General features: G+C 49.9%; 3 protein-coding genes across 3 annotated transcripts in view; 2 read left to right on the forward strand and 1 right to left on the reverse strand.

The window, feature by feature from the left end:
* Nucleotides 1–11,928: 11,928 nt before the first annotated feature.
* On the reverse strand, nucleotides 11,929–31,557 carry LOC139008362 (acyl-coenzyme A synthetase ACSM2B, mitochondrial-like). The gene is made up of 13 exons (XM_070411678.1): nucleotides 31,381–31,557; nucleotides 28,465–28,675; nucleotides 27,244–27,451; nucleotides 25,978–26,121; nucleotides 24,252–24,408; nucleotides 21,346–21,425; nucleotides 21,133–21,256; nucleotides 19,672–19,752; nucleotides 18,232–18,333; nucleotides 16,450–16,577; nucleotides 16,233–16,332; nucleotides 15,051–15,170; nucleotides 11,929–12,178 (listed from the first exon to the last, which is right to left on the reverse strand). The coding sequence occupies exons 1-13, from the start codon at nucleotides 31,555–31,557 to the stop codon at nucleotides 12,074–12,076; spliced, it is 1,737 nt and encodes a 578-aa protein (XP_070267779.1). The 3' UTR covers nucleotides 11,929–12,073.
* A 29,132-nt stretch (nucleotides 31,558–60,689) lies between these two features.
* Nucleotides 60,690–94,970, forward strand: PDILT (protein disulfide isomerase like, testis expressed). Its single transcript, XM_070411679.1, has 12 exons — nucleotides 60,690–60,891; nucleotides 66,934–67,140; nucleotides 71,380–71,513; nucleotides 72,375–72,512; nucleotides 75,739–75,849; nucleotides 75,929–76,054; nucleotides 85,418–85,615; nucleotides 89,755–89,875; nucleotides 92,323–92,501; nucleotides 93,607–93,696; nucleotides 94,604–94,743; nucleotides 94,831–94,970. The coding sequence occupies exons 1-12, from the start codon at nucleotides 60,690–60,692 to the stop codon at nucleotides 94,901–94,903; spliced, it is 1,719 nt and encodes a 572-aa protein (XP_070267780.1). The 3' UTR covers nucleotides 94,904–94,970.
* A 40,657-nt stretch (nucleotides 94,971–135,627) lies between these two features.
* The window catches only part of LOC139008364 (pancreatic secretory granule membrane major glycoprotein GP2-like), a 13,328-nt gene continuing 10,136 nt past the window's right edge, over nucleotides 135,628–138,819 (forward strand). Inside the window, 2 exon segments of the mRNA XM_070411681.1 lie at nucleotides 135,628–135,703; nucleotides 136,708–136,834. Of these exon segments, the coding sequence (XP_070267782.1) occupies nucleotides 136,753–136,834 (82 nt within the window). The 5' untranslated portion in view covers nucleotides 135,628–135,703; nucleotides 136,708–136,752.

A 138,819-nucleotide genomic window follows, 5' to 3' on the forward strand; every position in this document is an offset into this window, starting at 1 on the left:
AAAAGAAAGAACGTGAAATAAGAAAGAAGGGGAATGAGAATATGTGCTAGTATATATTTGCTGCTTGCAAAAAGACACACACATATATTTTTATTGACACAGGAAGGATAAACTAGAAACCAATATTTTTTATTATTTATTTTTTGTTAATCTTTACCTGAGGATAATTTTCCATTGAGAGAGTGGGAGAGAGAGGGAAAGACAGAGAGAAACTTTGATGTGAGAGAAACACATCAATTGGTTACCTCCTGCATGAGAACTGACCAGGGCCTGGGCCAGGGAGGAGCCTGCAACTAAGGTACATGCCTTTGACTGGAATGGAACCTGGGATCCTTTGGTTGTCAGGGCAACGCTCTATACACTGAGCCAAACTGGCTAGGGCTAGAAACTAATTTTAAATAACTTATTCAAGTAGGTGGAGACAGGGTATAAGGGATTTGGATGGGAGTGAAACTTCTCTGAGTATGCCTTTTTAGTTTTAAATTTCTTTTTGTTAATCCTCACCCAAGGATATTTTTTTTTCCCCTGGGAATGAAAGGGAGGGAGAAAGAAGGGGGCGGGGGGAGAAACATCAGTGTGAGAGAGACACATTGATTGGTTGCCCCGCACATGTACCCTGACTGGGGTTGGGGATCGAACCTGCAACCAAGGTACATGTCCTTGACCAGGAAGCAAACCCAAGAGTCTTTGGTATGTGGGCTGATGCTCTAACCACTGAGAAAACTGGCTAGGGCCTGAGTATGCCTTTTTATATAACTTTGACTTGAACCATACAAATAATATTCTACATACTCAAAAAATTCAAGCAACAATAATAGAAAAAACCCTAAAATGGAATTCAAACAGAAACAAATGAACCCAGAAAAAATATTTTTAAAAAATTAAAGGCTGTTATTGGGATGATTAGTGTTAAACTTCTTGGCTATCATGATGGTGCTGTAATTATGTAGAGAGCGGTCCTTGCTCCTAGGAAATCCATGCTAGGCGGGTCTAGGGAGGTATCTTCATGTCTGTAGTTTACTTTCAACAGATCCACAAAAAGTACATGTGTGTAGAAAGACATAAACAATGTGGGAGGACACGAATAATTGTTGAATCTTATATTATTTGAATTTTACAGTGGGTTCAACATATTTCATAATAAAATGGAAAAACACAATATGGGAAGTTCATTGATGATAACCTATATGCCATCTTGTACTATATGTTAGATTGTGTGGCTTTTATTAATCTTAAAAACAAACAACAAAAACAAACAAAAAACCCCTTTGTTCCCAAATAAGTAAAGGAACCTTACACATAGGCACACAGTTTTGTTTTGGTTAATCCTCACCTGAGGATATTTTCCCATTGATTTTTAGAGAGAATAGAAGGGGTACACTGATTGGTTGCCTCTCACACATATCCCAGGCCGAGGATCAAACCTGCAATCCAGGTACGTGCCTTTGACTGGGAATGGAACCCGTGACTCTTCAGTACTCAGGCCAACACTCTAACCAATGAGCAACACTGGTCAGGGCAGGCTTTACTTTTTAACTCAACACCCAATCTAGCATTTTAAAAAATATATTTTTATTGATTTCAGAGAGGGAGGGAGAGAGAAAGAAACATCAATGATGAGAGAGAATCATCCATTGGCTACCTCCTGCACGCCCCACATTGGGGATTGAACCCACAACCCAGGCATGTGCCCTGACCAGGAATCGAACCGTGACCTCCTGGTTCATAGGTCGATGCTCAACCACGGAGCCACAGGGGCTGGGCTAGCATTTGTTGGTTCATGGAGTACATGGAGTGTGAAGTGACCCCACTTTGGAATAGGAAATTCAAACTCCTCTCACACTGGGAATGTGCTGGAGCCAGTTCTTCTCTCTCGAGGACTAGTGCTCCCCATGGGATGTAAATATCTTGTCCAACACATTCACCCACATCTGGATTTATTCGATTTGAATAAAGGAAATAGCAAAGGTTCGCTCAGGACGGTGCCTCTGCAGGGCCCTTTCTGCCTCACAGGCGTCAGGTTTCACATTCTTTCATGTCACCTGGACGCTTGCTGGGGAATGGGAATTTCCTAACCAGTTGCAGCAGGCACTCTCAATTCAGCCCAGAGCCCCCGGTCTCTGTCTCTCTGACTCAGGACCCTCTTTTCAGAGTAAAGAGGAAGGAGGGCAACGGAATGGTACTCATCAGTGGCTAGAAAGAATGACTAAAAAATTAAGTCAGAAAAGGTAACCACAGAACAGCTCAAACTGGCTCTCTCCTGTTTCTTACAAGATACTGAGTTGTTTTTCAGAGACATCAGAACAAAACTGCAAGTCACTGGGCAGAGGGAAAAATGTAAATTACACAACCAAAGTCTACCCCACCACCCCCTGCCCGGCCCCCTGCAGCTGAACTTTGGACCCTTTTAGGGTCCTTTATCCAGGAAGACCCACTGCTGACCCCGTACATCATGCCCCCAGCCCCGAATCATGGAGCTTGGACCCTGGGATGCCTTCTGTCTCCTTGCGGTCACCTTCTCAATAGAGTGTTCTTTCTCCCTCAGAAGCTGGTACCATGACCTGGTTTTTATGCACATGGGCAGTAGGCCCTTGCTCGGAGACAGCTGCATCCCAGAGCCACATCCCACAGCCGCATCGCACAGCTACTTCCTGCGGCCACATCCCACAGCCACATCCCACAGCCGCATCCCACAGCCACATCTCAGAGCCACATCCCACAGCCACATTGCACAGCCACTTCCTGCGGCCACATCCCATAGCCACATCCCACAGCCACTTCCTGCGGCCACATCCCACAGCCACTTCCTGCGGCCACATCCCACAGCCACATCCCACAGCCACATCCCACAGCCGCATCCCACAGCCGCATCCCACAGCCGCACCCCACAGCCGCACCCCACAGCCGCATCCCACAGCCGCATCCCACAGCCGCACCCCACAGCCGCACCCCACAGCCGCATCGCACAGCCACATCCCACAGCCGCATCGCACAGCCGCACCCCACAGCCACATCGCACAGCCGCACCCCACAGCCGCATCGCACAGCCGCATCCCACAGCCGCGTCCCACAGCCGTGTCCTACTGCCACATCCCACTGCCACATCCCACTGCCACATCCCACAGCCGCACCCCACAGCCGCACCCCACAGCCACATCCCACAGCCGCACCCCACAGCCACATCCCACAGCCGCATCGCACAGCCGCACCCCACAGCCGCATCGCACAGCCGCACCCCACAGCCGCATCGCACAGCCGCATCCCACAGCCGCACCCCACAGCCGCATCGCACAGCCGCACCCCACAGCCGCATCGCACAGCCGCACCCCACAGCCGCATCGCACAGCCGCATCGCACAGCCGCACCCCACAGTCGCATCGCACAGCCGCACCCCACAGCCGCATCGCACAGCCGCACCCCACAGCCGCATCGCACAGCCGCACCCCACAGCCGCATCGCACAGCCGCATCGCACAGCCGCATCGCACAGCCGCACCCCACAGCCGCATCGCACAGCCGCACCCCACAGCCGCATCGCACAGCCGCACCCCACAGCCGCATCGCACAGCCGCGTCCCACAGCCGCGTCCCACAGCCGCGTCCCACAGCCGCGTCCCACTGCCGCGTCCCACAGCCGCGTCCCACTGCCACACCCCACAGCCGCACCCCACAGCCGCACCCCACAGCCGCACCCCACAGCCGCATCCCACAGCCGCACCCCACAGCCGCACCCCACAGCCGCACCCCACAGCCGCACCGCACAGCCGCATCCCACAGCCACATCCCACAGCCGCATCCCACAGCCGCATCGCACAGCCGCATCCCACAGCCGCATCCCACAGCCGCATCGCACAGCCGCATCCCACAGCCGCATCCCACAGCCGCATCCCACAGCCGCATCGCACAGCCGCATCCCACAGCCGCATCACACAGCCGCATCCCACAGCCGCATCCCACAGCCGCATCGCACAGCCGCACCCCACAGCCGCATCGCACAGCCGCACCCCACAGCCACATGCCACAGCCGCACCCCACAGCCGCACCCCACAGCTACATCCCACAGCCGCACCCCACAGCCGCACCCCACAGCCGCACCCCACAGCCACATCGCACAGCCGCACCCCACAGCCGCATCGCACAGCCGCATCCCACAGCCACATCCCACAGCCACATCCCACAGCCACATCGCACAGCCACATCCCACAGCCGCATCCCACAGCCGCATCCCACAGCCGCATCGCACAGCCGCATCCCACAGCCGCATCGCACAGCCGCATCCCACAGCCGCATCGCACAGCCGCATCCCACAGCCGCATCCCACAGCCGCATCGCACAGCCACGTCCCACAGCCACGTCCCACTGCCACGTCCCACTGCCACATCCCACAGCCGCACCCCACAGCCGCATCGCACAGCTGCATCGCACAGCCACGTCCCACTGCCACGTCCCACAGCCACATCCCACAGCCGCATCGCACAGCCGCATCGCACAGCCGCATCCCACAGCCGCATCCCACAGCCGCATCCCACAGCCGCATCGCACAGCCACATCCCACTGCCACATCCCACAGCCGCATCCCACAGCCACATCCCACTGCCACATCCCACTGCCACATCCCACAGCCGCACCCCACAGCCGCACCCCACAGCCGCATCGCACAGCTGCATCCCACAGCTGCACCACAAAGCGGGGTCTTGGTATTACCACCCTACCCTTTTTAGCAAATGCTCCTGCTCTGCTCACTCCCCTTCTGCCTCTCTCCTGGAACTTTAGGAAAAGGTTCCTGATGTTAAATCAGAGATTGTGTCTGCTCAGCGTCATGTGCGACCCTGTCTGTGCCTCAGATGGCGGGCAGGGTTCTTCTTCTGGCCCCACCCGGGCCCTCAGGCTTCCGCCTCATAAACATTCACCTCTTCCTTGTTGTCTGCTTGAACCTGAGAGCCCCTGCCACAGGCAAAACCCCTGCGAACCACCACTACATCCCTGTGAGGATGTTGGGTCTCCCTTTTCCCAGGTGAGGAAACGGAGGCTCAGAGTGAGCAGGGCACTCTTCTGCTGGGACAGAACTAGAGCTCCAACTCATAGCCTCCAACTCCAAAAGCTCCTACTTTTCTCTTGGAGCCTCCACTTCCGTTTAGGTACAATGACATGACTTGCCTTTTCGTTGGGGTTCTCATTTTGGTCCCATCCCTTCTCTTCTATTCTGTAAGTTTGCCCCATTCTTACTCTACTGTTTCGCAAACTTCAACTTCAGTCCCATGCCTCACCTTCATTCTTTTCTTTTCCTTTTTTTTCTATAATCAATTGTTACCTATAGTCTTATTTACTCTTATTTTCCTTTACATTGATTTCCTTAAAAATGAAATAAAAATAGCCCTAACTGGTTCGGCTCAGTGGATAGAGCATTGGCCTGCGGACTGAAGGGTCCTGGGTTCGATTCTGGTCAAGGGCACATGCTCAGGCTGCAGGCTCTATCTCCACTAGGGGGCGTGCAGGAGGCGGCCAATCAATGATTCTCTCTCATCATTGATGTTTCTCTCTCTCTCTCCCTCTCTCTCTTTTTCTCTGAAATCAATAACAATATATTTTTTTAAAAAGATTCATAGTAGTGCTGGCATTAAAAAAATAAAAAAATAAAATACATATTAATCACCCAAATGAAACTGTACCACTACTATAATTAAAAAATTAATTTTAATTGCTCACAATAGAATAAACTAAAAATGTATACAATGAACTCTGGCCAGTGTGGCTCAGTAGGTTGAACACTACCCCCTGCACCGAGAGATGGAGAGATCGCTGGTTTGATTCTAGGAGGAGGCATGCAGAAGGCAGCAGATTGATGTTTTCCTCTCTCACGTGGTTGTCCCCACCCCCTTCTCTAAAATCAATAAAAAGAAGACCAATGATTAGCACAATGTACCTCTGCAGCCAAAAGAAAGCGTCGTTATCAATAGAAAATGCCTGAAGACCAACGATTGGCACAATGTACCTCTGAAGCTGAAAGAAGTCAGCATCGTTGATAGAATATGTCTAAAGAACAGTCAACAAGTACTACCAATACTGGTAGGAACTGCCTTCTCAGTGAAAATGGAGTACATGAGGATGCAATTCTTGAACATAATTGTGGTGGAATGACTGTTACATGTCAATGTTGCCTATCCCTAAATTTGTCCAATGAAAAACCATGTGATGGAAAATTTACTTGATGTTGGAGCAAAGGTAAAGTTTGTCCAAATTATGTACATTTTCCAGAATACCCGGCATATTTTAAAAAATTAATGATAAACGAAGATTCTGACAGTAAAAATTTCATGGAAAATATTTGTTTGATAAATAGTTCTTTTGCTTTTGCTTCCATGGGTGCAAATATTGCACCACCATCAGGATATGGGCCATAGTGTTTTAGAATACACGGACAAGTTTATCACCGTACTGGAACTTTACATCCTTCGGATGGTGTTTCTCAGAAGTTTTCTCAACTCAATATTTTAGATACTGCCGAAGTGACAGGCAAAAGATTAGCAATGCCAGAAAACCAAGCTTGCTCAGAAAGACTCATGATCAGCATCAACAACCTCATGCATGAAATAAGTGAATTAAAATCATAAAGATGCTACATGAGGTAGAAAAGGAAGCCCAATCTGAAGCAGCTGTGAAAGGTATTGCTCCCACAGAGGTAACAATGGCAATTAAATATGATTGTAACAGTGATCCAGGTAGATATAATTCTCCCTGTGTAACCAAAGTTGCCATCATTTTCAGAAACAAAGATGGAGAACCTCCTTTTGAAAGGGACTTGCTCATTCATTGTAAACCAGATCCCAATAATCCAAATGCCACTAAAATGAAACAAATCAGTATCCTGTTTCCTACATTAGATGCAATGACATATCCTATTCTTTTTCCACATGGTGGAAAAGGCTGGGGAATGGATACTGCATTAAGACTCAGAGATGACAATGTAATCAACAATAATACCTGACAAAATGTAAGGACACGAGTCACACACGTGCAGTATTATGGATTTCATCTATCCGTCTGGGACATGTTTAATCCTATTTTAAATGCAGGATAATTAACTCTACAGTGTATTGTTGATTCATATTAAAAAATGGAAATCAATGGGATAAATTTCATTAAAGCAAACCAATCTAAGTTGAAAGTTGAAATATATAGTGGTTTGATGGATTATCTCACATCTAGATCTGAAAATGACAATGTGCCGATTGGTAAAATGATAATACTTCTGTCATCTTTTGAGGGTAGTCCCAGAAATATGCAGCAGCGATATCAGGATGCTATGGCAATTGTAACGAGGTATGGCAAGCCCGCTTTATTCATAACCATGATGTGCAACCCAAAATGGGCAGATATTACAAACAATTTACAACGCTGGCAAAAAGTTGCAAACAGACCTGACTTGGTAGCCAGGGTTTTTAATATTAAGCTGAATGCTCTTTTAAATGATATCTGTAAATTTGATTTATTTGGCAAAGTTACAACTAAAATTCATGTCATTGAATTTCAGAAATGCGGACTGCCTTATGCTCACATAGTATTGATATTAGATAGTGAATCCAAATTACAAATGGAAGATGACATTGACCGTATCGTTAAGGCAGAAATTCCGGATGAAGACCAGTGTCCTCGACTTTTTCAAATTGTAAAATCAAATATGGTACATGGACCATGTGGAATACAAAATCCAAACAGTCCATGTATGGAAAATGGAAAATGTTCAAAGGGATATCAGAAAGAATTTCAAAATGCGACCATTGGAAATATTTATGGATATCCCAAATACAAGAGAAGATCTGGTAGCACCATGTCTATTAGAAATAAAGTTGCTGATAACACTTGGATTGTCCCTTATAACCCATATTTGTGCCTCAAATATAACTGTCATATAAACATTGAAGTCTGCACATAGATTAAGAGTGTCAAATATTTATTTAAATATGTCTATAAAGGGCATAATTGTGCAAATATTCAAATTTCTGAAAAAAATATTATCAATCATGACGAAGTACAGGACTTCATTGACTCCAGGTATGTGAGCGCTCCTGAGGCTGTTTGGAGACTTTCTGCAATGTGAATGTATAACCGATCTCATGCAATCACAAGATTAGCAATTCATTTGCCAAATGATCAGAATTTGTATTTTCATACCAATGATTTTGCTGAAGTTATAGATAGGGCTAGGCATAACTTGACTTTGATGGCTTGGTTTTTATTGAATAGAGAAGATTCCAACGTGTGTAATTATTATTATTGGAAGATTCCACACCATTATGTGTTTAATACTTCTTTGTGGAGAAAACGCCAAAAGGGCAGGAATAAAGTATTGGGTAGACTGTTCACTGTGAGCTTTAGAGAACCAGAATGATATTACCTTAGACTTCTGCTTCTGCCTGTAAAAGGTGCGGTAAGTTTTGCTGATCTTCGAACTGTAGGAGGTGTAATTTATGATACATTTTGTGAAGCTGCTAAACATCAAGGATTATTAATCGATGACACTATCTGGAAAGATACGATTGACGATGCAATCATCCTTAATATGCCCAAACAACTACAGCAACTTTTTGCATATATATGCGTGTTTGGATGTCCTTCTGCAGCAGACAAATTTTGGGATGAGAATAAATCTCATTTTATTGAAGATTTCTGTTGGAAATTACACCAAAGAGAAGGTGCCTATGTGAACCGTGAAATGCATGCCCTTAACGAAATTGAAGAAGTATTCACATTGCATGGAATGAAATGTTCGCATTTCAAATTTCCGGACTATCCTTCATTAATGAATACAACTACATGTGATGAATCGTAGGAGCAACAACAGGCACAGGTTTTGATAAATTCTCTGAATGATGAACAGCTGGCAGCCTTTCAGACTATAACTTCTGCCATCGAAGATCAAACTGTACACCCCAAATGCTTTTTCTTGGATGGTCCAGGCGGTAGTGGAAAAACATATAAAGTTTTAATACATTATATTAGAGGTCATGGTGGTACTGTTTTACCCACAGCGTCTACAGGAATTGCTGCAAATTTACTTTTTGGTGGAAGCACCTTTCATTCCCAATATAAATTACCGATTCCATTAAATGAAACTTCAATTTCTAGACTTGATATAAAGAGTGAAGTTGCTAAAACCACTGAAAAGACCCAACTTCTCATTATTGATGAATGCACCGTGGCATCCAGTCATGCTATAAACGCCATAGACAGATTACTAAGAAATTATGAATTTGAATGTTGCATTTGGTGGGAAAGTTCTCCTTCTCAGAGGGGATTTTCGACAATGTCTCAGTATTGTACCGCATGCTATGTGATCGGCCATAGTACAAACGAGTTTAAAGTACTGTAGTGTTTGGGGATGTTTCAGAAAGTTGTCTCTTAAAACAAGTATGAGATCAGAGGACTCTGATTATAGTGGATGGTTAGTAAAATTTGGAGATGGCAAACTTGATAGCAGTTTTCATTTAGGAATGGATATTATTGAAATCCCCTGTGAAATGATTTGTAAAGGACCTATTATTGAAGCTATCTTTGGAAATAGTGTATCTATAGATAATATTAAAAATATATCTAAACGTGCAATTCTTTACCCTAAAAATGAACACATTCATAAACTAAATGAAGAAATGTTGGATATACTGATGGAGATTTTCACACCTATTTGAGTGATGATTCCATTGATTCAACGGATGATGCCGAAAAGGAAAATTTTCCCATTGAATTTCTTAATAGTATTACTCTTTCAGGAATGCCATGTCATAAATTAAAATTGAAAATTGGTGCAATCATCATGCTACTGAGAAATCTTAATAGTAATTGGGGTCTTTGTAATGGTACCAGATTTATTATCAGAAGATTACGATCTAACATAATCGAAGCTGAAGTATTAACAGAATCTGCAGAAGGAGAGGTTTTTCTGATTCCAAGAATTGATTTGTCCCTGTCTGACACTGGCCTCCCATTTAAATTAATTTGAAGATAGTTTCCTGTGATGCCAGCATTTGCGATGACTATTAATAAATTACAAGGACAAACTCTAGGCAGAGTAGGAATATTCCTACCTGAAACTGTTTTCAGACATGGTCAGTTATATATTGCTTTCTCTCGAGTTTGAAGAGCGTGTGACGTTAAAGTTAAATTTGTAAATACTTCATCACAAGGGAAATTAGTCAAGCACTCTGAAAATGTTTTTACTCTTAATGTGGTATACAGGAGATATTAGAATAAGTTTAATCAATTTACCAGTCATTGTTTTTATCAATGTTGTTTTTATATCACGTTTTTGTTGTTTTTACATCATGTCTTTGTTGTAGTTATATCATGTGGTTATTGTTTATTTATTAATAAATGTATATATTATTTTCATATACATTTTACTACTTTTCTTTAATCTCTGACACTTCTATTATAGAGAAAGGGCGAATAGTGATATTAAAATATTTCTTCTAATTAATTCCCTTTCAATGTACACAAATTCGTGCACCAGGCCAGTAGTGCTGTATACAAGAAAAGTTAAAACAGGGAATCACTTGCAGGTCTGGAATGGATGAGTTCAATTTACATTATTTCTAATGGCAAAAGATGATTTGGTTTTCAAACAAATTGCTTCCCGAACAGTGTTCTGGAATGCATTAAGTTCGAGAACCAAGGTTCCCCTGTATTATAACCACCCACCTCAGTTTACCTACTCAAACAACTAGATGTCATCCTTCAGCGCCTCCTTCCTCTTTACCCCTCCACCTTCCTTAATCACTAAGTCACCAAGCTTCAAGAAGAAGGAATTCTTCTAAGCATTTTTCAAATTCTCCCTTAATGTACTCACTACTCACTACCAGGCACTCATTTAGAAATGCTTAGTGCACCAAGTTCATCATGCTCCAGATGAAGTGCAAACTCTACCATGTTATATAAGGGCCACCCTGACCCTGCACAACTGGAATCTGATGTTGAAGCAATATTGGGCGGAAGTGAGGTGACTGCCCTTCTCCAGGTTTGTTGCACCTTCTCTCTCTGAATAACAGCAACAAGCCCGAACACCTCATGCCACAAACACATGCCCTGGTCAGCCTGGGGCCCCTCTGGAACTCATTATTGTCCAGGGAAGTTATGCACAGAGACTTGGCAAACATTACTTCGTGGTTCTGGGGGTTTCTGGGGTGTCTAAAGGCTTTTACAAGAGAAGGACACAGAGAATGTGGTGATCTAGCTTGATCTCATCCTGAAAAAGACAGGGGTTGGTGATTTCATTGTAGTCATAGTAAACCAATCTTTGTGAAATGTTCTGGTGAACATTATGGCTTGCTTCACACAAGCCGTGGGTGGAGAGAGGAGGGCGGAATCTGCACTTTGAGTAGGTCATAGATTTCCCCCAAAGGTCTGGGTTCCTGACTGTATGGAGGTCCTGTTCAGGGGCAGACGGGGAGCCATGGCATTCTATTTCCTTCCTAAGATCTAGTTTTCTGCTTGACTCGGTTACTGTCTGTCTGTCTGTTCATCTACGGGAGTAATAATACTCCCCTCTCCTCCCTCTCTCTCATCCTTCTGTCCATCATTTTTCATTATCAATTTCTATTTTTGTTGATCTTTCTTTTCTTTTCCTTCTTTCCTCCTTTGTTCTCTTTTTGTCTCTCCCTCTAATTCTTTCTATCTTTCCTCCCTCCCTCCATGCCAACTTCCTTCCCTCCTTTTTCTTTCTTTCTCAATTGCTGTTTTAATCTTTCTCTCTCATGTTTCTTTCCTTTTTCTCTGTTTCCCTCTCCTTTCCTTACCCTCATCCCCACCCTCCCTTTCTTCTTCTTTTTGCTCCTCTTTTTAAAAAAATTTAAATTCTTTATTGTTGAAAGTATTACATATGTCTTCTCCTCCTCCCCGCCCCCCCCCCACCCCATTCTCCCTTTCTTCTCTCAACATGTAACATGGAAGATTTTGAGCTCATAATCAGGGAGACAAAACTCAGATGTCTTGTCGTAAAGAATCTCACATCTCCCGAGGAAGGCAGATGGCCCGAAGGGAATGAAGGGACAAGGGCAGGGCCCGAATAAACCCCTGCAGGCGTCATGGGGCCCTGGCTGGCCCAGACCTCTTCCACTCCTGCTCTCGAAGCTTCGTCCGCTGGATTTTCCCAGAGACCGTTTTGGGCAGGTCCAAGACAAACTCCACCTGTTGGGACAGATCAGTCCAGGGTTGGCCATCCATGACTCCACAAGGTTGAATTTTTTTGAGGAATTACTGTAGGTGAGGGGAAGCTCCTGGGGCTGGGAGGCTCCAGGTGAGTGACTACTGAGTTTGGAAAACTCCCAGGACATAAGAAGGTACAACAGGAAGGTTCAGAAAGTGCTCTGGGACAAGGAGAAGAAAGTGACTAGAACAGGACATAGGAGTGAGCCGACTGGTCTCTGACGTACTGTGGGGCAGGGAGAGCAGTGCAAGGGACAGGAGTCAGACACCTGAGCTCTGACATCAGACTGTGCTCCAGTCTCGCCTCCACCATCTACCTGGCTTTGAACTAGGCTTTTCTGAGACTCATTTTTCCTACCTAGTCACCTGGAAAATCACCACAACCTTGTGGCGTTGTTGTGAGATAAAATGCAGGCTGAGTTCTTGGCAGGGGCAACACCCAAGATGTCAGCCATGGGTCTGAATCTGGACTAGAGACAGTGGGCAGCTAAGAGTCAGGAAGCCTGGTTTTCAATTTCATCTCCATCCTTTTCTGTTGGTGTGTCCTCAGCACAACTCAAAAACCTCTCCACCTCCACCTTCTGACCGTGGGAAGGAATGCTTGCTGTTCAGGACCCTTCCGTCTCTAATATTCCTGAATCCTAAGGTGTGCGCAAGAAAGAGAATTCACTGAGGCTTCTGGCTGTAGGGCTCAGCTTGCCAGAGCGTTGGTCTAGAAGTCAGATGGTTTTGGGTTTAAGAAAAGTAATAATAAGAGGGATACTGGTATGGAAAAGGTATCTTCTCACCAGCTGACTTGCTGTGAGGCAAGGCTAACTTTGTAAAGGAAAGAATTTGTTAAAATCACAGTCGGATAAAGCAGGGGTTTGGCAAACTATAGCCTATGGGCAAAATCCAGCCCTTCTCCTGTTTTTGTAAGTAAAGTTTTATTGAAACAACAGCCATATGTGTTCATTTACAGTTGAGGCTGGCTGCTCTCTCACTGCGGGGCAGAGCTGAGTAGTTCCCACAAAGACAGGATGACCTAAAACATTACTGTTTGGTCGTTGGGTGTTAGTGGAGAGTAGAAGGAAACCACAGGAGGTTCAGTTTAATGCTAAGAAGAAAGCGATGCTGCACATCATGAGGAAGGGAGCAGAACGGGGTGGTTGCTGGGAGGCGGAAGAGTGTGGGAAGAACCGCTACCAGGGCATTCTAAGCGGAGATGTAAAAGGAGACACATCTATGGGATAAACTGTTACCCTGTGTGACAGGACCCTCTCCACTGGGTCCTCAGAGATATTCAGCTACAAGTAAAAATCCATAATATGCTTGTTGTGGTCAGATTTCTAGTCGCTTTTAAAATACTTATTAAATTCTTGCTAAGGTACCTTATAAGCATTAACTGTTCTTTTTAACAACCTGTGCAGGGGTGACACCATAATCCCCATTTTACAGATAGGGAGAGTGAGGCACAGAGAGATTGCTGAGTGAGTGATGGAGGTGAATGCCAGTCTGTGTGGTGGGCTCTGATGTACTGCCCAGGCCCCTGCAGGAATGAAAGACTCACTTTCCCATTGCCAGGCCCCTTGCGGAGCACAGCAGCTCAGGAGAGTTGTCCCTCCCAGGGTCCCGCCCCTGGCCTCGCCCCCAGGCCCTGCCCCCGGGCCCCACCCCCCAGGGCAGCCTGCATCCATGCCTGACCTACAGGGGCTGTAAAGGCCCTTCCCCAGCTGCTGCTCAGGAAATTGAGAGGGTGTCTTAGATTCAAGACTCCCCATGGGGCTGGCTGAGGCCCCCACTAAGCTCCATCACAGTGCACCCCAAAGACTCCCTCACAAACCTCCTTCTGAGTCTGCCTCTCAGAAACCCGCCAGGGACAGCTTGTGCGGACAAGCGAGTGAGCACCTGGGTTACATAGAATCTGAGGGGCTTCATGTGGCCGCTCTCACCTTCTACCCCAGACTCAAAAGAAGAGAAATTAAATCCTTCCCTGGGACAAAGTCCTACCTTGTGCCCAACTCCAAAAACGGGGCCTCTCTTCCGTGTCCGCCTCTATGCCTTAGTTCCCTGCCCCACAGTGAAAACAACTGAAAACTGTTGTAGTAGATTGTATGCTTTTTACCCTTTCTGATAACAGCTCTTCCATTTACCCATGGGAGCCACCCCTCCCTCACTCTGTCCTTGTCCTGGTGTAGGGCAGCCCTTCCTCCCATCTTCCTGCATTCCCTCTAGGGTGACCACATGACCCATAACTGGCCAATCACAGTGTTCATCCCCTGGTTACAGGGGTTGGTTTAAGAATGGACACGTGACCAGAACTGTTCCAATGAGAATCAACTTGAAGACTTGCTGGTCCTTTGGGGACAAGGACGCTCTTTTTCTACTGGGATTTGCAAAGCTGCTGAAAGAGTGTTTGGAGCTGCTGGAGAGCACGTCAAGGAATGAAGCCGATACCGAAAGGAGAGTCCAGGGCAAGAGCCATCCCTGACCCCCATCGGCCTGCCTGTTCCAGCTGTGACTAAGGACTCACCTCCTGGTCTTACCAGTTGTGTGAGAAATGAACGTCAAGTTGGATTTCCGTGCTTGAAGCCCAGAGAATCCTGAGTAATATTGCAAGACCTTGGTGCAGAGAGTGGGAATGTGGGCTGGATATGGGCGAGAACTTGTTATGGGAGCATCTGGTTTTTAATCAGGGTGAGCTCAGTGCTGAGCTACCTTTCGGGATCTATAATAGTTTCCAGATTGTTCTGGGGGGACTTTCTTGGTCATAGTCAGGCAGAACTTTGAAATAAGAGTCCTGGTCCACAGCCAGAGAAGGGAAACATGAGAGGAGACCACCGCTCCTTCACGTTGGGGGCGCCAGGGCCCTCACCTTCCTCGGGTACTTGTACGGGGCGGTCACCGACTTCACGTGCTGCTGCAGCTCCCTGGTGAGCTGCTCCGGGTCATGGGACAGAAACTGTGGCGCCAGGACCACAAAGGCCTTCACCACCTGCAGCGAGGATGAGGGCAAGAGAGGAGGGGTCAGAGCGCATTGTCACCTCCTGGGATACGACAGAGTCAGTGTTAGGACGCCCTCCACAGCCACCGATCTTATGTCCTCTCCATTGTACCGCCAGGTATTTGTGGCCAAGAAAAGGGAGAAACTTGTGGTAATAATGGCCAACAGTCCAATTCTCTCTCAAATGGCTTACTGGGTGGGCAGTTAGGATGGCAGGTTGAGACCTGGCTCACCTCATATCCCAGAGGCAATAGCGAGACAGGGAGAAGCTAGGTGTAAGTGAAGAGAAGACAATAAAGGCTGTGGACCACAGACGCGGAGGATCTGTCCAACCCTCCCGCTACAGCTTGCACAGCTGTGAAATGGAGATCTGATTGCCTTCTTTAATTCATGGGAACCACAATGCCATCATATACAGCCTGGCTTCGCTCCATGCTTGGCACAGAGTTTTCTCAGTAGAGGATCCTCTTTGGCCCCCATTTGCCTAGTGGCTGCTATGGTTTCCATGGTGATATGTCCCATACCTGCCAGAGATATGACAGTGTCAGCTTGCACCCTGCAGAGATGTCCCGGACATTGACCCACACCTCTGCACCTTAACCTCCCCCCCCCCAAAGCTCCTGTGGACTCCACCTGGACCTTTTTCTAGAACCCCACATTATTATAAGTTCTTCCATCTTCCCCATATTCTCACTGCAAAATCCATGGCTCAGGGGCTCCATCTCTTGGCTCAAATCCCTCCTCTGTTCTTCTGGTCAGGGATCAGTTCTGATTCAAGTGCCAACAATAGTGACCTTCTGAGGTGCTTGCTATGTGACAGATCTTATTCCAAGCACCTTATAAATATTAACTCATCAAACAACCCTTCATCTTACAGATGGGAAACTGAGGCTCAGAGAGGCTAAGCAACTTGTCCCAGGTCACACAGCTAGTAAGCAGGAGGGCCAAGATTTTGGCTCAGGCTGTCTAGTTGCCAGAGTACATGCTCTTAACCATCACACTTTATACCCTTGTTTCCCAAATCTGCACCCCTAGCTTGCTGCTCCCCATCACCTCTCCTCGGATGGGGTCTGGGCTACTGATGACAGCCGTCTCCACCACAGCAGGGTGCTCCATGAGTGCATTCTCCACCTCTCCAGGTCCAATCCGGTGCCTGGAGAAGAACCCACCTGTCAGAGAAGACTGGGCACCACCTCTAGGCCAGGCCCAAGGTCTAGAATCATCAGAAATAGGACCCAGATTACACTTCTCAGCCCAGAACCCAGCTCACCCGCTGGAGTTAATGATGTCATCTGCCCGCCCCATGAACTGGAAATATCCTTCTTGATCCTTGATGGCCCGGTCTCCCATGAGCCAAAAGTCCCCTCGAATGTTGGCTGCTGTCTTCTCAGGATTGTCCTGGGGCCACAGAAAGACAGTCACTGTGCCTGCAAAGCCCACACCCTCTGCCCCCAGCCGGGGCTGCCATGAACAGCCGTGCAGGTTGTGCGTTTTACAATTGAACAACTGTGCCTGGCAGGCTGCCCTGAGCCTGTCAACCCCAGCCCCGTGGAGCTGGTCTCCCCCTTCGTTTCAGTTACTCCCCCAGCATTGCCCCCTACCCCTGCTCGAGTCTAAGGGTAACATCAATGCAGCCAGGCCCCCGTGCCCAGGGCATTTCCCCTGCCGGGGCCCACCTTCCCTTCAGGGTCAGCCTAACTGGCTCCTGCTCCATTTCATCACACCATTTAAGGGTGCCAAGGTGGATGGGATGCTTTCATGGCTACTTTGTTAGATCTGAAAGTTCTAGAAATATACCAGCTGGACCCTCTGTTCAGCTGAGGCAGGTGTTCTTGAACAGGGAGAAGGCTTGGGGTTCACCCCTTGTTAGTGCATCTTGGTATTTTGTTTACGTGTGGGCGTGTGGGCTCCGGATTGGACAGTCAGTCTTTGGGTTCAAAGATGGCATAGGGACTTCATAGGCTCCCGTCTCCATTTGGAAAATACGGGTATTGAAGACCAGAGCGATCAAGAGGCGTATCCAAAGCCCAGTAGCCATTCCAGATGGCAGAGTGGAGACCGGAAGCCAGATCTGACCCCAGCTTGACTCTTTCTCCAGCCGCCTTCAGCCCTGCTGGCCTCCTCTCCAAGGCCCATGTCTCCTCATCTGGATCATGGGGGTGACAATGTGGATCTCCGGCAATTCTTTTCTTCTGCACACGCTCACATAGCACTGTTCTAAGTGCCTCACAAACACTAATGCCTTTCGAGAACCATAGTCATGCTATGAGGTATTACAATACACAGTTTACAGGTTTGGAAACCGAGGCATGAGAGGTCAGTCACTTTCTCACATAGCAAATAGTGGAGTAGGGTTTTGAACTCAAGCAATTTGGCTCCAAATACCTCATAAGGGCATCAGGAAGATTAAACGAGTGTAATGTCTACGAAGTGCTTTAGGACTGTGTGCATCATGTAGCAAGCACACAGTAAGTGGCAGCCACTGTTATGACTGAATGTATTATTTGGTTTAATATTTGAGGCCTTCCTTGCCCACTTTTCAGCAGTGGCGGGCTTGCATGAGCCTTGTCATCTCTGGTCTCACCATCCTCGCCTCTAAAGCGAGGCGGCTGGACTCAAGGATCACCTGTTTCTAATGTTCCAAGGTCTGAAGACAGGGACGCCCCGCTCTGTGGCCAAGTCCCAGTGTGATGTGGCTCACACGGCTGTGAAGAGGATCCGTGGCGGGGAGTGGGGGTGAGGCTTGGACGCAGAGCTGCCCTGGGGAGAATGCTACCGCATATGCTTCGGGCAGCAAGCTTTCTGCCAGGAGCAGTTCTTGTGTGTGGAAAGGGGCATCCAAATAAAGACAATTCTTCAGATGAGGTCTTAGTGTTCGGCTAAGGATGGCAGGGTGAGGGCCACCTTCTCTCTTGGCAAAGCACCCTTCTTAGATCCTGGGTACTCCTTCCCAATGCCTCTTGGGAAGTCCGTAACTCGAGGACCCTCCCCTCATCCCTCTCAGAGCCCCTATTCCCACCAGGGACAGAGGGGAGGAGCCTGAGTTCATTACCACGTAGCCCGAGAAGATGCCTATGGGCCTGTTGGGTTTGATTCTGATGCCCAAGTCTCCCTCCACCCCAGGCGGCAGGACGTGGCCCTGGTCATCGATGACCTGCAGGAGGAAGCAGATCGGGAGAAGGAGCCGCGGGACAAGGTGCCTGGGCAGCAGCCGGGAGAGCTGACTAGGCACATGGAGGCCCTCGGGCTCTAGTGGTGGCTGAACACAAGGACCCGGAACCCAGGGAAGCCATGTGCTTGGAGCCCAGGTCTTGAACCCATCTGCCTGGCATGGTTTAGGTGAAGCCCCCATAGAGCCTGGGCCAGAGGAGCTCAGGACATGTCTGGCTGTAGGAGCTCAGGAGGCATAGCAGCCGCCCGTTGTCTTCGAGGCCCGTGAACTTGGGCACCAGACAGATCAAAACACAAATTCTGACCCTGCTACCTGACTCGTTGTCTTTGAGCTACTTAAGCTCGTTGTCTCAGTGCCTTCAACTGCTGATGTCACAGGACTGTATCGGAGTGCAGGGGGCACTGAGAAAAAGAGCTCATGGACGGCCGCCACAGGGGAGTGGCCTGGAATAGGGCACACACTGTTATACTCCAGACCTGCAGGGCCCTGCACGGAGCCACGGACACACATACTCAAGTTCTATTCTTGGAATGTAACCTGAAGAAATAATAGAGATAGGAGCACAATTTCAGCTCCAGCACACTGACTATATGCTGTTTGTACCAGTGAACTGTTTGGAATCATCTCCTGACCAGCAGACAGCACACAGTGGGGGCCATGCTCTCCTCCACGGTGGAGTCACTACAAACCCTTGTGCGTCAGCAGCATGAACCAAGAAGGTGGACACCAAGACGGCTCAGCAGGAACAGTAAGTGTCAAAATCACCCTTATTTTTTGTTTTAAAAATGTATATCTATATCTATATCTATATAGATATAGATATAAAAGATATAAAAGCCTAAGCAACTGTTACGACTGGACGACCAGATGATGGGATGACTGGCCATTAGCTATGACATGCACTGACCACCAGGGGGAAGATGCTCAATGCAGGAGCTGCCCCCTGGTGGTCAGTGTGCTCCCACAGCCTACCTCCCCTGGCCGGCCAACCTCCCGTGGTCCCTCCCCTCGGACTGGGCGAGATGGCCCCTATTAGCCCTGGTCACCGGCCAGGCCAAGGGACCACACCATGCATGAATTCGTGCACTGGGCCTCTAGTATTTATATAACTAACTGGCCAGCTAACTGCTAGCTATTCCAAGTGTTTTTTCCTGCATGATAAGAATATTAAACTCTCCCTCTCCTTTCCTTCCTTCCTCCTTTTCCATAGTATTAAAACACATTTACTTTACATTACTTTTCCTCCATGCAGAATGCAATACGTAAGTTACTGGAAAAGCCTGTTTCCCCCATCGCCCACCTCGAGAGGCGCCAACTCACCTGCACGTCATAATGGGGGATTGCTGTTCCCAGGCAGCCGGGCTTGACTTTCATTGTCTTGGAAACTCTGCAGGTGAGTCCCTGTGGGAAGCAGCAGACAGATGGGCAAACGTCAGGAGGGTCATAGGTCCCAGCAAAAAAGAAAAGAAAGAAAAAGGACCCTCAGCAGAGCAGTCCTGATGTGGTGGGAAGATGAGTCACATTCAGTGGCTCCCTTCCGCCCCTCCCTTGCTCTCCCCCTTCTCCTTCTCTCTCCCCTTCCCTGCTCCCTCCCCTTTTCTGCTCTACTCTCCCCCCTCCCCTGCTCTCTCCTCTCCCCTGCTCTCCCCTCCCCTACTCTCTCCCTCTTCTACTCTCTCCCCTCCCCTGCTCTCTCCCCTCCCCTGCTCTCCCCTCTCTCTTGCTCTCCCCCCTCCCCTGTTCTCTCCCCTCCCCTGCTCTCTCCCCTTCCCTGCTCTCCCCTCCCCTACTCTCTCCCTCTCCTACTCTCTCCCCTCTCCTGCTCTCTCCCCTCCCCTGCTCTCTCCCCTCCCCTGCTCTCCCCCTCTCTCTTGCTCTCCCCCCTCCCCTGTTCTCTCCCCTCCCCTCCTCTCTCCCCTCCCCTGCTATCTGGCCTTCCCTGCAACCCCTAAATTGTTTGGAAAGCAATCCATTGACTACTCCCCAGTACGGAGGAACTACCAACCACATTATAATCTTTTTACGGGGATCCATACTTTCCTAAGGGACCACGGGCACCCAAAGTCCTTTAAAGCCAAATGGAATTAAATGACTTCCCCTAAGAGGCCAGCCTTGCTGGGCCCTGAAATACACTCCCAAAGAGACGCGGGCCTAGCCAGGCTCCCTCTGAAAGGCCGACCCTGCGGCTGCGCTGTCCTCCCCCCACTGCAAACCTCCACCCACAGCACTGTCAGTCCCCCAGGGGTTCTCCCCAGGAGGGTGGAGGGTAGGGGTGGCGAGGAGGAGGGAGAAGTGCTGAGAGGCCGAGCAGAGGCGCTGGGGAAGGAGGGGAAGTGCCCAGACGGCTTTCATAAGCAGCACAGTGAGTCCTGGCCCAAGGCCCCAGGTCCCAGGAGACCTCGCAGATGAGGTGGGGCTCTTGGTGGCTCCCCTTCTGCCTGAGCAGCCCGTGCCTGGCACGTTCCAGAAGCCAGGACTCTGCTGAGATGGCCCCACTCAGAGGGCTTGCTGGCCTCCATGCCACCTCCCCCGCCGCACTCATCCTACTCCTCTCCACAGAACCTCCGTGGCCGCCCTGTCATGTCTATTAGCCCTCCCCCCACGAGTGCAGCCCCCCTCCCCCCACTCAGCCTGCGGTATCAGGGCTGACCCACAGGGGGTGCTCCATGAGTACTGATGGGACAGCACATGAGGAACGTGGCTCACATTCTTACTGTCAAAGTGGAATCGGCCCAGGGGGCCAGCTCCTGGCCCGACCCCCACCCCCCCTCCTGGGCCTACCGTCTCCGTCTGGCCATAGAACTCGCGGATGTCCAGTCCTGTCTGCGCCCGCCAGCTTGCCAGCGTGCCCGGGAGGAGGGCCTCGCCGCCGCTGAAGCAGCTCTGCAGGTGTGGGAACTTGTAACTGAGGAGAGAGGTGAGTGTCCCCCAAAGACTCCGTGGGTCAGTAGGTGAGCGTGGGGAGGGGAGGTCCTGACCACCCGAGCCCATCACCTGGACAGGTCCTGCTGCACCAGCATTCGGTAGACTATGGGGGCCCCTACCATGTTGTTGATGGGGTAGCTGGACAGCACCTGCAGGAGGAGAGCCAGGTGAGACGCTGCCCCCAGGTCGAGTGCCCAGCCGGCCAGGACACACGGTGGTTCCAGGCCTGGGCGCTGGCATGGCGGGGTCTGCCTTTAAGTCCTAGCTTATTTGTTGTGTCTGTTTCAGGTCCAATGAATTCTCATGTCCCCTCAAGCCCAACGTAACAGAGAAACAAGCACCTATCATCGGGGGGAAAGGCCCAGGGTTATTTTGTGGCATTTTTGTCAAATCGAGCTGCCTACTCCTGCGGATGTGATGACTGTCCTCAAATCCACACCTTCAGGTTATGCAAACCCCAGCCTCCAGGGAAGGAGGCGGCCACTGTGGCAAAGTGGCTGTGTGCTCTTGGTTCAGTGCCTAACCTCCGGACCAGTTTCACGACAGATTAATTCAGGTGGGAAAGTGCCTTCAGAAGTGCTGCTAAAATTTAGCTGGCACTGAACACTTGCCAGACCCTGTGCCAGCTCCTCTTTTCTCACAATAGCCTCACGGCGTCTGCATGATCACCCCCAGTCAGAAGGGAGAGCTGTGACTCAGAGGACGAAGTGACGTGCCCAAGGTCACACAAGCAGCCAGGAGCGGAACCAGCATTTGCTGCCAGTGTGCCTAACTGCTATGTAACACCATCTTTGTCTGCACAGAGCTTATAGAAAAATGACTTAGGCAAAAATATATAGAAAAACGATTAACATCAGTGAATCATGCAATTATTTCCTCCAAGTACTCTTTTTGTTTTAAAACCTCACCCAAGGATATATTTTCCATTGATTCTAGGGAGAGAAAGGGGGAGATGGAGAGAGGGAGAAACATCGATGTCAGAGAGAAACATGGATTGGTTGTGCACATGCCTGACTGGGGATTATATGCACTCCGACCAGAGATTGAACCTGCAACCTGGGTATGTGCCCTGACTGGGAATTGGACCCGCGACCCTTCAGTGCATGGGATGATGTTCTAACCAACTGAGCCACACCAGCCAGGGCATCCCCCAAACACTCCTGACGAAACACTGCTGGTAAAAGCTATGGAAACATCCCATCTCCCTTATTGCCTTGCCCTACAGGAAGCTCAGTATGTAATTACCTACTTACTTGCTGCACTTCTCTTTACTCCTGTTGGTTTCCTCACCCCAAACTCCAATCTGTATTTTCCTAATAGGTTTTTAGGAAAAACTATTTGCTCCACTTAACAGAAGTCATATCAAATCATTTTTGGAAGGAGGCAGAGTAAGAATTTGTTTACATCAGAAAATGACAAAATCATTTGAATAGAATCTCCTGAGAATCCAGACCAAGCCTGACCGGTTGCCGGCCAAACAGAAGTCCGGGTGGGCCCGGGACTCCCCCAGAGACCCGGCGGCGCAGGAGGTGCATGGCCCAGTCCTCCTCACGCCGAGTCCAGCACCGGGTGCGCCTGTGCAAGCAAAGTGAGCCCTCCCACCGCCTTGCGCACTGGGCCAGGCTGTTTGCAGACTTTACCTAATGGCTGCCCTGTCAAGTTTGGTGGGAAAACTCCTATTTATTCTTCAAAACTCCTCCAGTCCCAAACTGGCAATGACCCTAATGTCCATCCACAGTGGGACGGAGAAGAAATCACGATTGGACACAGAACGGAACACGCCACAGCAGCCGGAGAGGACAAACGTCTCCACCGAGCAGCCAGTGGCGAGTAGTCACGAGTAGTCACAGTGTTGAGTGGAAGAAGCCAGACACAAGAGATCACACACTGGGTGGCTCCACTCTATGAAGATCACAGAGAAGCAAGTCACCCTGGCAGTGGCGGTCAGGAGGCTGAGGAGCCGACGGAGCGTGGCAGTGGCGTGGCGGCGGGGGCCCTCCCTGCTGTAATGGGAATGTCTTACGTCTTGAAAAGGCGGCAGTGAGCCGTAACCGGTTTGGCTCAGTGGATAGAGCGTCAGCCTGCGGACTGAAGGGTCCCAGGTTCAATTCCGGTCAAGGGCATGTACCTTGGTTGCAGGCACATTCCCAGTGGGGGGTGTGCAGGAGGCAGCTGATCGATGTTTCTCTCTCATCGATGTTTCTAACTCTCTATCCCTCTCCCTTCCTCTCTGTAAAAAATCAATAAAATATAAAAAAAAAAAAGGCGGCAGTGACAGGGGTGCCTGTAATAGACCGAATGCTGTGCCCCGCAGTTCACGCGTTGAAGCCCTAGCCCCCTGGGAAGGTGTTGGGCCTTTGGGAGGTAATTAGGTTCGGATGAGGTCCTGAGGGTGGGCCCTGTGGTGGGGTCAGTCTCACTCTCTTCACAGGGGGCCCGGCAAGGGGGTTGTCTGTGCACCCGAAGGACATAGCCCATGAGAGGGCGATGTCTGGGGGTAAGCCCCGCCCCAGGGTGCTTCTTATAGCAGCCCAAGCTGGTGCATGGTGTGACACAGGTCAGTTGTTTGCCAGCTGTGCCCTTAAAATAGCTGCGCTCTGTGCATTTTACCTGTAGTCTGTGCTGTACACACACACACACACACACACACACACATCACGTCACCTCCACAGCCCAACCCTCCCTACGAGTGGTTCACCACCATCTATCGATGCTCAGCACCAGTTAACATGTGTTGAGTGAGCCAGTGACCCATGCCTGCCGTCTGAATATACTCTTTGTACTGCATGTGGGTTTCTCCCCTCCCCTGGCCCACGAGCCCTGGGAGGCCGGGGCCCTCTCCATCGTGCGTATGGAACAGTGTTCATCCCTAGGGCGAGGGTTAGCAGACTAGATGAGCTGAAAGAAACTGCAGTCAGTCGGAGTGTGCAAACCTTGGGCTGGCCGCCACGAGGTGTGCAGTGGGCCTCTCTCACCTGTAGGATGGCCAGTGGGTCAAACTTCGGCAGGAGATGGATAAATACGCACGCTCCCGACGTCCAGGGTTCCAGAAACGAGCACAGGATGTTCAGTATCCACGCCGTGTCTGTTATGGTCCAGATCAGGTCTGAGGCTTGCAGGTCTGTCCACAGGCTGAGGGAAGAGAGGAAACACACGTGCATATACGACATGCACGCTGGGGAACAGAGCAGGAGCGTCCACACCGCGGGCAGGGGCAGTGTGTACGCTCAGGCGTGTGTGCTGAGTGTGTTGGCATGCTTGGTAGGAGTGTGTGGAAGCTGAAACTGATAGAGGAAAGAGAGTTGTTCTGTCTGCACGTTCTGTTTCCTAAAGGAGAGAGTATTTGGAAGGTGTGATCCCAGCTGACATTACTTAACAGATAACTGGGTCTCATTCTCATGTTATCCCCAGAGCGCAGTGCGGCTTTGACCTGTGGCAGCCACCAGGACGTGTTTACCATGCTTCCTCACAAAACATCCCCAGGTGGTCATCCCAGCAAGGAGCCTTGCTGAGCTCCAGCTCAGCTGAGCAGACCTTTGGTTCTGTTTCCGTGAAGTATCACATGGCCTATGCCTGTTTTCTTTCTCTCGTTCGGCCAGAATAAAAGGCGTTAGGCCTGTTGTAAAGCAGGAACGATTTAGCCTGGACATGGAGAGCTTCCGGTGGTGGGAGGCCATGGTGCGTGTCCCTGCCTGAAGGTGGCTTCTACTTTCAATGCCGTGAGAAAACTGGGTCTCAGTCTGTCCGGAGCAAATCTGGGGGGTGGGGTGAGAATTAATATCTTAGAGCAGTGATGGCAAACCTTTTGAGCTCGGCGTGTCAGCATTTTGAAAAACCCTAACTTAACTCTGGTGCCGTGTCACATATAGAAATTTTTTGATCTTTGCAACCATAGTAAAACAAAGATTTATATTTTTGATATTTATTTTATATATTTAAATGCCATTTAACAAAGAAAAATCAACCAAAAAATGAGTTCGCGTGTCACCTCTGACATGCGTGTCATAGGTTTGCCATCACTGTCTTAGATACATTTAAGTGAGTTAGCTTCCCTATTTGAGAAACTGTATTTTACTATGGCTCTTCTACTAAATTATTTCTGTTAAATAATTTAGTTTTCTGGTATCACAGACTCACAGGTGGAACATTTAGGTTTTTGAGTTTCTTGCAGAAACGATTTTTCCAGGTCTGGTCATGACGGCCGGTGAGCAGCGTCTCCTGTGAAAGGCCCGGAAGGTCTGTTAGAGCTGCCCGGCCACCTGGCCCCGTGTTCGCCGACTCACTGACAGGGCCGAGGCAGAGTGGAGGGCGTTCTCAGTGCTGACAGCTGAGATCTCCTTTCACTGAGTTGATCCGATGGTCGCTTCGGAAAGTAGTTTGCTGCTGACACAGGTGCCCCTTTGGGGTGTGGTAGCGCTAAAGCAAGTCACCAGCACCTCACAGGAGGAGGCGTGGGGGACGCCGGCTGAGCGTGGCATGCTTGTGCGGCAATCAGTCAGACTAGCAGCTCGTGGTGCCAAGGCCGGAGGAGGCCTTGAGCTCCCTGCTATGAGCGGGCTGGTGTCTGCCCGGTGCGAGGCCAGGCGCCCTCGGGCCCGCTCCCTGCCTTTCTCAGAAGCACCAGGGGGTAGCCGCCCACGAGCCCTGGGCCTGACTCAGACCAGTCTCTAGGTCTGCCCTGTGGCGAGGGGATCTGCTTACCCAGCGTCCATCTTGGCCTTGACGCCCAGGCTGGCGTGGGAGTGCTCTGCCATCTTGGGGAGCCCGGTGCTCCCGCTGGTGAAGTAGATGGCCGCCGCTTCCTGGCCTCCTGTCTCCACGCAGCGGTGAGTGGGGGACGCCCCTCTGCAGAGACAGGTCGCCCTCTCAGAGCTGCCCGCCCAGGGGTCCCTGCTGCAGGGCCAGTGGCGGCGGAGGGAGGCTTCGGTGGGGAGGTCAGGAGAGTCCGAGCCAGCCAGCCTCGGGCGGGCGCCGCAGGGCTGACCTCAGTGAGCTGTGACGGGACTGATGGGACTCCCCGGGCTCATTTCCATGTCAGTGCAATGGGATCAGTGGGTCTCATAGTCGCGGAGGAAGTTACTGCGACACAAACAAAGGGCTGCTTGCTTAGCGAGCACTCAGTCAATGCGCATCTACTTGCTGTCGGGATCTCTGACATGACACCAGGTAAAGAGGGGGTGCCAGCTAGTCCCTCGAAGCACGCGCACCCCTAGACCTCTCCTCCAGGGTCGTGACCTCGAGCCTCCCAGAGCTGGTCTCGCTGTCTCGTCCCCTGGCAGCTCTCTTAAACACACGTCAGCAGAAAGAAAAAGCTCCCCTTCTCCAGGGTTTCCTGGGCTCCCTGTCTCCGGGGAGGGATTTCAGACATGGGACGGGGAGCGGGCTGCCCCGCCAGCTGCCATGGCTGCAGGCCTGGCTGGGGGATGCGGGGCGGGGGGGGGGGGGGGGGGGGGGGGGAGGGGGGGCGGGATGGGGGGCGGGCGGGCGGGAGGAGGGGCCAGAGGAGGGGGCGGGGCGGGAGGAGGGGCCAGAAACCGGTGTGTCAGTCATCGCTTGTGTGTGACCTCAGACGTTCCTGGCCGCACCCCGACTGCTTCCCTTGAGCAGGCTGGTGAGTTTCCACCCACTTAGTGTTGTTTCTGGTGTGGCCAGGGGCTCGCTGTTGGCCCTGGCTGGAACCCGGAGCTACTCTGCATGCCCGTGTGTGCAGCCCAGAGGGTGGGTGGCTAGTGTCCCCACCGGGCAATGCGCTCGCGGTGGAGCTCGGTGCTGCTGGTCCTTCCATGAGAACCCTGAGCAGCATCATGTGCCCTCAGAAGGCCCGCTTACCCCTGAGTGACGCTGGCGTGACCCTCCCCTTGTCAGTGCTCCGGGTGCTCCCGACCTGCCGGGGGAAGCACTTGCATCTGACTGCTGGTTCAGGGCCCACTGGTGATGGGAACCAGGGAAGGACGTGCGGCTACTCACTGCAGGAGCGTCTTGAAGTCCAGCCACCCATCCCGGCCTTTTGCAGACACCAGTAGCTTCGTCTTCAGAGACGGGCAGTCGGGTGCCACAGTGTCCACTGCCTGGGCTACGTCCTCCCCTGCCACGATGGCCCTGGCCCTGGACACCTGCAGCCTGTAGAGGATGTCCCTGGCCGTCATCTGGATGGTCCCGGGCATGAAGACGAGGCCTGGAGGAGTCAGGTGCTTAGAAAGAACGGGAAGGGGCTGTCTCCTTCCCTGCAGAAGCTGATGGAACAGCCAGTGGGGTCCAGTGGAGGGGAGGTTGGGGAAGGGACGACTAATGCGGAATATCAATAACAGCAGACCAGGGGCCACAGAGTGAATTAAACACAGGTTTCCCTGGGCTGTCAGAGCTGTAAGAGGTCTAATGTCACACCATTGACAGTCTAAGCCTAATAACCCCGCCCTCAGCCCCTACACAGACAAACATACACACACAGACACATACACACACACACATACACATTCATACAGACACACACAGACATTCACAGACACACAGATACACACACAGACACACAGATACACACAGACATACACACACATAAACACAGATACACACACATAGACACGGATACACACACATAGACACAGATACACACACAGACACGCACATACACAGAAAGATTCAGCTCATCTGCAGTTCCTGGCCTCAGTACCACTCCACTGAGCCGCCCGGGGCCGCTGCAGATCGGACTGCTCAGGGCCCTCAAAGAGCCAAAGGGCCAATGGTAAATGCGTTAGCCTTTGCGGACCAGACGCTCTCCGTCCCAACGACTCAAGTCTGCCCTTAGTCCAGTGCAGCTCAGGCAGGGACAATACATAAGGTCACGGCTGTGCTCCAATGAAACTTTAGTTACAAAGACTGGCTGTGAGCCAGACTTTTAATAGGTTCTTAGAAAATTCACACGCCACCTATCAAAACGGTGGTGAAGTAACATGTGAACAGTGGATAGCTCATGCTGCCTTTCTCCGGACATCCGTAAGGCCCATGAGCACAGACCATGCGTGGCTCACCCGTGCCAGCCACCTCGAGCAAGCGCTTAGGAGATAGTTTGCCTAAACAAAGGGGGATGCATGCTGCGTGCAGCGGCATCTTTTGGGAGGAATGGTGGCATTTCTCTGCCATCAGTTTCTTTCACGAGAGAGCCAGTGCCAGCCCAGGGGGTCAACTACCCACCTGCTCGCATGCAGCCCAGTGTCACCAGCCACCACTCGGGCACCCGGGGCAGCACCACGGCCACGCGGTCCCCACGCTGCAGGCCGCACGCTCCTGCGAGGACATTGGCCGTCCGCTGGCTGAGCTCCTGCAGCTGCCCGAAGTCCCAGCGCACCTCCTCCCCGTGGCCGCTCACCCACCACAGGGCAGGGCCTGGGGCTCTCCTGCCGGCCTGAGGGAAGGGGAGGCTTGCTGGTGAGGGGCTGGGACACAGCCTGGGGAAGGTCCTGGTGGAAAGCTTTCTAAGCTTTCTGATCTCAGGACCCGTAGTCACTCTTAAAAAGTATTTTAAGAACCTTAAAGAGTTTTTATTTCTATGGATTCTATCTATCAATATTTCAATTAGAATTTATAAAATAGTAGTATTGCATATCAGTTCAGTTGTGAATACAGGAAAAGTGAGATAAACACAATCATAAAGCATAAAGTGAAAGTAGCCCCTCTGATCTTTCACAATATTTTCTGTGAAATGGTTTTTGCTTCTCAAAGGACAATTATGATACACTAGTTGGATTGGTCTCTCTGTTCCAGTTCTCATAAAGAACTAGAAGCCCTGTGCATGAAATTCATGCAAGAGTAGGTCTTCACAGCCCCAACTTCATCCGGGAGGTCATCCGGAAGGACATCCGGTCTAATTAGTATATTATGCTTTTATTATTATAGATAATGAATTTTGATTGTGTTTTTCTTAATATCTTCCTATTTAAACATTTTTAATCTAAAAGCTTTGCTGTAACTGGGATTTAGCATTCTATGTTTGTGTTTATAATTTTAAAGTCAGAAAACTTGCCTGAAGGTGACCTGAGGAGGCTGTAACCATGAGCATCATTGCTAACACGGATGCATATGCCCATCACCGTCCTCACCTTCAAGTCTCAAAGCCCAGGGAAGCCATGCAGCCTGATAAACGCTGAAAATACGACTCATATTATCATAACATACATTCCTATTTCATTCATTCGGTAATGAAGAACTATTTGAATGACTTCTCTCTGTGAATAATACATTTTCCATTACTATTCATGACTAAACCACAATACTTATGGAAAACTGGCCATTATTTAAATAGTATCCCTATTTCCTTATAATTAAAATTTTGCTCATAATTACAATCAAAAGAACCATTATTCAGGAGTTATAATGCAAAAAAAATTATTAGCACTGCCCGGCCAGAGTAGCTCAGTGGTTGAGCACTGACCTATGAACCAGGAGGTCACAGTTTGATTCCCAGTCAGGGCACATGCCTGGATTGCAGGCTCGATCCCCATTGTAGGGGGCATGCAGAAAGCAGCCGATCAATGATTCTCTCTCATCATTGATGTTTCTATCTCTCTTTCCCTCTCCCTTCCTCTCTGAAATCAATAAAAATATACTTTAAGAAATCATTAGGACTAAATAAAATAAAATATTTTTTAAAACAAAAAAATTATGTTAGAAATTAAAACTGAGAAATTTTATACATGTATGCTTTAAAAAATAACAGCATGAATTCATTATATATTATCACAAATAAGATGTGAACTGTCTCATGTTATACTTCACCCACTTTTCTATTGGGATATGCCTTTTTATTCCTGATTTCTAGGGTCTCTTTTGTATTAGGAATATTAACTCTTTTGCTTTGAAATGAGTTGCATATTTCTCCCTGGTTGTCACTAATTTTTTTGTTGCCATTAATCCTTACTGGAGGATATTTTTCCCATTGATTTTTAGAGAGTGAAAGGGAGGGAGGGGGAGAGAGAGAAAGAGAGAGACATCAATGTGAGATTGGTTGCCTCCTGCACACCTGGACCAGGCCTGGGATGAACCTGCGATCCAGGCATGTGCCCTTGCCTGGGAATTGAACCTGTGACCTTCGGGTGCATGTTGACACTCTAAGCACTGAGCCACACTGGCCAGAGTGTTTTTTTTTTAATGTTGCTCATGGTGTTTGTCAGTGGAGCAGGTTTTGATGGCTGCGTAGTAAATTTATTACATCACTTCTTTTGTGGACTCAGGATTCTGAGTCATGGTAGTAAAGACCTTCCTCATTATTCCAAGAGGTATAGCTTTCAGAGAAAAGCCAGAAATCTACATTTTTATCAGAAAGTTTTAGATTTTCAAGTATTGACCGAATTTTGTGTGAAGCGTGCCCTGCACCCTGGGCCACGCTCAGCCCAGAGGCCAGCGTGTGCAATCTCTGCACTAAGATTGGGTGCTGATGTCAGGACCCCATGGCAACATCACAGTGTGGCTCCCTCCGAGTGCCATTTGTGTAAGCCCACTTCTTCCCAGACCCCAGCGAGAGGGTCTTTTCATCCTCCAGAAAGGTGCACAGAACCTCAGGGGAAGGCAGGGCGGCATCCACCATGGATGGGGTGGAGGTCCAGAAGTCCAGGGTGGGAAGGGAGAGAGGCATTTCCTCATCACTCTTTCCCTGATGCTGATGCTGGAATCCTTTTTATAATCTCTGCCTGGTGACCATTCTGCTTGCTTACTCCTGATGACAGGAACACACAACTTTCTGGGAAGACTGACTCAGTCTGTGGTCGGTGCTGATTCTCTCTTATTAAACCCAAATCTGCCCCTTCTGTGACCCCAGCCCACTAGTCCTTGTCTCACCCTGGGATGTCACAACAGAGCACGTGCAGAATGTGTAGGCACACTGTGTCAGTTGCCCAGGGACTTACCAGATTGTCCCACCTGCACCAATCTCCTCGGCCCTTCTTTCTGCCAAGCCCATGCTCTCTTGCTCCCACCGAATGCGGCCTTCATGGGAGATGAGCTCATAGCTCATCACAGTACCTGACACGTAATGTGTTCACTATGTGTTGAATGTATGGATGAATTAGTAAATAGCCCAATTGTCCATCTCTGTGTCTCTTCTCCACCCTTTACCTTCTCCATGCCAGCCCAGTAATCCATCACATCGCTAGCGAAGTTAAACCTGGCAGGGACTTCCTGGTGGCCCCACGGCAGCGATGCCCGTTGCTTGGTATGAATGTGGACAGTGCGGCAGTCTATCTGTATCCTCCTTTGGATGCAGATCCCCTGGAGTTTCCGCAGCCAGTGCATGGCCAGACCTGTACAGGAAAGGTGACAGAGGTGAGTCTTTCCTACTAGAGCTACTCCACTCGTCACCGCTGCTCATGGAGTTCAAGCCCCTTACAGCTTCTTCCAGAAGGAATTTGCTGTGGATATGCGTGCATTGCACTCAGCGTCCATCGCAGTCGGGCATGCCATTCTCCACAAGCACAGCACCCAGCCAGATCTCACCTCTCTAGCACTTCTGGCAGCTTTGTGGACACTCGGTTCCAGGCAGTAAACCCCTTAGTGCTTAAAGTACAGGGTGTGGTGGACTGATTGTTGTTCCCCACAACTTGCTCCTTCCCTGTATTGGGATTATATATCCCCACCAATTTTCACTGGGAAGTGTATGTACCCCTCATGTTGTCTTGGCCATGGATGTGAGTGGATGTGATTGTGTGGTGGTGGGTCAGGAGCCCTTGCATTTCTGCCCTCTCTCATGCTTTTTGCATGCCCCAGGTGGTGCTCTGTCTTCAGCGTGGGTCCCTGAATGATAACACCTGTAGGCTGAGCTGAGCCCAGCACACCCACAGCCTGCCCAAAGGCTCATGGGAAAAATATGTGTGGTTCTACGCTCTTGTGATGTTTGGATATTTGTTACTACAGTAAATGCTAATACAAGTTTCATCTATTTCCTTCAACTGAACATAGCACACAGCACCTGACACACAGCATCACTTCAGAAATGATAACTCTGTCATTGTTTCCACACGGGCTTCAGGGGCAGTGCATCCAAGGCCATGTAGGCTGGCTTCTGAGTTCTAACATGTGCACCTGGGGGAGCTTGTGGAATTTAAGTCTAATGACCTTTGCTTTAAGGAATCAAGCCAGGAGTCCCACCAGCTGGCTGGTTTCCCATCCCCCACTGTGGGTCTGGCCAGCAGCAGCCAGAATGCTCAAGGTCTCAGATACTATGCCTCCTCTTTTATCCTCTAAAGAACAGAAGTGAAGATCTCCTGACCAACCTGCTGGTCTTGCTCTCCTTCCTTGGCTGCCTCTTTCTCATTCTTCAGGTCTCACCTCCTCAGAAGGGCCTGCATCCTTGACCACCACTCAATCCCCGTTCTCCTTTGACTGCCCTTCTTCCAGCCACCCCACCCTCTCCCTTTGCCACACAAGACACTTACTCCTCTGCCCAGTGCTGCTTCTTCGCTAAGACCTGGCAGATCTCCCTTTCATGGACCCTGTGGAGTGCAGATTGTTTTCCTGAGGATGTTCACGCTCCTGGATAGCTCTGGCCTCTAAAGACTGGTTAGTACTATGAAGAGATATGACCCCATCAGTCCATTCCCTGAAACAACGCTCACCTGCCAAGTCCTTCCAGGAAGTCTCTCTAGGGATCTCTTGGTCCACCCTCCTCCTGAGCAGACGGCTCTGGAATCTTGCAACCGTAGAGGAGAGCACAGCTTACCAGGCAGAAAGCTCAAGAGACCTGTGAAACGTCGGGGAGGGCAAGCTAATCATTAACTGGACAGTGAGCCTTACTTGTGGTAATGTCAATCCTTGTAATCATTATTCTGAACTCCATATCTGGTAAATTTCTTATTTCCATTTCAGTTAGCCCTTCTTCTGGAGAATTCTCTTCTTCTTTCAGTTGGGGCTTGTTCTTTTGTCTCCCCATTTGGCTGCCTGTTTGAGGTTGTGTCTATCTACTAGGTGGATCAGCTACGACTCCAAGTCTCTGGTGCAGGACAATGTCAGACTCTGTTTGTGACTGGCCCTGAGTACTGTTTGCAGCTATCAGCAATACACAGCTTATGGATCCCTCAGCTGGGCCTGGGTACCTTTGGAAAGACCAGGATGTACACCAAGGTTTGCTTTTTCCTAGCCCCAGGCTCAGAAAGAGATCAGGCAAAGACTCAAAGCCTCCAGAGATCTGCCTCTGCCTATAGTCTGATTATCATTCTCTGAGTCTTAATGCACCTCAGGCTATAGATCACAGCAAGGTATGGACTCACCAAGGTGGGGCGAGAGATTTTTCCAACAGGGTGGGGCAATTGCTTTCCTGCAGGCAAAGCTGCCTGGATGGTAAATGTCTGCCTGAGAAAGATGTCCTCTGCAGTATGAGGGAATGACTCATCACAGGAAACCAGGGTGGCTGCCTTCTGAGCCCCCAACCCTGGACTCTCCTCACACAACTCTAGTTCCCCCTGCCTTCCCTCTGCCAGAGCCCAAGGTGAGTGGATGCACATGAAATTTTGTGTGTTGGCCCTTTAAAAGGGTGTCTGCCTTTCCAACCATCTCTCCCTGGCTGACAGCAACCCTGCTGCTTTTCACAGCCAGATGTTATATGAGTACCCTTCTCAGTTCTGGTTCTCTGGGTTAGGGACCAAGTTTGGGATTTAGACCCCAGAGTTCTCAGTGGGCATACCCCACAGCTGAGATATCCCTCCTGAACTCCAGCTGCCAGGAACCTGGCCAGCTCTTTCTCACCTCTGCCCTTCCTACCCGTCTCTATGTGGTCTCCACTTTCTTTCCTTGCTTATCAGGGTTCTCACCAGCTACTCCAGTTGATTATTCAGGATAGTTTTTATGTATTTTAGCTGTAATTCCAGTTCATTCCTGGGAAAGTGTCCACATAGTTTACACTTACTCTACCACCATTTTGGAACTCCTGTTCTTCTTTTTGAAGCATTTGTGAATGGGATTGTTTTCTTAGTTTGCCTACTTATAGTTAATTATCTATATATATAAAAGCCTAAGTGACCAGATGACTGGACAGCTGGATGACCGGCCAGTAGCTATGACATGCATTGACCACTAGAGGGCAGACGTTCAATGCAGGAGCTGCCCCCTGGTGGTCAGTGTGCTCCCACAGCAGGAGCGCCACTCAGCTGACAGATGGGACAGATGCTAGGCTCACGGCTGGTGAGCACGGCTGTGGTGGCACGAGCCTGTCCCACGGACACTCCCCCTGTGTGCCAGAACAGTGGCAGCAGCAGGTGCAGTAGGGCTGGGATGAGCGGGAGCAGGTGGCACACAGCCTGGGCTTGGGTTCCTCCTGAGCCACCTGCCACTTCCCGCACTACTTCATGGTGTGCGGGATCGATGAGGACAGTGGGCTGGAGCTCGATGAGCTGGAGGGTAAGGCTGGGCTACGATGGCCTGGAGGTCCACTCATCCCCGCAGGCCAGGCCAAGGGACCCTACTGGTGCATGAATCTGTGCACTGGGCCTCTAGTTGATGTATAAAAATGCAACTGGGCCCTGGCTGGGTATATCAGTTGGTTGGAGCGTCATCCTGTACACCAAAGGATTGTGGGTATATTCCCAAATGGTGCACATACCTAGGTTGCAGGTTATATACAGGGGCAGCCCATCTGTGTTTCTCTTTAACATCAATGTTTCTCTCTCTCTCCCTCCCTCTCTCTAAAAATCAGTGGATGGGAGAAAAAGAAAAAAGTAAAGGAAATGTATCCTCAGGTGAGAATTTAAATTTTTTAAATTTTTAAAAGATGCAACTCATTCTGTATATTTATTGTGTATCTTGCTATTTTGCTGAATTCATTTATCAGTTCCAGTAATTTTTTGGTGGAATCTTTAGGTTACTATATACAGTATTGTGTCATCTTTAAACAATGACAGTTTTATTTCTTCCTTTCCAGTTTGGATATCTTTTATTTCTTCTTGTCTGATCACTGTGGCTAGCACTGCCAGTACTATGTTCAATGGGAGTGGTAAAAGTGGACATCCCTGTCTTGTTCCTGATCTTAATGAAAATGCTTGTAGTTTTGCCCATTGAGTATGATGTTGGCTGTGGGTTTGTTATATGTGGCCTGTATCATGTAGAGATATGTTCCCACTATTCCCACATTGATGAGAGTTTTTATCAGAAATGGGTGCTGAATTTTGTCAAATGCCTTTTCTGTATCCATTAATATGATCATGTGGTTTTGATTTTTCTTTTTATGTGGTATATCACATTTATTGACTTGTGGATATTGTACCAAACTTACATCCCAGAATAAATCCCACTTGATCATAGTGTATGATCTTTCTTATGTATTATTATCAGTTTGCTAATAATTTGTTGAGGATTTTTGCATTTATGTTCATCAAGGACATTGGCCTATTATTTTCTTTTTTTGTAGTGTCTTTATCAGGTTTTGGAATTAGGATAATACTGAACTCATAAAATGAGCTTGAGAGTCTTCCCTCCTCTGGAAATTTTTGGAATATTTTGAGAAAGATAGATCTTAGTTCTTCTTTAAATGTTTGATAAAAATCACCTGTAAAGTCAGCCAGTCAAGAGCTTTTGTTTGTTGGAAGTTTTATTTTTATTTTTATTAATGCTTCAATTTCACTAGCTGTAATCTGTGTATTCAGATTCTCTGATTCAGTTTTGGAAATTGTATGTTTCTAGGAATTTATTCATTTCATCCAGATTATCCAATTTGTTGGCATATAGTTGTTTGTAATATTTTCTTACAGTCCTTTGTATGAAATAGCCTGTACATTTTAAAATGTTGCCAAGTTATGTAAACTCACATCTCTGTAAAAAACCTTTTAAAAGTAATTTAAAAAACATTCTACTTACTAAAAGAAAATAAAAATAAAGTAATTGTTGATAGATGCAGTTATTGACATTGTATTATTCATATTTTGATCTTTTTTGTCCTTATTCTTAAATAAGTCCCTTTAACATTTCTTATAATACTGGTTTGGTGGTGATAAACTCCTTTAGCTTTTTCTTGTCTGAGGAGCTCTTTATTTCTCCTTTAATTTTAAATGACACCTTTAGTGGTTAAGTAGTCTTAGTTGCTTTTCATCACTTTGAATATTTCTTGCCAAATCCTTCTGGCCTCCAAAGTTTCTGTTGAGAAATCAGCTGATAGTCATATGGGAGCTCCCTTGTAAATAAATAACTGTTTTTCTCTTGCTGCTTTTAAGACTTCCTTTGTCTTTAACCTTTGGCATATTATTATGTGTCTTGGTGTGGGCCTCTTTGGGTTCATTTTGTTTGTGACTTTTTGTGCTTTCCGGACTTGAGCATCTTTTTCCTTTACCAGGTTAGGGAAGTTTTCAGTCATTATTTCTTCAAATAAGTTCTCAATTTCTTGCTCTTTCTCTTCCCCTTCTGTTATCCCTATGATATAAATGTTGTTATGCTTGATGATGTCGCAAAAACTTCTTAAAATATCTTCATTTTTCTAGATTTTTTTTCTTTTTGCTGCTACGATTGGCTGTTTTCTACTACCTTGTTTTATAAATAGCTCATGCGATCCTCTGCTTCATCTAGTCTACTGTTGATTCCTTCTAGTACAGTGGGGCCTTGACTTACTAGTGTCCTGACTAACGAGTTTTTTGAGATACGAGCCATCTCTTGGCCAATTTTTTGCTTTGAGTTGTGAGCTAAAATTCGGGTTATGATCCAGCTTCAGATACCCCACCGCTAGTTGGCGCAGTGAACGTCACAGTGAAGGCCACAGTGAACGCCACAACATCAGCCCAGCATCATGTGTCTCACTCGTTCACTGTTGATTTGACATATGAGTAATTTGAGTTACGAGCTCCGTCACGGAACGAATTAAACTCTTAAGTCAAGGCCCCACTGTATATTCTTCATTTCAGTTCTTGTATTCTTCATTTCTATTTTTTCATATATAATTTTTAGTTTTTTCTTTGTGCTGTTGAAGTTCTGACAAAGTTCCTTGAGCATTCTTATAACCATTGTTTTGAACTCTATAGCTGGTAGTCTGCTTGCCTTCATTTCATTCATTTATCCTGTTCTTTCATTTGGGACTGTTTTTCTTTCCCCATTTCAGGTGCCTTCCTGTGTTTGATTTTATGTATTAGGTAGATCTGCTATGTTCCCATCTTGGTAGAGTGGCCTTGTGTAAAAGTGTCCTGTAGTGCCCAGTGGTGTAGCTCTCCAGTCACCCAAGCTGCACTCTCTGTGTAGATTGTGTGCACCCTTTTGTTGTAGTTAAATCTTGATTGCTATGTTTATACAAACAATCAGGCCAAATTGAATACAGTAAATAAATAGGTCTTGATTTGGCTCTTTTGATAAACATAGGGGTAATTTTGAGGAGAAAAATTCTATTTCAATAGAGGTTATTAAAACTGAAATATTTTCTTCCCCTTGCACCTGACCATTTGTTACAGTTGGTCTCCGCCAAGTCACAGGCCCACCTCCTTCTATGCCCAGGCCTCATCGTCCCTCTGACAGACAGCAAGGATCTCTTGGCTCTGAAAGAAACTTTCAACCCGCCTCAGCACAAAGCAGCTACAGAAGAAACCCTGCATCCCCTTTCCCTGAAATAATTCAGAGCCAGGATCCTTGAGGGAATATATTAAGTAGTAAGACAGACATGAGCAGAACAAGGACGATGGGCCAACTAGAGCTACCAGATGTAACTAAGTCTTTCCACCTCTATGTATGTAAGACAAGGGGACTCCCCAGAAGCAAGAGGGAACTAGGCTGCAGACGAAGCAGCGTAGGAGGCTGCCCTAAAACCAGTGGGGTCTCTACAGATTCTCGTGACTTTTTCAGACCCTGACCTACCCACCCCACCAGCTTACATGGAAATATACCCAATCTAGAAAAGCTGAAATCCATAACCAATCTTTACTCAAGTTCTTTCAGGCTTTACAGTCTACCTAGAAAGCAATCCAGAAGCACGTCCGAGACGCTCTGCCTGTACCAACTTCTGATCCGGTTCATCCCTTCCCCCCTGGTGACTCTGTTTAGGTAAAGAAATGCCACCCAAGGACTGACTCCTACCTAGAAAGGATCACCCCCACGGCAGTCAAGGTCGGCGAGATCCTGATGTGGCTTCATCACACCCGGCTTAAGACAGCCAGGCAAAATAGAGAGTCCAGGACTCTTTGCACCCTCTAGAGATTACTACTGGCCCTCGTTCCCAGCCCTTATCTTATAAACCGGCCCACTGACTTTATTTGGCAGAGAATTAATTCTATCAAGCTTATAGTCCTCAGGGACAATATAACTCCCTCCCCAACAATGACCCAAAAGAGTCAATGATTTGACTCATGCACATAAAACCAGTGGGGAATGAAGCATCCATCTTATATAAAAACTGCTGTTTGAAATTTTAACCCTGCTATTTTGGCTTCTGTAAACACGTGCTTGCTTAAATAACAAGGAAAATAGCACTACTCCCATTCCAGAGAGGCCATAAACTATGTCCCAGACAGAGTTTCAGTGCTGGCACTAGGCCAGGCCTTGAGGGACGGTCTCACAGCCCCTTCCCAGCACACAGGCCTTCTTTCTCAGAAGGCCTGGAAGTCTCGTTACAAATTTGGGAGACAAAGGACTGGAAAAAGTATAAATAAAGAGAGTTGCGCCCTAACCGGTTTGGCTCAGTGGATAGAGCATCAGCCTGCAGACTCAAGGGTCCCAGGTTCGATTTCGGTCAAGGGCGTGTACGTTGGCTGCAGGCACATCCCCAGTAGGGCGCGTGCAGGAGGCAGCTGATTAATGTTTCTCTCTCATCGATGTTTCTAACTCTCTATCCCTCTCCCTTCCTCTCTGTAAAAAATCAATAAAATATATATATTTTTTAAAAAAGAGAGTTGCCTCCAGGTTGGGGGGCCCAGAATTTGAAAGACATATTTTTCTCTGGGCCTGTGCAGAATTAAAATGTAACTCCCTTTCTTTAAGCGTTGCTTGGTATTTTCTCTGGCCTTCTGTAACAGGGATAACCACCTGGTTGAAAAAGATAGATTGATTAAAAATTAAAACGGTAGACAGTAGCTCTCTAGGAACCTGAAAATTCTGGAAAATGGGCTTAAAATCCCTGCAGATACTAAACATGTTGTGAAACCACTCTCTATGCAACATATTATCCAACATGGGGAAAGGCAGTCATTTCAAGTACATTCAGCTGTCCTCCCTTTGGGCCAATTGTTGTGACTCTTACTTGCTGTTACTAAGTGTCTTTCACCAAGTGGTTCCGGAACAGGCCACCCAAAGGCAGCTTGGGTCAAATCACGGTGTGGAGATGGACACAGCACCGGTGAGTGGGTCAGGGTGAGGGATTATGGAGAAGCTGGCCTGGAGACAGTCAGCATGGAATTCCTGTCTCAGGTGCTTCGTGGAAGGTGCGTGGGATTAGAGAAGGTGAGGGAGGGAGTGACTCCTCCCAGGACTCGGAGAGGACGGCAGAGGGACACGGATCAGGGTTGGTAGGGAGCGGCAGATGATGGTCTCTCTCCACAACCCTCAGCAACGGGACCAGTCCTGCTACCAGATGTGGCTTTGGAGTCACCCAGGATGGGAGCCTTCCACAGTGCCCTGCCACCTGCTCTCAGGCGCCCAATGGCATGCACACAGACGCGGCTGGTCCCGGGCTGAGGGGTGGGGCATCTGTGTGGTGAGCTTGTGAGTCCCACTGGACCTAAGGCCCTGGCCCCAAATTCCATTCTACCCAGTGCTCTAACAGTGTCTCTATTCTAACAGAAACAGCAGATGTGGCTGAGGCGATGGCCTACGGTGCATGGTTGGGGGCTGCCCAGCTCAAGCGCGATGTTTCAGACTGTCTTAATGTATTCAGCTCCATCTGGATGCAAATTCCTGCAGCAGGAGTTTACTTTTGAGGCGTGTCTGCCAAGGATATGGATGTGTGAGCTTGAGTGTGTATGTGAGGCAGAGGCAGAGTAGATGTTATAGGTGGGCAGGTAGGTGGCAGGTAGATGGTAGGTAGCTTCTCCATAATAGCTGAAATGAGAGGACAAGTGTGCATGTGGGTGCCTTGCTGTGTGTTCACACATTTAGGAGCCCCAAACACCACACAGGTGGGCTGTAGCTGACCAGATCCTCCTGCACAAGCAGCCAGAGGGGGAGTGCAGCTGAGGCGGTTCCTGGGAACCTGGAGAGCTAAACCCAAACACCTGGTGGCAGGTCTCAGTGCTGCTGGGATGGCTCTCATGGAGACGAAGCAGGTGAACTGGGCACTTAGTCATGCCTTCTTCTGCAAACTTAAAACCTACCTTCCACTCATCTCACCTACTCCCAAGTTTTGGACCCTTTGTCTCTTACATTCAGGATGACCTTGGCATCAACTTGGGGCACAAAAATGCAAGACCCATTGGGTCAGGCCAAGAGGAGGGTCCAGGCTGCCTTCGCCCAGCCAGTATCGGCCACATTCCAGAAGATGTCCACTTCAGTCAAAGCCACCCACCGACTGCCCCAAATTAGAGAAAGTTGGAACCATCAGCAATGCTTCTACCTTTAAAATGGCCACATTGGCCATGATACCTTTTTTGGAGCTTTGCCCACAGTGGGGACTCACTTATGCTGCCAAACCTGTCGAAGAACCATGAAGCCAACCTTTGTCTCAACAAGCATTGGGTGAGCATCTTCTAAACCAGTGGTTCTCAACCTTCTGGCCCTTTAAATACAGTTCCTCATGTTGTGACCCAACCATAAAATTATTTTCATTGCTACTTCATAACTGTAATGTTGCTACTGTTATGAATTGTAATGTCAATATCTGATATGCAGGATGGTCTTAGGTGACCCCTGTGAAAGGGTCGTTCGACCACCAAAGGGGTCGCAACCCACAAGTTGAGAACCGCTGTAATCTAAACCCATGTCCTAGGCTAAAGATAGAGAATTCAAAAGGCAGACCCACACTTACAAGGAGTGTGCAGTCTAGTGGGAGTGATATGCCAGGAAACACTCTCAATACAATGTGATAAGGGACTGCAGGTATTCAGCCAACATTTATGTGGGACTCTTTGTGGATGTAGCATTAGAGACACGGAGATGAAAGCTCAGCCTGATTTTGAGGGGCTTATGGTTTAGTGAGTATAAAAGTCTAGGAAGACCCTGGAGAGCATGCTTTAACACAGTGGTTGCCAACCAGTGGTCCTTGAGGTCCGAAAGGTTGGCAACTGTTGCTTTAACGGTTAAAACAGAGCCTTCTGCAATTACAGAGGATGGGCACCTATCCCTGCGGGAGGATGGCGGTGGGTCTGAGAAATAGTTTCATAGAGGAGGTGACACCTGAGCGAGAGGTAAATGATGCATAGGGACCCCACAGGTGAGACAATAAGGAAGAGCATTCTAGGAGGGGAACAGCCTGCAAGCGCGGACGACAGAAAGTGGTGTGTTCTGCGCCTGGATTCTGGGGCCCGTGCTCTCCTGTTCTCGTCCTGCTCCTCGTCCTCCTCTGCCCCGTGCTCCTGGCCTCCCTGTTTGACGTAGACATGCCTCAGCTGCTCAGGTCTGAACCTCTCTCTCCTAGATTCATATTCCTCTTTGCTCATCACATGCAATTTCATGGCCGTAAACACCATCGCTGTGCTGGTACCTCCAGCATGAATCTTCCTTGTTAACTCCAGGCAGGTTTATCCCTCTGCCAACTCCACAGGTCTCCTTTAGCTCGGGGATGGAGAGGTCTAACAGCATCTGAAACCGACAAAGCCAAAACCAGCTCCTGCTTCCTCCCACCAGACAGCTCACCCCACATCTGCCCCGTCCATGGATGCTGCTGGTTGTTCAGGCCATGCAAGTTGGCATCATCCTTGACTGTTCTTTCTCTCTCACCTCATATAAAATCTGTCTACAAATATCGCTAGGCCTACATTCAAAATACATTCAGAATCTCGCCTCCTCTTGTGCCTTCCATTGCTACTCCTCTGGGAAGGCCTCCACCCTGGCGTCTTAGCTGGGCCTCTGCTCCAGCCCTTGCCCCCTATAGTTAATCCGCAACCCAATATCCTGAATTATCTCTTAAAAACTGTTTTATTGATTTTTTTAGAGAGAGAGGAAGAGAGAAGGAAAGGGAGCTAGAAACATTGATGAAAGAAGGAAACATCAATCGGCTGCCTTCTGCATGCCCCACACTGGGGATTGAGCCCGCAACCCTGGCATGTGCCCTGACTGGGTATCGGACTGGCGACCTCTTGGTGCATGGGTAGACACTCAACTACTGAGCCACACCAGCTGGGCCTCAGTGATGCTTTTTGTTTTTTTTCAGTGATGCTTTTTAAAAACAGGTCAGGTCATGTCACTCCTCTGCTCAAAATACAGAAATGTTCCTCACGAAGTTAAACATAAAATGACCATGTGGCCCAGCAATACCACTCTGTGTACACATCCACAAGAATTGAAAGCAGGTCTCACAGAGATATTTGCACGCCCATGTTCATAGCCGCATTATTCATAAGAGCCAAAAGGTGGAAGTGGCCCGAGTGTCCTGCCCAACAATGGCTAAATGGATAGACACAATGTGGGCTGGCACAGACAATGGGACATTACTTAGCCTTGAAAAGGAAGGCATCCCAACACCTGCGACAACACGATGGACCTTGAAAACTTATGCAGAGTGACATAAGCAAGACACAGGAAGAAAACTGCTATATGGTCCCACGTATACAAGGTTTCCAGAGTAGTCAAATCCAGAGACAGAAAGTAGAATGGTGGTTGTCAGGCCTGGGGGAGAGAGAGGGGAGTTACTGTGTAATGGGTGCAGAGTTCCAGTTTTGTAAGATAAAAACCTTCTGAAGACGGACAGTAGATATGGCTGAACAACAATGTGACTACACACTGAACCATACACTTAAAATGATTATATTACAACTAGAGGCCCAGTGCATGAAAATTCATGCAGTGGAGGGGGGGTCCCTCAGCCCGGCCTGTCCCCTCTCACAGTCCGGGAGCCCTCAGGGGCAGGAGGCGACCTGGCGATCAGGGGAAGGCAACGCCCCCATCACACCTCTGCTGCTGCCACTACCGACAGTGCAAGCCTCGGCTGGCCCTGGTTACCCGCACCTTGGGTGGCCCTGGGTGGCTGGGCAGCCACCATCCAAGGCTTTCCTGCACCTCGGACTGGCCCTGGGTGGCTGGGAGACTGAGGGGACTGAGGGACTCCATAGGCAGGCGTGTGGAGCGGCTGTGCCCACCTGGGGCTGTGGACACTGCCATCTTTGAGGGTGTGACAGTCAATTAGCATATTCCTCTTTATTGGCTGTGGGTGCTACCATCTTGTGAGGGTGTGATGGTCAATATTCCCTCTTTATTAGATAAGATAGTAAATTGTGTGCTATGTACACGTTACTACAATTTAAAAAAACCTTCAATGGCGTCTCCTCTCACCCAGCATGAAGCCCAAGCCCTTAGATCCTCCCCGATTTGCCTCTTTGTTAGCTCTCTGACCTCAGCTCCTGCCACTTTACCCCTCACTCACTCCTCGAGCTCACTCGCCTACTTTTGGTTCCTTGGGTCCACTAAGCAAGCTGTCCCCTGGTGCCTCCCATAGAGCCAGTCCAGAGCTGGCACGGGAATGCTGGGCCATCTTGGGGGTCCTTGTGAACTTGATTGCCAGTGGGTCCCGTCTCTGGGTCCTCACAGGTGATTTCGCTATGACTATAGCGAAAACAGTCATAGTAACAGTGATATTTATAACGAGCCTGGCTGCCGTTTCATAAATGCTGTGTGTGAGGTGATGTGCAGGAAGCATCAGGTCCCGCCACGTCTGACCCTATAGCTGGCAAGGTCATGGGTAGGTGCTATCATCATAACACTTCGAAGATAAGAAAGCTGAGGCTTAAAAGTGACTAAATGAGGAAGCCAGCCCACTGATGGAGAACATATTTGGCAGTGATACATCTGAGAAAGGGTTAATATCCAAAATATATAAGGAACTCATATAACTTTTTTTTTTTGACTTTTGATACTACAAATTTATTTATTTATTTATTTATTTATTTATTTATTTATTTATTCTTTTTAAAAAAAATATTATAATAAGTATTACAAAGGGTATTACATATGTGTCCTTCCCCCAACCCCCGCCCTTGACAATCCCCTGCCCTCCCTTACCCCCCAGTGTCTTATGTCCATTAGTTATGCTTATATGCATGCATACAAGTCCTTCGGTTGATCTCTTACTCCCCTCCCTTCTGTTCCCCAAACCTCTCTGGCCTTCCCACTGCAGTTTGACAATCAGTTTGAGGCAGCTCTGCCTCTGTATCTATTATTGTTCAAAAGTTTGTAATGGGCCAAAACCGGTTTGGCTCAGTGGATAGAGCGTCGGCCTGCGGACTGAGAGGTCCCAGGTTCAATTCCGGTCAAGGGCATGTACCTGGGTTGCGGACACATCCCCAGTGGGAGATGTGCAGGAGGCGGCTGATCGATGTTTCTCTCTCATCGATGTTTCTAACTCTCTATCCCTCTCCCTTCCTCTCTGTAAGAAATCAATAAAATATATTTAAAAAAAAAGTTTGTAATGGTCTTTATTATCCATGAATGAGTGAGATCATGTGGTATTTTTCCTTCATTGACTGGCTTATTTCACTTAGGATAATGCTCTCCAGGAACTCATATAACTTAACAAAAGGAAGACAAACATCCCATTAAAAATGGGCAAAGGACCTAGCCACTTCTCCAAACCAGGCATATAGATGGCCAGAAGACATATGAGAAAATGCTCAGTCACTGATCATCAGAGAGATGCAAATGAAAACAACAATGAGGTACCATCTCACACCTGTCAGAATGGCTATCATCAACAAATCAACAAACGACAAGTGCTGGAGAGGATGTGGAGAAAAAGGAACACTTGTGCACTGCTGGTGGGAATGCAGACTGGTGCAGCCACTATGAAGACAGTATGGAGTTTCCTCAAAAAAAAAAAAAAAAATGGAACTGCCATTTACCCAGTGATCTCACTTCTAGGAATATATCCTAAGAAACCTGATACACTCATCAGAAAGAATGTATACTCTCCTGTGTTCATAGCAGCACAATTTACAATAGCTAAGACCTGGAAACAGCCCAAGTGCCCATCAGTAGATGCGTGGATAAAAAAGCTGTGGTACATTTACACCAGGGAATACTATGCAGCTGTAACAAAGAAGGATCTCTTACCTTTTGAGACAGCATGGAGGGACCTGGAGAGTATCATGCTAAGCAAAATAAGCCAGTCAGAGAAAGACAAGTATCACATGATATCACTCATGTGGAATCTAATGAACAAAATAAACCGATGAACAAAATAGATCCAGAAACATAGAAGCATAGAACATAGACTGTGGAATCTCAGAGGGGACGTGGGAAGATATCAACTAGAGAACTTGTATGCATATATGCTTAACCCATGGACACAGACAATAGGGTGGAAGGCCTGGGGTGGGGGACAGGGGGTGGGCTAGAAGGGGTCAATGGGGGAAAAGAGGGGACATATGTAATATGTTCAACAATAAAGATTTAATTTTTAAAAAAGACTAAATGACTCACTGAAAACAGCCCATGCTGGAGGACTTGCTGGTGGAAGGTGCACACAGCCCTGTCATAATGCTGCACTGCCAGGCACAGTCGCAGCCCCACCTCAGTCCCTGGGGATTGGGTCAGCTTCATAATGGGTTTCCTACGTTTGGATTTTTGAGGTCTGGGTAGTTACTACAATCTGTGACATAGTGAACCTTTTCACCCACGAATTCTCAACATTAGTTGCACCTTAGAATCACCCAGTAAATTTATAAAAGAAAAACTATTGCCTGGTCCCCGCCTGGAGAAAATGAAATCAGAACCTTTGACAGTGGGCCTTGGCTTTGTATTTTATTAAAACACTAGAGGCCTGATGCATGAAATGCATGCAAGAGTAGGCCTTCCTTCCCCTGGCTGCCGGCACCAGCTTCCCTCTGGCACCCGGGACCCAGGCTTCCCTCGCAGCCCTGACTTCGTCCAGAAGGTCGTCTGGAAGGACATCTGGTCTAATTAGCATATTATGCTTTTATTATTATAGACTAGAGGCCCGGTGCACAAAAATTTGTGCACTGCAGGGGGGGGGGTCCCTCAGCCCGGCCTGTGCCCTCTCACAGTCTGGGACCCCTCGGGAGATAACGACCTGCTGGCTTAGGCCTGCTCCCGGGTGGCAGAGGGCAGGCCCAATCCCTAAGTGCAGCCCCTGGTCAGGCTCAGAGCAGGGCCGATTGGGGAGTTGGGGCGCCGCCCTGTCATGCACAGAGCAGGGCGGATCGGGAGGTTGCAATGCCACCCTCAGTCACGCTCAGGGTAGGGCCGATTGGGGGGTTGGAGCACCGCCCCCTGTTACACTCAAGGCAGGGTCGATGGGGAGGTTGCGGGGCCACCCCCTGTCACGCACAGAGGCGGGCCGATCAGGGGATTGGGGCGCTGCTCCCTGTCACTCACAGGGCAGGGCCAATCAGGGGGTTGGGACGCTGCCCCCTGTCACTAACAGAGCAGGGTCCATCAGGGGGTTGGGGCGCTGCCCCCTGTCACTCACAGAGCAGGGCCCATCAGGGGGTTGAGGAGCTCCCCGCTGTCACTCACAGAGCAGGGCCGATAGGGGAGCTGGGGCACTGCCCCCTGTCACACACAGAGCAGGGCGGATCAAGGGGTTGGGGCGCTGCACCCTGTCACACTCAGGGCAGGGCCAATGGGGAGGTTATGGCTCTATCCTGTCACACACAGAGCAAGGCCCGTGGAGGGGGGTTGGGGCGCCACCCTCTATCACCCACAGAGCAGGGCCAATCAGGGGGTTGGGGCGCCGCCACTGTCACACTCAGGGCAGGGCCAATGGAGAGGTTATGGTTCTACCCTGTCACACACAGAGCAGGGCCGATCAGGGGGTTGGTGCGCTGCACCCTGTCACACACAGAGTCGCAGGGCAATCGGGGGATTGGGGAGCTCCCCCCTATCAGGCACAGAGCAGGGCTGATCAGGGGGTTTGGGCGCTGCCCCGTCACGCTGATCCCGGTGCCGGGAGGCATATTACCCTTTTACTATATAGGATAGAGGCCTGGTGCACATGTAGGGGCCGGCTGGTTTGCCCTGAAGGGTGTCCTGGATCAGGGTGGGGGTCCTACTGGGGTGCCTGGCCAGGCTGGCTGAGGGGCTGAGGGCTGTTTTCCCGCTGGCAGTTGACTAAAAGCTCCCAACCACTCCTTGTTTTCTTTCTTTCTTTTTTTTTTTTATTCTGGGCCATCTTTAGCTCTGAGGCCTCGCTGCTGAAAACATGGATACAATGTTGCGGTCCGGGGCTGACTGAAAGCCGGTTTTGTTCAACTTCTTATTTGCAACATAGTAATAGTTGCTGAGAGTTGCAGTTGAGAGGCCGGCAAGTGAGGTGGGGAACGTTGGAGTCTGCAGTTCCTGGCTTCAGTGCATGGCTGCCGGCCACCATCTTGGCTGACAGTTAATTTGCATAAGGATACGCTGATTAGCCAATGGGAAGGGTAGCGGTCGTACGCCAATTACCATGTTTCTCTTTTATTAGTGTAGATTACTTAGGTAATTCCAATAACAGCCCAACTGGAGAACCACTGATGACAGTTCATCGAAACCACCTGGACAGAGCTCTTAACACACACATTCCCGGGGCCCTTATGCAGATAGGTCCGCATGGGTAGGTCAGATGTGGAGCCTTGAAATCTGTATTTAAAACAGCACCCATAAATACATATTTTAAAAGATAATTTTATGGTAAAAAGTTTACATTTTAGTGCAGGAAAGAACGGGGGCTGAGGGGTCTCCAGTTCGATTTCCCACGTTCTGAAACTTTTAAATGTGTCATTTGTGCTTAATTCTTAATATTTATACATGTTGAGGCGTGGTCAGAGCGGCTCACTTGGTTGAGCATAGTGCTGTGCATCAAAAGGTCGCTGGTTTTGTTTCTGGTCGGGGCAGACACCTAGGTTGAGGGTTTGATCCCTGGTTGGGGCATCTGATCAATTTTTCTCTTTCATCTCTCTCTCTCTCTCTCTCTCTCTCTCTCTGTTCCTCCTTTCCTCTCTCTAAGCATGATCTCCCCTGAGGATTAAGGAAAACAAACTTACACAGCTGAGTATTTTCTGTTCCTCTCTGCTGCTATTCATCATATAAAAATGTAGCATAAAATATATTATAGAAAAAACACTATATGTTAAAAATACAATATTTTGGAAAAATACATGTTATATTATTTGTAACACATGCTTGTGGGTCTTATAATCCTAAAAATTATAACACATTTTAGTGAATGTGATGCATAGTTCTCTCTGTTTTAGTTATTACAATGTTATTGACTATATCTATATGCTGTACTTCATGTCACCACGACTATTTGTACTTCTTAGTACCTTCACCTTTTTCGGCCACCCTCCCAACAGCCCTCCCATCTGGCAACCGTCAAAACATTCTCTGTACCTGCTAGCTTGTTTCTGTTCCACTTGTTCATTTATTTTGTTTTTATTTTTTTTAAATATATTTTTATTGATTTCAGAGAAGAAGGGAGACAGAGAGAGATAGAAACATCAGTGATAAGAGCAATCATTGATTGGCTGCCTCCTGCACATCCCACAATGGGGATGGAGCCCGCAACCAGACATGTGCCCTTGACTGGAATCGAACCGGAGACCCCTCAGTCCCCAGGCCGCCAAGAGTGGGCAGAGCCTGAACCGGGCAGCGGGCAGGGCGTCCTGCCAGCACACTCCCAGCCAGCGAGTGCCGGCCTCCTCACGGCTGCCAGTGCTGGAGTTAAAGTCCGGCTCCAGGGCCTGGAGGGGTCCTGGACCTGATGGAGTTTCCCTGAAAGTTCAGGTCCCACCCTAATCTGGAAAAGGGACAGGAGCTGGACTATGCTTAGCAGAAGGGTACAATAGTGGCAATAGCGTAAGCCAACCCCCCCTCCCCCCCCCCCCCCCCCCCCCCCCACCCCGGCCGCTGCTCTGCTCCCAGCCCTCAGGGCAGCAGACAACAAGCAAACCAGGGGCTGCGGGGCTGGTGCCTGAGCGGGACAGGGAAGGACCGCTAATGTCTCAAGGGATCCCTGTGAGGTGGAATTTGGGATTGTGCTCATGGCTGCACTCTGTAAATTTACTGCTACCAGCAGCAGCAGCCACACAGTCAGCCTGGGCTTGCGGCCGGGCTGCGGTCAGCTGGATTGTGTGGCCGGGCTGTGGTCAGCTGGGTCCGGTGGCCGGGCTGCAGTCAGCTGGGTCGTGTGACTGGGCTGCGGTCAGCTGGGTCGTGTGGCTGGGCTGTGGTCAGCTGGGTCGTGTGGCCGGGCTGCGGTCAGCTGGGTCATGTGGCAGGGCTGCGGTCAGCAGGTGCTCTGGGGACAGTGCATCCTGAAGTGTGTGCCAGTGCCTTGGGTTAAATATTGCCACCGGCCAGTTTCAAGCTACTGAAGCTTTAACAGCCAGCTGCAAAGTCCTTGAATATTAACAGTCTCTGCGTGAGCCTCAGCCAGCCTGGCCAGCGCTGCCAGCCCTGGTGCTCCATGGTTTCTGCCAGAACATTCCTTGCGGGGTTCACTGCTCCTGCACTCAGGCCTCCTTGCAGGGCCTCCCACGACCTCCCTAACCCAACCGGACCCCCCCCCCCAGCTCACATCACTAGTTTCCATTCTCTGCTTGACTTTCCTTCTTAACTTCTGTCACTTTCTGACATTCAATCTATAACAATAAAAGCATAATATGCTAATTAGACTGGAAGTCCTTCCGGACGACCTTCCAGATGAAGCCAGGTACGTGCCCTTGACCAGGAATAGAACCCCGACCTTTGGGTGCCTGGGCCGACACTCTACCACTTAGCCACACTGGCCAGAGCACATTCAGTATATTTTATTTTATTTTTTTCTGCTAATCCTCACCTGAGGATATTTTTCCATTGATATTTAGAGAGAGTGGAAGAGAGAGGGAAAGACAGAGAGAAATATTGCTGTGAGAGAAACACATTGGTTGGTTGCCTCCTGCATGAGCCCTGACCAGGGCCCGGCGGGAAGGAGCTTGCAACCGAGGTACATGCCCTTGACTGGAGTCGAACTTGGGACCCTTTGTCTTGCAGGCCGATGCTCTATCCACTGAGCCAAACCGGCTAGGACATATTCAGTCTATTTTTAAAAACATTTGTATTTTTTCCAGCTTTGTTGAAGATTGACAAATTAAATTGTGTATATTTAAGGTGTATGATGAGAGGTAACAGTTACCACAATCAGGTTAATGAGCACACCCACCACTTCATGTAGCTCCCGCTCAGCATGTTACTTCTCGCTGTGCTCACACCTGCCAGCTGCCCCGTGTCTGCGAGGACAGCTGTGGTACCACCAGAGCCCCGGCACCTGCAGTGCGCCGGCCACGAGTCCAGTGCACACTGTTGAGTCACTGATGTTGAGGGACACTTTTCTATCGACCACACACTGGGCCGAGACTTCCGTGCGCAGCAGGTACTCGACCTCAATGCTCTCCCTGTAAAGCTGTTATTTTCTCCAGAATCAGATTGACCCCGGTGGGCGATTCCAGTCTCCGGGACCAGGGGCTCCGGCTCACTCGCCCTCAGAGCCTTGTCCTTCTTCCTAGAACTGCTCACAGCGCCCAGGGAGGAGGGCCTCTGCGCTCCCCACAGGCGCTCAGGCCTGCTCCATCGCCTGAGGGTGAGAGCTCAGGTCCTACAGGGTGCCCGTGGCTTCACCTCACCGCCAGGGCCTTTCCCGGCCCAGCTCGGCCCTCAGTGTCCGCTTCCCCTGTGCTTGGGCTCCTCCTGGGTCCGCAGCATCCTCGTCGCGGAACTTTCAGCCTCTACCCCATGAGCTGTGGACTGATGGAGGTGAGTCTTCAGGATCACTGCCTCCATCCCCCTCTCATCACGGTTTGGTGAGAGTGGGCAGCACAGAGCTGCAGACTGCAGGCTCGGACATAATGACAATGATGCTGACATTAACTGCCTTTTATCCATTCAGCACACTCTGAGCCCCTACTTCCTGCAGGCAAGTAAACTGTGGGAGGTACAAGGCGTTAGCACTATGAAGAAAGAGGGAGTCTAGAAAGACCTGGGGAGTGTGGGCGGGCAGTGGTTGGAAAGGCCTGGCTGAGAAGCTGGTCCAAGGGAGCGAAAGCGTGCATGGGGCGCAGAGCTGCCCGCAGAGGGTGCTGCGGTGCTCAGGCCGGGGTGCCTGGGTGACAGTCCAGGGAGAGGAATGTCAGGGCCAGGGGAGCTGGGGCCCAGGCCTGAGGCCCCAGCATCTCCCGTAACCCTGACAACGCCCCTGGGAGCTGTACATCATTTTCCATCATTTTCTGGGGACGAGATTGAGCCTCAGAAAAGCCCAATGACACACCCCCCCCCAACAACGCTGCTCAGGGTCAGAGCCTGGGATCAGCTCCAACCTCGAGGCTCCAAGTTCAGGGACTTCTGTGCCACGCCCGGTTCCGACAGATGCCCCCCGCCCCAACCTCCCCCGCCCCTCACCTCCAGGACCCTCCTGCCAACAGGGCAGGGCAGGGCAGGGCAGGGCAGGGCCCTCTTACTCAACAATAGCCATTCTTCTCCCCCTCCCCTCCCCCCCAGAACCCCGAGCTCAGAACCCGAGCTCAGAACACAGCTGCTGAGGCTGTGTGCTCTCAGGTGTCCAGGAGGGACCTCTTTCTGCCTCCGGTTTCTCTAGAGCCCAGCCCCCTGGGTCCTGCTGGTCGTGGGAAGCCAGGAGGCTGCATTGGACACGACTCCCTCCCCACGCGAGAGCCAGGCTCTCTGCAGGTAGGGGTCTGGTAGGGGTCTGAGTGAAATGGCAGTTTGACTGACAGGCCCTGCTGTCAGCCTTCCTTCTGCCAAGGTTACAGATTTCAGCACCGATGGCTGAGCATCAGGTCTCTCTCCTCCCCTCCCCGCCCCCCAGGGGTTGGTTTCTAGGCAGCCCTTTTCAAGGCTCCTCCAGAGGGTCGTGGGCGAGAGCCACCAATGAGGCCGGGCTGGTGGAGAAGGAGGCCATTCATTCAGTCCTCACTCAGCAAACACCCCCTGAGCTCCAGCTGGCGGCCGTCCTGGGCCGGGAGCCCCAGCAGCAGAGGCAGCCCTGCTGACAAGGAGTATGAGTGCGGAGCCCGAGGAGATAAGGATGCCAAGTTCTAAGCGAACGGGGCTGTGGCAGAGGTGCTGGAATCAGAGGAGGTCCTGTCTGTGATGATTCAACAGGAAACCTCCGCTTAGAGGGCAGAGCCGAGAGAATAAGCGGAGGCACCGGCGGGCCGCCACTGCTCCATGTGCGAGAGGCCAGCTGGGTCTGTGGGGGGATGCGGTTATGCGGGGCACACTCAGGGCTCAGTGCCGGGCCAGCTGGGAGCAAGCCCTCCGTGTTAGCGCTGCTCTTATCACACTTACTTATAAAAGTGTCCCGCCACGGCGCGCTCCGGCGCGGGGTGCACGCAGAATCCAGGCTGCAGTCGGTGGGACTGGGCTGAGGGCGCCCGGGGACACAGGGCAGGTGTAGGGAGGGCCAAGGTGGGGCTGAGGGCGCGTGCCGGGTGAACCAGAGTGGGTCCAGACTTAAGGGGAGCCCTGTGGCGAGGCTAGGCTGAGGGGCAGCCAGAGTCTCAGGAGAGAGAGCGAGGAGAGGAGAAGACCACCTCCCCCCACCCCCCCTATGCCCAGCAACACGATATCGCCCGTATTTTCTCCCTTCCATCACGTGCCAACTTTGGGGTAAAACGTTCCCTGTGTCCCAATTTAAAACGTCCACACCCACCCTGGCCTCATGGCTCGGCGGCTGGGAGTGTCGGCCCTGACTACTGGTGGGTTTGAGCCTAGTCGGCACGTACCGGAGGCAGCCGGTCAATGTTCCCTGTCACATCGATGCCTCTCTCTCCCTCCCTCTCTCTCTCCCCCCTCCTTCTCTCTCTCAAATCAATGAACATAGCCTTGGGGGAGGATTTTTAAAAAATGTCCACAGTCCCCCTCACCTATCACTTTGAAACCTCCCTGATTTAGTTTTGTTCTTAGCACTCATCTGCAGCTGGCATACTATATGCTCTCTTCCTCATCACTGTGTTTCCCATTCTAGACTATAGGCTCCATGCGCACAAGAAATAGTGTCTATTTGGTTCGCTTCTGTATTCCCAGTGCCTAGAATGGTACTTCGCATGTATTAAGATTTAAAAAAATATTTGATGAGTGAACAAATGAACAAATGCGTGAATGAATGAATGAATGAATGAGATCGTGACTGGAGTTGGCAAGTGTCTGACTGAGGGGGCTCCCCCCAGCTGGGCTTGGTCTCTGCCTGCGAGACCAGCGGCACTGGGAGCTCTCCAGGCCCTGCCCCAGTCTTGCTTGTTGCTAGGCACCCAGGGCTTTCTGCGCTGGCGACCGCTTGTGCCTGGCCTATGGCACCTCCTGTGCTCATGTCTGTTTCACTGCTACCATGTCAAACCCACAGACTGCACAGCTGAATTGCCTGGAAGGCTTAAGAGACACACAATCAATTATAATACATTCATCTTGTTTGGACCCCAGTTCAAACAAACTTAAAATTTATGAGATAATTGGGGTAATTCACATATTGTCTGGATAGTTGATATGAAGGAGTTATTATTAATTTTTAAGTAGGATGATAGTATTGTGGTTATGTTCTTACCTTTTAGAGATGCATGGTGAAATACTTATGGATACAATGTATGCTGCCTGGGACTGGCTTCAACATCATCCAGGGTGGGGAGAGGATGAGGCTATGAGTGAAATAAGATGAAGCACAAATTCTTTATCATGTCTTCACAGCTACCCAGGGAGGCAGGCGCTGTTCACCCATCCTCCAGAGGGTGCTAGTTCTGAGAGTGGACTTGGTATTTTTGAAAATCTGTGAACACTTCCAAAGGCCAAGATCCAAGGAGTGAGTGTGAGATGTGGGTGTGCCGGCAGTGTTGAATGGTGATTTAGACTCGAGGTTGCGCACTGGTAGAGCCAGGTAAATGTTTCTGGCTTTGCTGGCCGCAGCGGGTCTCTGCAAGTACATACTCACTTGTTATAGTGAAAGCAGCCACAGACAACGGTACAGACCGGGAAGGTGGTGCTGCAATGACACTGGTTTTGCAAGAACCCGCAGAGTAGACCAGCTGGCCAGCTCAGGTCAGCCAGTCACCAGTAACAATGATGTCATCCGTTGAGCCTTGTAATTAGCCCCAGAATCACCCAGGAAGGCCAGCTTGGTGAGCTTTCAGGTTGGGGAACCAGACCACCCCAAGTGCTGCCCTGCGGGACACCAAGCCCCATGGAGACAGAGACCCTTTGTTTGGGACCTGGCCCTGTTTCTCATCACATGGCTGTTAACTCATATCCTTTAATATCCTTTCGTAAACCAGTAGCCTAGCGAGCACACGGGCTCCCTGAGCACTGTGAGTGCCGAGCAAATGCCCAAGGGAGGTGCAGGACTCTCTGGTTTCCAGCCTGTCTGTCCGTCAGAAGCACAGGCGAAGACGGGGATTGGGATTGGCTTCTGGAGTGGAGGAAGGCCAGGGCCAGCCCTTAACCCAAGGCTGGTGAGAGGTGGTGGCATGGAAAGCGCCGGATGCTGAGCTATAGGCTCTTACAATACTCAGCGCGAAGACTTGGTCACAATTCTGGACCATAAGGTTGTATTAGATCTATTTTTATTATTTTATTATTTTTTTGAATCATTATAAACTCTCTGTTTTTTTTAAATTGTTTTATTGCTTCTCTCTTTTTTTAAAATTGTTTTATTGCTTAAAGTATTACAAAGAGTATTACATATGTCTCCTTTTTTTCCCGGCCTTACAATCCCCTGGCCTCCCCTACCCCCCAGTGTCTTATGTCCATTGGTTATGCTTATATGCATGCATACAAGTCCTTCGGTTGATCTCTTACGCGAGCGCCCCCCCCCCCCCCCCCCCGGTCCCGCCTACCAACCCTCCCCGGCCTTCCCGCTGCAGTTTGACAGTCTGTTTGAGGCTGCTCTACCTCTGTATCAATTTTTGTTCATCAGTTTATAATGGTCTTTATTATCCATGAATGAGTGAGATCGTGTAGTATTTTTCCTTCATTGACTGGCTTATTTCACTTAGCATAATGCTCTCCAGTTCCATCCATGCTGTTGCAAATGGTAAGAGTTCCTTCTTTTTTTTTTCCAAACATCGATCAGCTGCCTCCTGCACACCTCCCACTGGGGATGTGCCCGCAACCAAAGTACATGCCCTTGACCGGAATTGAACCTGGCACCTCTCAGTCCGAAGACTGACGCTCTATCCACTGAGCCAAACTGGTTAGGGCAAGAATTCCTTATTTTTTTACAGCAGCATAGTATTCCATCGTGTAGATGTACCACAGTTTTCTAATCCATTCATCTACTGATGGGCACTTAGGCTGTTTCCAGATCTTAGCTATGGTGAATTGTGCTGCTATGAACATAGGGATGCATATATCCTTTCTGATTGGTGTTTCTGGTTTCTTGGGATATATTCCTAGAAGTGGGATCACTGGGTCAAATGGGAGTTCCATTTTTAGTTTTTTGAGGAAACTCCATACTGTCTTCCATAGTGGCTGCACCAGTCTGCATTCCCACCAGCAGTGCACAAGTGTTCCTTTTTCTCCACATCCTCTCCAGCACTTGTCGTTTGTTGATTTGTTGATGATAGCCATTCTGACAGGTGTGAGATGGTACCTCATTGTCATTTTGATTTGCATCTCTCGGATGATTAGTGACTTTGAGCATGTTTTCATGTCTCTCGGCTTTCTGAATGTCCTCTTTTGAAAGGTGTCTATTTAGGTCCATTGCCCATTTTTTGATTGGATTGTTTATCTTCCTTTTGTTAAGTTGTATGAGTTCCCTATAAATTTTGGAGATTAGGCCCTTATCAGATATGACATTGGCAAATATGTTTTCCCAAGCAGTGGGCTTTCTTGTTGTTTTGTTGATGGTTTCTTTTGCTGTGCAGAAGCTTTTTATTTTGATGAAGTCCCATTTTTTCATTTTCTCTTTAGGTTCAAGCACCCTAGGAGCTGTATCAGTGAAGAAATTGCTTTGGCATATGTCTGAGATTTTGTTGCCTTTGGATTCTTCTAGTATTTTTATGGTTTCCCGTCATACAATTAAGTCCTTTATCCATTTTGAGTTTATTTTTGTGTATGGTGTAAGTTGGTGGTCTAGTTTCATTTTCTTGTATGCATCTGCCCAATTTTCCAAACACCATTTATTAAAGAGACTATCTTGGCTCCATTGTATGTTCTTGCCTCCTTTGTCAAATATTAATTGAGCATATTGGTTCGGGTCGATTTCTGGGCTCTCTATGTTCTTCCAATTAGACAAGAAGAAGAAATAAAAGGCATCCAAATTGGAAAAGAAGAAGTAAAACTGTCCTATTTGCAGATGACATGATATTATAAATAAAAAAACCCTAAAGACTCCATCAAAAAACTATTAGACTTAATAAATGAATTTGGCAATGTAGCAGGATACAAAATTAACGCCAAAAAATCTATGGCATTTCTATACACCAATAGTGAACTTACAGAAAGAGAGACTAAAAAAACAATCCCATTTACCATCGCACCAAAAAAATTAAGCTACCTAGAAATAAACTTAACTAAAGAGGTAAAAGACCTCTACTCAGAAAACTACAGGACGTTGAAAAAAGAGATAGAGGAAGACATAAACAGATGGAAGAACATACCGTGTTCATGGATTGGTAGAATCAACATCATTAAAATGTCCATACTACCCAAAGCAATCTATAAATTCAACGCACTTCCCATTAAAATACCAACGGCATACTTCACAGATCTAGAAAGAACTCTCCAAAAATTCATCTGGAATAGAAAAAGACCCTGAATAGCTGCAGCGATCCTGAGACAGAAGAACAAAGTAGGTGGGATCTCAATACCAGATATCAAGCTGTATTACAAAGCTACTGTTCTCAAAACTGCCTGGTACTGGCACAAGAACAGACATATAGATCAATGGAATAGAATAGAGAGCCCAGAAATCGACCCGAACCAATATGCTCAATTAATATTTGACAAAGGAGGCAAGAACATACAATGGAGCCAAGATAGTCTCTTTAATAAATGGTGTTTGGAAAATTGGGCAGATGCATACAAGAAAATGAAACTAGACCACCAACTTACACCATACACAAAAATAAACTCAAAATGGATAAAGGACTTAATTGTATGACGGGAAACCATAAAAATACTAGAAGAATCCAAAGGCAACAAAATCTCAGACATATGCCAAAGCAATTTCTTCACTGATACAGCTCCTAGGGCGCTTGAACCTAAAGAGAAAATGAAAAAATGGGACTTCATCAAAATAAAAAGCTTCTGCACAGCAAAAGAAACCATCAACAAAACAACAAGAAAGCCCACTGCTTGGGAAAACATATTTGCCAATGTCATATCTGATAAGGGCCTAATCTCCAAAATTTATAGGGAACTCATACAACTTAACAAAAGGAAGATAAACAATCCAATCAAAAAATGGGCAAAGGACCTAAATAGACACCTTTCAAAAGAGGACATTCAGAAAGCCGAGAGACATGAAAACATGCTCAAAGTCACTAATCATCCGAGAGATGCAAATCAAAACGACAATGAGGTACCATCTCACACCTGTCAGAATGGCTATCATCAACAAATCAACAAACGACAAGTGCTGGAGAGGATGTGGAGAAAAAGGAACACTTGTGCACTGCTGGTGGGAATGCAGACTGGTGCAGCCACTATGGAAGACAGTATGGAGTTTCCTCAAAAAACTAAAAATGGAACTCCCATTTGACCCAGTGATCCCACTTCTAGGAATATATCCCAAGAAACCAGAAACACCAATCAGAAAGGATATATGCATCCCTATGTTCATAGCAGCACAATTCACCATAGCTAAGATCTGGAAACAGCCTAAGTGCCCATCAGTAGATGAATGGATTAGAAAACTGTGGTACATCTACACGATGGAATACTATGCTGCTGTAAAAAAGAAGGAACTCTTACCATTTGCAACGGCATGGATGGAACTGGAGAGCATTATGCTAAGTGAAATAAGCCAGTCAATGAAGGAAAAATACTACATGATCTCACTCATTCATGGATAATAAAGACCATTATAAACTTATGAACAATAATAGATACAGAGGCAGAGCTGCCTCACACAGATTGTCAAACTGCAGCGGGAAGGCCGGGGAGGGTTGGTAGGCGGGGTGAGGAGGGGGGGGCGGGGCGCGTAAGAGATCAACCGAAGGACTTGTATGCATGCATATAAGCATAACCAATGGACATAAGACACTGGGGGGTAGGGGAGGCCAGGGGATTGTCAAGGGCGGGGAAAAAGGGAGACATATGTAATACTCTTTGTAATACTTTAAGCAATAAAACAATAAAAAAATAAAAATAAATACTATGGACAACTCTACTCCAACAAACTAGACAACCTGGAGGAAATGGACAAATTCCTAGAAAAATACAACATCCCAAAACTCAATCAGGAAGAATCTAAAAATCTCAGTAGGCAAATAACTATGGAAGAAATTGAAACAGTCATCAAAAAGCTTCCAGCAAACAAAAGCCCAGGACCAGATGGCTTCACAGCGGAGTTTTACCAAACCTTCAAGGAAGAGCTAAACCCTATCCTCCTCAGACTACTACAAAAAATTCAAGAGGAAGGAACACTTCCAAACTCATTTTATGAAGCCAGCATCACCCTAATACCAAAACTAGGTAAAGACAACACAATGAAAGAGAATTACAGGCCAATATCTCTCATGAACATAGATGCCAAAATCCTCAACAAAATCTTAGCAAATCGGATCCAGCAGTACATCAGAAAGATCATACACCATGACCAAGTAGGATTTATCCCAGAGATGCAAGGATGGCACAATATCCACAAATCAATAAACGTGATACATCACATAAACAAATTGAAAGAAAAAAACCACATAGTCATATCAATTGATGCAGAAAAAGCATTTGACAAAATCCAATACCCATTTTTGATAAAAACTCTCAGCAAGGTGGGAATAGAAGGATCATACCTCAACATAATAAAAGCCATATATGACAAGCCCACAGCCAACATCATACTCAATGGACAAAAACTAACACCATTTCCCCTAAGCACAGGAACAAGACAGGGATGCCCACTCTCACCACTCCTGTTCAACATAGTACTGGCAATATTAGCCATTGCAATTAGACAAAAAGAAGAAATAAAAGGCATCCAAATTGGAAAAGAAAAAAAAAAAAAAGATCCCAGTTTTCTGGAATGTCTCTAGATCTATTTTAAAAAAATCCTCAGCTAGTTTGCCAAACACCTTTCCCTGGTGAATATTCCTTCCTCCCTTCCTTCCTCCCTCCCTCCCTCCCTCCCTTCCTTCCTTCCTTCCTTCCTTCCTTCCTTCCTTCCTTCCTTCCTTCCTCTTTTCATTTTCTTACCATTCTTAGCCAGATGCTAGGAATGTAGCAGTCAACAAAGAAGTTAAGATCCTTATCAATTGAACCTGAATTGACTAGAATGTCTGCTGTGTGTTCTTAGCTGAGACACTCGTGTAGTATGTGTGCTGCACAGGAAAGCGGCGAGCTTGGGGGGCCGCACAGAGGTCTGAGCACCCTCTGAGTGTTAGGGAGACATGCGTTGTTATGGAGACAGGCAGCTTCTGCCTCCCGTCCCCCCCCCCCCCAAAAACCCATTAGAAAAAAAGGAAAGGGAGCCATGTTATAGACCTAGTGTGCGCTATTATGGGAAGATATTTAGAATCTACTCCCTATTAGTGAATAAGATAATCGGAACACCAAACAATATGCATATCCGATTCTATAGGGGTTTCAGCACCTGTAAGGGTTTATTCCAGATTCTTAACATCAGCTGTTCAGGAATGGGGTTATGGAAGAGATTTTTATTTTCTACTTAATGTATTTTTATTGTATTGGTTGGCATTTTTACAAGTGTGTACTCTAGTCATGACTTTTCAAACACCTAATTGCACTTGAGGAAAACCTTTGTTCACAACTAAAATGGGGCACACGGTGAGGTGGTGAGCTTCCTGTGATAAGGGGCAGAAGCTGTGATGGGAGTCGGACCAGTCATCTCTGAGAGCCAGAGCTTCACCGAGGACTCATCTGTGTAAGGACTTGCTTTGTGGCTGGCGAGCCAGTGGGCTCAGCTGCTGGCCTGGGATGTGGCTTCTTGCTGCCCTGAGTGGGGCCCTGCGTCTCTGAGCTACTCCTGTGCACAGGTCCTGGGGTTAATTGGATGTGTTGCCTCTCCTCCAGGGCACTGCCAGCTGTGGGCATTGCTGGGGAGGCAGGGGCTGTGCTCGGGCCATGTTCTCCTATATGGGGACGTGGGCAGGGAAGGAGGGGGAGGGTGAGGACGTGGCTCCGCCTGCCCCCTGTGTTGATAAGGGCCCGGCTTCTCGCCCTGCAGGCGGGCCATGGCACTTTTCTGGAGGGCCCTGCTGCTGGCATGCTCCTGCGTGTCTGCAGTCCAGGGCTGGCCGGCGGAAGACTACGAGGAGGACGTGGACATCCTGCCCCAGCCCCTGCACATCGCACAGGAAGGCCACCTGATGGTGCTGACACCTGCAGGTCTGACCCAGATGCTCAACCAGACCCGCTTCCTCCTGGTGCTGTTTTGTGAGTGCCCACTTCTGGGGGCAGGGGTGGTGGAGGTGAGACTGCCTGCTTGCTCCTGGAGGACAGGGGAGTTTATATATTGCTACACAAGAGAACGCATATGGTTAATATTAAAAAACCATGTGTATGTAACCTCACTTCCCATCCCCAGAGGAGAGCGCAAGCGCAGGGAGATGGCGTCTGCGTTTGGGTGAGCTTTCCCCCCGGCCCCTCCGGTGCTCCATCAATGAGGCAGAGAGAAGGGAAGGCCTTCCTGAGAAGTGGACAGTTCATCAAGGCCTGGGGCCGGCAGGCAGCAGCCCAGGCGTGATCTGGGAGGAGAGCTTTTCTGGCAGCAGAATCAGCAAGTGCCAAGGTCCATAGGCTGAAGGTGCCAGGCGCTGCAGCTGTGGTGAAGAGCAGAGTGTGGGGAGCAGGGTTACAAGAACGAGCAGCGGAGCCGAGGCCGTGTGGGCCATGGCAATGGCGAGGATTTGTTGGTTAGCCCCGAGCAATTAGAAGGGTCAATGCCCACTGGAAGGCCTCACCCCTGGGAGCACCTGGCACATTGTAAAGTGCCCTGTGGGTGGGAGGAGGGTTATTCTCAGAACACTGTTCCATGTGTAAGCTGGGTCCTCGTCTCCAACATGGTTTCCCATCCTCAGCGATATGGGCTCTGTTGCTGGGCAACTCTTAGTTGTGTGCTGGGGTGGGGTAATGCCCGGGCATTGTGGGAGGTTTAGCAGCACCTTCAGTGTCTTCCCACTAGAGGCAGCGACAGTCCAGCTGGGATGAGCAGACATGTCCCCAGACATGGCCACCACAGTCTGAGAGAGGGGACTCCAGCTTCCTGTGTTGGGAGCCAACCTCCAGTCCCTGCTCTCGCCGCTCCCCCAGTCCCTCCCCCAACCCTTCCCCCGACTCGCACTGGTGCTCAGGAACAGGGAGGGCTTTCTGCTAAAGGCAGGCAAGCACTGGCTCTAGTCCCATTGCCCAAGACCATATCTACATTCTGCCCAGCGCCAGCCACGGGCAGGCCGAACCTGGGGCTCCTGACGATGTGGTCACCCTGCCTTCCTTTACCCAGGAACCAGAAGGTCTGCTGGGGATCCAGACATCTCCACGGGGCCTCCCTTCCCAGAGGGAACCCCATCAGAGCAAGGCCAAAGGGTGGCCACCAGGTCATCACAATGGTTCATGCTTATTGGGCACTTCTGTGCCAGCGCTTTGCTTACACGTAGGCTCATCCTCAGGCACAGGATCTGTTAATTTCTCATTAGACAGATAAGACACCAAGGCACAGAGATGCTCTAAAAATGATCTTACTTTGGCCTCAAGTACCATAAGTCCTGTGACTGTTTCATGAGTGAAACTAAGGATTTCATGTTCAGCGAGTGCCTGACATGTGCCAGGCAGTGACCAGGTGGAGCTCAGGACCCGAGGAGGCGGTGCTGGGAGGAGTTCCTGGTCTCCCAGCAAAGGCTCTTACCCATGCACAGCCCGCCGGGCCCCGCTGCGCAGGTAGCAGCGTCCATCCAGGCGTCACCATGCCCGGCCACACTAGCGTGTCCAGTCAGCCAGGACATGGCCATAAGCCCCGGGCCTGAGGGGCGTATGCATTCATCCCACCTTGACATCCTCACTACCTGCTGCCTCCTGGTTGCCAGGTCAGCGACCTGGGAGTCCCTGGTTTCTCTCCCACTCCCACTCCACATCTGATCCTGGCTCGAAGCTGCCAGCTCCCCCACGGCACCTCTAGGCTCTGGCCACTTCTCACCCCTCCGTCGCCACTACCCAGCTCAAGCCTACACCGCCTCCCCCGGGCTATACAGTGCTTCCAGGTCTCCCTGGGCCCACTCTTTCCCCTCTGATTTAATCTCCGTACAACATTCAGAAAAACACAGTAAAAAGTAAGTCGGATCACATCTCACTGTGCCTCAAACCTCTAGTACCTTCCACCACCCTCTGCGCAGTGCACTTCCTGTTCCTCTGCCTGGCACACTCCCTTCATAGACCCACATGGCTTGCTCTCACCTCCTTCAGTTTTAGGGAAATGTCCCTGCTCGGCCTCCCTGCTCAAACCCAGTCCCTGCGACTCTTCGCGTCCCCAGCGCTGCTGCTGCTTTCTCCATGGCACTTACATCTGAGGCAGAATTAGCCCACTTCTTTATTTTGTTTATGATCTGCCTTCTCCAATGAGAGCGGGGGATTCTATCTGCTCACTGTTCAATCCCCAGCACCTACAACAGTGCCCAGCTCAGGGCAGATCCTAACATAGATGTGCTTGCTGGCCAGCTGGGTGGGAGGCTGGCTGGTTGGCTGGGGGTATGGCTGGCTGGGTGGGTGGCTGGGTGAATGGCTGGCTGGGTGGGTGAATGGCTGGCTGGGTGGGTGAATGGCTGGGTGGGTGGGTGAATGGCTGGGTGGGTGGGTGAATGGCTGGGTGGGTGGATGGGTGAATGGCTGGGTGGGTGGATGGGTGAATGGCTGGGTGGATGGCTGGCTGGCTGGGTGAATGGCTGGCTGGGTGGATGGCTGGCTGGGTAGGTGGGTGAATGGCTGGGTGGGTGGGTGAATGGCTGGGTGGGTGGGTGAATGGCTGGGTGGGTGAATGGCTGGGTGGGTGAATGGCTGGCTGGGTGGATGGCTGGCTGGCTGGGTGGGTGAATGGCTGGGTGGGTGGGTGAATGGCTGGGTGGGTGAATGGCTGCGTGGGTGAATGGCTGGCTGGGTGAATGGCTGGGTGGGTGGATGGGTGAATGGCTGGGTGGGTGAATGGCTGGGTGGATGGCTGGCTGGCTGGGTGGGTGAATGACTGGCTGGATGGCTGGCTGGCTGGGTGGGTGAATGACTGGCTGGCTGGGTGGCTGGGTGGGTGAATGACTGGCTGGCTGGGTGAATGGCTGGCTGGCTGGGTGGATGGCTGGATGAAGCCCCATCACTGTTACAGGCAGGTCCTTTCCTCTGGCTGTCAGCTCCCGGCTGTCTCAACCTTTCCCTCACTTTGATGTGGGAACCTGAGCTGGTGTGGAACTCTGAAAGCCCCTGCCCCCATGGACAGCCATCTCATGTGTTTCTCTTGCCTGGAGCTGCTCCCTTAGAAGCCCAGCGTTGCAGGTTGTCAGCCACCAGTCCCGAGCCAGGCCCACTGCTCTGGGAGGCAACGGGAGAGGCTGCAGCTGGCAGGGTGGGCAGTGGCCTGCTGGTGCTGAGGGAGGGGTACTGAAGGCAGTGATGGGCCAAGGCAGGGGGAACAGGTGCAGGTCTGTGGGGGAAAGCCCCAATTCTCACTGGCTGACAGGGTGTTTGATGAAAAGGATCACTCACTTTCTGGCCTGTGGAGAGCTGGTAGGGAGCTTGTGCCCACTGCCTGGGGCTGGCTTTCTGGGTCTTGCTTCACAAAAGACTTCTCTGTAGAACTTTAAACTTGTCCATGGCAGTGGGGTGGTTCCTGTTCTCCAAGTGCCCCAGATGGACAAGGGTGTTTGAAAAGATGAAGGTTCTGGCTGAAAAAGGAGCCAATGGCCCCTGCCCTGGCCCCGCCCCCTGCCCAGACACCAGGTATCAGGGCGCAGGTGTGAGGGCCAGGACATTTCCCACTCTCGACCCAGCCCAGAATTTTTAATTTAAATTTTTATTAGAGTATAGTTGGCATACAATGTTATATTAGCCTCCGGTATACAACATAGAGATTTGACATTTATATAACCAGTGATGTGATTACTAGGCTGTCACTGTACAATTTTTTTTATTTTTTAAAAATATTTTATTGACTTCAGATTGGAAGGGAGAAGGAGGGAGAGAGAGAAACATCAATGATGACAGAGAACCATTGATTGGCTGCCTCCTGCAGGCTCCCTACTGGGGATCATGCCTGCAACCTGGGCATGTGCCCTTGACCAGAATCTAACCCGGGACCCTTCAGTCTGCAGGCCAATGCTCTATCCACTGAGCCAAACCAGTTAGGGCTCACTCTGGGGCGTGGCCTCAGAGGGTGGGGAGCATCACAACCTCTCCCTACAGCCCCACCCCCTCTGCCCACCACACACACACACACACACACACACACACACACACACACACTGACTTCCTTACTGGAGAGTCTCCTGCGTATTTGATGCAGCAGCAGGGCTGTGGGGCCATTTGGCCTGTCAGCTCCTGGACTTCCCACCAGAGGGCACTCCTGCTCTCCTTCTGTCTCCCTGCTGCTCCTCTCTAGTGTCTGACCAGAGAAATCTTACAATAATAGTAACAGCAGCTATTATATATGTATAATACTGGAGGTCCGGTGCACAAAAATTTGTGCACTCGGGGGGGGGGGGGGGGGAGGGTCCTTCAGCCCGGTCTGTGCCCTCTCGCAGTCTGGGACCCCTTGGGGGATGACCACCTGCTGGCTTAGGCCTGCTCCCTGGGGGATTGGGCCTAAGCTGGCAATCAGACATCCCTCTGGCAGCCAGGGAGCCCTCAGGGGATGTCCACTTGCCAGTGGGGAGCAGACCTAAGCTGCAGTCAGACATCTTTAGTGCTGCTGAGGAGGCAGGAGAGGCTCCCACCACCACCGCTGGACTGGCAGCCATCAGCCTGGCTTGTGGCTGAGCAGAGCTCAGGGAGCGCACTGACCACCAGGGGGCAGCTCCTGCATTGACCGTCTGCCCCCTGGTGGTCAATATGTGTCATAGTGACCAGTCATTCCCAGTCTTTCTGCTGTTAGGTTCAGTTTGCATATTACCCTTTTACTATCCAGGATAGAGGCCTGGTGCACGGGTGGGGGCCAGCTGGTTTTCCCTGAAGGGTGTCCCGGATCAGGGTGGGGGTCCCGTTTGGGTGCCTGGCCAGCCTGGGTGAGGGGCTGATGGCTGTTTGCAGCTGGTCACACCCCTTTCAGGGTGGGGGTCCCCACTGGGGTGCCTGGCCAGCCTGCATGAGGGGCTGATGGCTGTTTTCAGGCTGGCCACACCCCCTTCAGGGTGGGGGTCCCCACTGGGGTGCCTGGCCAGTCTGGGTGAGGGTCTGAGGGCCGTTTTCAGGCTGGTCTGTGACTGAAGCTCCCAGCCTTTCCTTTTTTTCTTTTCTTTTCTTTTTTATTCTGGGATTTATTTACCTTCTATAATTGAAACTCTGTTGCCTTCACTGGTGCTCCCAGCTCTGAAGCCGCGGCTGGCTGAAAGCAGTTATCTGGCGTTTGTTTAGCTTCTATAATTGAAACTTTGTTGCTTTCGGAGCTCAGAGCCCGGCCGCTGCAGGCAGGGAATCTTGGCTTCCTCCATCACTGGAGCAAGCAAGCCTCCTGCTCACTTCAGCTGCGTGGCTGCCGGCCGCCATCTTTGTTGGCAGTTAATTTGCATATCTCGCTGATTAGCCAATGGGAAGCGTAGCGGAGGTATGGTTAATTACCCTTTTTGTCTTTTATTAGATAGGATTAATATGTTAAACTTATTTTATGTATAATGTATGTATATATACACACTTATGTACAGTGCATGTTATATTTGCATGTAACTACATATTATTACTATATTAATGTACAATAACAGCATGTGCTGAAGGGTTTGGCAGGCTGGTGGAGGTTAGAGAGCCTCCATGTGGGTGCGGATCCTGGCTCGGGGCTTCTATGTGGCCCTGGGCAAATGGGTCATTTTATTGTCATCAGTTTCCTCATCTGTACAATTGAGATAATAAGACGTGCCCCATAGGGTACTGGGAGGATTAAATGGCGTAACCCATGTAAAGCTCTTAGGAATAATAAGCACTTCTAACCGATTGTCCGGGGAGCCCTTTGGCTGTGACAGCTCCAGGAGGCAGCCACTATTTCCCCACTTTCCTGTGAGGAAAGGGGCGCACAGAGTAAGTCACCCACAGCTGCATCATTTCCAGTGATACTGAAAGCCCCTCCCCCTGATATGTGTCTCCCAAACTGGCCCTTGCAGGACCCCCGTGCCATTTCTGAAGGCTGGCCCGGTATCAGCAGCATGAGAGGCAGCCCGGGGCTAAGCAGCCAGACTGGGCTCTTCCTGGGGAGGCAGTGGGGGCTCCAGTGAGCCTGCTTCACCCTGGCTCTTTCAGATGACCCGTCCTTAAAGCAATCCAGGAGCCTCACCGAGGAGCTGGGCAAAGCCGTGGAGATCGTGGGCAAGGGCAAGAACGGGGTCGGCTTTGGCAAAGTAGACATCACGGTGGAGAAGGAACTTCGCCAGGAGTTTGATGTTCAGAAGCCCCCGGAGTTGAAGCTGTTTTTTGAAGGCAACAGGTTGGCGCCCATCAGCTGCAAAGGTAATGGTGCTTAACATGTCAGCCACGGTAGCGTTAGCAGTGGACACACATAAACACCAGCATTCCAGTGGCTTAACAGAATCACAAATTTAGTTATTGCTCCTGTAAAACCCAGTTAGCAGCCAGAGGGTGGAGATGGGGGGCTCTGCTCCTCACTGTCTTTCAAAGACCCAGCCTCCTTCCAGCATGTGGCTCTGTCTTCCCTTAAGGCCTCTGAGCCACCTGCTGTCTCCTCTGAATCCTGCCAGCAGTGGGGCAGGAGGCAGAGGAACACTGCTGGTTGTGTTCATGGCCCAGGTCTGCAAGTGGCAAACATCACTCCTCTTCTCTCTCCGTTGACCAAAACTGCAAAGGGAGACTGAGAGATGACGGAACAAGACAGGCTTGGGACAGGGTGGCTCCTGACTCTTGCTTCTGTCATCATCCATTTCAGTCACTAACCCCGTCATTCACTTATTTAATGCTCTTTCAACTCGATGTGGAAATTCTTGAAGAATTCTGTGCCTTGGTGTGGCTCATGTTGGTCGTAGCTTTAAAAGGTGTTACCTGCAGGACGTGCCTGTGCAGGCCCAGTGGGCAGGTGGTGGGCAGCCCCGAGGAGTCCCGATAGTCAATATTTTAAGCCTTCTGGCCAGATGATCTCTGTCACAAGTGCTTACGTCTGCTGATGCAATGGGCAGCAGCCATGTGTAAGCAAGTGGGGGTGGTGGAGCGCGGATAAAACTTTATTTATAAAATTAGTTGGCAGTCAGATGGAGCCCAAGCTGAGGTTGGCGGGGCCTGCTCCTGCTGTGCTGTGCTCTGAGTGAGCGGCAGGTAGGGTTACTCTTACCAAACAACTGCCTTCCTGACCCCAGTGCAGGGCCTGGAAGGCTGAGGTTCCTAAGGGGCAGGTTTGGGGTTCGAGCTGGTGGAGTTGTAGGGCTGTACAGGAGGCGGGCTGGGGGGTGCTAGCCCGTATGTTTGCCAGGCTTTCCCACCCCCTTCTTCCTCAGTATCTCCCAACCAGGGAAAGTGGCAGTGGGTGCCGGGGGGAGAGTGAGTGGCCGGGATTGTAAGCTGAGAACGTGACCTGGCCTTTTGGTCTCTCATGTCTTCAGCAGGACAGAGTGGGCGCCACTTCTGCCAACTGACAGGCTGCCTGAGCTGATAAGGGCAATAGTGTGACTTGTGTGAAACTCAGGGAGGCAGGCAGGCTTAGTCTTGTTGGGGAAGAGCCCCAGACCACAGGTCCAGCTCCCCAAGACTTGGCCTTGGCTGTCTTGGAGGGAGGGGACACAGTTGCCTCTGGGCCCCAGTGAGGGCATCCCCACCTGGGGGGCGCTGTGTCCTCTCCTCAGACCCCAGGGCCAGGGCACACTGCTCAATGGGTGGGGCCTAATTGGCAGGTCCTCAGGGTGGAACTATTGCCAAGTTCAGAGCTACCTCAGTCCCATAGGGTCTAGAGGGGCAAAAGGAGTTCACGCATCCCATAGAGCAGTGATGGCGAACCTATGACATGTGTGTCAGAGGTGACACATGAACTCATTTTTTTGGTTGATTTTTCTTTGTTAAATGGCATTTAAAAATATATAAAATAAATATCAAAAATATAAATCTTTATTTTACTATGGTTGCAAATATAAAAAAATTTCTATATGTGATACGGCACCAAAGTTAGGGTTTTCAAAATGCTGACACGCCGAGCTCAAAAGGTTCGCCGTCACTGCCATAGAGGGTGGCCCAAGGGCAAGTTTCCTAGAGCCGGCTTATCTTGTGATTCTTCACCAAACTCACTCTCCCTGAGAGACTTCTTGGGCACCCAGTCAGAGCCAGGCATGGAAGGAGCTGCTGAGCAGGTTAGCCAAACGTCAAAATGTGGGAAGATGGGCTCAATGAAGAAAATACAGCAGGTCATAAAACAGGGACAGATGCGGAGGGTGCGTAAGGAAAGACACCTGAGAGCTGAGTGAGCAGGTGCAGGCGCCCTAACAGCCAAGGGGGCAGCTGGAGGCGCTGGCAGTGCCAGGCCTGGGTGCTGGGGCTGGGCTGCAGGTCAGGTGGCAGGAAGGCGGGGCAGAGTCTGTCAGAGCGGCCGATCTGAGGTCCCGACAGTGAGACACAGTCAGAGGGTTTTGTTCATTTTTTTGGTTTTAAACCCATTCCTTTCAGGACCTTTGCAGCATAGTTTTTTCAGGTAAAAGCCTATAAGAGAAAAGACTGCTTCAATGATAAGTACCTTTTCTCCCCCTGAAAAACGGCTTGGAGCACCTTCAAATTAGACTTCACCCTTGGGTCTGAATCCTGGAGGCGGGTGCCTGCCGTGGGTGGAGTCTCTTGGTCTGAGGGGGTCAGAAAGCCTGCCCGCCCCTCGCCCCTCTCTGCCCCTTGCGACCTCCACGCCCTTCCATGGCGTTCCCTGGGCCGGACTCCGGTGGCGTTTAGAATGGCCTCGTCTGTGTCCACTAAGCTCTGGCCAGACATTCTGCCTCCGGACGTGTATCACCAGGAATGTGGAGCCCAGACCGGAAACGACCCAGTCACACCAACAGAGTGGACCCCTAAGCTGTGGGATGAACGGTCACACGATCGAAGACTGAGCAGCTGTGTGGACGGGTCTACACGTACAGCCAACACGGATGACTCTCCCAGATATGAGGAAGCCAGACCTGGCAGCACACTCTGTGTGGGTTACAGAGCAGGCCACTAAAGCAGCCCCCAGCGTGAGGGCGGAAGCTACCTGCAGGCGGGGGCGGGAGGGGCCGGGAGGTTGGGAGGGGCACCGGGACTTCTGAGGGACTGGGGATGCTTCATTTCTTGATCTGGGTGGTAGTGACTCAGATGCGTTCATTTTGTGACAATTCATCAAACCATTCGTTGTAATCTGTTCACCTTTCTGCAGATAAATATACTTCATGACAAGTGTTTTTAAAGGCCCAATGTTCTTAGGAATTATAGGCAAAGACACTGAAAATAGTCCTTTCCAGTTGATCTACCAGCTCAGTGTGCATTCATCAAGTCCCATGGGCAGTATGTACTGGTGCAGGGCCTGTGCACAGGCCGTTTGCTCTGCCTGTAAGCTTTCCCCTCTCCTGGCGGCCTCCTGTGTAATTCCTGTGCATCCTTCAGTTTTCAGCTCTTAAGTAACTTCCTCCAGGAAGCCTTCCCTGATGTCACCATCAGGTCATGCAGCTTTGCTACTGGCTCATTGAACCCTGCTTTCAAATATTTATTTGGTTGTGCTTCTGCACTTGTTTGTGTCATTCTCATCTTCCTTAACAGAAGGAGAGCTGCAGGGAACCGGCCATGTGTCTTTCTGCTCACCATTTCGGTACATCCCCAGGAGCAAACACAGCACTTAATAACTTAATAGCACTCAATGCGTATTTATCAAATGATTGAAGAGTGACAGGTTAATGAGTGAATGAATGAATGAAGCCCTATAGATGTAGCCCACAGCTACTCATGACAAACATTGCTTTATCTGATAAACTCATTTACAATGCTGCTCTGTAGCAGGCTTTGTATAACTTATTTTTCATTATCTGCCATCATGTGAAATTGACGATCCCAGCAACACATGTCTATCTGTAGTGTGTGAACATTCTGGCAAGCCAGCACGTCTTCCCAGACATGGTATATGTCTTCCAATTTTAGAAGTGAGGATTCTTGTGTGCTTGCCACCAGCCACACAACAGCTGAGAATGGAAGTCAGGATCTATAACATTTGTGTCTCGGCTGAGCAATTGGAGACACACAGATATGATAGAATTTTCCCAAGGTCACGGGCCAGCTGGTCTTCTGGTTTATATTTTATTTATGTATATTTAGAGAATCTATCTTATGGTCACTTTGGAGGGTTAATAAGAAAAGAATGCTGGGCTTGCTTCCTCCTCAGTGTGATCCTCAGGTTCACTAGTGGGGTGGCCAAGTTCAATGTCAATTTCCTCGTCTGCAGAAAAGGGGAGAGTAACCCTCTCTGTCCCTCAGGGCAGGGTTGCTGTGGGATGTGATGTATGAGAAACCTCAGGTCCTTGGTAAGTGCTCCGTCAAGTTGACCTGCTGGTTACTGTTCATGCCTTGAGGCTTGTGGGGAGGCAGGGTGTGTGTGTGGGGGGTGGGGAGGAGCAGGAGAGCTGACCTTGGCCTTCGGGAGTGGGAGCCCAAGATAAGAAGCTTCTACACCTGCAACTTGGGAAAGACAGGCTTGCTACACAGTTCCAGGGAACCTGTGGGACTCACTTAACTGTCTCTCTCCAGGAGTGGTTGAGTCTGCTGCCCTGGTCGTTTGGTTGAGAAGACAAATTAGCGAGAAAGCGTTTTTGTTCACTGACATCCACCAGGTGACAGAGTTTGTGAAAGCCAGGCCCTTGGTGATCATTGGCTTCTTCCAGGTACTGAGTTCAAGAGATGGGGTGGCTTTTCAATGGGCCTGTGGAGTCCTGTGCCTGGGAGGGGGTTGGGGAGAGGAGAGGTTAATTCCTTGAGTTAATTCCTATTCTTCATTTTCCAGTAAACTGGTTTTCTGGGGGAACTTCAGGGTTAAGATGAAGAGAGAAAAAGAAAGCTGAATGGGGTAGGGGAAGCTGATGAGAGAGGTGGGCAGGGTGGAGAGAGGAGACAGAGGTGGTTTGATAGCATAATTGATCATTTGGGGGTCTGTTAAAATAGCATCGAATAATCACTAATTTGCAAATTGTTTCCCCATTTGGAGAATGGGTTTCCTTACATCTTCACTCATTTCCTGTAACTTGGATGACTCCTCCCCTGTTGCCAGTGAAGGCAAAACTCTGGCATTGAGTCTACCCCTGGGAGAGCTACCTCTCTCGCCCATCCCACTTTTTGACAGTGTTTTATGGCCTCAATTTTTTTAAGCTAAAAAATGAAGCTGAAGCTACAGCCATATCTTGATACCAAATTTATATTTGATACTACATGTGGCCAATCAATGGCGTCTTCTGAAAGCAACTAAGGAATAAATGTTACCAAGTCCCAACCCCTCTAATACGTGGGGAAGGTCTATGTGATCAGCTCTTTCCACTCAACTCTGTGGATTTGCCTATTTTGGCCTTAGTCATGGCCATAAAAGTATTCTGGGTTTGAAACATCCATAAAATGGGATTGAGGTGACTCAGCAAAACCTCAAAAGTTGGAAAGGTAAGGAGACAAATTGGTCACCACTTCCACCTTGACCTTAGATGAGCCAGCATCTTGCATTTCTACCAAAACCTTACCATATGTCCTTCCCCAAACAGGATTTAGAAGAAGAAGTAGCAGAGTTGTTCTATGATGTGATCAAAGACTTCCCAGAGCTGACGTTTGGAGTGATGTCGATTAATAATGCCGTCGGGCGTTTTCGTGTCACCCTTGACAGTGTTCTGGTGTTCAAAAAGGTAGGTCTTTGAGCCATTGCTACAGAGGGGTCTCTAGTTCAAAAGAGGGCACAGCACATGTATGTATGGGTTTTGGGTACCAATTCTGGTTCTGCCACTTATGAGCTAAGTGCCATTGGACAAGTTGGCTTTTGCAAAATCAGTTTTCTGATGTTTTTCTGGCCTTTGTAGCCCTCCCCCTATAAGCTCATCCTCCTTTCTTCAACAAGTAAGTGTTATTAAGTCCCAGTCTTCTGCCTTGTGCTTTCTTCTGCTCCACCCACCCTCATCCACCTCTGTCAGTAGTTACTATCCAGACACCCAGTGGCTTACAAGCCTCCATACTCCAGCCAGATGTCTCTTTTCTCCCGACCTCTGCATCCATCACCAGATGTCTCAACATGGCCAAGTCTTAATCTCCCCTATGAGTCCTCATCCAAGGTTTTTTCTCTCTCGAATGGTACCACCATCTCTCCCATTACCCATCTGAGCAAAGCCAGACAGCCAGGCATCATTCTACACCTCCCTCTTCTCCATCCCTCATAACCAACTCTTCACTCCAACCCTATTGATTTAAATCCAAAGATCCCTCGCATCTATCCATTTTTCTCTGCTGCTTCCTTTCTAGATGAAGTGACCATTACTTTCCACAGCCCAATGCAACATCCATCCAACTGATCTTCCATATTCTCTTTTGTCCTCTGACGAGCAGCCTTTCAAAAATTCAAATCTATTGATCATTCCCTCCTCCTCGCTGAAAGCCCATTAATGGTTTCCTATTATTAATCCTATTATTATAGGATAAAGACTCAAGTCCTTAATGAGACCTATTACACCCTCCTCCTTCCCCTCTGGGATCTAGATCTGAGCTCTCCAGCATGGCAGCTGCTGGCCATTTGTGACTATTTACATTAAAATGTTAGTTCCTCAATCCAACTAGCGTCATGTGGATAGTGGTTACTTCACTGGGCAGCTAGAGTCACAGAGCATTTCGGTCTTCACACAAAGTTCCATTGTGATCCGGTTCCTGGAACATGCCTTACTCCCTCCCCACACAAAGCCAAATCGTTACAAAACCATGTTACTTATAGATGTGGCTCAGAGAGGTTAAGTTACTTGCCCAAGGCCACACAGGGGGTAGGTAGAGTCATACCCAGATCTGATTGACTTTTAGAGAAGAATATGAGCCCATGGAAATCACTGAAAAGCTTTAATTAAGAGAATAAAATAACTTGATTTGTTTTTCCTGAATGGGAAGACACAGTCCAGAAATAGATCCAAATACATATGGGGATTCACTATATGATATCTTAGATTAATAGAGAAATATATGTTATTCAATGACAAGTGTTGAGAGAATTGGATAGCCATTGAAAGCAAAACCCTAAAGCTAAATTCATATATCACTCCTTTCACCAAACTAAATTTCAGGTTGATCCCTGATTTAAAAATATGACTATGAGATACCACAGGGGAGTTTGCTTTGTGGGAAAGTTCTTTATAAAGCATTGCAGAAACTCCAGAAACAAGGAAAATAAATATTGATACATCTGGACCACATAAAAATGTAAAAGGTCTGCAGTAAAACCCCATGACAAAACCAAAGCCAAGGAGCCAACTTGGAAAATGCGTTTGGGAGAGATTTGGCCTATTGAATGGTTAAGGGCATGGGCCCTGGCGTCAGACTGCATGTGTTGGACCGAGCCCCCCTCTCCCAGCTTAGAGACCTTAGGCAAGTCACTTCACTGTTCTGTGCCTCGATTTCCTCATGGCGAAGCAGGAGGAATCACAGTGTACAGATCAAGGAGGTGTTCTGAGGGCTGAATGAGTTAGGGCATCTAACATGTTCAGAGTGGTGGCTGGTGCAACATGAGATCTCAGTAAGCCTAGTTCGCACTATTAGAATAGGTTTAGGACCAGGAAAGACTGGACTTTATCTAGAGGACAACAGGGTCTAAGAAGTATTTAAGCAAGAGAATGACATGATCAGACTTGCATCCTAACAACTCACTGTGGCTGAAGCGTGGAGGTGGACTGGAGAGCAGCAAGGGGAGACATTGGAAAACCATTAGGGATTTTTTCAGGAGTCCAGGAAACAGGTATGGACTAGAGGGTGGGATTGGTGGAGAGAGGAGAAGGAGATTAAAAAAAGAGAGACATTAGGAGATGACTGATTCTTTCTCCTTCCCCACACCCAGACTTTGATCCTGGGCTACAGAGAATTGTAGTATCCCTCCGCTGACCCAGGTCCTTCTGAGAAGAAGTCGTCAAGCAGGATAAACAGGCATAGATTAGGGACAACACAGAGACCCTTAAGACCTGATGGAGGCCTGACCCGAAGGAAGAAAGGAAGGAAAGAAAGGAAGGAAAGAAACAAAGGAGGAGGGAAGGAAGGAAGGAAGGAAGGAAGGAAGGAAGGAAGGAAGAAAGAAAGAAAGAAAGGAAGGAAGGGAGGAGGGAAGGGAAGGGAGAAGGGGGAAGGGAGGAAAAAAAGGACAGAAGGAAGGAGAGAAGGAAGGAAGGGAGGGAGGTAAGGAGGGAGGGATGGAGGGAGGAAGGAGGGAGGAGGGAAGGGAGGAGGAGTCCCTGACTGCAGTGGAGTTCTTAGAAAAGTTATCAAAGGCCCTTAGCAGAGTATCTTGCATGTCCCAGAAATGGGTTTGCCCTCATATCCCTGACACATTCAGTCATTGGTCAGGAGCTGCTCAGCACAGCCTGAGACACTGCTGGACTTCAGAGCAAGGCAGCTGGGGTGTCAGTCAACTACACTCCTTGCCTTTGTGGCTCAGAGATTTTCATGCTGCCACATACCCATGGCCCCCAGGCCAATCGCCTGCTCCCCTTAGTCTGATGTGCCTGGATTATTGGATTACATTGCTACTAGGGGCTTCCTTTTGTTTATTAACCCTTTGAGTGCCAACCAATATCCTAGGAAATATGCTAAAATTGCCAAGGCATATTTGCTGATTTTACAGCAGTTTAGGAAAAAAATTATGAAAATTAGGCAGATAAATGCCAGTGGTCAATTTTAGAACTACAAACATTCGGCATCATAAGTAATCTGCACTTAGGTGCCATCTGTCAATAGTGAACTACTAGCATCTAATAGTGACACCACAGGAGGAGCGCCATAGTGCTCCTGGCACTTTTGGGGAAAGACAGGAGTGCGATCGCACTCCCCAGCACTCTAGAGGTTAAGAGCCTATGTCATGGGAGCTGCCGCCACCAATGCTTCCTTTTGTTCCAGGGGAGAATTGAGAGCCGCCAGGAGCTTATTAATGACAGCACCAACAAGCTTGTCCTCAATCAAGTCATACGACAGCACCTCACAGGCTTCGTCATTGAGTACAACTCTGAGGTCAGTGAGTGGAGCTCCCCCGGAGAAGGGCAGCTGGGCAGCTGTGGACAGGGCATGACCCGTGTCCTTGTCTTTCCAGAGTAAGGATCTGATTTATGAACTGCACATCCGGAATCACATGCTGCTTTTTGCCTCCAAAAGCTGCAAGTCGTTTGGTACGATAATGCAGCATTACAAGCTGGCCTTGAAGGAGTTCCAAAACCAGGTCTGTGCGGCAACATTCTTTATTTTTGTTTTAATTTAAAAAAATTTTTATTGTTGAGAGTATTACAGATGTTCCTCCTTTTCCCCCCATTGCCCCTCCACCTGGTTCCCACCCCACCCCAGGCCTTACCACCCTATTGTCTGTGTCCATAGGTAATGCATATATGCGTATATAATCTTTGGCTAATCCCTTCCTATCCCTCCCCCCACCCCTTCCCTCTGAGATTTGTCAGTCTGTTCCATGTTTGCATGCATCTAATTCTATTGTTTACCCCAAAAATGTAGTTTTATTGATTTCAGAGAGGAAGGGAAAGAGAGAGAGAAAGATAGAAACATCAATGATGAGAGAGAATCAGTGTAGGTTGCCTCCTTCACGCCCCCAACTAGGGATTGAGCCCACAATCCGGGCATGTGCTCTTGGCCGGAATCAAACTTGGGACCCTTTAGTCCACAGGCCAATGCTCCACCCATTGAGCCAAACCAGCTAGGGCTAATTCTATTTTATTCATCAGTTTTATTTTATTCACTAGATTTTTCATTTATTTTGATTTTTAGATTCAATTTTTGATAGATATGCATTTATTGCCATTTTATTGTCATATTTTTTATCTTTTTCTCCTTCACCTTGTCCTCCTTCTTTTCCTTCTCCTTCACCTTGTCCTCCTTCTTCTCCTTCTCCTTCTCCTTCTCCTTCTCCTTCTCCTTCTGCTATGTCTTCTGGAATTGGCAGAGTAGCCTTGTGTAGTAGGTGTCCTGTAAGGCCCAGTGGCTTAGCCTCCCCAGTACCTGAGCTGGGCACTCTAGGTGCACCCCCGTGTGGGCTGTGTGCACAGTCTTGTTGTAGTTGAGCCTTGATTGCTGTTGGCATCACTGGGAGGAATTGACCTCCAGGCCAATTGACTCTGAGGACCAGCTGCGATGACAGTGAAGAACTGCTGTGCAGGAGTCACCCCTATGGAGCAGGACTTGCTTCAGTGGGGCTTAAGTGTGTCCCTGTGGATGTGTAAAGTTGTAATCTGGTGTGGTCTGATGTTGTCTGCCGGGTGCATTGGCTTTGGGGCCTCTTGGAAGGTGCAAAGTCAGCCACTGCCTGGGGCCACTGGGCTGGAGCTACAGAGAGATCTGCAGATGGCTGCTACTTATATTGGGCTACAGAATGTCCAGACGAGGCCCAGCTGTGAACAAGGCAGGCTGGTGCTAGTGCTGGGTCTTGGGCCTCTTATTGATAGGCTTGGGGCACGCTGACTCCAGCTGTTACTTGTTTAAGAGATTTAAGCAAAGTCTGAAGCCTGAGCCAGGACAGGCCATTCATATGGAAAAGCAGCTGCAAACAGTGGGTGGGGCTGCAAGTTGGATGGGGCAGGGTCTCAAGGAATCACCAGGGTGGATCGAGCAGTGTGGATCATGCCGATGGAGACTCAGATATGGCTGCCAGTCAGTTCTGCAATGGGGGAGGTACCAGCACAGGAACAATGACCCTGTGAGCACCCCTCTCTGGGAGACAGCCACCCCAAGTTCCTGCGCTGATGGCAGACCATCCAGTTCCTCCTTGTATGTCCCTGGATTCCCCCAAAGCTGCCACCTGGCACTGGAGGTTAGAGGAGGCAGGACCTTGTAAGTTCATGTGCTGGCCCTTTAAGAGGAACACTTGGGAATCTGGCAGCCTCCGTGTTACTCAGCCACAATCCCCGCTGGCTTTTATAGCCTGAAGTTACAGGGTCTTCTCTTCCCAACACCAGAACCCTGGGCTGGGGGACTGGTATGGGGCTGGGACCCCTTGCTCCTCACAGGAGGCCCTCCCTATTAAAAAAATGTCACATGTGGGTGTTGGACCAGTCCATTCTGTGCCTCTTCCCTCCTACCAGCCTCAGTGTGGTTTATTCTTACTTCTCTAGTTGTAGAATTTCCATTCAGCCAGCTTTCCGGCGGTTCTGCGTGATGGTTGTTCTGTGTTTTAGTTGTACTTTGATGTGGTTGTGGGTGAGTACTGGCATCTACCTGTGCCACTATCTTGGTTCTATGGCACCATTCTTTCTTGGGGTTCCTGGGTGATGAGCCTAGACGTGTAGACCTTGATGCCATTAACTTGTCTCGCTGATTATAAATTAAGCCAGGAATAAGTTGCATATTAATTTACATACCAATTTACTGTTTTGCATTTCAGTCCTATGTATTCTTTGCTATTTAATTTTTAATCTTCTTTTTCTAATTGTTGACATTACAGATGTCCCCTCTTTTTACTCCCTGTTGCTCTCCTCTCCCCAGATTCCACCCTCCTCTCCCTCTGGCTGTAACCACATCACTGTCTTGTCCCTGGGGTATGCATATATGTTCTTTGGCTATTCTCTTCACCTTCTTTCATCCTGTCTTCCCCTCCCCCCTCCCCTCCCCTCTGACATCTGTCAGTTTGTCCCATATATCCATGCCTCTGGTTCTCTTTTGTTCACCAGTTTATTATGCTAGATTCCACATATATGTGAGATCATATGGTATTTGTCTTTCTCTGATCCCGAATAGTTGTAGGTATTCGGGGTCTTATTTTGCTTAGCATAACCTCCAGGACCATCCTTACCATCACAAACGTTAAGGGTTCCTTCCTTTTTAAAGCTGTGTAATATGCCATTGTGTAACGGTACCACAATTGTTTGATCCATTCATCTACCAATGGACACTGAGGCTGTGTCCAGATCTCAGCTATTGTAAATTATGCTGCTATGAACACGGGGTGCATATATTCTTTCTGATGGGTGTTTCAGGATTCTTAGGATGTAGTCCCAGAAGTTGGATCACTAGGTAAATGACAGTTCCATTTTTAGTTTTTTGAGGAAACTCCATACTGTTTCCCACAGTGACTATACCAGCCTGCATTCCCACCAACAGTGCATTAGGGTTCCCTTTTCTCCACATCCTCGCCAGCACTGTTGTTTGTTGATTTGTTGATGGTCGCCAGGTGTGAGGTGATATATCATTGTCATTTTAATTTGCATCTCTCTGATGATCAGTGACACTGAGCATTTTATTCATGTTTATTGGCCATCTATATGTCCTCTTTGGAGAAGTGTCTGTTTTGCCCATTTTTAATGGTATTGTTTGTCTTCCTGGTGTTGAGTTGGATAAGTTTTTATATATTTTTGTTATTAATCCTATATCAGGTGTATCATTGGTGAACATGTTCTCCCCTACAGTGGGTTCTCTTTTCACTTTGTTGATGGTTTCGTTTGCTGTGAAAAAATTTTTTAGTTTGATGTAGTCCCATTTGTTCAGTTTTTCCTTTGTTTCCCTCAACAGAGGAGATATATCAACAAAAATATTGCTATGAGAGATGTTTGAGATTTTACTGCCTATGTTTTCTGGGATTTTCTCCATTTGCAGTTTATTCTTGTGTGTGGTGTAAGTTGGTGATCTAGTTTCATTTTTTTGCATATATCTGTCCAATTTTCCCAACATCATTTATTGAACAGACTGTCTTTACTCCATTGTATGCTCTTGTCCCCTTTATGTAATATTAATTGAACATAGAGGCATGGGTTGAATATATATATATATATATATATATATATAAAATCTAATAAAATAGAAACATGCAAATTGACTGCACCTTCACTACACACCAAGCCATGCCCACCAACCAATCAGAGTGACTATATGCAAATTAACCCAACCAAGATGGCGGCTGGCAGCCACGGAGCTGGAGCAAGCAGAAGGCTTGGTTGCCCTGGTGATGGAGGAAGCCAAGCTTCCTGCCTGCCCTGGCTGGCTGTGGCCTCCGCTCAAGGCAACAAAGTTTTAATTATAGAAGATAAATAAATCCCAGATACCTGCTTCCAGCCAGCCTCCACTGGGAGCTTGGGTGGCTGGGAGCCGTGGCCAGCCTGCAAACAGCCATCAGCCCCTCACCCAGGATGGCCACACCCTCATGGGGTGAGGGTCCCCGCTGGGGGGCTTGGCCAGCCTGCAAACAGCCATCAGCCCCTCACTCAGACTGGCCAGGGACCCCAGCAGGACCCTCCACCCTGAAGGGGCTGTGGCCAGCCTGAAAACGGCCCTCAGCCCCTCACCCAGGCTGGCCAGGCACCCCAGTGGGGACCCCCACCCTGAAGGGGGTGTGGCCAGTCTGAAAACAGCCTTCAGCCCCTCACCCAGGCTGGCCAGGCACCCAAACGGGACCCCGACCCTGATCCAGGACACCCTTCAGGCCAAACCAGCTGGCCCCCACCCATGCACCAGGCCTCTATTCTATATAATAAAGGGTAATATGCAAATTGACCCTAACAGCAGAACTACTGGGAATGACTGGTTACTATGACACATATTGACCACCAGGGGGCAGATGGTCAATGCAGGAGCTGCCCCCTGGTGGTCAGTGCACTCCCACAGGGGGAGCTCTGCTCAGCCACAAGCCAGGCTGATGCTACAGCACAGCGGTGGTGGCGGGAGCCTCTCCTGCCTCCTCAGCAGCGCTAAGGATGTCCAACTGCAGCTTAGGCCTGCTCCCCGCTGGCAAGTGTACATCCCCTGAGGGCTCCTGGGCTGCCAGAGGGTTGTCTGACTGCCAGCTTAAGCCCAATCCCCCGGGGAGCAGGCCTAAGCCAGCAGGTGGTCATCCCCCGAGGGGTCTCAGACTGTGAGAGGGCACAGGCCGGGCTGAGGGACCACCCCCCCCCCCCCCAGTGCAAAAATTTTTGTGCACCAGGCCTCTAATATATATATAATCTGTTCTTGTGCCAGTACCAGGCTGTTTTGATTACAGTAGTTTGTAGTATAACTTGATATCCGGTAAGTGATTTCTCCAACTTTGTTCTTCTTTCTCAAGGTTGTTGTAGCTATGCAGGGTCTTTTTTGGTTCCATAGAAATTTTTGGAATATTTGTTCTAGATCTGTGAAATATGCCATTGGTATTTTAATAGGGTTTGTGTTGATTCTATAGATTGTCTATGTATGGACATTTTAATCATGTTAATTATTCCAATCCATGAACATGGTATATGCTTCCACTTATTTGTATATTTCTCAGTTTCTTTCTCCATTGTCCTATACTTTTCCAAGTCCAGGTTATTTGCATATTTTATTAAATTTATTCCTAGTTACCTTATTTTTTTGTTGCAATAGTAAATGGGATTGTTTTCTTAGTTTCTCTTTCTGATAGTTCATTATTGGTGTATAGAAATGCAATTGATTTTAGGATATTGATTTTGTATCCTGCTACTTTTCCAAAATAATTTATTAGATCTAATAGTTTCTTGGTGGAGTCTCTAGGATTTTCTATATATAATGTCATGTCATCTGTGAATAATGACAGTTTTATTTTCTCCTTTCCAACTTGGATGCCTTTTATTTCTTCTTCTTGTCTGATCCCTGTGGCTAGGACTTCCAATACTATGTTGAATAAGAGTGGTGAAAGCGGACATCCCTGTCTTGTCCCTTTCCTTTTTGCTCATTGAGTATGATGGTGGCTGTAGGTTTTTCATATATGGTCTTTATGTTGAAGTATGGTCTCTCTTTTTTTAAAAATATATTTTATTGATTTTTTACAGAGAGGAAGGGAGAGGGATAGAGTGTTAGAAACATCAATGAGAGAGAAACATCGATCAGCTGCCTCCTGCATACTCCCTACTGGGGATGTGCCCGCAACCAAGGTACATGCCCTTGACTGGAATTGAACCTGGGACCCTTGAGTCTGCAGGCCAACACTCTATCCACTGAGCCAAACTGGTCAGGGTAAGTATGGTCTCTTTATTCTCACTTTGGTTAGAGTTTTTAATCATAAATGGGTGCTGTATTTTATTGGATGCTTTTTCTGCATCTATTGATATGATCATATGATTTTCATCTTTCTTGTTGTTTATGTGATGTATCACATTTGTTGATTTGTGAATATTGTAACAGCCTTGCATCCCTAGAATAAGTCCCACTTGATCATAGTGTTTGATGTTTTAATATTTTTCTGGATCCGGTTTACTAATATTTTGTTGAGGACTTCAGCATCTATGTTCATCAGGGATACTGGCCTGTAATTTTCTTTCCCTGTAGTGTCTTTATCTGGTCTTGGAATTAGGATAATGCTGGCCTTGTAAATATAGCGTGGAAGTATCCCTATTTCCTTCCTTCCTTCCTTCCTTCCTTCCTTCCTTCCTTCCTTCCTTCCTTCCTTCCTTCCTTTCTCCCTTCCTCCTTTCTCTTACTTATTTGTTGGTTAATCCTCACCCAAGGCTATTTTTTTTCATTGATTTTTAGAGAGAGTGGAAGAGGGGGAGAGAGGAAAGAGAGAGAGAGGACATTGATGTGAGAAAGAGACATCGATTGGTTGCCTCCCACATTCACCACCTCGAACCCACACCCAGCTAAATGCCCTAGGCTGGGAATTGAACCCGAGACCCTTTAGGCCTGACTCCCTGACCACTGAGCCATGTTGGCCAGGGCCCTCCTCTAATTTTTTGGAATAGTTTGAGGAGGATAGGTGTTAGTCTTTGAATGTTTGGTAAAATTCATCTGTGAGGCCGTCTGGTCAGGACTTTTGTTGGTTTGCTGGGAGTTTTTTTTTCTTTCCTTACTGCTTACATATCATTAGTTGCTATTGGGCTACTCAAGTTTTCTGATGTTCTTGATTGAGTTTTGGAAGATTGTATGTTTGTACGAATTTGTCCATTTCACCCAGGTTGTCCCATTTGTTGGCATATAGTTGGTTGCGATATTTTTTACAGTCCTTTGTATTTGTGTGATGTCAGTTGTTTCTTCACTCTTTCTTTTCTTTAAAAAAATTTGTTTTCATTTTATTTTTCCATCACCTTTTATCTCCTTTATGCCCTATTCCACCTCCACCCACTCCACCTCTGCAATCACCACTCTACTGTCCATGTCCATGAGTTCTCTCTCTCTCTTTCTTGTTTTACTCAATCCCTCCACCCCCTCTCCCCCCACCCCCGCACCACCCCCTGCACTCCACCAGGGCTGTCTGCCTGCTCTCCCTCTATGAGCCTGTGAGGTCAGGTGGTGCTTGTCTTTCTCTGTCACTTATTTCACTTAGCATAGTGCTCTCCAGGTGCATCCATGCTATTGCAGAGGGTAAGATTTCCTTCTTTTATACAGCCGAGGAGTATTCCATGATGTAAATGTCTCACAGCTTTTTTATCCTCTCATCTCCTGATGGGCACTTGGGCTGTTCCTTAACCTCCCAGCCTCAGTCACCTCGGTAGAAAGGGAGCTTTGTGGTAAGAATCAGAGGTGCTTTATGTAAGGCAATGGGCACATGTGCAATGAATGGTGCTTGTTATTGCGTGGTCCTTCTCATCGTTAGCAAAACCAACTTGTTTTTCCCAAGCACCCCGCCCGTGCTCCTGCAGCTACCCACCTACACTGGGGCGCGTTGTACTTCCTTTTTCTCTTTATTTTTACAAGAGGCATTTTTTTTCCTTTGAAGAAAATGACTGAAATTTAAACAAAACAATGAAAAACTTTGTAACCCCAAATAAACACGGAGTGAAGCGTCCAGGCCCCAAACCTATTTAGTGGTTCATGCTCCATTCCGCCTGTTATTCCCCCGGATTATGCTGCGGGCACAGCGCCGTGGCTGGTGCCTGCACCTCCTGGTTCACACCATGTCACGCTTGGCGGTTTGTGATGTAATTGAACTGGCCACAGTCTGACTGCTTTCCCTCTGGATTTGTCGGTTTGTTCCCTCATTTGCTGTTGGCCTTCCCCACAACATAAGCTCCATGGCTGTTTGTTGAATGAATGAGTGAAGTCACGCATGTCCTTGCTATGAAGGAATTTAGAATACTAACGAGTTGACACGTATTGAGCATTTTCTGCCTCCCAGTCACTGAACGCAGCGTTTACATACATGGTCCTGTTTAATTCTCATAGCCACCCTATAAGGCGGGAGCTATGAAATCACCACTTTACAGACAACAAAACCGCGGCACAGAGAGGGGAAATTCTTGTTTCGCTCAAGGACCTGGGATGGAAGCTCAGGATCGCCTGACGTCCTACATGTGTGGATGGGATGTCAGACAGTGCACAGGCGTGGGGATGGGGTGTCAGGCAGTGCACAGGGCATGTGGATGGGGTGTCAAGCAGTGCACAGGGCGTGGGGATGGGGTGCCAGGCAGTGCACAGGGCGTGGGGATGGGGTGTCAGGCAGTGCACAGGGCGTGGGGATGGGGTGTCAGGCAGTGCACAGGGCATGTGGATGGGGTGTCAGGCAGTGCACAGGCGTGGGGATGGGGTGTCAGGCAGTGCACAGGGCATGTGGATGGGGTGTCAGGCAGTGCACAGGGCGTGGGGATGGGGTGTCAGGCAGTGCACAGGGCGTGGGGATGGGGTGTCAGGCAGTGCACAGGGCGTGGGGATGGGGTGTCAGGCAGTGCACAGGGTGTGGGGATGGGGTGTCAGGCAGTGCACAGGGCATGGGGATGGGGTGTCAGGCAGTGCACAGGGCGTGGGGATGGGGTGCCAGGCAGTGCACAGAGAGCAGAGTGGGCCCTGCCTGCTGGAAGGGAGCCTGTAGGAAGCCTCCAGGCATCGTGGACCCTGTGTTTGTGCTCTCCCACCGGGGACCCCATTTCTCTCTCTCCATAAGGGACTCAATTCCTTCCCCTCCAATACCCGCGGACACACGTGTGGTTGGGTTCCGATACCCGAGTGGCTAGCTGGGCCTCACTCATTGCGGGTTCTGTCTCACGAAGTCTGAAGAGTACATTCTCGGACTGAAGGATTTTAAGCAAAAGTGTGGAAGCTCATTGCCAGTGCATACAGACTCCCCTGGGGAGGGGCCCAAATGGGGAACCCTTTCTCTCTAGGATGGACCAAGCCTAGTCCAGTGAGTCTCTTCGGGGGTGATAAATGCTTGCAGTTTCTTTGTCTGCTCACCCCACTTTCTGAGTGGACCCTTCCTTATCTCCTGCCCCCTGTGTTTTTCCCAACTGGCCACTTGCCCCTGTTCCCTGCATGGTGTCAGTTTCAAGGTTTCAAAGCAGCCCGGTGCCCGCTCTCCTCCTCCCCTGTCATGTAACAGTCTTTTTAAAAAATATATATATTTTATTGATTTTTTACAGGGAGGAAGGGAGAGGGATAGAGAGTTAGAAACATCGATGAGAGAGAAACATCGATCAGCTGCCCCCTGCACACTCCCCACTGAGGATGTGCCAACAACCAAGGTACATGCCCTTGACCAGAATCAAACCTGAGACCCTTGAGTCCACAGGCCGACGCTCTATCCACTGAGCCAAACTGGCCAGGGCTGTCATGTAACAGTCTTGTCGACAATCTGGGGGCCTGGAGTGGTCCCCGCCGGTCACTATGTGTTCCTCTCCAGGGACCCCCTTCCCTACTGCCTCTCCTATCTCACATCCTTTCCGCTTGACAGATCCTCTTCGTCCTGGTGGATGCAGACGAACCCAGAAACGGACGTATCTTCGAATACTTCCGGATCACAGAGGTCAATGTCCCATCCGTCCAAATCCTGAACTTAAGCTCTGATGCGAGGTACAAAATGCCTTTCGGGAGCATAACCTTCCAAAACCTCAAGAAATTTGGCCGCAGCTACCTGCGTAGAAGGGCCAAGGTAAGTTTGTTCTTAAAGAAGGTTTATCCAGAACCTCAAAGTCACCCCTTTTTTCCTAATTCTGCTGGCTCGGTCATCAGAATGAAGATGGAGAATAAAGGTGAGTCTCAGCTTCAATGTGGGGAAATACCCCCATATCCCCACCTCTAATCTATGCAACTTCTGATCGGTCCTGACCCTATAGTTGCACTATCCATTCTTTATACTCAAAGTAAAGGCGTTTCCTTGGCAGGATTACCCACTGAAATGTAGGCTCCCCCAGGGCTGACACCCTTGTTTCGGATTCTGATGTAAGAGGTTTCCTTGGCTGCCGGGCTGACCAGCAGACCCTGTGCGGTGGATGAACAGATCACTCCGACACAGGTTTCTGTGTAAGCGAGGGCTAAGGGACTCTTTTACTTTAGTCATAAAAGCAGTCCTGTTTGCCTGCCTCGTTGGCTTTTATTGTAACAACAGCTTGAACTCAAATTAACCTCTAAATACAATCAGCAGGGTAAGCATCCTTGAGAAAGTATATGCTTCTACAAGGTCAGTTCTTAAAGACTAAACATAGAGATTCTAGCAAAACACCCTGGGGGATTGGACTTGTTTGGAAAAGTCAAGGCAGGGGCTGCTGCCTTCGGCAAGGTCCCCTCTGAGGCCCCCAACCTTTCAGAGAATCCTCCTTACAGACCTTCCAACCAAGTCCCGGGCTTCCCCACACCTGGCCTGGGGGTAGGGCTTGCTTGGGGACAGAGAGGGCTCGGCTGCAGGAAGTACTGAGGATTCAGCCTCACGGGCTCGGGACCTTGATGGGAGGCTGGACGGGGGCTATTTTGCTGAAAGGCCGGAGAGGCAGCAGGGGTGGTGCCTCCCCTGCCGCAGCACAGCCTCCCGCTGCCTCCTCAGCACCTGCCCCATCCCCAGCCGCCTGTGGGATTAGGGGGCTGCAGCTTTTATTTTCTAAATGGGGACACTTTTGAGAGCACTGGTGATGTTCTTTAAAAGTATTCTGGAGCAACTTGCCAGGCTCACCAGCGTGTACGGTGACCTTTGCTCTGCGGCTTCTGTCTACGTCCCCACAGATGCCACGTCCCCTGCGGCCCTCAGGGGAAAGCTGTCTTCTCTTAAGCACATTGTCCTGGGCCAGTGATGGTGAACCTATGACATGTGAACTCATTTTTTTGGTTGATTTTTCTTTGTTAAATGGCATTTAAATATATAAAATAAATATCAAAAATATAAGTCTTTGTTTTACTGTGGTTGCAAAGATCAAAAAATTTCTATATGTGACACTGCACCAGAGTTAAGTTAGGGTTTTTCAAAATGCTGACACGCCGAGCTCAAAAGGTTCGCCATCACTGTCCTGGGCCAAGTCTCAGGCTGGTGTCCTCCGTGCCTCTGCCGGGTCACGTCTCCTCATCCTGCCTTCAGGACGCCCTGCCCCAGGTTCTCCGGACACCGTGACTGTGGACTTGATCTGCTCCTGCCTCCTGTTGCTGCTGTTCTCTGATCATCCCCCTTTTACTCTCGGGGCTTTCGCTCTTCACTGCAGACTTGCCCTCCACCCTGACTCTGCCATCATTTCCAGGATGTCAGTGTCCAAACCCTGCTCTCTCTCCTCCCATAACTGGTGTGCCCATGCCCTGGAGGCCCCGTGCTCTACGCCACACTTGGGGGAAGGCGTTCCCTCTGAAAGCCGAGTTCCAGCTTCCGTCCTCCTAGCTCCCTTCCCCAGAGCCCACAGGGTCTCCGGGCTCCTGATCCCATCGCACACGCTCTTTAGCGGCCCCCTTTGTGGGCCTGGACTCCAGGGCGCTTCGCTCTGATGCCGATTCTCTTCACTCCTTTATCCCTCCACCTCCCACCTCTTCTCCACCTGTAGCATTTACCAGGCAAAACCACAAGCTTGGCTGAAGCTTGCGGGCCAGCGCCGGAGAAATGAGCATCACTGTGAGGCAGGCTGGCCTCATGGAATCACAAGCCAAACCTCCCACAGGCACTGAGACTGTCCTGACAGCTCCGTGTAACTTCCTCTTAGTTCATTCTCGCAATCCCGGGCCCTATGTCTCCTCGCGCCTCTTTCCACGCTCAGGCTCAGCTGAGCACTCTACTCAGATCAGTAAGAACATAGAAGGTTCTAGGGAGGGCCCCCACTTTCCAGCGCCACATCCACAAGCCTACTTGGAGCTCTGCCCGTTCTCTCTCTCTTCCCTCTGGTTACCTCTCAGAGGTGCCCGTCTCCCTGTCAAGGGCCAACAGGGTCTCTTGTGCCCTTGGCTAGAAAGGAACATCCTTCATGTAACTTAGGAGCTCTCCCCGGTGACAAGTCTCCATCATGGTCACCACTTCCCATCTCTCAGGCCCTGTCCTCACACCATCTGTGCTCTTTTGGGAAGAATCTTCAAGTCCTTTCCACAAGCTGGAGTGGGGAGGGGGGCGGGCATTGTGGGAGAGGAGTTTGTTGAGCTGGGCAAAGGCCAGACAGCAATGACTTGTAAGCATATGAGGGATCTGATATCCTAAGAGCAGTGGGAAGGCAGAACTGCTGGTAGGAGAATAAAGGTGTGGAGAGGGTTAGGAGGAGAGGCAGGAGAACACTGGGGGCTGTGAGAGGCTTTAGGTGGGAGATGAAGGCCACCTGGACTAGGTTGATAGCAGTGCAGACAAAGAGAAGGGTGTGGATTCAAGATGTTTTCAGAAAGCAATGTGTGTAGAGAAAATGTATGTTCTGAGATTGACACCACTTCCTCCAAAGAGAAGCAAGAGCTGAGCTTGTTGTTTCCTTCCTTCACTCACAGACTATTCATTGAGGTTCTAGTCTTTACCCAGCAGTGGACTCCCAATGCGGAAGGAAGAAATGCCTCGTGTGGTAGAGACACATTAACCAAATACCAGAAAGATGAACATGAGTAATAACGTTGCATAAGTGATACAAGGAGCAGCACCAAGTGTTATGAGAGTGTGTGGTACCAGGCACTGAGCTGGTCTTGGGAAGGTCAGGGAATGGTTCCCTTAGCGTAGTTCTGAAGGATAAATCCGAGTTCACCAGTGAGAGAGGGGAGCAGAGGGGTGAATGAAGCCTGGGGGCAGCTCTCCCTGCAGAACAGCAAAGCAAACGCCTGAGGCGGGAGGAAGGCCAGCCCTCTGGGGGAATGGAAGCCCGATATGTCTGACGAAAGCACAGACGAGGGTGATGAGCTTGGGGAGCGGGCAGAACCGGGTGTGATGACATCGATCGTGTAAGTTATCTTGGCTTTGATTCTCGGTGTAATTGGGGACAGCTAACATTTTGTGGGGGAATAAACTCAAGGTATTAAAGACAGGAAGCTAGCTCTCATCTAAGCTTTCTAAGAATCAATTACAGGCAAACTGCCTTTCTCCAACATCTCCCATCATGAACAATTCCTTCTCGACCAAATTGTTCACAGAAAAAATGTCTCTGCTGTTGAACCAAACTTCAATCATTAGCACAATTTTAAAACATAAAGAGGCCGTCGAGAGTGCTGCTGTTGCTCAGGGTGTGAAAGAAGCAACCACCACAGGCAATTGAAGGGGTAGAAAAACTGTTGTTGATTTGGATAAAGGGGAAGCAGTGAGCCCTGACAGCGTTTCAGAGGCGGTGATCTGTGAAACGAAGATGCCGCATGCTGACCCGAGACGCCCCCGAACCAGTGCTGAATGTGATTCCTTTAAGCCCCCGAACCAGTGCTGAATGTGATTCCTTTAAGGCTGGGAAGGGGCAGTTTGATCCATGTAAAGAAAGAAGTGTTTGTTTATAGATCAAACAGCACATTAGACATGCACTGTATATAAGAAAGGTTAAAACAGGGAGTCATTTGGGGGTCTGGAAAGGATGAATTACATTTACATTATTTCTAATGGGAAAAATGATTTGGTTTTCGAACAAATTGCTTCTCGAACTGTTTGGAGCCTGGCCTCCTCCTCAGCCCTCTGACCCCCATTTGTCCTGGACAACCCAGCCTGACATCAAGCTCATGATGGACCTCAGCGTCACACACGCTTTCCCAGGGTCTTGTAAGAACAAGAGCACATGTTCCATGGTTTCCAGGGAGGGCAGGGGGCGGGCAATGAGGGGGGAGGAGGTGGGACTGCTGACCCTTCTCGGGAGACCACTGACCCCTCAAAGTGCTTCCTAGAAACATCAGCCCAGTGAGGAGGTCCCGCTGCACTGGGACCAGGGGCCGGTGAAGCAGCTCGTCGGGAAGAACTTCCACCCCGTGGCCTTCGACAAGGAAAGGGATGTCTTTGTGATGTTCTGTGAGTATCTCCGCAGAGGCTGCGGGAGGTGTGGGCCGGATGTTACTTGTCAAGTGTTCCTCAATTCTCGGACACCCAAACCTCCCAGGTCTATCTCAGCACCATCCAGGATGGTCTTCAGACTCCAAAGAGTTTGGATCAAGATGCTATCAGCTAACAATGCAACTGGGCCCCAAATTAAATTCTTGGAATGTGTGAAATTCCATCCACATACTCCAGGCCTGTGCTTTCGTTGTTTTTAACCTATGTTTTTATTGATTTCAGAGAGGAAGGGAGAAGGAGAGAGAGAAAGAGAGAGAGAGAAACATCAATGACGAGAGAGAATCATCGATCAGCTGCCTCCTGCATGCCCAGTACTGGGGATGGAGCCTGTAACTGGGAATTGAACCTCGACTTCCTGGTGCATGGGTCAATGCTCAACCACTGAGCCACACAGCCAGGCCTGTGGCTTTTAATGAGGGCAGCGCTGATGGCTGACATGCTTGAATGCTGCACACATAGGCCTGCTCACGTGCTCTCATTCAATCCTCACAGCATCCTTCTGAAAGGAGCTGCTATCATTGCTCCCACTTTACAGGCAGCGAATAAGTACCTGAACTGGGGTTGAACCTGGGCCTGACCCTGTGCCTGCGCTGTCACTGCCACACGGAGCAGAGGTTCTGGTTTGTGTCACTGATTGAGTGGCGACATTTAACTCCCTGAGTGGTGTGTCCAATCTGGGGACCCACATCATGCGTGGAAATCAGTGAGCATGCCTGGCATTGTCAGCCCGGACACATGAGAGCTCTTGTTGCTGTTATCATTCTTTAGTTTCCAGGCTCATCTACAGACAAGGCCTTTTCCTCACTGTTTCTCATTTTAATGCGACATCCAAGGCTGGGGACCTTCTCCCCCCAGAGGCACAGAGAAGGGTGACGGTGCAGGTACTCATACATCCATGTATGTAACTGATGAAGCTTCGTTGATTGAGCCCATACAACCAGCCAGGCATGAGTTTGCTATTTCCACACTCATTTCCTCCTCAGAACAAGCGTCTTAGGGAGGTTCGGTGGATCCATCCATGATCCAGACCAGGGAAGCCGGCCTCAGAGAGGTCAGTCACATCCCCCAGGTCACACAGTAAGGTGCAGGCAGAAGTTCAAAGCCAGCTCTGATGCCATCACTCCTGGGAGGGAGAGCTAAGGGCCGGTTGGCATCGCCAAGGCCTGTAGGTCTCACTGGAGTGGACTCTCACCCGCAGGCGGGTGCTCAAGGCCTGCTGCCTGTGACGAGAGGCGGGTGGCCTTGCTGTGCTTGCCCAGCGCCTGGAGCCCTGCGGATGCCCATTGGTTCTGGGAACGGGCAAAAGCAGCCGCATTTTCTCGGAAGCAGTGCTGCTAGACTGGTCCCTTGGGATGTGGCCATGCTGCTCCTACCTGCTCCACGCAGGGCCCAGGGGCTCCTGAGGAGTGAGGAGGGCAGGTGCTGCCGAGGGCAGGCGGTCTTGGAGGTGTCTGGCTGGTAAATGGAGGGTAATCGACCAAATGCAGTGTCTGGGCCACGGAGGCCACCCCTCACGTGAGAGAAAAGAACTTCAATGGAAGGAGAGAAGGTGAGGCCTGATCACCTCTCTGTCTCAAAGCCGCTCCCCGATTTCCCTCCTGAGGACAAGGTGCCTGGGCCAGACTCAAAGCTCCGTGAACTGCTCATGAGGAAGCCCGGGGGCACCTTCAGGGCGGTTGTACTGACCACCACCTCCTGCTCACTTCTCCGCCATCTCCTCCCCAGGGCCAGGAGGCAGGGTGGCACCTGGTTCACATCAGAGCAGCCTGCCTGTAACTTGCACTCCTCTGGTTAATTGACTAGGTCAGTGGTTGGCAAACTGCGGCTCACGAGCCACATGCGGTTCTTTGGCCCCTTGAGTGTGGCTCTTCCACAAAATACCACGTTCAGGCGCGCATGTACAGTGCAATTGAAACTTTGTGGCACATGCCCAGAAGTCGGTATTTTGTGGAAGAGCCACACTCAAGGGGCCAAAGAGCAGCATGTGGCTTGCAAGCTGCAGTTTGCCGACCACAGGACTAGATGACCTGGGGCTAGGAAAACTCCTGAGCTCACACACACATGCACACACTCTCAGGCATGCACACATGCACACACATACGCACTTTCTGGCAGAGCATCTAGAGTAAATATTTTTCTTGTTTTTCTGCTTCAACTGGAATGGAAAGCTATGCTAAAGGCAACAAAGAGCAGAGGAAACCTCCCAGCACGGGCAGTGCCAGCGTCGGGTGGGAGGGCAGGCTTTTACTGTGCCCAGGTGGCGTGCTTGAGATGTAAATGGCCTACGTGCCATTGCGATAAAGAGGGGGCGCAATTTCAAAGCCACGGAGCCTTGCTAGGACCGGGCCTGTGTTTCTGGGAGCTTTGAGGTGGGCTGTGGCCTCAGCGCAGCCCTTGCCTTGCAGACGCGCCTTGGTGCAACCAGAGCAGAGGGCTGTTCCCCGTGTTGGAGGAGTTGGGCATGAAGTACCGAAACCACTCCACAGTCACCGTCGCCATGATTGACGTCACCGCAAACGACATTCAGCTGGTGCACCTGGACCGGCACCCCTTCTTCAGGCTCTTCCCCGCCAACTCGCAGCAAGTGAGGGCTCCGGGGTCTTGGAACTGGGAACCGGCCATGTGATTCTCATGATGCAGTTTCTCCTATCCCAGCTCTGCCTGCTGCCAAGCCAGCCTCGCGTTCAGCTCCAGGCATAGCTGCTCTCCTGCGCAGAGCGTTTTCCATTTGCTCCCACAATGGTCCTAAGACTCACTGTCACTGGCCCAGCTTAGGGCTGCTGACCTCTGACCCCATCACTGTGGCCCAGTGGATGCAGGGGTTTGGAGAGGTCAGGCCCGGGCTCTATGGTCCCTGTGGCACCCAGACTCTAGGGGGAAATTGCCACATGAATGCTGGGGTGCAGTTGCTGGAAGAAGGAGAAATGCTGGGAGAAAAACAATCCCTGTCTTTGACACTTTGGTATCATAGTCAGCGAATGACATCCGTGTTCAAGGAACACTCTCCATGCTGTTTGGCCCAGTGGGGCAGGTGTCAAAGAATTACAGCCAAGGTGCCCCTCCCGTGAAGGGCGTGCCGTCCTCCTGGTGCAGCAGGTGCGGGTGGGGAGTCGTGGGAAGTGAGCTGGATCCGAGGCTGCTCTGCCGCAGACCTCCCCGTAGCTGACAACTGTTCAGCCAACCAGTGGGCGGTGAGCAGCTCCCTCATCCTATTAAAGGTGCAAGAGAAAGGGAAGTAGCGATGCTGAGCAGCAGCATGTGCCGGAGGTTATGGAAACTAGGAGCTATTCTTCCTCCTCTTGTAGTAATAACAGGAATAGCAAATGTGGAGCGTGCTCACCGCGAGCAGGCACGCCCTCAACACTCTCCACGCAGGAACCCACTGAGTCCTCTAGCAGCCCCAGGCGGCGAGGGGACCTGCATGCTGCAGGCAGGGAGGGGAGTCAGAGAGTTAGCAGCTAGATCGCAGTGCTGCGAGGAGGCCAGAGGCAGAGCAGAGCTCCTGCAGGTGGCCCTGGCCTGCCCTCTGAGGGGTTTTTATCTTTACCTTGGAGCCTTGGCAATGGGGCTCAGAGGCCAAGGAGCCTGCCCGTAGCACGAAGGCAGTTGGGAATTCCACCCATTCATCCATGCAGCGATCCCCGTCTCCTGCAGGCGAGGCTGCGCCTGACTGTCCGCTTTCTCCCCAGGCGGTACTGTACACGGGAGAACACACCGTGAAGGGCTTTTCTGACTTCCTGGAAAGTCAGATCCAGGCCAGGACTGAGGAGGGAGATGAGGTAAGGTGAACAGCACCCCTGGATTCTTAGATCTCACAGAACAGGAGGAGCTCAATGGCTAGGGCAGTGTGTGAGGCCCCTGACCGTGTGCCCCATGGAGATAGAGGGTAAGCAGTCAGGGCACTTAGCTGAGGAAGCAGATGACAGACTTAGAGACCTCAGGGAGGGCGGAGGCTCTAAGGCCACTCGGGGCTCCCCAGGCTGCACCCTGAGCTTCCTGTCCCCAGCAGGTAACCAGGTGTCCTAGCGGGATCCCGCGCTCTGATGACATCATTCTCCTGAGCAGTGGGATGCCAGTCTCCACCCTCACTCCACTCATGCTCTGCGAGCCCCTCCTGGAAGGTGCCGTGTACATTAGTGAGGGCCCTTCCCGTCACCATGTCAGAAACACGACTCTCTGGCTTAAACAACAGAGAGGTTTATCCCTCATACCTGGCAGAGCACCAGGCCCGGCGCATCAGATGCTCACACTGTCTGTGTCTCCCAACTCTTTCTTCGGTGCTGACTTCATCTCCAAGGAGTCGCTTCCACCTGGAGGGCCAGCGATCGCCCTGCGGCACTAAACAAACACCCTCCCCGCTTAGCAAGCCCCTACTTCTCATAGTCCCAGCAGATGTCCTGGGCAGGGTCCTATTTGCCAGGCCTGGGCCACAGGCTCAGTCCCCGAGCTCAGCAAGGGGCAGCCACACCCCGGGGACTTAGCGTGGAGGAAGGATGGCTCCCCGCGGGCAAAGCCACACGTGGGCACTCCCCCCAGCCAAGCCAACGGGCCTCGTGCCCACTAGATGCTCTTTGGATGATTCCAGGAAAAGAGGGTTTGGCAGTTACCATCACAATTATCACATACTTTTTGCCTCTTTATTTCTGTATCCTCCTCCTTCCTACCCTCCCTCCTTTTCTCGGATAGCTGACGTCTGTTGAGCAAAGTGAAGTGACAGAAGAGGAGGTACTAGCTAAGGAAGAGTTTCCTGAACAGCAGTTGCCTGAACTGGAGAATGTGACCAAGTTGGAAGAGCCAGTTGGGCAGAAGGAAACCACTGAGGAGTTGGGGGAGGAGGGGGAGGAGGGGAAGGAGAGGGCAGAGGAGGAAGAGGAGGAAGAGGAGGAAGAGGAGGAAGAGAAGGAAGAGGAGGAAGAGGAGGAGGTGGCTAAGCCAAAGGAACCACCAAGACCTGAGCAGAAGCCAGGAGTGAAGGAAGAGCTGTAGCTTTCTCCAGGGCAGGCAGGAGGCAGGTGCCTTGTCCAGGTTCTGGCATGACGCTCTGAGGGACCTACTCCAGTAACATTGCATTTCCCTGTGGGGGTGGGAGGGGCTGGCTAATAAAGGCTCTGGGTGTTTCCCCTCTGCTCTAGTCACTGCCTGTGTGCCTGGGGGTGCTGCCTGCAAGAGCCTAGGCCTGGAACTCAGACAGAGCTGCGCGGGAAGCCCTCAGGGCGGCACTTCATGATCACTGCAGCAGTTTTCCAGAGCATGGAGTTTAGAGGGGGCGGGCCTCTTAGCCACTGTGCACACACCACCTCGCCCGGGGGTGGGGGTGGGGGGCACAGTTTGGCTAAAACTTTCCAGGGAGGGGCATTGATTTGTTTGCGTTGCACTTGGGCACAGTAAGAAAGATCCAACCCCAGCGGGTCCTCACTCTTCCACGGTCATAAGTGACCCAGTCTCTCCAGCAGTGATGCCCCAGCCTGACTCCACCCACTTCCTCCGCTGACCCACCCACGGCCCCTGTGTCCACCCCATGCGGCTGCAGTGGGCTCTCTGCCACTCTGTGCCTCTGGCCGGCCCCCTCCAAACTCCATGCTCCGGAAAACTGCTGCAGTGATCACTTCACAAGCCACAGCCAGGCAGGCTTACAGCACCACCTTGTGTAAACCTCAAATGGCATCTTTGTTGCTTTTAGAACAAAGTCCAGTCTGCGCACCGGGCCTTCAAGGCCCAGGAAGGTCTGGTCGGTGATCTCTCCCACTCGATTCCTAGGCTCCAGACTAGTCTTTGAACAATTCAAACTCTTCCTCTCTCTTCATGGTTACTACTTCCGCCGGAACGCACATGCAATACACGCTCCTCCCTAGACCTTCTCGCAGCTGTGTCCCTTTTATCCTTCATCTCAACCCAATGCCACCCCCTGCAAGAGGCTTCCTGGCCGCCAGGGTGTGGGAGCATCAGATGGTCTTGCTCTGCACTCTCCTGCCCGCTGAGCGGGAGCCGGGGAGCAGGCCTGCCTCCGCCCTTGCATTCCCCAGCCCAGGACTCTGCCTGGACATAGCTGCTGCTCAATAAGTGTTCATGGACCAAGTGGGATTCCACGTCAGACCGCAGAAATGCAGGATTCCAGTCACCCGACAGGGACAGGTGCTGGCAGTGTTGCCCTGAGCCAAATGCGACTGGGTGAGTTTCCTAGCATTGCCTTGACGGAGACCACACACAGCAACACATGTATTCGCTTCCAGCTCTAGAGACCAGAAGCCAACCCAGTCCCACGGGCTGGCCTGGGGCCTCGGGCCTGGCCCCCTGCAGCACCCCCTGATGTGCTTTTCTGGCTTCTGGGGGCTGCTTGTGTTCCTTGGCTTGTGGCTTCTTTCTTGCTTGAGTCTCCCTGGCCTCTTGTTTCACCCTCACATCTCCTGCTCCTTCGACTCTAATCCCTCCGCCCCCTGCCCTTGTAAGCATCACTGTGAAGGCAATGCTGCCTGGAGAACCTCTTCATTCCAAGATCCTGAACTTAATTAAACCCAAAGTCCTGTTCTCTGTGTGACACGCATGCGTTGGGAGATTAGCCATAGACACATCTCGGGCCATTCTTCAGCTGACACAGACTGGGACTGCTCATTGGTGCATTTCTCAGCAAAGTGGTACTAGGTCTCCTCTTGGGAAAGGAACCAAGGCCTCCACAAGCCACCGGGGCCTCCACTTTCTACCCATCCTGTGAGGCAGAGGCCACTCCCACCCCAGCCTCACCCAACCTGGCCTGTGGCATCCAGGTGAAACGGGAAACGCCTGGGCTGGAACTTCCTACAGGGGCTGGTGCTAGTGTTCGGGACACGATGCAAGACCATGTGGCTTCCGGTTGCAGGAAGGGTCCGCAGGGGCTGCTAGGACAGCATCACTTAGAACAGAGGCCTTGACTCGTCATGAGCTGGGGACTGTGTGTTACCTGCAGGCCCTCTGGTGTGATGGGGCCTCAGGAAGTGGGGGAGCTGGTGGGGGGAGCGGGACAGGTAGGTGGGCCAGGTTATGTCCTCTGTTGGGTGGGTCTTCTTCCCTGGCTCACCCTCTGCCCCTTCCCAACACACTCTACTCTCACAAAAACCCTTTGTGTTCTGTGTGATCAACTTTTCAAAACACCTTTGCTCTCTCAAGACCTAAAACCATTTATTCCTGTAACTCTCATGGCTGAGCACGGAATGTTCTTTACCCCAAGGAAAGCCATACATCACAAATACGAGTGACGTTTAAGCTTTAGTATGGACTTAGCACAGCTGCTGTGCAAACTGGGGGGACTGCCCCAACCACTCTGAACGCGTCCTCTCTGTCCCTGCTGCATTGTATGAGACAGCAGATACGGGAGCCTTGACAGTGTCCAGCCCAAGGAGGCCTCAGTGACAGCCACCAAGATGTGGAGCTCGTCTCCTGCCGGGTTTGAAAGTTGAAGGAAACGTGTTCCAGGAAATAGGAACTGCTGAGAAATGGAGCAAGGTTTCCTCAAAACCAAATATATTTGAGCTTTGGGCGAGTCTCTAGGAGTAGTTGAGGGGACATTGATTGAACTTGGCAATAGGGCCGTCTTGGTGACACTGAGCAATGCCAACGGAGCTCCGATTTGGAAAGCAAATTGGTGTGAACAGAAGCGGTCAGTGGTCAGAGCCATCTTTTGAGGAGTTGGACTATGAAAGGTGGACAGTTGGGTGGTGGCTGGAGGGGGTGTGGGTCCAAGCAAGGCTTCTGTAGAGAACACTCCAGTGGCGGAGAGAAGGGCGAAAGGGGGTGAGTGAGGATGAAAGAGAGGAGCTCCGAGCAGAGAGAAAAGTGCTGCCTCCACCGGCACGGGTGGGGGGCGGGAGGCGGGGGCGTGGGCCATGAGGCTGAGGAGGGAGGTGAAGGCAGCACAAGGCCGCCACAGCTCCGCTACATGCGCGGGGCTCATTGCTGTCAAGCGCAGGCAGTATTATTATTTGGGGGTGGCAGGGCCATGGAGGTGACTGCCATTAAGGGGGCAGCTTATTGGAGTCACCGATCCCGAGGGGAGGCCGGCCCTGTGCCGTGAGGGGCGCAGGGCAGCACCGGGGTGAATGGTGGTCCAGGGGGAAGGTGGTTTCCCGGGGAAGCAGCAGGCAAGGGGGTGAGCAGGCTCGGGGCTGGCCAACTTGAATAGTGTCAGTAGCTCTGGGACGGGGAGGGGGCGCTTCCCAAGGTTGCCTGGCGCCTGACCCCGGGAAGTTGGGCAGGGAACAGGGACCTGGGTGTGTGAGCCCCTCCGGGGGTCTGGGGTGAGGGCTTCGGGCCGGTAGGTTTGCACGTGAGAGACGCTCTCTCAGGCCAGCTCTCTGCTGTCTGTGGGAGTCAGCGGCCCTGGGAGGGCGATCACCCCCAGAGGTGAGAGCGTCCGATGCAGAAGCAGATCTGCCTGTACTTGTGCAGTCTCCAGCCCACACTCCCAGTCTCCTGCCCAGATGCCCAGACACCACGAGCCTCCGCCGTGCACTCTCACAGACGCCCGGGCCTGAGTGTGCCGGGCCTCGTGGACACCAACCAGAAAGGACATCGCCATGCAGGCGAGAAAAAGCACATTAAAAACTTCCATTCATGTCTTTGTTCCTAAGCAATAGAAGGAAAGGACGCATTTCTGCAGGGACCAAAACAGCAAAGGACACAGGCGGCCAGGGCCAGAAAGAGGGCACGTGGTAGGCCCCAGAGGTGACAACTCAGCATGGAGGGCTGCAGAAGTGAGTGAGGAGGTGTTGCTGACATCTTTTCTCAGGGCCGTGAGCACTGCGGTGGATGTAGACCGGCATTCACACAGCTCTGGGCAGCTGTTCACGAAGAGGGATCGGAATTCTTTTTCTTTTAAAAAAAAATATTTTATTGATTTTTACAGAGAAGGGAAAGGGATAGAGAGTTAGAAACATCCATCAGCTGCCTCCTGCACACCCCCCGCTGGGGATGTGCCCGCAACCAAGGTACATGCCCTTGACCAGAATCGAACCTGGGACCCTTGAGTCTGCAGGCCGATGCTCTATCCACTGAACCAAACCGGTCAGGGCGGGATGGGAATTCTTAAACCTCTGCCACCTCTGTGACGGGACGTTTTCCTACAAAATTAGCCCGAGGTGACGGCCCGGGACTGCCAGTCACCCGCCACTAAAAGACAAAGGTCACAAGGGCCCCGGGGAGCCCGGTCCACACACATTGCTTTTCCTCAGCACGAGGGACTCAGGCGGCTCCATCCTTGGTGGGGCAGAGGCAGGAGGTGGAGCCGAGGTATTTTCTCCCCGCGCTTGTGGCAGCCTCGGCACTGACTTCCATGGCAGGCAGGCCCTTAGTGCCTGCCTTTCCTTCAACCAGCACAGCGAAGTGACCCCAGGAAGGGAACACGATGGCCTCCTGGCCGACAGTAAGCGACTGATTGGCATTCAGATGGCTGACTCCAAGGTCCATTCGGTCCTGAAGTTTATCCACCCGCCAAGGGCCCTTCCGTGTGGGAACGCAGGTTTCTGTGTCACAGGGTGGGCCTGGTCCCAGGTCTGCAAGACTGTCTGCCTTTGACCTTCAGCCTCTGTCAGCTCCTCTCCTGCTCACATGGGGACCCTGAGAGTGGGACACCTCAGAGTGCGCCCTCTGCAGGCTGGGGGAGCCTGTGGCCAGCCCAGGCCCCTGCCAGTGCCCACGAGGAAGCTTGGTCCCCGCGCGCCGCCTCCCCAGGTAATTCCTGACTGAGGAGCCTCTGATGCCAAATGGGGCAAACAGGCCTTGTGTCTGCAACCAAGGGTGACCCTCTGCTGGCCACCATTTGGGGACTCTGCCCATTAGGAAAGCGACAGCCTCGAAGCCTAGAAAAGGAAAAGCCCTGTGAAGGGGGACTATTCCAGCCCCCAGGAAACGGCTAGAGAGCAATGGGAGGAGGGCGGGCCGCGGGCAGCTTCGTATAGGGGAGCACTCACTTGGAAGATGGAGATGGTTCTCCGTCTTCGGCTCAGGTAAGGCACCTGCAGGCTCTCCAGCCACCTCTCCCACCTCGTCTTCCATGGCTCCCATTCTGGTTTAGAAGCGGGGGAAGCAGGGGCAAGGAAATGAAGAAATTGGACACTTGGGTCAGACCTAGATTCTTGGATTCTTGGTAAGTCAATCGCCCTTTCTTTGAGCCTTTGCTTTCCTAACGACAATGACGACTATTTGTTCACATGTTCACCAAATATTAAGTGCCTACTTAATGTTAATGAAGGCCTGAGGAGGATAATGCAGTACACAGAGCATGCTGGTATGCTGGGCCCTGCTGTGCATGCATCCTTCTACTTCTTCCCTGTGACAACAAGATGCCCTGAGTTATCACTCCATAGTATTTTCCAAACTATGGATCAAACCATTCACTGGTCATGACATCATTTGTGGATTATATCCAGAATCTTCTTTTAATTAAGCACAATAGAATATGTCAGCAAACAATACACACGGTGACAATAAGAACTGCTTTATAGAACCTTTATTCCGTGTGTGTGTCTGTGTGTGTTGTGTGTCTTTGCATGTGTGTGTCTGTCTGTGTGTCTATGTGTCTGTTTGTGTCTCTCTGTGTGTCTGTGTGTGTTTGTGTGTGTCTGTGTGTGTGTCTGTGTGTGTCTGTGTGTCTGTGTCTGTGTCTCTGTGTGTGTCTGTGTGTGTTTCTGTGTGTGTCTGTGTGTCTGTGTCTCTGTGTGTTTCTGTGTGTGTCTGTGTGTGTGTCTCTGTGTGTCTGTGTGTGTGTCTGTGTGTGTCTCTGTGTGTGTGTGTGTCTGTGTCTGTGTCTCTGTGTGTGTCTGTGTGTCTGTGTGTCTGTGTGTGCACATGCATGAGCGGATGCTCTGGGTCCTGGCATGAGAGACTTCCCTGTAGCAGGTCCTGACACAGGCCGGAAAGCCCTGCTCTAGGACACGAGTTCTTCTGAAGACGTCTTGCACAGCTTGGCCCCTCATGGGCCCTCGGTCTGTGGGAGCAATGACCCCTGTTTCATCGACAAGGAAACTGAGTCTTAGCGAGTTGAAATGCCTTGCCCAATGTCACTGTTCGGTCCTGGTGACAGGCTCCAAGTTCCACATCTATGACACCATGTGACCCCCTTTTGCTGCTGTGACAATTGGGGTATCAGTAGTTCCCATCTAAGAGTACTTCAGCCAACGGAATGACATCAGAGGGCCCATTGAAAGCGTTGAAATGCATTGTGAAGGTTAAGAGCTGCAAGAGGTCTGTTTTCCTGGGCGTGTCGCTCTCTGTTTGGCACATAGTAGCTACTCAATAAAAGCTGTGAATGAGTAAATGGATGTAGGCGTGCCAACAGCGCCCCAGCCGCAGATCAGGGTTGGCTGTTAAACCGAAAGCTGCCTCCAGCAGGTGATGCCTCAGACGCTCCTCATGTTGCTGCTCCTGCCGCGGAGGAGAGGCCCTGTCTCTCAGATGCACCAAGACTGGGGAGCCTCAGCTGGAAGAGGGTGGGTCACAGAGAGGAACCCCCCGCAGCAAGGGCCAAGTGTAGCTCATGTGTACGGTGCCTCCTGGAGCACCCTCAGCTCAGGGACAGTGGTTAGGGTGTGTCCATCCACCCACCTGTTCCCAGGGCTCAGGTTTCAGGCGAGGAGCCCCACGGGCTGACTCGTTCTGCCTTTGGGCGGGTCTTCCCCGAGCCCGAGGAGCTGTGAAGGAAGGCAAGAGAGGACGGGCGGCTGTGCGCTCTGAGCTCAATGCTGTGTGATCATAACTACAGCCACTGATGCCTTGGACGCAAGTAAGTGGGGTGTGTGTGTGGGGGGGCGGCAATGCACCTTCAGCTGGAGCAGCCTCCACCCCTCCCCTGTCACACTTGGGCTTCGCGTATCTTTTATTCTAAGTGTGTTTTTACACTTTAATGTACACGGGCCTCACCCAGGAATAGAGGACTGAGACTCTGTGTCTGACATGCTCCTCGGTGATGCTGAGGCTGGGGCCTGGGACCACACATGAGGCGGATCCGAGACTCACGGAAGCCCCAGGACATGTTCCACAGGAGAGATTTGAACACTCCCGGTGGCTCCCCATTAGCGCCCCTTTTAACCGGAGGCCATTCCACCCGGGTGAGCATTGCCCTCACTCTGCATCTGCTTCTCCCAGAGAAGGGAGTGGGGTGCCCCCTGGAGTTGGGGGGCTTTGGGCCAGTAAATGCCACTGTGATGTCATAGTCAATTGCACAGCAGCTCCTGGCCTGCCACCTGCGTCTGTGTCCTTGCTCTGCTGCTTAACAAGTGGCTTGAGCCTTCTGAACCCGTTTCCTCTTTAAAATCAGGGTCGATACCGAAGTGACCCCACAGGCGCCTGGTGAGAATCCCACATAGAAGAAGGAAAGGGCGACGCCCTGTGCCGAGCGCCCAGCGACTGCTGACTACACACGGGCTCCTTATTCCACTGTCATCACTGTCATGGGGGCAAGAAACTGGCTGCCACTGCGGGGAAGTGAGGTGAAGTGGGGGGCTCAGAGAGGAGGCGACGCTGAGCGGCGCCTTAACGAAGGTTTGCCATGAAAGGAAGGAGACGGGGAAAACATAAAATGTGCAAACTGGGCCAAGGGCAGCGGCCACTGGACCCGAGCGCTGAGCTCGGCCTTGCTCCTCCGAGTGCGGAGGGGGCGCATTCTGAGCCGGCTCCAAGGCGCTGCTTCTCCAGGGGCGGCCGGCGGGCAGACATCCCGCAGGGGTGTGCTCCGCACGGTGCCCCGCTCTGAGCTGGACTCTGCAGGCAGCTGCTCTGCATGTCACAGCCTGACCGCCTGAGGGAAGGCTTGGCGGCCACCACTCCCCCACCAGCGGCGCGCCGAGTGCCACGGGCGGACTGCACCGCTGGGCGCGCCTCCTCCGCCCCCCCAGCCCCCCCCCCCCTCCCGGCCCCGTGGGCTTCAGGGCGACTGGGCACATCCTTGCTGTGTCTGTGACCCTGAGACACGCCCGGGGTGGGACCTGTGGGAGGTGCGGTGCAGAGGAAGATGCGCATTGGGCAACTAGAGGTGCGCTGCAGGCGCAAACAGGACTCCAAGGGCCCTGGTGAGACCAGGGGGAGGGGCGGGCGCTGAGAAATGCCAGCCCCAGGGGAGGGCCCACTCCTGTGTGTGAGCTGCATCTGTCACTGACAAGCGATCCTTCCTGCAGACAGACAGTAACAGTAGAAGCAAGCAGTGAAATAGTTACTTCCAGCAGCTGTATCGCACTTCCCTCAAGGGTTAGAAACAACCCCGCCAGCGGCTCCCATGCCCCAACACGCAGCCTGGGGCCCGGGCTCTGGTGCACGGAGTAGACACATCGGCCGCCCGTCTCCTGATGCGGGAAGGCGGGGAAGAAATTGCGATGGCTCATGAGCTCCTTCGGTTTGTTGTTCCGTTTTACTGGGACTCACTGTTATGTAATGGAGGGGCGGTGAAGGCTCCCAAATCATCCTATTTGCACCCCACTTAGGGCAACACGGTGCTGTGGTGGGCCACCTAGACCCATCCAGTGAAGTCTTGTGTCTCCATCATCTGAGGGGAGATCATGGGAGATCAGCCCGAGGCCACTCCGAGCTCTGCGGCTGACAGGTGGGCGGCTTTGAGCCTGGGCCTGGGGAGGTGCTGGGTGCTGGATGTGGTCTCAGCCCCTGGCCCTGCCTCCCACCCCTTCAAGGCTCTGTCCTGGAGCACAGGCTGCAGGCAGGACCACTGACATCCAGACGCCTCAGCGCGTGCCAGTGCTGGGCTCCCCGGAGGAGGCCTTCACACACCCGCGGGGCAGCCTGTGCGCAGGCCCAGAGGGGCGACGCCAGTGGTGGCCCCGCCTGATGGCCCCTATGGAGTGGGCCAGGGCTGGGGTGCTGCTGTCCTGTCCCTGCTCTGACTGGTTGATGGCTTGGGTGAGGGATCTGCCTGGCCGAGCCTCACCTCCCTCAACTGTAAACGGAGAGTAGTGATTCCCAGTTCATGGGGCCATGAGGGTAAAGTGAGCTTCTGTGTGTGGAGTGATTGGGGTGTGACGTGACGGGCACGGGCACGTCCCTGTCTTTACTTTAGTGCCAAGGAAAGCGGGCTGTGCAGCCATGGAGGCAGCCCCCACTTTACAGATGGGAAAGGTGGGCCCGCAGGATAGCGGCTGTTCTCAGCCTCTTGGCACCCGGCGGGTCCAAAGCAGAGCTGTGCATCTCTGGAGGGGGAGGGGGGGGACCCGGACCTCACTCAGAAGCCTCCGCAAAGGGACCCCGAGCTCCAGGTGGGAGGGGAGCAGTGTTTCCTCCCACCTCCCCATCCCCTCAAAAGGGAAAAAGGAAAAGGAGGAGGAAGAAACTAACTTGATGACCACGGTGATGACCCGGCACATGGCTCAGGCTTTGTGTTTGAGAAGGAAGCGTGGCGGCCGGTGAGGAGCCGGCTCACACAGCCCATGTGCTGTGGGCCTTGCTCAGGGCCTTGCTCAGGGTCTCGGGGTCTGTGACCCTCCGCTCCGCACCTGGAGGCAGATGGCAGGGTCACCGCAGGTCTAAGGCCGTGAGGAGAGCAGCCCACCGGTGGCTGGAGAAAACCCCTTGGTTTCAGGTCCTACTCAGATGCTCATGCTTTTCCTCATCTGCCCACCTCCCCAGCCCAGAAGCATGAAACCCATGCTATGTCCAGCAGCGCCCTCTACCTGACAGCGGGGCCACCGTCCGTGGTGTCCACATCCACATCAACAGCAGCTGTGGGTGTTCCTACCCCTGGACACGAGGGTCAGCCCATGGCCAGGTGCGGCCAGAGCGGGTCCCAGTACCCTCAGCCAGCTTCGTGCCACACCCCTTACCCACAGGCCTCAGCTTCCCTGCACTGCCTCCCCTGGGAAGCTGGCAAGGGCATGGGAGGCAGTGCTGTCGGGTGGAGGAGCCCAGCCACAAAGCTTGGAGCTTAGACTCAGATGGCTTGGGAAGTTGGTGGCCCCGTGTTATTGATGTTCTTGGTGAACGGAGGCGCAGAGATGAGTCGGACGACAGGATACGGAGAAGCAGAGGGCTACCGCTTGCTCAGGTGAATAGCAAAGCCCCCAAAGCTCTCTTGGCTTTTATTTGGGGAGTACAGCAAGTAACAATGGAGTACAGCAAGTGACAATGATTAACAGGCATGCTTATGAGATCATCTGAGCTAAGTTATACATTAAACTATTAATTTCCTATGTTATACAAAGACCCTTTCCACCTGCAGCAGTGCACCCTCCCCTGAACTTTCTATGCCCTCATGGACTATTCATCACGTCAAGGAAAGTTCTGCCTCAGAACAATAAGTCTCGCGTGCAAGACTTTGTTCTGATGCGGCCTGTGTGCAGGCTCACGCCTTCTCCCGGCAGAGCGTCCTCTTCTAGTTAACACTCCGGTGTGGGGTGAATTTCCCACCAAAATATAAGATGGCGCGGGCAATTATTTAGGTTTCCCGCGCAAAATCAGGGATTTTTATGATACCTATTACCCCAATGGGTATGAAACGGTTCGCATACGCAGGTAGGTATCTTTGTGAACGGCAAACAAACAAATATTTGGTAATACGCAGTTACAATCGGCCCGAGTTTACACGTTTCCCGCACTCCACCGCAAATCTATATGAACCGAGTTAAGACGGCTCCCGCGGAGTACGCGCAATTCACGCGAGCCGACTTAACTCGTTTCCCCCACTCCAAGTGTTAACTTCTTTCCACTTTACCACAACACGTGTGGTGTCTTCCTCCCTGTGAAATGCTTGCAATCCTCCGCCGCCTTTCCTCCAAGCACAGCACTGCCCTGCGGCTATAGAGGGGAGGTGGTGGGCCAGATGGAGATGGGACCTGCTGTGGGCTTTGGGAAAATCATATTCCATATCAGAACCTTGGTTTTCCTTTTTTCTCTGCAAATAGGAGTTTGATTAAAGATGGATTTTCAAATTGTGCTTCGTGGAGTTTGAGGGTCTTTAGGGAGGTGCCTTGGGGTGAACCACAGAAGCTCCACCCATTTAGGGTGCCACATGAGGTTTTATTCTTTAAAAATATTAAAGGTCTGTTGACAAATACAATTGAAAATCTCTGACTAGGATGAATTACAGGCCAGAGGTTCTGAGGCTGGAAAACAAGTTATGATCAGGCCTTTACCGAGAGCCGACTCTCCAGGGTCTACCCAGGGCCTGCGTGGCACATCCGGGGCTGGTAGACCACCAGCAGTGTGGGCGTGATTGTCCCTGCTGTGCAGGGTGAACCTCGCGAAGGGTGACTAACATGCCCAGTTGCAGAGTCTGGTAAGAGGCAGAGCTGGGATTCCAGCCCAGCCCTTGCTCTGCTATAACCGTTGCTTTGAAGCCTGCCCATGGCTATGTGCTCTCCGGGTCGACCCCACCTGGGCGGGCGCTGGGCCCCCTGAGGGGCTTGGCTGACCTGAGCAGGAAATGCATTTGCTTCTGGCTGCAGCATCGCATGGCCAGGCAGCGCTCCGAGCAACGCGGCGTGTCCCAGACCTGGGGGCTCCAGGAGCAGCACGTCTGTGTGCAGACCTGTCTCTGGTTTGAGCTGGGAATCTTGCCCCGTCCAACTGTCTAAAGCCCATAACCCAGGATCGCCATGTAATGGACTCCCACATCACTGGGCATTTCTCAGGCCCCCCACTTCCTGGGCGTCAGGCCTACGATGTCCTCTGTGCGACTGCCCCCATGACGTCCATCACATGTTTTCAATGGGGTTAAAAATAACCTATTGAGCCCCACCAATCTTCTGCTACAGGCGAGGCCTGACCTGGGCCTTGTAACTGTTCCAGGTTGAGACAAGAAGGAACCTCGGTGGGTGATTCCCTTGAGAATTTGCTGCACGTCCTGAAGGCAAGGCTACCAAGTGAAGGGATGGACACGCCACCAAAAATGTGGTCTGTGGACCAGTAGCACCCACCTCACTGGGAGCTTGTTAGGGATGCAGGACCTGGAGCCCCTCCCAGACCTACTGAACCAGACCTGTGTTTCAGGAAGTGCCAAGGTGACCACTTGCACGCACTGTGGCTTACAAAGCAGTGGTTGGGGGTCCCGTCCTACTGTTGGATAACAATGCAGAGCGCTGCCCAGACGACCAGCCAGGGAGCCAGCTCAGAAGGGACCCCCGATCCAGCTCAGAGGGGAACCCTGATCCAGCTCAGGGGGGACCCCCGATCAAGCTCAGAGGGGAACCCTGATCCAGCTCAGAGGGGACCCCCGATCCAGCTCAGAGGGGGCCTGCAATACAGCTCAGAGGGGAACCCCGATCCAACTCAGAGGGGGCCTGGGATCCAGCTCAGAGGGGACCTGCAATACAGCTCAGAGGGGAACCCCAATCCAGCTCAGAGGGGACCTGCAATACAGCTCAGAGGGGAACCCCGATCCAGCTCAGAGGGGCCTGGGATCTAGCTCAGGGGGTGCCGCTGCACTGCTCTCAGTCCTGGTCCTCTCAGCCCCTCTCCCCTGCAGTTGTCACCCTCAGCCGGGTGGGATGGGCGTGCTCAGCGTGTGGATGGCCCTCCTCCAGAGCCCTGCCTACTCGCAGCCCTGCCAGGGCTCCTCCGTGACCCTGTCCACCACTGCCTTTCTCCATGTGGGCCCCACACTGGAGGGGTGACATGTCCTGCTTGGCACTGTGATGACCAGCGGCTACATTGCACCCAGCGGCAGCTACACCCAGGTCGGCTGCAGACCCCGTGAAGCACTTTATTACCCAGGACAGGGAGGCCAAGGATGAGCTCAGGGCCACTCCTTGGGGCCGGGCTGGAGGGGCCGGATGCGCATGTGGGACAATTTAGAAAAGGAAGCAGAGAAGGGCCAGCTGCTGTGTCTGTGCTGGCCCTGTTGGAAGCGGGTTGGGGACCAGGGGTCTAGGAGAGGGGCCAGACGCGGGAGGATGAGGAAGGAGGGCAGGAGGGGGACAGTGCGGGTGCTCTCGGGGCACCGGGAAGCCAGCTCAGGCTGAGGGCGGGGCTGCCAGGGCCCGGCTGACACCACCCTCTGGCTTCCAGGAGGCGGCGCTCTCAACCTCAGGGCTGCCATGTTTGCCAAGGGGAGTTTGTGCCTTTGGAATCAGATCTGAGTTGTGGGGTCGGGGGCACAGAGCAGGCGTCTCCTTCCCAGCCCCACTTCCATGCAGCCGGCATCCCGCCCGCCTCCAAATCTATTCTGAGCAAATAGTGTGAAGGGGCTGGGCACCCACCTGGCCTGCCCAGCACACGGGTCTCTGCGTGTGGTTTCAGGGTCTGCACGTGTGTTTTGGTGCAATGATGGGAGTGGACAGAGGGCACACACTCCAGTTTGGTCAGGGACCTAAGGACTCAGAAGTTCCTGTCGTCATAATTGGTACCAGGCCCTCAGTAGACAACCAGTGCTGTAGCGCATGGTTCCTGGTGCTGTTTCCTGGGAAATCAGGAAACTTTAGGACAGTTTCAACTCTGTGTTGATGACCCTGTTACTCTAGCATTATAAGTATGTCGCACATACTGTGCACCGCGTACTGGGGCAGCACTTTGCTGTTGTTGTTTTAATTAATTAATTTATTTTTACATACAATATACAAAATAAATCTATTACCAGATTGTAGATACAAAATAATTAGCCATTTACATGCAATAAACATTAATATTTCAAGAAAAAATATTTTAAATATAATAATATTAACAAAACTGTACTAAGAGTATAATATCATGAAAGTTGTAGGAAATATTAAAAATCTGCAAATAACAGGATTACTTCTATTATATTCTAAAATATTTTTTTCTCTGGCTCTATGTTTGTTCATCAGTTTATGTTGTTCATTATATCCCACATATGAGTGAGATTATGTGATACTTATCTTTCTCCGACTGGCTTATTTCGCTTAGCCTTAGCATAATGCTCTCCAGGTCCCTCCATGCTGTTGCAAATGGTAAGAGTTCTTTCCTTTTTACAGCAGTGTAGTATTCCATTGTGTGGATGTACCACAGTTTTTTAATCTACTCTTCTGCTGATGAGCACTTAGGCTGTTTCCAAATCTTAGCTATTGTAAATTGTGCTGCTATGAACATAGGGGAGCATAGGTCCTTTCTGATTGGTGTTTCTGAATTCTTGGAATATATTCCTAGAAGTGGGATTACTGGGTCAAATGGGAGTTCCATTTTTAGTTTTTTGAGGAGAGTCCATACTGTTCTCCACAGTGGCTGCACCAGTCTGCATTCCCACCAGCAGTGAATGAGGGTTCCTTTTTCTCTGCATCCTTGCCAGCACTGTCATTTGTTGATTTGTTGATGATAGCCATTCTGACAGGTGTGAGATGGTATCTCATTGTTGTTTTGATTTGCATCTCTCAGATGATTAGTGACTTTGAGCATGTTTTCATGTGTCTTTTGGCTTTCTGTATGTCCTCTTTCGAAAAGTGTCTATTTAGGTCCTTTGCATATTTTTTGATTGGATTGTTTGTCTTTTGTTAAGTTGTATGAGTTCTCTGTACATGTTGGAGATTAAACCCTTATCGGAGATAACATTGGAAAATATGTTCTCCCATGCAGTGGGCTTTCTTGTTGTTTTGTTGATGGTTTCTATTGCTGTGCAGAAGCTTTTTATTTTGATGTAGTCCCATTTGTTTATTTTCTCCTTAGTTTCCAATGCCCAAGGAGCTGTGTCTGTAAAGATGTTGCTATGACACATGTCTGCTATTTTGCTGCCTATGGAGTCTTGTAGGATTTTTATGGTTTCCCGTCTTATGTTTAAGACCTTTATCCATTTTGAATTTATTTTTGTGTATGGTATAAGTTGGTGGTCTAGTTTCATTTTTTTGCATGTATCCAACCAATTTTCCCAACACCATTTATTGAAGAGACTGTCTTGACTCCATTGTATGCTCTTGCCTCCTTTGTCATATATTAATTGAGCATAATGGCTTGGGTCAATTTCTGGGTTCTCTGTTCTGTTCCATTGGTCTATATGTCTGTTCTTGTGCCAGTACCAGGCAGTTTGGAGAACAGTGGCTTTGTAATATAGTTTTATATCTGGTATCGTGATCCCTCCAACTTTGTTCTTCTTTCTCAGGATTGCTGTGGCTATTCGGGGTCTTTTTTTATTCCAGATGAATTTTTGGAGAGTTTGTTCTAGATCTGTGAAATATCCCATTGGTATCTTAATGGGGATTCCATTGAATCTATAGATTGCTTTGGGTAGTATGGACATTTTAATGATGTTGATTCTACCAATCCATGAACACGGTATGTTCTTCCATTTGTTTATGTTTTCCTCTATCTCTTTTTTCAATATCCTGTAGTTTTCCAAGTGCAGGTCTTTTACCTTCTTAGTTAAGTTTATTTCTAGGTATCTTAATTTGTTTGTTGCAGTGATAAATGGGATTGTTTTTTAGTTTCTCTTTCTGTGAGCTCATTATCCTATATAATAAAAGGCTAATATGCAAATCGACCAAAGGGCAGAATGACCGGTTGCTATGATGAGCACTGACCACCAGGGGGCAGACGCTCAATGCAGGAGCTACGGCCTGGTGGTCAGTGTGCTCGCAGGGGGAGTGCCACTCAGCCAGAAGCCGGGCTCATGGCTGGTGAGCACAGCAGGAGCCTCTTCTGCCTCTGTGGCGGTACTAAGGATGTCTGAGGGGGAGTGGGCCTAAGCCATCAGTTGGACATCCCCCCGAGGGTTCCCGGACTGTGAGAGGGCACAGGCCAGGCTGAGGGGCCCCCGGAGTGCATGAATTTTGTGTGCTGGGCCTCTAGTTGGTGTATAAAAAGGCCATGGATTTCTGGGTGTTAATTTTGTATCCTGCTACATTGCTGAATTCATTTATTAAATCTAATAGTTTTTTGATGGAGTCTTTGGGGTTTTCTATGTATAATATCATGTCATTTTCAAATAATGACAGTTTTATTTCTTCTTTTCCAATTTAGATGCCATTTATTTCTTCTTGCTGTCTGATTGCTATGGCTAGCACTTCCAGTACAATGTCTAATGGGAGTGGTAAAAGTGGGCATTCCTGTTCTTAGGGGAAATGGTTTTAGTTTTTGCCCTTTGAGTATGATGTTTGCTGTAGGTTTGTCATATATGGCCTTTATCATGTTGAGATATGCTCCCTCTATTCCCACTTTGCTGAGAATTTTTATCAAAAATGGGTGTTGGATTTTGTTGAATGCTTCTTTTCTGCATCTATTGATATGATCATGTGGTTTTTATCTTTCAATTTGTTTATGTGATGCATCACATTTATTGATTTGAAGATATTTTACCAGCCTTGCATCCCTGAAATAAATCCCACTTAATCATGGTGTATGATCTTTTTAATATATTGCTGGATCCGATTTGCTAATATTTTGATGAGGATTTTAGCATCTATGTTCATCAGGGATATTGGCCTGTAATTCTCTTTCTTTGTAGTGTCTTTATCTGGTTTTGGAATTAGGATAATGCTGGCCTCATAAAAAGAGTTTGGAAGTGTTCCTTCCTCTTGGATTTTCTGAAATAGTTTGAGGAATATAGGTGTTAGTTCTTCTTGAATATTTGAATAGTTGAATGTTTGGAAAAACTCCCCTGTGAAGCTGTCTGAACCTGGGCTTTTGTTTGGTGGGACTTTTTTGATTACTGCTTCTATGTCATCAGTTCTTATTGGCCTATTCAGGTTTTTTTATTCTTCCTGATTCAGTTTTGGGAGATTGTATTTTTCTAGAAATTTGTCTATTTCATCCACATTGTCCAGCTTGTTGGCATATAGTTGTTCATAGTATTTTCTTACAATCCTTTGTATTTCTGTGGTGTAAGTGATTACTTCTCTACTTTCATTTCTGATTTTATTTATTTGGGTTATCTCTCTTTGTTTCTTGATGAGTCTGGCTAATAATTTATCAATTTTGCTTATCCTTTCAAAGAACCAGCTCTTGGTTTCATTTATATATAGATTTTCTATGTTATTTATTTCTGATCTAATCTTTATTATTTCCTTCCTTCTGCTTACTCTGGGCTTTTCTTGTTGTTCTTTTTCTAGTTCTTTAAGTTGTAGGGTTAAATTGTTTATTGCTGATTTTTCTTGTTTTTTGAGGTATGCATGTAGTGCTATGAACTTCCCTCTCAGGACTGCTTTTGCTGTGTCCCAGAGATTTTGGGTTGTTGTGTGTTCATTTTCATTTGTCTCCAAGAAGTTTTTGACTTCTTTCTTGATCTTGTTGGTAACTCATTCATTGTTTAATAGCATGCTACTTAGCCGCCATGCATTTGAATGTTTGGGGGCATTTTTACTGTAGTTGATTTCTAATTTCATTCCACTGTGGTCTGAGAAGATGTTTGATATTTCAATCTCCTTGAACTTGCAGAGACTTGTTTTGTGTCCTAACATGTGGTCTATCTTTGTGAATTATCCATGTGCACTTAAGAGGAATGTATATTCTGCTGCGTTGGGTGAAATCCTATATAATAAAAGCATAATATGCAAATCAACCGAACAGCAGATTGACCAGTTGGCAGGGGGTGGGGCCAGTGAGCAGGTGGAGCCAGGCCAGTCCAGGCACGTACCAGCAGGCAGAGGGAGGGGACGGTGATGGGGGGCAGGGCCGCACCGTCAGTCTGGTGCCATCCCCTGATCTGCTGTCCAGTTGCCTCCCACAGATGGAGGCCAGCAACGGCGGAAGCAGCAGGGTGATGAGGGCTGCACCATCCTCTGATTGGCCTGCCTGGTTGCCTAATGCAGAGGTCTCCCAGACTTTGAGAGGGTGCAGGGTGGACTGAGGGATGCCCCCCCCCCCCCAAGTGCATGAATTTTTGTGCACCGGGCCTCTAGTGTTTATAAATGTCAATTAAATCCATCTAATCCAGTGTGTCCTTTAGAGTCTCTGTTTCCTTGTTAAATTTTTGTCTGGAAGATCTATCCAGTGAAGTCAGAGAGGGGTTAAAGTCCCCTACTATGAATATATTGTTGTCAATCTCTCTGTTAAAGTACTCTGGAAGTTTTTAAAAATATATATTTAGGTGATCCTATATTGGGTGCATATATGTTTACCAGGGATATATCCTCTTGTTGAATCAATCCCTTTAGTATTATGTAGTGACCTTTGTTGTCTTTTATAAAAGCCTTCATTTAAAGTCTATTTTGTTAGATATGAGTATTGCTACTCCAGCTTTATTTTTCTTTTCCATCCCTTCACTCTCATCCTGTGTGTGTCTTTTGTTTTGAGATGGGTCTCTTGTAGACAGCATATAATTGGGTCATGTTTTTGTATCCTTTCAGCTACCCTATACCTTTTTATTGAAGCAGTTAATCCATTTACATTTAGGGTTATTATTGATAGGTACTTATGTATTGCCATTTTAATTCTGTATAGCTAGGTTTCTCTTTCTGTTTCTTCTTCTCAGCAGTCCCTTACATCAATCCCTTTAGCATTTCTTGTAATGCTGGCTTGGTGGTGATGAACTTCTGTAGCCTTTTCTTTTTGTCTTGGAAGCTCTTTATTTGACCATCTATTTTGAATGATAGCCTTGCTGGATATAGTAATCTTCATCTCAGATAATTTCTTTTCATTATCTTGAGTACTTCATGCCATTCCCTTCTGGCCTGTAGAGTTCCTGATGAGAAGTCAGGTGTCAGCCTTATGGGAGCTCCTTTGTAGGTAACAGTTTGCTTTTCTCTTGCTGCCTTTAAGATTCTCTCTTTGTCTTTAATTTTTGGCATTTTAATTATGATGTGTCTGGGTATAGGCCTGTTTGGGTTCTTCTTGTTTGGGGTTCTCTGTGTCACTTGAACTTGTGTGACTTTTTCCTTTACCAGGATAGGGAAGTTTTCTGCCATTATTTTTTCAAACACATTCTTCCTTTCTGCCTCTTCTGGCACATCTACTATTCTAATATTGTTACATTTCACATTGTCCCACAGCTTCCTTAAGCTGTCTTCCTGTTTTTTAATTGTTTTTTTTTTCTTTTTGGTTCTCTGATTAAGTAATATTTTCAACTCGGTCTTCTAATTCACTGATTTGATCCTCAGCTTTCCCTAATCTGCTCTGTATTCTTTATTTGTGTTATGTCATTCTTTATCTCACACTGTTCTTTTTTTAATAGTTACTACTAGAGGCCTGGTGCATGAATTCATGCACCAGTGGGGTCCCTCAGCCTGGCCTGCAGTATTGGGCCAAAACTGGCTCTCTGACATCCTCCGAGGGATCCTGGATTGTGAGAGGGTGCAGGCCTGGCTGAGGGACCCCACCAGTGCACGATTGGGGCCAGGGAGGGATGCAGGAGGTTGGTCAGCAGGAGAGGGACTGCGGGAGGGCACCAGGGCATGTCCAGCCCATCTCACTCAGTCCCAATTGGCCAGACCCCAGCAATAAGCTAACCTATCGGTTGGAGCATCTGCCCCCTGGTGATCAGTGCACATCATAACAAGCATTTGAGCATCCTTAGCATATCCTTAGCATATTATGCTTTGATTAGTTGAATGGGTGACCGGACGACTGGACACTTAGCATATTGGCTTTTATTATATAGGATATCTTTTTTTTCACACTGTTGAGCATTTTTAACATAATTAGTCTGAACTCTGTTTTAGATACATTTCTTATCTCTGCTTCATTTATCTCTTCTTCTGGAGAATTTGCTAGTTCTTTCATTTGGGGGTTGTTTCTTTGTTTCCTCATTTTGGTTGTTTATTTGGGTTTGTGACTATGTTTTAGGTAGATCCTCTACACCTCTCAATCTCTAGTGCAGAACAGTGTTAAAGGCTGTTTCTGACTAATTGGATCAGGCAAAGACTCAAAGCCTCCAGAGACTGCCTCTGTCTATAGACTAATAGGATTCCGACTTGAATTGCCCCCCAGGCAATATTCCTCAGGTATGGTGAGAGTTTTTTTTGACAGGGTGGGGCAGTTGTTTCTGCCTGGATGCTAATTGTTATTTTTAATCTCTTAAGTGGCCTCAGGGCAAGGTGTTTTCCAATAGGCTGTGTCAACTCCCTTCCCCCAAGGCAAGGCAGATGTCTATGTGGGAAAGATGTCCTCCACTGTGTGAGGGAATAACTCAGCCCAGGAAACTTGGGGTGTCTGCCTTCTGAGCTCTATCCCCCAAGTCCCCAGTCCTGGCTTCTGCTATCACAGTTCCAGTCTACTTCACCCTCCCTCTGCCAGAGCATAAGGTGGGTGGCTCCACAGGGAATTTATTGTTTTGGCCCTTTAAGAATGTGCCTGAATTTTCAGTTGCCACTCCCTGGCAGACAGCACCCCACTGCTTTTCATAGCCAGATGTTAGGTGGGTAACCTCCTCAGTTCTGGTGCTCTCTGCTGGGGGGTCCAGCTTAGGGATTAGATCCCAGAGTTCTCAGTGGCAGCCCCCACCCCCACAGCTGAGATATCTCTCTGGGACTTCAGTTGCTGTCTGTGGGTGCCCATCCAGCCCTTTCGTGCCTCCAGCCCTCCTACCAGTCTCTGTGCAGTCTCCACTTTACGTGCTTGGGTATCAGTGTTCTCTCTGGTGAGTTTTTCATTGATTATTCAGGACGTTTTTCTGTATTTTAGTTGTAATTCTGGTTTGTTCCAGGGAGCATGTTCGTGCAGCACCCACTTACTTTGTCGCCATTTTTAATCTCCTGGGCAGCACTTTGAAAAGTGGGCTCAATCATTGCAGCTATCTGTGGCACAGGTTACAGTTACTGCTTCCTATTCACACCAGAGAAACTGGGGCATGGAAAGACTGAGCAAGGTGTCCAAGGTCACAAAGGTGGTCGAGTGAGGTCTGGATGAAGGAAGCCAGCCCCAGAGCATTTGCTTACCCAACCATGCTCTCTGCCACAGCCCCCTCAGGTGGCCACATGCTGAGACTCACCACCTACAAGGTAGAGTACGGGGAGCCCCTCAGGGCTAGTTCTCCATCCAGATGATCTGTTTTGTGGGAACCACAGCCTGGTGCACTTGCACCGTGAAGTGTATCTGTGACATCATGAAGGAAAAGTGCAACCTGTGAGCCACCCCTCCCTGCACTTGTATGCCACGCCCTAGCCCTTGTCCATCTTCCCAAACCAAAGACGTGGGGCCACAGGGCCTAAAAGCTGCGCTCCCCTGTGAGAGATGGGCAGGGGGCTAGCAGGGGGCCACACTCCCAATGTCTGCAAGCTCAGCTTCTCATACCAGAGCTGACATTTCATTGTTGTTAATCCTCACCCGAGAATACTTTTCCCCATTGCTTTTCAGAGAGAGAGAGAGAGAGATAGATAGATAGATAGAGAAACATGGATGTGAGAGAGACACATTCACTGGTTGCCTCCTACATGCACCCCACATGCATCCTGATAGGGGCCCCGACTGGGGGTGGGGAGCAAACCCATAACCCAGGTATGTGCCCTTGACCAGGAATTGAACCCATGACCCTTCAGTCAGAGGGCGGATGCTCTAATCACTGAGCAACCAGCCAGGGCCAAGGTTGGCATTTTATTTTTTTAATTTTATTTTTTTAAATTAAATCTTTATTGTTCAGATTATTACAGTGGTTCCTCCTTTTTACTGGTTTGGTGGTGATGAACTCCTTTAGCTTTTTTTTTTTTTTTTTTTTTTATCTGTAAAGCTCTTTATCTGACCTTCACTTCTGAATGATAGCTTTGCTGGATAAAGTAATCTTGGTTGTAGGTTCTTGGTATTCATCACTTTGAATATTTCTTGCCACTCCCTTCTAGCCTGCAAAGTTTCTGTTGGGAAATCAGCTGACAGTCGTATGGGTACTCCCTTGTAGGTAACTGACTTTCTTTCTCTTGCTGCTTTTAGGATTCTCTCTTTGTCTTTTGCTCTTGGCATTTTAATTATGATGTGTCTTGGTGTGGTCCTCTTTGGATTCCTTTTGTTTGGGGTTCTATGAGCTTCCTGGACTTGTAAGTCTATTTCTTTCACCAGGTAGGGGAAGTTTTCTGTCATTATTTCTTCAAATGGGTTTTCAATATCTTGCTCTCTCTCTTCTTCTGGCACCCCTATAATTCGGATGTTGGTACGCTTGAAGCTGTCCCAGAGGCTCCTTACACTATCTTCGTATTTTTGGATTCTTTTTTCATTTTGCTTTTCTGGTTGGGTGTTTTTTGCTTCTTTGTATTTCAAATCTTTGACTTGATTCTTGTGAGCCTCTGGTCTGCTGTTAGGAGTCTGTATAATATTCTTTATTTCAGTCAGTGTATGCTTAATTTCTAGTTGGTTCTTTATCACAGCATCGAGGGTCTCACTAGATTTCTTGAGGATCTCACTACATTTATCAGCGGTTTCTAGAAAATTCTTGAAAAACCTAAAAAGTGTGGTTTTGAACTCTATATCCAGTAGTTTGCTTTCCTCCATTTCTGTCATTTGTGTCCTGTTTCTTTGTCTCAGCATTTTTTATGCTTTGCTGTGTCGATAGAGTGCCTTTCTGTGCTAAGTGTCCCAATTACCTGAGGTAGACACTCTTGGTGCACCCCCTTGTGGGCTTTGTGCACAGTCTTGTTGTAGTTAAGCCTTGATTGTTGTAGGTATCACTGGGAGGAATTGACCTCCAGGCCAATTGGCTGTGAGAATCAGCTGTGTCTACAGTGGGAGAACTTCTGTGCTGAAGACACCCTTATGGGGCAAGACTTGCTTCAGTGGGGCTTTGGTGCTCACTGAGTCTTCCCCCTGAGTGTGTCCCTTATGGATCTGAGGAGTTGTAATCTGGATGGTCCCACTCTCACCAGTGGGTACACTGGCTCTTGGATCTAAGGAGGTGCTAATTTAGCCTCTGCCTGAGGCTACCCAGCAGAAGCCAGCTGTAAAACAATGCAAGTTGCCCTGGGGCCTTGGGGCAGCTACAGTTTGTTAAGTAATTTTCAGCTTACAAAGGGTTGGGCCTTTCATATGCAAAAGCCTCTGTGCAAGGCTTGGGTGGGGTGGGGTCCCAGGGGATCAACAGGGCGGGCCGAGCGAGCGAGCGAGCGAGCAGTATAGAAGCTCTCAGTCCTGCCTTCAGAGATCCTGGCAATCGCCAAGAGTGCCTCCGAGAGAAAGCTGCCCTCGAGTTCCGACTGATGCCAGACAGTCCCATTTCTCCCGTGTGAGTCTGGGTCCCCAGAGGCTCACCCGGAACTGGAGCTCAGAGCCTGAGACTCCCTCCCGATTGAAAAAGACAATTGTGTCCTCAGCCACCAGCCCTCTCCGCATGCACCTCTGCACCTTCGTATTTACTTCAGCACCGCACCTCCTCTGAGTCTCGGTATGCTTTTCTCTTTCCTTCTAGTTGTAGAAATTCCACTCAGCCAGCCTTCCTGTGGTTCTGGATGATGTCTGTTATGTCTTTTAGTTGTATTTTTGAAGTGGTTGTGTGAGGCAGCAATCTCTGGTGTTTACCTATGCCGCCATCTTGGTTTTCCAAGGTTGGCATTTTAAAGCACCACATGCTCCCTATCTGAGTTAACTTTTCAATTCTTCACAGCAGCTCTGTGAGGTCTGCATCTTACTGCCCACTTTCTCTAGTGGGGAGAGAGGCTCAGAGAACTTAAATGACTTCCCTAAGATCAACAGGTAACAAATGGTGGAGATGGGCGTAAGCCCAGGTGTCCTCCCAACTCATGCCTCGCCTGTCCTCCAGCCCAGCCTGAGGCAGGAAGCATCTTTCTGAGGGTCAGCCCCTCTCCAGGGCAGGGCCACAGGCAGTCTCCCTCACGGAAGGGCTCTGGGTTGCCCTGTCCCTGCAGACCTGCTCTGTGACCAGAATCTGCAGTGGGGGTGGCACAGACCAAACCCATGTCCCGAAAGTGGTCCCATCCTGCAGAAAGGTGAGGGGCCACTCCCGCCCGTGTTTTTGGCAGAGAATGTTCTTGGAGATGAGGAGGGAGGACAGGACCTGGTGCTTGCGCTCAGGGGCTGGAGCAGGTGATTCTATGGGGCAAGGTGAACTGTCAGCTGCCTTAGTTTGCCACTTCTCATACATACACTCATTCATGGCCTCATTCCATATCTACTGTGTGCCAAACCCCAGGCTGGAGGCTGGGTATCTCATAAGGAGCAAAAACAGACATATAGATAGATAGATATAGATAGATAGATAGATAGATAGATAGATGATAGATAGATAATAGATAGATGATAGATATAGATAGATGATAGATAATAGACAGATAGATGATAAATAGATATATAGATGATAGATGATAGATGGCTGATAGATGATAGATAGAAAGATGATAGATTATGATAGATAGATAGAGGTAGATGATAGATGATAGAGAGATAGATAGATGATAAATAGATAGATAGATGACAGATAGATGATTGATAGATGCTTAATAGATAGATGAGAGATAGATAAATGATAGAAAGATGATAGATAGATAGATAGATGTTGATAGATAGAACAATAGAGATAGATAGATGATGACAGGTAGATAGGTGATAAATAGATAGATGATAGATAGATAGATGATAGATAGATGATAGATAGATGATTGATAAGTAGATGATAGATAGATGATAGATAGAAAGGTAGAGATAGATGATAGACAGATGATAGATAGATGATAGATAGATAGATGATGATAGGTAGATAGAGAGATAGATAGAGATAGATAGATGATAGATGATAGACAGACAGATAGATGATAGATAGATAGGTAGATGATAGATGATTGATAGATGATTGATAGAAAGATAGATGATAGAAAGATAGATAGATGATAGATAGATGATAGATGATAGATGATAGATGATAGATAGATGGTAGATGATAGATAATTGATAGATAATTGATAGATAGATAGATAGATGATAGATAGAGAGATGGATAGATAGATAGATAGATATATAGATAGATAGACAATGGCTATAGATACAGATAAAAAATACATGGTGGACTCTGAGCTCTTACAATAAGAGAACCAGACCCAATCTGGAGGATTGGGGAAGATTGGAGCTGAGCGTTGGAAACTGAGGCAGGATTAATGAGAGTAGTCAGGGAAAGCGGGGGGGATCTCTGGCAGAGGGCACAGCATGGGCAAAGGGCCTGTGGGCCGGGCTGCCTGCTAGAGGACTGGAGAGCAGGTCCTGCAGGGCAGTAGGAGTGGGAGGGGGGTGAGCTGAGGCAGGTGAGAGCAGACCCTGTGGGGCCTGTAGTTCTCGCTAAGAGTTGGGGCCTTTCTTCTGAAAGTAGCCAGGAGTTCCTGAAAGGCCCCAGCACAATCCCATTGGGGTTTCAGAAAGACCACTCTGGCCGCAAGGAGAAAGGCAGGTTGAAGGGGCATGTCCCGACTTCTGGCCCAGCACCTGCAGTCTCCTCCCACTGATCCTCTCCCTGACAGGCGTCCAGGCCACAGGGAGTACATTCAGGTCACCAGAACCTTCCTTGGGGTTTTGTTCTGGGCCTTGGGTGCGTGGGAGAGCCAGCCTCTGGGCCTCAGCTCTGCCTCTATGGAATTCCTGGGCCTGGGGCTGTGCCTATGCACATAGACCTGCTGTCCCTCAATGGTGCATAACCTGCACACAGCACAGGCACACACAGACAGGAACATAAGAACATGCATTGTCCAGACATGTTTGCACACATGCATGCCTTCCTATTTCCACACTCAGATGCACAGACAGCTGGAGTTGCATGCACACACGCACACACACACATACACACACACACACACACACACACACGCTGCAGACCTGTTCACAATAGACATGCCCAGTGCCAGAGGGAAGGCCATCTTCTTCCAACCGATCCACCTGGGCGGCTCTTTTTCCTGTTTTTCAACCCAGAGTGGCACCTTTTCCTAATTGGCTCTTAGGACAGATAAAGAGAAGTTTCCCTTTTCTACGTGACCCACCCAGAGGTGTCCTTTCCTAATGGCCCGTCTAGGAGAGACGTCCACACTTGGTTTTCGCCAAGGTACCGCAGTGCTGCCACTGCCCCGTAACCACTGCCCTTCCAGGTCGCGAAGGGCTGGCTGCCTCTGCTCCTGGCGTCCTCCTTGACCCTGATGTTGCAGTGGTTGGCAGCTGGAAAGCCCGAGCTCTGGCTCCCAGGCCACTTCCTGTGGCTGGGGAGGTGGTGCAGAAAGGGGGCTCACACTTTATTCAGCCTGCTCGTCTTCTCTCCCCTTTGATCCTTGCTACTGAAAAACAGCCCGTGTCTTTAAATGCTGCCTTCTCTCAAAATGGGACTTGTGCCTGCCCTCAGAGCCGGTCTCCTTAAAGAGTGTGGCAGAACCACAGTGTGAAGAGCGCCCAGCCTGTGAGGCCATTTGTGCGCTCCGTGGCATGTTCTGAGCACCTGCTCTTTGTTGGTGTTGTTCATGTGCCCGGGACCCCGTGTGATGAAAGCCAGACTCCTCCCCTGCCTGCATGGAGCCCCCAGTGTGGTCAACGCTGGTGCTGCTGTGTGACCTTAGACAAAATACACAGTATCTCTGAGCTTCATCCATCCAATCATTCCTCCATCTGTTCATTACTTAGTCAAGAAATATTTGCTGAGCACCTACTATGTGCTACCTGCTGGGGTTACAGCATGAATGAAGGTGACACACTTCTTGCCCTTTTGGATCTTAAGGTCTGCAGGGGAAGGAGAAGGCCACAAGCACCTCAGGCACAGCATGGATGGAGGGAAAATGGGGGCTGCGGTTTCTGTAACGGGGATGGATAACAGTGACGCCCCCATAGGGCTCATTCAGTTTTCTATCACCAGGATGTGCGAGGCACTAGACTTAGTGCTGGCGAAACACCAGTGAACCAGATAGACACAGTCCCTGCCTTCAGATGTCTCACAATCCTTAGGGACGATGCACCTGGCACATCCTAGGGTCCCTCCCCTGCGCTGCACCCAGTTCCCGAGGGTGCAGACCTGCTCACAGAGCCATGCAGCAGAGAGCAGGCCCTTTACCCGCCTCAGGAGCTTTGCAAGGGGACCTCCTGGAAGCTCCTTGGAGGCACAACCAGAAACCAAGAGGCCGCTGGGCCAAGGGACCCAGACCTCCCCAAGGTCCCCACTTCTTTGCCAAGTGGGCGGAGGAAGCCGATGCTGGTGGGAAATGTGGGCCCTGATGCCAGCTGCCTCCCGGACTCCAGCTGCGGCTTTCCAGGAGACCAAGGTCCTAGCGCAGAATAGAGCTTCTGACCCCAGGGAAAGCCACACGTGGCTTATCGACAAAGGGCCCGCAGGGACAGCATGTCTTGCGTAGGGACCTCTTATCACACATAAACACACTCCAAACCCCATGCCTGCGGCTTTCACGTGAAGCTCTGCGTGGGACCACGTGTGCAGCCCAGTCCATCTGGGCTCAGTGTACAGTTAGTTGTGCCTGATTGGACCAGGTGCAGACTCATTATACTCCAACTCAGGTACAAGAGGACAAAGAAAAGTAAAACACGGGCAAAGGAAGGAGGTCCGAATTTATTCTCTTGTCCCTCGGTTTCATTTCTTTCCTTTATCTTTCCTGTTTTCTTTCAGTTATTTTGCTCAATATTTAATAGATATTTTGAGCATAAATTCAAGGCTACACTTTTCCAGGCAGCAGGGAAATAGCAAGTAATCAAAACATAGCCCTGGCTGGCGAGGAGCTTATTGTTGAAAGGGGGACACATTGAAACAACAACTATTAAAATGTCAGCTGGTGATAAACACTTTTGGGCCTAAAAACTAAGGGTAATAGAAATATAGGGTGTTACCTCACATTGGGTGTTGGGAAAGTCTCTCTGATAAACAGAGGCTGAGAGAAGTCAGAGGATGAAGTGGGAATACCTGAGGAAGAACACTACAGGCGGGGGGAAGAGCAGATGCAAGTCCCTGAGGCAGGGTCTTGTCAGAGACTTGGACTAAGCCATAAATGGGGCATTACTCACAGGAGAGGGTCTGAAGCATGCATATTGTGATTTTGTCAACTTGTTTATTCAACAAGTACTAGATACTGGTTAAAACTGCAAAAGCAGGATCCCTGTCCACAAAGATCTTATAGCTTTCAGAGAGCGACAGATAAATTAGCAGACAAGAGGGTGTGATTGAAATCAGTTCAGACAGGTAGGAGCAGAGAAGAAAAGCCTAGCAAGCCTGCGGGTCTTAGGGAAGGCTTCCTGGAAGAGGCAGACCTAAGTGATAAGTAGTAGGAGGCTGGGAGTAGAGGGACTCGGGCAGAAGGAACATGCAAAGGTCTAGTTGTGGGAGGAGTCTAGAGAACCACAAATTGACTAGAGCATAGGACATGTGGGGGAGAAGCTGTGGACCAGGCAGGAGCTGTGGGCAGGCCAGGTTCCAGGAAGCACAGGGTGCCGGGAGTGGGGAGAATGCTAAGGGGTGATACTGTGGTATCTGGCTGCAGGGAAGAAGACAGGTTTCCAGTTTGGGTAACCAGGTGACCTATAAAAGCAGTGGTGCCATTGATTAAGTTAGGTGATGTGGACATTGGAGGAACGGCAGCATGGGAGCTCCCCTTGGTCTCTCCCCTTGGAAGTTTCAACAATTTGAACAGCCTCAACAAAGGATTCCCTGCTCAACACACAAGCAAGCCTGAGTATCCACACACTGACATATTTAAGGTGAGCAAATGAGAGCAAAAGGGGGAGATGAGAAGGGAGAAGGGCTGAGAGAAGCCACGGACCCAGCCCTGCAGCCAGGAGCTCACAGCGGGTTCAGCGCAGAGCAAGGAAGAACCTGGTTGTGGCTGGTGCTTCCTTCAGGCTGGAAGAGCAGAGGATTCCGCAGGCATTCCTGTAGGAGTCAGTAGCATGAGCTGCAGCCGAACCCAGGGACCTGGGAAGGACACAGCATGAGGGTGTTGCCTTGGTTGTCAGGTGGTCCACCTTTCAGGCAGAGAAACAAAGGTGTGGAGCCCTGCCACCCTGCACCCTCCCAAAGCTCGCCTCCCTTTGCCCTGGTGTCGGGTTGGAGAGCACATTATCTGCAAACCCAAGAACTGGTGCTACAGAATCACTTTCTTCCCTGAGCAAAAGGTGCGCTCTGTGACTGGTTGTGGGTTTGGACATTTCATAGGGGGACCCCACAGAAGTCTAGGTCACCATTACTGGGATGGCAAAACAACAAAGGAGCTGGCAGGTTTCCCCAGCCCAGCCCACCCCCATGCACCACAGCTGCACTGCTGGCAGGGCCTGGCTGTGGAGGACAGCACTAGGGTTTCACAGAGCTAAAACCTTGTGATTCAGTGCCATCTACTGGGAAACAAAAGAAGACCTCATTTTGTTAATCTGCTAGAGAACTTCCACTCACGTATTGATGCCTAGACAGAGAAGGGATCCATCAAATACCATGAATAACCAAGGTAGTGAGGCAGATTGGAGATAAAATAAAAAATCTTCAGAAAACAAACTTAAAGACATAAAAATATGTGACACAAATAAAAGAGAATTCAAAATTGCAGTTCTGAAAATACTGAATGAGATGAAAAAAAAATACAGACAGTCAATTTATTGCTCTTAGAAAACAAATCAATGAACAAAATGAGTTCTTTACCAAGGAAACTGAAACTTTAAAAAACAAACAAACAAATTCTGGAGATGAAGAACTCAGTAAAAGAGATCAATGATGAACCAGCGAAATAGAATGGAGCAGATGGAGGAAAGAATTAGTGATATTCAAGACAAAAATATAGAAAAAAAAGCATAAGAAAGAAGAGAGAGACTTGAGCATAAAACACACACACAAAAAACCTCTACAAGAACTATTTGAGTCCATTAGAAAGAACAACGCTATATAATAAAAGGTTAATATGCAAATAGACCAAATGGCGGAACAACCAGAACAACCAAACAACCGAACAACTGGTCACTATGATGTTCACTGACCACGAGGGGGCATGTGCAGAACATGGTGAGCTTTGGCAGTGGTGGGATGGTGGAGCAGGTGAGCAGGGGCGCCAGACCAAGGAGGGGCACCAGTGGCTGTTATCGGGGCAAACCTCTGGTGGTTACTGAAAATTCTTTGTTCCTATGGGCCGCAGTTCCACTTGGTGCTTGCACCTGCTGCCAGCGCTGGCCCTACTTGCACCTGCTGCTGGTGCCAGAGCTGCTGCTCGCACCTACTGCCAGTGCTGAGCGCCAGCCCCAATTGCTCGGTGCTGTCAGCGGGTGTGAGTGGTGGCTGCTGGCCCCAATTGCCCCTCAGGGCTTTTCCAACTCCCCCTGCTGCTGAGGGGCAATCAGGGCAGCAGCTGCAGCTTGCACTCACTGACAGTGCTGGCCCCACTTGCTGGTGCTGGCCCCAATTGCTCTGCACCTTCTGCAGGTGCCAGCGGGGCAGGTGCCATCAGCACGTTGGAGCAGTGGCTGCAGGAGCAGGACTGCTGGCAGACAGGGGACCAGGAACTACAATAGGAGAGGCTGGGCGGGGGTGTGGAGGATGGGCCGAGACCAACCCCTGTGCCTACCACAGCCTCATGGCCCACAGTTCCTTTCAAGGTGCACGAATTTGCGCACTGGACCCCTAGTATTAGAATAATAGACAGCCCAGAAAAAAAGAGGGCGAAGAAAATGAGCAGCCTATTCAAACATAGTAGATGAGAACTTCCCAAATCTATGGAAAGAATTAGATCCTCAAATCCAAGGAGCAAACCGAACACCTAGATACTTCTATCCAAATAGGCCCTCTCCAAGGCACAGTATATTAAAAGAGTAAAAAATTAATGACAAAGAAAGAATTCTCAGGCATCCAAAGAAAAGAAGAAAGTGACCTACAAAGGAAAGGCCATTAGTTTATCCTGGGGCTTCACAGAAACTCTATGAGCCAGAAAAGAATGGAACCAAATATTCAAATGACTGAAAGAGAGTAATTATCAGCCAAACATAATATATCCAACAAAGTTATTCTTTAAATATGAAGACAAAATAAAGAATTTTCCAGACATACAGAAGCTGAGGGAATTCATCACCAGAAAATCTCCATCGCAGAAAATACTCCAGGGGGTTATTCTACCTGAAACAAAAACATAGTGTCACAACACTATGAGTAAGATCACCAACAAACTAACAGCATAAACAGGAACAATTTGTGACAACTAAAACGTACAAGGAGATGGGGGAAAGGTCTGAATTTGCAAAGACGGATGGAGATCAGATTCATTAAAAAGAAAAAGGACTACTGTATATATGAAACTTTCTTTGTCATAAACCTAATGGTAAACACACACACACACACACACACACACACACACACACACACCACACACACACACACACACACACACACACACAACTGGGACACATTGCTTAAAAAAGTAAGAAAGAAGTATGGAACACCACCAAACAAAAACAACAGGCAGAAACACAAAGGAAAGGAACTAATGGAGGCACAGAGCTACCAGAAAACAAAAGATAAAATTGCTGTAAAAAATCCTCCTACATCAATAATTACCCTAAATGTAAACGGACTGAATTCACTAATAAAGAGGCACAGAGTAGAGGATTGGATAAAAAGACCAAAACCCAGCCTTCAAGAGACATAGTTCAGCTGCAAAGACAAAGTTAGGTTCAAGGTGGACGGGTGGAGAATGGTTCTCCAAGCAAATAGCACCCACAGAAAAGCAGGTGTGGCCACACTTACATCTGACAAAGTAGATTTCAAGAGAACAAAGGTAACAGGAGACAAAGATGGAGACTTTATAAGGATAAAGGGAACTACATCAAGAACATATAACACTTCTTTATATGCACTCAACCAGGGAGCACCAAAAGATATGAAACTACTCACAGAAATAAAGGGAGAAACAGATCAAAACACAATCATAGTTAGAGACCTTAATACTTATTGACAGCTCTAGACAGATCAACCAAATAGAAAATCAATAAAGAAATATTGGCCTTAAATGACTGGACCATTTGGACATAATTGAGATTTACAGAACCTTTCATTCCAGAACATCAGATTATACATTCTTCTCCAGTGCACATGGAACATTCTCAAGGATAGACCATATATTGGGCCACAAAACTAACACCATCAAATTCCAGAAGATTGAAATTATACCAAGCATATTCTCTGACCAGGATGCCTTGAAATTATAAATCAATCACAAAGAAGTAAGTAAATAGACCAACAAATACGTGGAGACTAAACAACATACTCATAAAAAATGACTGGGTCAAAGAAGAAATAAAATGTGAGATCAAAAGATATATAGAGACAAATGAGAATGACAATACAGCATATCAAAACCTCTGGGATGCAGCGAAAGCAGTAATAAGAAGGAAGTTTATGTCATTATAGGCCTATCTCAAGAAACAAGAGAAATCCCAAGTAAACAACCTAACATTACATCTCAAAGAACTAGAAAAAGAAGAACAAAGGCAACCCAAAGTTCATAGAAGAAAGGAAATAATAAAAATTAGAGCAGACTTAAATGAAATAGAGAACAAAAAGACTATACAAAAAAAATCAATAAAACAAAGAACTGGTTCTTTGAAAAGATTAATAAAATTGGCAAAGCCCAGGCTAGACTCATTAAGGGAAAAAGAGAAACAACTCATATATACAAAATCAGAAATAAGAGAGGATAAGTCACCATAGACATCACAGATATACAAAGAACCATACTGGAATATTATGAAAGACTATATGCCACCAAATTTAATAATCTAGAAGAAATGGTAAGTTCCTAGAATTATATAACCTGCCTAGGCTAAACCATGAAGAATTAGAAAATCTAAAATAGACTGATCAGCAGTGAGGAATTGAAACAACCATAAAAACCTCCCCAAAAATTAAAAGTCCAGGACCAGATGGCTTCACCAGTGAATTCTACCAAACGTTCAAAGAAGATTTAAAACCTATTCTTCTCAAACTCTTCCAAAAATTGAAGAAGAGACAATACTTCCTAACACATTCTATGAGGCCAATAAAATCCTGATACCAAAACCTGGCAAAGATAACAACAAAAAAGAAAACTGGAGACCAATATTTCTCATGAATACAGATGCAAAATTCCTATATATCATAGCAGTAAATCAAATACAATCACACATCAAAAAATAATACATCACTACCAAGTGGGATTTATACCAGGGGCACAATGGTGGTTCCACATACACAAATTGATCAATGTAATGCACTGCAATAACAAAACCAAGGATAAATATTATATAATCTTATCAATAGATGCAGAAAAAGCATTTGATAAGATACAACATCCATTTATGATTAAAACACTCAAGAAAATAGGAATAGAAGGAAAGTACCTCAATATAATAAAGGCCATATATGACAACCCTCAGCCAATATATTCAATGGTGAAAAACTGAAAACTTTTCCTCTAAGATCAGGAACAAGACAAGGATGCCCACACTCACCTCTCTTATTCAGCATAGTGCTGGAAGGCTTAGCGAGAGCCACGAGGCAAGAGAAAGAAATAAAAGGCATCAAAATAGGGAAGGAAAAAGTCAAACTGTCACTTTTTGCAGATGACATGATTCCGTATATAGAAAACCCTAAAGACTCCACCAAAAAACTTGCAAGATACAAAAATTAATGTGCAAAGTCCACTTCTTTACTATATACTAACAATGAAACTTCAGAAATAAAAACAACAATTCCTTTTGCCATTGCAGCCAAAAGAATACAATACCTAGGAATATACTTAATGAAGGATGTGAAGGACCTACATACTGTAAACTACTAAGTGTAGTTTTTAAAAGAGATTGAAAAGGACAGAATAAAATATAAAGATGTTCTGTATTCATGGATTGGAAGAGTCAACATAATTAAAATAGCTATATTACCCAGAGCAATATACAGATTCAATGAAATCCTCATCAAAATCTCAATGATTTTGAAAAAGTTACCAGATTTGCGTGGAACCACAAAAGACTTCGAATAGCCAAAGTGATCCTGAGAAAAAGGAACAAAGGCGGAGGCATCATGCTACCTCACTTCAAATTATACTACAGAGCTACATAATCAAAACAGCATGGTATTGGCGGAAAAACAGACACACAGATCAATGGAACAGAACTGAGAGCCCAGAAATAAAACCACATATATATGGATGGATAATTTTCAACAGAAACATACAATGGAGAAAATAAAGCCTCTTCAGTGAATGGTGCTGAGAAATGGGAAAGCCACATGGAAAAGAATGAAAGTAGATTACAGTCTGTCCCCATATATACACATTAATTCAAAATGGATCAAAAACCTAAATACAAGATCTGAAACAATTAATTACATACAATAAAACAGGTACTAAATTTATGGACTTTGGCAGTAGATAATATTTTATGAACTTGACCCCAAAGGCAAGAGAAATAAAGGAAAATAAAAATGAATGGGACTACAGCAAACTGAAAAGCTTCTGCACAGCAAAAGAAATGGACAACAAAACAAAAATGTAACCAACCAGATGGGCGATGATATTTGCAAACAACAGCTCTGACAAAAGGTTAATATCCAAAAAAAAATATGAAGAACTCATACAAGTCAACACTAAGCAAACAAACAATCCTATTTAATAAAAGAGAAACATGCAAATTGACCATACCCCTGAACGCTTCCCATCGGCTAATCAGCAGGATATGCAAATTAACTGCCAACCAAGATGGCTGCCAGCAGCCAGGCAGCTGAAGTGAATAGGAGGCTTGCTTGCTCCAGTGATGGAGGAAGCCAAGGTTCCCCGCCTGCCGCTGCTGGGCTCTGAGCTTGCACTCTAAGCAACTATGTTGCAATTATAGAAGCTAAACAAAACCCAGAAACCTGCTTTCAGCCGTCAGAGCTGGAGCGAGCAGGACCAAAACAATGTTGCAATTATAGAACCCAAACAAACCCTAGATTCCTGCTTTCAGCAGCTGAGGCCTCAAGCTGGAGCTGAGCCTCAGAGCTAAAGCCGGCTTTCAGCTCCAGTGACAGCCATAGAAAGTAAATAAATCCCAGAATAAAAAAAAGAAAAAGAAAAAAAGGAAAAAAGGAGAGGTTGGGAGCTTCAGTCACCCGCCAGCCTGAAAACGGCCCTCAGCCCCTCAACCAGACTGGCCAGGCACCCCAGTGGGGACCCCCACCCTGAAGGGGGTGTGACCAGCTGAAAACAGCCATCATCCCCTCATCCAGACTGGCCAGGTACCCAAGCAGGACCCCCACCCTAAAGCAACAAGATGGCGGCTAATTTGCATACTGAAGGCGGGTGGCAGTGGGCAAGGCTGTCCGTGGTCTGGGACCCAGATCTGTGACCCTGCCGGGCAGGGGGCAGTGCTTGAGGCTGTTCGTGGTCTGGGACCCGGATCCGTGACCTGGCGGGCAGGAGGCAGCACGGGAGGCTGTCTGGAGTCCGGGACCCGGATCTGTGACCCTGCTGGGCAGGGGGCAGTGCTTGAGGCTGTCTGCAGTCTGGGACCTGGATCTGTGACCTGGCGGGTGGGAGGTAGTGCTTGAGGCTTTCTGCTGTCCCGGGACCCGGATCTGTGACCCTGCCAGGTGGGGTGCAGCGCTTGAGGCTGTCCGCTGTCCCGGGACCCAGATCTGTGACTCTGCCGGGTGGGGTCAGTGCTTGAGGCTGTCCATGGTCTGGGACCCGGATCTGTGACCTGGCGGGCGGGGTGGCAGAGCTTGAGGCTGTCCGCAGTCCGGGACCCAGATCTGTGACCCTACCGGGCGGGGGGCAGTGCTTGAGGCTGTCCACGGGACCAAGACCCGGATCTGTGACCCTTCACGGTGGGGAGGCAGCTCGCACAGGGGCGGATTGGATGGGGTTGGATAGGGCAGGATGCCTGGCTTCTGCCCAGCCCCAGTCACTCTGTGCAGGTGAGCAGTGCACAGAGCCTCTGGACAGGGGAGGCAGGCCGGCGGAGGGTGGCCTGTACTCCCACATGGTGGTGACAGCTGTGAGTGCGTCAAGTGGAGCCTGAAGGCTGAGCTGAAGTAGAACCTGCAGGCCATCAGTGCCCAGGAGTGGCTGTGCAAGATCCGCCTCCTGGCCCAGAAGGTGCAGGATCGCAGCAACAGCCACCATGGCGGGCCAGACTGATGTCCTCCTGGCCGCACCACAGGGGTTTGCAGATCTGCAAAGCCAGAGGCCTCCGGTGTGCACATCCCCCCGGCATGCAAACATCCCCCAGCACACTGTCACCCTCCCGCACCTGCAACAGTTGCAAACCAAGGTGTACACAAGTTCCCCCCGCCTCTCCACCGCACTTCCATCAACCCGGCATGCCTAACACCCCCACAGGATGTGCACACATCCCCTCTGATGTGCTCACATCCTTTGGAGAGTGTCTGGGTGTTCTGGGTGTTGAGGGTGGGCGCCTGTGAGATGACAGTGAGAGGGCCGAGTGGTGATGCCCTGTTCCCACAGAGGCCAGTGCAGCTATGAGATCACCTCTGGGGGGTTAATGCAGTTGCTGAGGCAGGAGCAGGTGCACCTCGCTGAGGTGCCTTCGGTCAGCGTTCAAGATCAAGAACCCAGAGGCAGAGAGGAATTCCGTCCTCTCAGTGAAACAGTGGGATAGTCGGGGCGACTGTAGAGGAGGAATGTGCACTTTGGGTGCCAGCACCCATGAGAGAAGGCTGCCCTGACTGAGCCTCGCTTGCTTGGGGCCTAGCTCACTCCTGCTGGGCAGCGGGTGACAGGACGTGCTTTTCCGAATTAATGAGAGAAAACATTGATTCTCCTGCTGCCCACGAAGGTGGAAAGTGAAGTGGGGAGACATGTGGGGAGTGAGCAAGGTTCCCTGTCTGGGGGTTCCAAATCTCCTGTTGGTTTCTTTCACCACTGACTAGAGATATACAGGGTGTCCCCCCAAAATGTATACACACTTTGAATACCTACTAATTCCAATGGTTTTAAGCATAAGAAAGAAACAATGGAGCTGTTATCTGTTAAAAGTGTGGGCACAAACAGGTAGTTGGACATTCTGTGAGGGATCTCAGTTTGGAGAGGGTGAAGGCCAGACTGAGGGCCCCCCCCCCCACCCCAGTGCATGAATTTCGTGCACCAGGCTACTAGTCCTATATAATAAAGAGGTAATATGCAAATTAACCATCACGCCCTCACAAGATGGCTGCCTATGACCAGGCCTGCAGGGGGGTTAGTGAGGAATGACCAAACGACTGAACAGCAGGCTGTGTGGGATAACCAGGCCTGGAGGGGGGCCATGAGGGGTGACCAGGCCAGCGGGGGGGGGGGGGGCAGTTGGGGGTGACCAGGCTGGCAGAGGGGTGCAGTTGAGGGCAACCAGGCCAGCAGGGGTGACAGTAAGGGGTGACCAGGTCTGTGGGGGGGCAGTTAGGTACAATCAGGCTGGCAGGGAGGGAGCAGTTGGGGGCAACCTGGTCGGCAGCAGGGGGCGGTAGGAGCGACCAGGCCGGCACACAGAGGCAATCAGGCTGGCGGGGGGGGGGGGGGGGGGGACAGTTAGGGGCAACCAGGCAGGCAGGCAGGTGAGCGATTAGGAGCCAGTGGTCCAGGATTGTGAGAGGGATGTCTGACTGCCGGTTTAGGCCCAATCCCTGGGATCAGGCCTAAACGGCAGTCAGACATCCCCTGAAGGGTCCTGGATTGGAGAGGGTGCAGGCTGGGCTGAGGGGACCCCCCCCACATGAATTTCATGCACCAGACCTCTAGTCTATAATAAAAAAAACTAATTAGACCAGATGTCTTTCTGGATGTCCTTCCATCCTTCTGGATGAAGCTGGGGCTGGGAGGGAAGCCCAGGTCCCAGGTGCCAGAGGGAAGCCGTTGCTGGCAACTGGGGGGAGGAAGGCCTACTCTTGCATGAATTTCGTGCATCGGCCCTCTAGTCCAGTATAAAATGGCAGAGGACCTCTCCCAAGAAGACTCATGTGAAAAGATGCTCAACTTCACTAGCTATTAGGGAAATGCAAAACAAAGCTACAATGAGATAGCACCTCACACCTGTTAGAATGCGTTACCAACGAGACAAGTAGCAAGTGCTGGAGAGGTTGTGGAGAAAGGAACGTCATTCTCTGCTGGTGGGAATGTAGACTGGCACAGCCACTATGGATAAGAGTGTGGCAGTTCCTCAAAATATTGTGACTAATGGTACCATATGATGCAATTCCTCTCTTGGGTATCTACTTGAAAAAATTGAGAACATTTATTCACAAATGTTTTCTTAGAAACAGCTAAGAACTATATGATTTCACTCATATGTGGGATATAAAACTGAAACTCATAGACACAGACGACGGAGTGGTGGTTAGCAGGGGGAAGGGGTGGGGAGGTAGTAAAAGGGGCCACATATGTGGTGACAGAAGATGTGACTTTGGGTGGCGGGCACACAGTGCAGTGTGCAGACCCTGTACCATAGAGATGTACACTTGAAGCCTATATAACACCATTAACCAATGTCACCCCAACAAATGTAATTTTTAAAAAGATAGATGATGCAACGAGGAGGAAGAGATTTAGGGAAATTGATGAGGTCATAGTTGGAACTTCTGAGTTCAAAATGCCCCCAGCATCTAAGCCCACACAGAGAGGTCCAGCATGCAGCTGCGTAGGTGGCCTGGGTTTCAGGGGAGCAGTCAGGATCGGGGTTCCAGATTTGGAATCCACCAGCCTGTGGATGTACCAGACACCATGAGATCCTGGGATGCCTCCTAACGAGAGCAAAGGGAGTGAGAAGAAAACTGTGATCTACCGTTATTCCCAAGGACAGCTGGAGGGAGGGGATCAGGTAAGGTGTGCACACATGGGCAGAAGAGAACCAGGAAAGTTGTTGTACAGGCAGTGAGGACACAGTGCCTGGAGGGGCAGCAAGCTATCCAGTGACAAGGGCCAGTGGACTCTACAGATTCCCGGCTCAGTCTGGAATGGAGGCGTCCGAGAGAATGCAGGGACTGGCATTGAAAAGGCCATCTCCTTGTCAGAGGTTGGGAGGAAGTGAAGGATGGAGGCGGCTCTGCATGTTGACTGGAGAAGGAGACAACACTGAGTAAAGTCAGTTTGTGGCCTAATGTTTCCTGAAGTCGATGCCCCGCCTCTGATAAGCAGGGGAGGCAGTGGGTAGTGGCACCTCAAGAGGCTGCTTGAGAGAAGGGAGTGCCCCCGGGGGGAGGAGGCTAATGCCCGTCCACAGAGAATGGCTCAGGGCCTTCTGTGGGCCCAGACGCGTTGTAGAGAACTGGCTGCATCACCTTTCCTGTGTCCAGGTTGAGGTTTTGCTAGAAGGTGTTACTGATGCCAGGACCCCTGCCCCCTCTCCAGTGGCCATGGCTCTTTAGAGTGTCTAACACAGAAGAGGCAGCGGCCGCTTGTTCTGCAAGAGCTTTGGCTCTTTTACCAACTCCCTGGTGTCTCTCAGGCCATGAGCGCCAGGCCGGGCCTGGAGTTTGTAAGTCCTTGATGCACAGCCGCCTCCCAGTTTCCTACCTTCCCACCTCTAGGGCACCCACACACCCGCAGAGATGGGGAGGCTCTTCTGACACTCATTCTGCCCAGGCCCTCGTCATCCACTGCATCCCTGTTCATGGTCAGTGGTGGCCCTGCCTGGGAGCCTCAGTCCTGAATGTCTGAAGTTGGGGGAAGTCTGGGCCCACACCTTGTTTTTTATAGCCCTTCTGCCGGCTCTGCAGAGAGGCCCCGGCCTGAGCAGCTGGGTGAGCTGGTTAGGTAGGAACACAGGCACCATTGTGCAAGCAAGTTCCTGCTGGTTTCTTCCCACTTCCCTTTGGATATTGAGCTTCCCTTGACCAGTGTTTGCTTCTGCTTCACTGAGGCAGCGATGGGTCCGTGTGCACGGAGGCCCGGTGTGGGCAGTGTGCCAGCACTCAGGACACACCGTGGTTCCCCTTAGCCACGGGTTTGCTCTCCGAGGTTGCAGTTACCTGTGGCCAACCGCAGTCCAATAATCTGAAATGGAAAATTCCAGAAATAAACCATTCATGCATTTTGCACCATTTGCATAGTGTGATGAAATCTCACACCGTCCATCCTGCGCCAGGTGCCTGGGACGTGACCATTGCTTCATCCGCATCTGCACGCTGTAGGCACTACCCGGTCAGTCCCTCCCTCCGTAGCCGCCTCGGTTAGTCAATCTTTAGTCAATCGACGCTGTGTGTCTTGGGCTGTGCTCCAGCAACCCTGGCGTTGCCTAACGTCACCCAAGCCCAGGAGCAGGGATGCCGGCAGCCCAGGAGTGCCCAGAAGCCGGGTTGCTGCCTGTGGGTGAAGAGGCGAAAGTTCCTGACTTTATAAGGAGGCGGTCAGGTCTCTGGTGAGACCATGTCCCGTGGAATTGTGAAGCAGGAAAAGCAAACAGTGCTCGTCTTGCTGTCACACCTCACACTGGAAGAGTTACGGCCACAGCGCGTGACCCATCCTCAGTTAGGATGGAGAAGGCCTCGTGAGGCTCACGGCCCTCCTCTGGCAGGCGGTCAGGAGGCCAGCAGTGCCCAGCGCTAGGCCCCAGGGTGCGCCCTTCACTCACTTCTCCTGTCAGGGGCACGGCGGCCCTCACATCGTCCCCACAGGGTGCTGGGGCCGTGTGACACTGAGAGAGAGAGCCTCACACCTTCCATTGCAGTGTGTCGTCCTGTTTCCTTACTAGTTAGTGCTGATCTCCTTGAGTCTCTTTTATAAGTTAAGCTTCATCACGTGTGTGTGTGTGTGTGTGTGTTTGTGTGTGTGTGTGTAGAGCTCGGTGCTGCCCACGGCTTCAGGCACCCACAGGGTCGGGGAAGGGGTGACGAGGACGCCTTGCCGACAGGGGAAGCTGCTGGGCGTTTACACTGGGGAGGGAGACGGGCAAAGGGCCTTTCTTTCATCATCCTGGTGGCAAATCACTTATCTCGCCTCCAGCCAAAGCCCGGGAGTGACTCCAGGCTCCTGGGCACCAATGACGGAGAGCCACATGGGAGGGCAGGGCAATAAAAGGCGGGTGGCCAGCAGGCTGCACACCAGGCCAGGCCAGAGGAGGAGCTGTGTTCTGTCCACGGTAAGTCCTGTGGCAAGCCCACCTGGCGCTCTCCAGGCCCTGGGGCCGCCCCAGACCCCCTGCTAGGCTTGTGAGGGTCACTTATTTCTGGAAACTCTCAGAACCCAGCAAGGAGTCTGGACACTGGCCCTTGCCCAGCGCTCCAGACGCCACTCCAGCTCCAGACGCCACTTCGGCCCTGTCCGGTGCTCTCCTCGCATTTTCGCGCCACCCTTCCAGACACAGCTTGCTCTCTAGCCCACGTCCCCCAGGGGCGGTCAGAAGCCTCTGAAGGTCTGCCCATTGGAGGAAAGGGTTTTCCAGAACAGAACATGTCATTGCAGGCCCTTCACAGCGATTCGTCTCTGCCTGCCTGCAGGCTTACGTAGGCACTCATTTCTCAAGCCTTGACTGGGCACCTGGGATGCCAGACGCTGCCACCAGCACGCCCGGCCTAGCCTGGCATGGCTCACTTCACAGAGACCTCCGCTCCCCATGGGCACACAGGGGCTTTTAGCCAGGCCTGGCACACAGCACAGGACAGGGCCACTCCCTGTCTGCAGGTGTCCCCAGCACCACCCCTCCCCCCACCCAGTTTCCAGACCCTCACCTCGCCCTGAGGAGGAGCAGGACCTGCCCCAGACCCGAGGACTCCCGGAGCAGCTGACAAAGCTCCCGCTCCTCTCGCCTCAGCCTCCTCTCCTTTGCCCCAGCTCTTCCCTGCCTGTCCCACCTGCTCTCAAACAATAGGGCCTCCAGGAAGGAGAGTGGCCACTTCTGTGCCGTAAGCAAACTGTTTACCTTCCTGCTAGCCTCCTGCAGGAGGCTCACTGCGTGGTTCCAGGATCCGTGTTCTGGAGCCTCAGTGTCTTCATCCTGCAGTGGCAGCAATGATGGCAGCTCCTTGGAGGGTGGCTCGGAGCTTTAGATGAGCCCTGTGCCAGGGATGAGGACACATCCTGGTTGGCACTGTGTGAGCTCCCTTCAGCCTCGCACCCCTGACCGCACTGGCCTTCCCCTCCCAGCTGCACGGAGAGTCGGAGCCGCTGTGTGAGCTGCAGCCTGGGTTTATGGAGAGGATGCTGGGCTTCCCGGTCCTGTGGCTGATCTCAGCCGCCTGCGCTCTGGCCTTGGCCTCTACAGAGCAGCCAGGTGAGTGCTCTGCTCGCCTGCGTCTCAACTGCCCCCCCTCGCCCCGCCCCGCCACACACACACCTGGGAGTGAGCAGGGCTGTGCAGCGAAGGCAGCTGTGGCCCAATGAGAGGAGCAGGGGCCTTGGAAGCTGGAAGTCAAGGGGCCAAGGAGAGAAGAGCCAGAATCAAGTAACTGTCCCTCAAAGAGCCGAATCAGAAGTCCCCCTGCCAGTTAACATAGAGTGGGAGAGTGGGAGCCAGTTAGCATAGCTCCCATGTCAGGTGTGGGGAGATGGGGACTGGGTGTGTGAGGGCGGGAGCCCCGACGCTCTGGGCCTGGCTGTGGCCTTCGCCGGCCTCTGACCAGTGTGCCCACCTATGGATTGAGGGTTTAGTGACCCCTGTGGCTCATGAAACCCACAGATTATGCATCTTAGACGCCACAGGAAGGGTCCCAGGGTCACACTCGGTGAAAATTTCTGCAGGAGTCACCTGTGCAGGGCGGAGCAGGGGGGGGGGGGGGGACTCAGTCCAAGGCCTCCCTTGGGAAAACCCAGTGTGCACAGGAACTACTCCAGGAACAAGTGCAGAGCCCTTCCCTCAAAACAAACACAGGCACCCCAGGCTTGAAATCTCCCAACCTCCCTGTGCACGCAGTCCCATCCCTCAGGCGCTCACACTCTCCCCCGTCACAGCTGGAGGGGCTGGCATCCCGTCCCGCAGCCAGGCCACCTGAACCCTCTAACAGCCCTTTAAGGGCTTGACCTCCCATGTTGGGCACACACACCCCACGGGGACTGCGGTCCTGGGGGTGCATGGCAAGCTCGTACGGAGTTTTTGGTGGCTCTATGTTTCCATATGTATTAAACAGATATAACTAGTACATCATGCTTGTGGTATAATAGGTATTACTCCTTGGGATGAAATGAACTTGTAAGAAAATCATTGGAAAAAGCATATGAAGTAAACAATAGGACAGAGGGACACAGGTGTGTGTGGGGGGGTGGGGGGAGGGAGGGGTTGGGAACCACTAGCCCACAGGTGTTGTTTGGCAAATGAGTCTCAGAAGAATTGGGCCACCGGCCAAGGCCACAGCCATCCAGCCATCAGGTATGGATGGCTTTAACCCCAGAGCTGACCAGCGGTGGTCCCCTCCCCCTCCCCCTCTCTTCACACTCACTGCCCCCTGAGTCGGTGAAAACCAGGAGGCTCTGTTCCATCTGTGGTTCAGAGCGGGGGTGGGGGGTGTAACTTTGCCCTCAGGGACGTTGCAAGGAATGGAGACAACTCGGGGAGGGGGAGGAGGTGCCGTGGCATTGGGGGAAGAGCGCAGGGAGGCGCTAAGCACCCCACGTGCAGGACGCCCGAGTGTCAGGTTGAGGCACCTTGTGTCCAGACCTGTGTCTGCTGATGAGGGACCAGGCTCTGTGGTATGTCAGGGAGGAAAGTGAGTGGGAGAAAAAGTGCACAGCATTGAGCCCGTGATGAACGCGCAGGAAGGGTCTACAACAGGTGAGGTTACTTCTGAGGGTGGTGAGCTTCTCACTTTAAGGGCACGGAGTGTTTCCAACGTCTGCACAGAGGAAGGCACGCTGGTCAGACAGGACCACAGCGTGGGGGCCGAACGCAGAGCACCACCCCCCAGCCGGGCCACCCAGCTCAACGTGCGGGCAGAGAGCCGATGCTCTTTTTGAAAATATATGTACTTTTACTGACTTCAGAGGGAGACAGGAACATCAATGATGCGAGAGAATCATTGATCGGCTGCTCCTGCACAACCCCCACTGGGGATCAAGCCTGCAACCGGGGCATGTGCCCTGACCCGGAATTGAACCGTGACCTCCTGGTTCATAGGTCGAAGCTCAACGTCCTGAGCCATGCTGGCTGGGCCGGAGCTTCTTATTTTTAATTAAAAAATTGTAATGTTGACATTATTGCAGGGTCCCCTCCACCCCCTTAGCCCACCTCCGCCCTCCCTGCCTCCCCCTCCCTTGGCCTTCTCA

The sequence above is a fragment of the Myotis yumanensis genome, unplaced genomic scaffold, assembly GCF_028538775.1.
Source record: "Myotis yumanensis isolate MYYU_CA2020_CCGP unplaced genomic scaffold, mMyoYum1.0.hap1 SCAF_4, whole genome shotgun sequence".
In the NCBI taxonomy this organism is placed as follows: domain Eukaryota; kingdom Metazoa; phylum Chordata; class Mammalia; order Chiroptera; family Vespertilionidae; genus Myotis; species Myotis yumanensis.

What these genes read in the sequence shown, in the direction of transcription:
- LOC139008362 (XM_070411678.1), bottom strand. Translation starts at nt 31,557, where the DNA reads ATGCACTGGCTGCGGAAACTCCAGGGGATCTGCATCCAAAGGAGGATA. An exon ending in ACTGGGCTGGCATGGAGAAG is followed by an intron (nt 28,676 to 31,380) that starts GTAAAGGGTGGA and finishes CCCTTCCCTCAG; the next exon opens with GCCGGCAGGAGAGCCCCAGG. An exon ending in GCATCTTCTCGGGCTACGTG is followed by an intron (nt 16,578 to 18,231) that starts GTAATGAACTCA and finishes CTGTGGCCCCAG; the next exon opens with GACAATCCTGAGAAGACAGC.
- PDILT (XM_070411679.1), top strand. Translation starts at nt 60,690, where the DNA reads ATGGCACTTTTCTGGAGGGCCCTGCTGCTGGCATGCTCCTGCGTGTCT. An exon ending in TGAAGGAGTTCCAAAACCAG is followed by an intron (nt 76,055 to 85,417) that starts GTCTGTGCGGCA and finishes TCCGCTTGACAG; the next exon opens with ATCCTCTTCGTCCTGGTGGA. An exon ending in TCCCCGCCAACTCGCAGCAA is followed by an intron (nt 92,502 to 93,606) that starts GTGAGGGCTCCG and finishes CTTTCTCCCCAG; the next exon opens with GCGGTACTGTACACGGGAGA.